Source organism: Chlorocebus sabaeus, chromosome 7, assembly GCF_047675955.1.
Source record: "Chlorocebus sabaeus isolate Y175 chromosome 7, mChlSab1.0.hap1, whole genome shotgun sequence".
Lineage (NCBI taxonomy): Eukaryota > Metazoa > Chordata > Mammalia > Primates > Cercopithecidae > Chlorocebus > Chlorocebus sabaeus.
The window spans coordinates 80,221,096-80,365,274 of record NC_132910.1 but is presented as its reverse complement, the minus strand read 5'-3'; the positions used below and the strand labels follow the sequence as shown (position 1 = coordinate 80,365,274).

The following is a 144,179-nucleotide window of genomic DNA, read 5'->3' as shown; positions in this document are numbered from 1 at the left end:
CTCTCAATCAGATGCAACGTCATCCCCATCTGAATCCTAATCACAGTCCTATAATTTAACCAAGTGCACTACAATGCCCTTTTCCATACATCATTTGATACTTGCAAAAAAATACTAATCTATTTAAATATAAGAAATTTGGCTGGGAAAAGTTATGCAACCTGCCAAGGTCAAACCACTGGTGTGTGGCTAAGCTGCCAGTCTGTGATTTCTAACTTTAAATGAAGCCACCCAAACACTACTAGATCTAACTTTTCTGCACTAAATATACACCACTTTGAATTCATTGTTACTTCTAAGCTCCTTTTGTATAATTCTACCAGGCTATAAATTCTTTGAGAACAAGGACCAAGTCCTAAACATTTTTGTAACACCAGCAATCCCAAGCATATATTCAATCAATCTTCATGGAATTGATGAAATAATAATTTGTGGGTGATTTACATAATAACAGAATGGACTCTACTAACCAAACACACACCCATCGTCCAGAATTCAAAGATATAAACACTATAAAAGATACTGTATTCCTGATATAAAACTATAATATTTATCTAGATTGATAAGCTATCCAACCAGTTAATTCTTGTGAAACAATGTTGTTCAGAAAAATCAAAACTGGCTTTAGCTGATAATACTCAATTTCCGCATTTGCTTTAACTCCTCTGCTATTTACGAACTGTGTTATTTTAAGCAGTCATTCTCAATGTTTTGATAAAGGTTATTACCATATCTTAGTCATTGGTTTCTGTAAAATATTTTATACTGTTTCCATTTAAGAAAGCTAAACAAACCAATACTTTGATTTACTGATTTTTTTTTTTTTTTTTTGAGACAGAGTTTCACTCTTGTTGCCCAGGCTGGAGTGCAATGGCATGATCTCGGCTTACTGCAAACTCCACCTTCCAGGTTCAAGCAATTCTCCTGTCTCAGCCTCCTGAGTAGCTGGGATTACAGGTGTGCACCACCACACCAGGCTAAATATCTGCACTTCAATGATTTGCTCAGATGCTTGTCTAGGTCATGGTTCTAACCCAATATATTGTACAGCAGCTGATCTCTAAACTGGACTTAACAAATAATTCCATTATACTTTTTAACATTTATTTGAAGATTAATTGCAAATGTGTAATATTAGCAGCATGCTCTGCTCACTGATGTTATGCGAGAAGCTTATTAGACATATAGAATTTATGTTCAATTATTTTACTAGTCTCCATATATTGCCAGTCCTTATCATTAACTAAGATCTTCTTTATTCTCTACTTTTGATAATTATACTCTAACTGACCTTATAGTTTTCTGAGAAGAACAGAGTAAAGATTGCAGAATATACTACCAAATACATATTGTTTCAATGACAAGCCATGGTCATGTGCTGCGGTCATGGAACATGGCATTTCCATATACTCTCACGATGTCATGGCCACACCTGCAGCCTAAAAGAGGCAACCTTCCCATTAGGAACAGGAACCCTTTGAAGCCTGCAGTGTTAATGAGGTACTGAGTATTTTTAGGAGATCTGTGGGGTTCATAGCTCTCTTCCGGGGGTGTGTCTCTGTGTAAGACTTTCACTGTCTTGTACATAACATAGTACTGCAGTGTGGATCAGAAATAGCGGACAGGGTTTTAGAACAGACAGGTTTTCCTCTGGCATTTCTCCTGAAGGTTTTTCTTCTTCTTCTTAATTTGACACTCAACTCATCTAACTTTTCCATATTTTCTATGAAATAAGAGAAGGCAGCCTCAGCATCTTGGCTGATGCCTCAAGGCATCGTAGAAAACAAGAATGTGAGATGCCACTCTAATGAGCTTGTTCTCAAGCCATAGCCTCGGATGTATGTCTACCAGCAGGTGCACGCTCGGCTTTTTGCACGTGTTTTGTAATCATTCTAAGGTAATTGCTCTCTGGGTCAGATTTAAGCTCGTTCCTTCACAGGAAGCCAAAGCAGGCACTGCACACTAAGGGAGGCTAATCTTGGCTTGGGAAATCACAAAGGCCTTTTCTGTTTTACAGCCAAAGAGACTGAAACTCAAGAAAGATGGGAGGAATGTACTTTAGGCAATTTGTAGCTATTTTGCTTGATTTTCTCTTGAAGCAATAAATAACTGTGCTCCCTGCTGCTGGTATTTTATCAAGCTCTGTTTGTTATAAAAGTGTATTATGTTCCATACAAGACAGCATCATTGAGCTTTCTTTTCGTGTTTCTCTACTACAATTTAACTCTGTGAGGAGCAATACCCATGTACCACCAGGATGAAGAAACAGCAGAACCTGCTGCTAAATGCCACCGCCTGAAGGCAGAGTTCCCCTATTCGGAAGGAATGAATGCCAAGTCAGCTTCTTTCATGTAAATTAATGTGATGAAAAAAAAAAAAAAAAAACAGGTGCCTCTGGATTCACAACAACTCCCTGTGGATAATGACCTTTGCCAATAAGAATACCAAAACAAGAGAAAATTGTCTCCCACGTAGTCTACCAGACCCCTGCCCACAAGCCGCCCACTATCTTCTAAACACAGAAGAACAGCAGCAGTAGAAGTGGATCTGTGAAAATGGTCCTATCCGTGTGGTTTTTACTGAAGTGTGGTCTAGTTTGTTTCTCTGTAAAAGGCAGAGGGGTCACAGAATATTGCCCAGCTGGTGTCATAATGACATGAGTTGCAACTGACCAGAATCACTGTTCTTCAAATCATGAGACCTATGACATGGAATTTGCCTACCCACTCCCAAAACCTGTACTCACCCTCGATAATAATGACAACTATAATTGTTACACATATTCAAAAGCATTTTTATTTTATGTTGTTTTACTTGGTCCTTAGAAAACAAACATAGATAAGAAGGTAATTATCATCATCATTTGTTATCTCGACCACAAGGAGATCACTGATATATAAAACTCCTTTGGTACTTCAGCTTTCCTCTCTTTAATAGAGGGTTTTACAAAGCTTTAACTGTTCACTGGGCCTGTGTGAATCCAAATCACTGAGAATAAATTGCACAACACTTTCAAATGCAGAAGGGCTGCGTCTGTGCTTCACATTCAGCCGCCTTCTCCTTTCCTCTTATGAATTACATTTAAATGAATTATGGCACAACAAGATCTGCCAAGCCTAAACCTAGGAGTGTGGGAATGAGAGCACCCCCTAAGTAATAAGTGATCAGAGCCACCAACAGGGCGCATGGCACCCAGGGCTCTGCACTCCACACTGTCTTCCCAGTGCTGACAGGAAAATCTTGTGCCAGGAAGAATCCATCTCTTCTGAAGACAAGAAGATCCAATAACTGGTAGTAGCAAGAGTCTATTGCAATGAGGAATGGGGGAGGCAGAGCACAGACATTTCTCTTTGCTGTGTGCAGCCAGTAAATCTAGTTGTAAAGACAAGTAAACTTGAGTTGTGGGAGAAATGTTCTCCATCTGAAAGTCCCGGGGGCTCAGTAAACGTTTCCTTATTAATAATACTTTAGAGACGAAGCCTTTTAACTCTGAAATGTTTAGGTGTCATTTAGGGCATAATATATTAAAGAATGCTACGACATTAAAAGTAATATAAATAAAGGAAATGTAGTCTGCATAAAGATCATTTGGATAGTTATTTCATCTCTTTGCATCCATAATTTTGAAATAAAATATAGTCTTACTTCATCTATGATAAATCATTTACAAAAAGTAAGTGGTTTCACAAATAAATGACTGTATCTATGACTACTCTCCCAAAATCAATAATACATTTATTGATAATTCTGCATTTAAAGGTTCATTTCACCTTAATATTGACATTCTGTCTCCCCTGCCATTTCATTAGATTTAAAATTTTTCATTCTTGGTAATGAACTGTAAGAAAGTTGTATGTTAGAAAGTGGCCCCATTTCAGAGTTGGGCAATGCAACTCAATATATCATTTTCTATTAATTACCACAGTCAGTAAAGTTTCTTGTTTGTATGTTCAGCAAAATTAAAGTTAGGAGTTTTGGGCTTCATTTTTTAAGCCAAGATTCCCTGACTTGTCCTTAAATGCACCACTTCACTGCTCTGTAAAATGGAGCAATATATTAAAAAAATACTTCCTCTGAGCCTTCAGATGAGACTTGAGTTAATTCAACACATTCTTTTGAGCACCTACAAAGTGACATTTGGGTGGAGGAGTACCAGGGATTCAGACCCAAAATGTAACACCTGCCCTTAAGAAGCTTACAATCGAGTAAGACAGCAGAAAAATAAACAGAAAATCTCAAGGTGAAGCAGGAAGCTCTAGTCTCTAGGTTTGTAAATGGGTAAATGCAACATAGAAGACAGGTGTTAGCCCAGTGGGATAAGTTTACGGAATGCTGCATAGATGAGATGACGTTTAAACAAAGTGTTAACTCTTTTTAACATTAAGATTTCATGACAGAATGTAAAACATAAATGAACATGTCTAACTGCATCAACTCACTAAGCAATTTAATAAAACCATTCCTACAATAATGTAGCACGTGACCTTTTGTGAAAATCTATTTGGGAGCATAATTATGTGGATGAGCCAAAGTCCAATCGCAACACAAAGTCAATGCACAGCCTCAGAGGAAATGACACAACCGGGGGGAATACATAAGTTTTCATCTCCACCTTATATTAATGGTGTGATCCCATTAAAAAAAAAAAAAAAAAAAAAAAAAAAAAAAAAAAAGTTACAGTGATTTTAGATGCTGGCGTAGGCTGGATTAGAAAAGCGGAGTTTTACTGCCATCTGCTGGCAGTACTCGGTGATGGCTGTCAGTAAAATGGTACTGGATTCTACCTGCAGGCTCAGGCAAAACAGTACAGACAGAAGCGGAAATGCTTACCGTTAGCTGTTTTATTAGAAAGCATACATTTAAAACTCATTTCCGATTACATGAATATTCTGAAACTTTATTTCATCTTATTCTGATCAGATAAAAAAGTTAATCGTATTTTTTTAGTAAGTTTTAAACTGGTTACCCCAGAACTAAACAAATTCTTTATTCACATCTCTTGAATTTGTTATGTATATCTTGTTATTTCCAGCACAATTGAATAACATACACTGTAGGGAAAAGACTGTATTTTCCACCAGATTTTCAATTAGCTGAAACAAGATATTGTTTGCACTTGAATGAAGTAGGCTAAATATATTTCATACGTTGTCAAACAAAATATTTAAATGCCTTTTGTCTTGGTTTGAGAGCAGATTTCACTGCACCAAGTCCGTGCACTATTTGTGCTTGTCCACCTCTCCCTGAGACCTTCCCTTAACTACAAAACCATTTATGGCAAAATAAATAAATAAGGAAACCAATCGTTCCATTACTTGCTAGCTCTCATTATATACTGAAACATCTATTCAGCATTTGTATCTGCTAATGCAACAGAAACTCATCTGCTCAATGAGATTTATCACTTTTTTTTTTTGCATGTTCACAAGATATTGCTGTACATTTTGCAATGGGTCTTTATTATCTAGTAATGATGGCTTGCAAATTAAATTAGTTTTTAATGGCATAGTTAAATTCTAATTTATGTTTTGGAGCTTTGTTTAATTCATTTAGTTATAATGTAATCGTTTTCTTGCTATTTTCTCACATTGCATAAAAAGAACAAAAGAATAGGGGCTCATCTCATCGCATTCAGTTGTCTTGGCTTTATTAAATCTTGTCACTAATTGCATTTCCCCCAAGAAAGTTTCAAAACAATTGCAGCCCAATTCTTTGGGGGAAAAAAAGAGGAAGAAGAAGAAAACCTCTCTGGTTGCTCAGCATTCTGTATAAGGAAGTTGAATCAAACTATTACTGTAACTCCAAGGGTTGGTTAGATATTGCACTTCCTCATGCTCATTATAACCCTACCGTGCCATATAATGTACTGGGCAATTATTCTTTTGCAATAAATTCCTTTCCTGTGAGCTCTTTCTTTCCTGAACATTCAGGAAAACTGAAACCAAAAGTGATCATTAGCAGCACAGAAAGTAATCTTTTATAATGTCTACTCGCATTTTCTTCCCTCTCAATCGACGGGTCTTTCACAGACCAGACCGCAATAACCTTTTATAATGCCTTTTCACTGGGGTCCACGCTGCAGGAGCAAAAAGACCTTAGCAAGTTTCATGATTTTAAACCAGAAACTACGTTATGGAGTTGCATAGGAATAATTAACATCATTTAAAATTTATTGAGCAGGTTTGACCCTTCCTTGCTGTTGGTAGTTTTTTTCAGGAGCACTAAAGCACACAGGTGGCATTTTAACGAGGACTATTTGCAACACGGGCTGTTTAAGTTTCCATCCAAACAAGGACAGTTTTCAGGCCCATTCTTCTTTTTTTTCTAATGAGAAGATAAATTTCATATTCTGCAGAATTCTCCCATTCCAAATTTAATGGGTGCATATCTTCCTGAATGTCATTTCTCCCGACTTCTGGATACAACATGCAGATGACCCAGGTGAGAAAGTCACAGTTCGCGGGTTACTCCTGGTTGCACGGATTCCACTCCTCACCCTGACCACCATCTTTTAAACTCCTGATCTTGATGACCAAAAAGATCAGTAAACCATTTTCTTCTACTGGAAAAAGCAATTTGCCACACCAGTCCTGCCAGCTAGGAAGCAGGAGTGACAACTTCAAAATGAAAGCAACACTAAAAGGAACAACTTTTCATATTTCTTACAAGGATAAAACAATAATATGTGCTGTTTGGGTGAGAAGGAGATCGACTGTTCAGCACTTTCCTTTATTACTCTTTTAAGTTTTTCTCTATGCATGCTCGACGTTTTAAAAAGCTTGCTAAAATATAACAAGGTGATATAAGCATGTGATACTACTCCTGATTTTAATTCTGTTGAATATTATACCTGTTAAATGGTGAGAAAAAGATAAACTAGGACACCAGGATTCCTTTTACATGAAAGAATATTTCTCTAAGAAACTAATGAAGAATAAAAGCTGCCTTAATGTTAATCCCCTATTTCTCTGAGCTTTCTTGTCTTAAAATTTGCTGTTGACAAAGACTAGCACAATCTCCACAGAGTGGATCCAAGATTATAAATTGATCCTTAAGATTCACTTATGAAGGAGACACATCTGCACTGAAGTGAGCTTAGAAATAAAAGAGCATTTGTAGAAAAAGCAATTTGCTTCGAAGCTCAGCCCTGCTCTCAGCCACTCACCCACTGCTGTCCATCGCCTAGGAGCGGTGTGCTGAGAGTTGAATTTGGCTCGCAGTCAATAGCATCATTCTTTAGCCTCCCAGGTGTTACATAACACACCTTGCTTTCTGCCTAATTCTCCCCTGAAGTTATCCTCTTGTTTTCCTAATATTGTAGTTCACACTGATGGAGATATTGTTAGAATCTCAGAGGAGGAATGAAAGCTTTTAGGACACGGTTCAAATAAGAATGTTATTGATTGTGAAGACAATTTTCTTTAAGTACAGAATTTTCTTATTTGTTTATTTCCACTCAAAGTAACTGTGACCTGTAAAACAGAAGCATTCATGAATTAGTTGACTTATGAGCAATGCTTATCCCCACATCCAAACAACGGGGCTCTCTGAGGTTTTGCCAGGAACACAGCAGCCACTGGAGAACCCAGAGCTCTATAGATTTTTGCCCTTCTGCAGCTTCCCAGTTGCTCACTGTTACAGGTTGAACTGTGTTTCCCAAAAAGATACGTCGAAGTCCTAACCCTCAGTACCTGAGAATGTGACCGTATTTGGAAATAGGGTTATTGCAAATATAATTTGTTAAGATTAGATGATACTGTAGTAAGAGAAGTCCTTAACCCAGCATGGCTAGCATCCTTCTAAGATGCAGCACATGGGGGAAAGGTCACGTGATGACAGGGGTAGCAGGTGAGTGATGAAGCTGCCAGCCAAGGAATGCCAAGAATTGACAACCACCACCAGAAGGCAGGAAGAGGCAAGGTAGGATTCTACCCAGAGCCTCAGAGGGAGCCCACATGACCCAGCTGACACTTTGATTTTGAACATCTAGTTTCCAGAACCATGAGAAAATACATTTCTGTTGTGTTAAGCCCTCACAGTGTGTGCTATTTGGTATGGCAGCCCTAGGAAACTAATAAACCTACCCACCTACCAGCCTCGCCCTGTCCCCAAATCAACCCAGTAACACCCACTTCCACTTCCCAGGGGTCTAAGGGGCTCAGAAGTAAATATGAGGGTTATGGATCCAGGCAATATATTTTATTCATATTTCACGTCCACTGGATTCTAAAGACTTGCATGACAAGACAACCATCAAATTATAACACTCTTAATGGGGACATGGTTTTAAATTCCAAATATGTTTCATAAAATGAATTTTTGCAACATAATCTGCTTAAGTAAGATTTACCTATTCAGAAAAGTTGTATTGTCTTTAAAACATCATTAACTTTTGCCATGAAATACTATGCAGCCATAAGAAAGAATGAGATCATGTTCTTTGCAGGGACGTGAATGGAGCTAGAGGCCATTATCCTTAGCAAACTAAGATAAGAACAGAAAACCAGATATCACGTGTTCTCACTTATAAATGGGAGCTAAATGATGAGAACACATGGACACATGGACATATAGAGGGGAGCAACACACATTGGGGCCTTTCAGAGAGTGGAAGGTGGGAGGAGGGAGAGGAATGAGAAAAACAGTTAATGGGAACTAGGCTTAATACCTGGATGATGAAATGATCTGTACAACAAACCCCCATGATGCAAGTTTATCTATGTAACAAACCTGTACTTGTATCCCTGCACTTAAAAGTTTAAAAAAAAATAGTTTTACCATGAAATTGAGGTGTCTATAAATACTTTATTTTTAATCTAAGAAAAATCATATATTTTCTAAATAATGTTACCTTGTCCATGAAAATAAAAGTGCAACTGGGAAAATTTTTGTTTGGCCTGAAGGAAATCAGGTAAGACCAAACACATATTTCTCCATTGGACAGAAAAGGACCAATAAACAATTATAGCTTTTATTAATTTTCAAAGGATAGGGAGAGAATAGCTTTAAAGGTATTTAGTCTAGTTTTGAAGGAAACACACAAATCTAGCAACACAGGCTTTTATAAGTGTATGATTGTTTGGTTTGGAGATGCTGGACTTTCCATTTCACTCCACACAGGATGTTGACTCAGGAACCAGCTGGTTCTTTGCTAGGCTGTTCAGAGCACACAGACACCTCCACTAACCTTATCCTCAGCTATGCATTGTCATGAACCCACCCTACAGTGTTTTACAAACTGTTTGACCTTGTTCTAAATTAAGAAATATACTTTACACCATGACCCAATGCAAATAGACCTCGACATGAGCGTAATTTATATGAACATATATAATTGAAACAAACATTTCAAAAAGCAATGCTTGTCCTTATTACTTATAATATATTCTCATACTTTTCATTCTTTCCTATATCATTTAATAATGCTGAACCTTTATCTATTAAACTGACTTCACAGCAGTTGAAATGGGTATAGCCCACCATCAGACAATAGCCATAAACTCTATCATTGCAATGAACTCCAACTCTTCTATGGTTTTGATTGAAGAACCCTGAAGCTCCCCAAGACGTATAATCCACTGATCCTACCACTTTTCTGTGAACCCATCCCTTTATATGCTCATTACCTTCCATACCAGGTAAACTCCATGATTCCTTATTGTAATCACTTCCTTGCACACCCTCTACTCACTTTCCCCCTTTTGCTTTGTCATACTGTTTTGGAAAAACCCAACCCTGATTATATCCAACTCTGTACCCTGGGCACATACACCAGCAGGTGAACAGGGCTGAAGGAAAATACCCAGACGTGCTATTGGTCTCACTTAAATTCATCAATACCAACTTCCAAAGTGCTTTCACGCTGCCTTGTGAATATTATCCAGCCTCATGACTGTAAACACCATTTTCACCAATGACTCTCATTTGTGTCTCTAACCCAGGTCTCTTCCTGAACTTTAGATTTGTTAATCTAACTGCCTATTTGGCACCTCTACTTGGAGGTCTAACAGGTACCTTGAACAACATGGCCAAATCCAGGCTCCTAGTCACCACCCTCTACCCCAAATCTGCTTCTCCTGCAGTCTCCCTTATCTCAGGAAATGCACCTCCTTTCTTCCAGTCACTTTCCATCTGACTCACAGTTGAACCTGACGTCCTACAGGAAGCCCTCCACCACCTCACCCCGTAGTTAGCTCACTTCTCCCCACGGACCTTACACTCACACATCACACACCAGCTACAGTGGTCTCTTCTATGTGCCAGGCACTCTCTTCCCTCAGAGCCTTCACCCTGGCTGCTCTGCTTTGCCTTTGTCTGGGTTCTTCTTCTCTCCAATAGTTCTATGGCTCACTGTCTTCAGATCTTTGTTCAGGTGTTGCCTGCTCAGTTGAGCCCTCTCTAATTGCGCATTTAAAATTGCAGCTCACCTGCACCATAGCACTATACTCCATCCCTGCTTTGTTTTTCTCCTTAGCACTTGTCATGATGTAAAATGCTGTATAATTTATTTACTTATCCTGCTCTTTGTCTGTCGCCTTTAAATAAACTATATGCTCCATGTGGACAGGGATTTTTGTCTATTTTGCTCTTGACTGTACCCACAAGTTCCTGGTATACAGTACAATAAATGTGTTCAATGAATAAATGAATGACTAAGTAAACAGAGTCAGCGCTATGCAAGGCCACATACTGTACCTGGGTTTCAAATGGGAAACCAAATGTTCCGGAAGTGTGGATTTGGATTGTTAGTCTGTTTTATGTAACCTGAGTGAACAGTACGTATAACTTTTCTCTGCAGTACTACTATAAATACACAATCATAGCACTTCCCCTAGTGATTACATTGTTCTTAACTTACCTGGGAAAATACACACACAGACACACAGAGGGAGAGAAAGAAAGGTAAAAATACTTGGATCTTCCTATATCTCAAGACTAAGGTCCAATTCCTAGACTATGTGTTTGAGAGATGCAACTTCCTCGCACAAAGCACCTATTCTGGACTTGAGATACACCGGTTTACTGTGGCTCAAAACTGCAAAACCAACATGAGGTAGAATTGGACAAACTCCTTCTGTGATGCAAAAAGGATTACTGGAGTCCTCAAAAACAAAACCCCACGAGCACAAGATGATGAGCCTACAGACTCCCTAGTATCATCAGTATGCAGTTTGAGTCATAACAAATAATCCTAGCACCAAAAAAGAAAAAAAAATACAAGACCCCATGGCACAACCATTCTAAGCAAGTTGGGTTAAGTTGCAGCAAATCAAGTCACAGCACATTCTGTATAACTTACTAACAATTAGCATATTACAAAAGAGTATTTCCACTTTGCAATTCAGCATTCGTTTCTTTTCCTTTTAAAAATAAAAATTTTAAGCAATTTTTTTGTTTAATTTTGCCACCTGGAGTCTTAAATTTTGCCCTCAACTTTGTAATTCATGATGCTACTCTCAGATGGGCGCTATTAACAATGCTGAGCCATCTGGTAGCTTCCTGTTTTAACCAAACATTCTTGCTAAGTAGGTATTAAGATCAGTTGTTCCTGCAAGCTGAAGGCATGCATATGCTGTAAACATGTAAATGTAGCAATCTTTTTTAAACATTATTTTAAATTTGGGTATTCTCTAAATGTTGGTGCCCTCTGTCCTGGTTATACCTCTGCCCTTGAAATTTCATTGGCATTTAAATTAAGTATCAATGAAAGGGATTGAGGAGGGGGAATACTTATGAAACTTGAAAAAGATAAAGAAAGGATAAATCTAAGTGATGCTAAAGAGATATTTCTGAGATCATCAGTTGTCATCAGTTCACCAATATCCACTAAGTTTCAGCTTTGCCATCAGCTCTTCTATGCACATATAAAGCCATCTGTTGTGAAGAGATCGATATCACACTGCAACACACTGGCCAGAAAGCAACAGCTAGCTAAGTTAGAACACTGTCAAGTTGCTGAACAACTTTCCCAAAAATTTTCTTTTAAAAAAACAGTATTTCAAAACACAGTGCAAAAATTCTCTCTCAGATTTGCATTGGCTATGCAGTATAGAGATGCAACTCATGTTTGTTGCTGATTATTCCATTAAGATCTCTCTAGCAACTTTTTTTTTTCTATACCCAGCTGGCATTCCACAACGACAACAACAACAAAAGACTCTTCACAGATTGACCTCCAATAACTTCTAAAACACACAAAGAATGCCTAGACAATGTCAGTGTCTGAATACCACAACAGCAAGACCTCGGAGAGCGTGAGGGGGCAGAAGGGAAGAAAAGAGAAGACACACAACAGCAGGGAGCGGCTTAACTGGAAAGCAGGTAACTGCGGTCTTCAGTCAATGGTCAGAAAAGGACAGAATACAGGAGAGAGGACTATTGATGGGCCCTGGAGAGAGGAGACAGACCAACTACCTCCTGAATCTCTAAAGGCCTGGCTCTTGTCCAGTAATTTCATAATTTTATTTTACAGAAATAGGAAATCCTCCATTCCCATCTCATACTATCATTCTCTCTCCCCCTTTCTCTCCCTTTCTCTTTTTAACAGAGGGAACACAACAAGTGGAATCATCTACCTTCAGCTCGGAGGAGAAAGGAAATAGCTTCCCATTTATTTCAGCTCATATTACAGGGAACACAAGAGAAGGGACATTTTCTACCTGCTGGGCTTCGAATAAAGCTCAGTTTATGTTCCGTTGGAGTTCACGTTCAGAAAAAAAAAAATCATGTAGTGACCCTCACAACAACCCAAAAAGGGCAATAGGGAGACTTGATAATGGATCAGTTCACTGGGAAAGAGGAAAAGGGCTTAAGTTCCCTACTTACAAAGCAGCCTAAAGAGAAAGCATTATTCCATGCCCAAGTCATGCCATATGTCCCAGATCGTTGCTTTCTTTTCCACAGTGAACTGTGTTTTCATATCTATTGTTGCAAAAGTTTCAGGGCCACTAGAAGCTGGAGAGTCCTGTTTTTGACACAGTTGGAGAACAGATTGTTGGGGAATCGGGGGGTACCTTCCCTGAGGAGTGAGCCCTTATACCCAACACTCCAGTTATCTCACAACCATTGGAAGCAAAGAATGCAAAGCCCCGTCATGCTGCCATAATGGACTGTGATTAAACCTTGGCTGAACTTTCCCCCACAAAACAAGGTATCACATAAAGTACCCAAAATCAGGAGTATTTTGGGGAAAACAATCATTCACTTGTTCAACCAAAAAAAGGTTTCTCGATCTAATTGTTACCTGCAGTGCATGCCATACAAAGGTTGCTGGCTACAAGACAGAGTTGTATAAATAGCATGACAAACAGCTGCAGATTTCAATTACTCCATGATCATCAGTGTATAGAATAAAGAGGCAATTTTGCAGAGGAGAAACCACAGGGAATACATCGGACTGACAACTGCCTGGAATTCAATTTGCCGAAGTGATATTGAAATATGGGGGAGAAGTCGCAGCGCGCTGATTAAGTTTCAAGCTGCTGCATTACTAATAGTGTCTCATGAACCTGTATGCTCTGTTATCACCATAGCAACATGATCATCAGAGCAATCCTGAAAACAGGCTACACCACAGACTGTTCATTTACATTTGTGATAAATGCTGGAAAAGTCAGGTACATTAATAAGCCAGGACTCTCAGCGAACCTGACACCCTAGAAAAATTGCAGAGTAAAAAATATTGTTTTTCCATACCTTTAGTTATTTGACACCTATAAACAAAAAAACAAACAGGAAAAATTTATGAAGAGTAGAGCCAAATGTTCATCCAAGAAGAAATAAATACAGAAAATCTGTTTTACTATAATCCTGGAGATATTTAGATTTGTCCAGAATACCTAATAGGGGGAAAAAAAACAGAAAAACAAAACACTTTGAGGTATTTAAGGGAAAGAAAGGTCACACACACACACACACACACACACACACACGCTTTAAAAGATCACTTAGTGGCTAGGCGCAGTAGGTCACGCCTGTAATCCCAGCACTTTGGGAGGCCAAGGCAGGCGGATCATGAGGTCAGGAGATAGAGACCATCCTGGCTAACATGGTGAAACCCCGTCTCTACTAAAACTACGAAAAATTAGCCGGACGTGGTGGTGGGCGCCTGCAGTCCCAGCTGCTTGGGAGGCTGAGGCAGGAGAATGGCATGAACCCAGGAGGTGGAGGTTGCAGTGAGTCGAGATTATGTCACTGCACTCCAGCCTGGGTGACAGAGCAAGACTCCGTCTCAAAAAAAAATCACTTAGTATTAAATTGTTGGTTCTTTTTTCACAGACATGTGCAGAAAAACCTTTACATGGCTAAAGTTTTACCCTACTGATTGTATTTACTGTGTTTACTGAACGAATGAAAGATGAGCTTATAATAAGCATTTCTGACAACTGAACTCATTAATGTGACTCATTGTACATATTTCTCATTCTCAAAATGTTTATTTATATTTTCTCAACTTTATGACTGCTTATTACAAAGAAAGGTAAAATATTTTTAAAAATGGCTTTTTTATTTTTATTGAGTAAGTTTACTTTCCTGATAAGAGTATGGCACAGAAATACTAGAATCTAACTTGGAAAATATTCTATTTTTCCAGAAAGTTCATCAGATGAGAAAAAACTTAAAAGGCAAATTTTAAAATGTTTTGCTTTTTCAGAAATGGCAAAAGGATATTTTCTTTCCAGAATTATGAGACGTTTCATATTTTTCAAGTATGTATGTCAAGCCAGTGTCCTCTGTTTCCATGGAATGAGGCCATCCTCTTTTGGCCCCTGCCTGTCTGAAGGCTACATATCATCCCCAGCAACGAGAAAATCTCTCCTCAGGTTTATGTGGTACTACAAGTTGGCAGGGAGAAGAGTTTATTCTCGTGTGCTATATCCAAAAAGAAAAAAAAAAAAAATGTGTTTCCCAAATAGTTTAGTCATTGCAGTTCAAACAAAGTTCACTCTTAGCAGGATACCACAATAAAAATCTCCAGAAGCAAAGATGTTTGCAATGTATTCTTATTTTATTAGCATCCTATTTAGAGCGCTGTTATATTGTATTACTATAATACAGGAATATAGTCATTTTCATTCCAAAAGAAATGCATATCTCATATGGAGGAGGGGAGTAGTCAAAGTCAATAGCAGATATTGAGAGGAAAAGTAAAACCCTCAGTGTCTCTCTCTGCCTCTTTCTCGGACTGTATTCATGAGGAACATATATCCATGTATACCCCTTTGCATCTCCTATTGCTTTTTCCTATTTCCTAGCCCTCCAAATGCCTCCTTATTCTTTGGAAACCATCATGAAACAGAAAAATTCAAGGGGCTTGGCATAAGTTAAGCTTGACTTGAAATTCCAATTTCTACGTTGTAACACTAGCAAGTCAGTCATTTGATGTTATGAATTTAATTTTCCTCATGTTGTAATATGGGCATCACAACCATCTCACACAGCTGCTAAAGATTCAATGAGATAATATGTTGCCCACCAATATTCAGTACATGGTACATACTCAGTCAAGGTTAGGTCCTTTCTCCTGCTTTCTTGCAAGGTTCCTGATCTATCCATCATGCTCACCTGTTCACTGAAGTGCTCCTCAGAGGTTTCCCCTCCACCATTTTTCACAAAACTTTCCTGAGCAAATCTCTCAACCATGCCACTACCTCCTAAACCTAATACTTACCTATGCCTCTTCAGCTAGATTCTCTGGTTGTGTCCTACTGAATTCCTTTTACATGCAGTCCAATGTCCCCAGTCAGCCTTACTCTCTTTCTAGAATTTCCTTGCTTCTTATCACTCAATCCCTCTCCATAGAGTATCCAGGCCCCTTCCCCTTAACAGGGACAGAGAAGATTGGGAAGCTTCCCAAGGAGGCAGCATCCAAGGTGGGAAAGTTGTGATCTTAAGACATTTCTGGAAAAGCTCTACAGACTTCTGAAAGCATAATACAGCAGAAGGATAATGTCAGAATCCAAGAGAGATTGGTCCTGACTCAACCCATGGTGAGAATGAGCAGATAAGTTGGGATTTGATAATGGAATAAAAAGCTCATCAAATATTAGGTACAACTTTCTAAGATAGAATCTGCTCACAAAACACTCTTCACCACACTAGACTGAAAGATTTACTTTCTCAACATGTGTGTGAGAGAGTTGGAGAAGGAGAAGAAATTAACAGGGACCCCAACTGCCCAACTCAAACCATTCACATCCCACTTGCCCTTGTTACTCCTCCATTTCTACAAGCAGAACTTCTCACTCTCTCCACACCAAATGCACCCTTCTGGTAGCCGTGAGAGACTCTCTCAATCAGAACTTAGAAAATATGGGTCTGGCTTCAGTGCTGACACTAATTAGCTATCCAGTCCTGGGTCCCACAAGCTCTGTAAGCCTCTATTTCTAGAGGTAATCATTTTGGGTATAGACCCCTTTGGCAGTCTGATGAAGCCTGTGAAATCCTTCTCAGAAGAATGATTTTTAATGTATAAAATAAAGTAAAAGGATTATAGAAAAAAGTTATTACTTTTACACAGTTTGCACAGTTGTCAAATATTTAGAAAACAAAATTGTAATATATAGTAATATCTATGCTACTTTATTAACAGAATCAATAAAATGATCTACTGGCAGTTATAATAAACACTGTAATTATGAATTGGAGGCTATTATAAACGATACCTCGAGATAACTGCTACAATCATAAATATCTGAAAATATCTGTCATTTCTATAGGTGACCGAATTGCAGGTACTGTTATAATACTGTGATTTGTGGCCTACATTGTTAATTGAAGAAAATGCAAAATTTCTGTTAGAGGTAAAGTGTTTTGGTAAGGTAAGGGAATTCTGCTAAAGGATCTTGTTTTAGACCATTTGGGCAGCTATAACAAAACACCATAGGCTGGGTGGCTTATAAACTGCAGAAAGTTATTTCTCACAGTTCTGTAGGTTGGGAAGTTCAAGATCAAGACACCACAGATATTATGTCTAGTAAGGGCCCACTTCCTGGTACCTCCTCTTCTTCCTGTAACCTCACATGGCAGAAGGGGTGAGGGACCTCTCTCAGGGCCTCTTTTATAAGGGCACTAATTCCATTCTCTGCCCTCATGAAATTACTCAACTCCCAAAGGTTCCACCTCTTAACACCATCACATTGAAGATTAGGTTTCAACATGTATATTTGGAGGGGATACAAAGATGTAGTCTATAGCAGATCCCTAAGATCCCTTTGGACTCTGACGTTCTGATTTCATCACTTGCACCAAGTCATTTCATTACTCCCTCTCACTCACTTCTGAATGCCCATCTCCTTATCACACTGGGCTCCTTACCCTGTTGAATTTCAGAGAAAGCTATTTTAATGTCATCTTTAACATCATATTTGAAATTCCCACCTCCAATATGTCACGATGGCTGTAATTTCCAGTCCTGACTCATTTCAACCATCCTTTTTAGCTAAACCTCTCTGTGCTTCAGTTTCTTCCATGTAAAATGAGAATAACGGTGCTCATCATGTAGCTATTATGAGAATTAAATAAGTTAAAACAGAAAAAGCACTTAGAACAGCATGTGGAACACAACGGAGTCACAAAAGACATGGTTTTCCTCTGATCAATAATATTAATCCATTAATTGGCTGCTAAGTATTCCTAAGAATACTTAGAAGATACAGAACGTGCTACTTGGACCCACTGCAAAGATATACCATTCAGCTTCAGCTGGATCTCACCACTACTTCTTATTCTTTTTTCATCTCATATTCACAGTTAATTTCTAAAACAATGAATGTGGGTACGCAAGTACCCTCTATATACTAAGCACTACTGCAGAAACTGGGAGTTGATTCATTCATTCATTCATTTACTCAACAAATATTCATTGAGCACTCACGGTGTGATGGGCACTGTTTTGAGCATTGGGGATCTAGCAAAGAATAACTGAGACAAAGTTTAGTGGAGCTTATATTCCAGCAAAAGCATTCCCCTTTGAACATAGCAAGCAAAACCCCATTCTTCTGAACCTTATATTCTAGTTGGAGATGACAGACAATAAACGCTCAACCAACAAGCTAATAAATGAGAAATATCAGATAGTGTTAAGTATTACTGCAACTCATTATCAGGCCAGCATTTTACTTTCCCCTGCTTGTCTTCCACATACATGATAATAATCTGTAGCCTTGCCTACCTCTTGCCACTGTCTTACTTTTTTTTTCACAAGTGTAATATATGTATTCTAGAACTGTTCCTTCTATTTTTCATCATTTCCCCCAGCCAGACTCCTATAATCTGAATTTCCATTCTTTCCATTCTACTGAAACCACTTCTCAAAGGTCATTATTAATTCCCTTCTGATTAAAATTCTCTTTAGAGTCTACATCCCTCTAGGCCTCTCTAAATGGTTTTTGTATAATTCAAGTCTGCTTCTTAAACCCCTCTTCTTTTTGGAGTTACCGCTCTGTCCCCACCCACTTCTACTGCTATTTTTCCTGTGTTCCCTTGGCTGGAGTATCTTCCTACTAATGACCCTTTTTCGGAGAATTCTCTGAAGGTTCCATTTATTTGTGCTCTGCTCTTTCCTAGCATCTCTCTGCAAATTACTTACAAATCTGCACCTCAAGCACTGTCTCTTCCCATTGTAAACCTAGTAATCTACATGGCATCTGCCATCCGATGACCCGGCCGCCCTTCCAACTTTGTATCTTCAAAAACCAAAGACTCTCCTAGCTCTAATGTTGTCTTTGAGCATACTTCTCCCCCATCATGAGATGCCTGGTTGCTTCTCTTCCTCTTTATTGCCATATGAGTAATAAGAAGGGCATAATAAGAAATTTCTTGTTAGAGATAAGACTGACACATAAAAAATTAGAAAGTTATAAATGGTAGTAAACCTAACATTCTATGAATTTTTGCTTCTTTGTGTTAAATGGTATGGAAAAGCCTAAAAGTGCAATTGTAAGTGAGGAAAGGAAGAGATCTTGGGACATAGGCCTAACAGCTATGATGAGCAGTTATTGAATGCTTACTATTTTGCAGGAACAGTGCCAAATTCGTTAGGTGGATTATCTTTTAAGTTTCTCTAAAAAAAAAAAAAAAAAAAAAAAAAAAAAAAACCCATATTTTATAGATGGGGCTCAGAGAAGTTAAGTAACTTGAGTAAATTCACACAGGTATTATTCATTGCAGCACTATTCACAATAGCAAAGACAGGGAATCAACCCAAATGCCCATCAATGATAGACTGGAAAAAGAAAATGTGGTATGCTTATACCATGGAATACTATGCAGCCATAAAAAGGGACAAGAAGGGTCTCTATGCCCCTTCTCTCTCTTGCATATTAACATGAGTGGAATCAGATTCCATGATGATAATTGCACCACAATCAATATTTGTGTCGACAGAGCATTATTGGTTCTTGTATGTGTGTGTGGCATCTCTCTCTGGCACTTATCGATACCCTGTGCCTCCAAAGCATTAAGCTAAGCCAGGGCCTATGTCCTTGGATAAACCTACCAATCTTTTCTTCTCTTCTTGCCACAAGTGTTGTTGGGTAATCTGATATTCTTTGTGTCCTGGTGTGGTTTTTATTTGGAAACAGATGGTAAAAGAACCCCATTTGTGCTGGGTCATATGCAAAGCCCCACATTGTTAGTAGATTGGTGCCTCATGTACAGTTTGCCATTATTTCTTGTGCACATCTCTCTCTTGGGACCTCATGAGAAAAGTAGCTGTGGGTCTGAGGAAGAAGTCAGGTGTTACTGGATTTCTTGGTCAAATGTCAAGTAATATAACAAAATCCTCACTCAAACTGTTAACAATATTCATACTACAATGTTCAATTTAAATACTTATTTTAAGACTAGGCATGGTGGCTCACGCCTGTAATCCCAGCACTTTGGGAGGCTGAGGTGAGCGGATCACAAGGTCAGGAGATCGAGACCACTCTGGCTAACACGGTGAAACCCCCTCTCTACTAAAAATAAAAGATAAATAAATAAATAAATTAGCCAGGCATGGTGGCAGGCGCCTGTAGTCCCAGCTACTCAGGAGGCTGAGGCAGGAGAATGGTGTGAACCCGAGAGGCAGAGCTTGCAGTGAGCCGAGATCGCACCACTGCACTCCAGCCTGGGTGACAGAGCGAGACTCTGTCTCAAAAAAAAAAAAAAAAAGAATAAAGAAAATACTTATTTTGTAGCAATTAATAGCATAAGCTCTATAATAAAAATGCCCTGAACATGACTCTCAACTCCATTATTTAATATCTCTGTTAATTTAGTCTAGTTACTTAACTTCTCTGAGCCCCATCTGTAAAAAATTGGGGATTTTTAGAGAAGACTAAAAGATAATCCACCTAAAGTATTTGGCACTCTTCCTGTAAAATAACAAACATTCAATAAATGCTCATCGTAGCTTTTAGGCCTGTGTCCCAAGATCTCTTCCTTTCCTCACTTAGAATTACACTTTTAGGCTTTTCTGTACCACTGAACACAAAGGAGCAGAAATATATAGAACATTAGCTTCACTAACATTTATAGCTTTCTAATTTTTATGTGTTACTCTTATCTCTAACAAGAAATCTTCATCTCCTTGTAGGTAGGCTAAACTTAAAACTTACCCTTCCTATGTGACCTCAAGAGTGACCAGCACCACACCAGTGTACCTCAATGTCCTATGATTGGCCAAAATGCTACAGAGCAATATAACCCAGCTATACTTTGATCAGATTGTCAATCAATGTTTTGACTACAGGTCAAAAAATCTAAGCTGGCACATGGACGGCCGCTTCACCATCAGTCATACTTCCTGGATTGCAGCAATTTTTCCTGCAGCATAACTCTGCAAAGGGTGGACGTGTCAACGCAATATTCGCCTACCTGATTCATGGTAAGCTAAGGTAAAGCAGGAAGAAAGCACAATATTTCTCCTGACCATTATTCCAAATGAAGCCACATCACTTCAAATGATGAAGGAACAGACCCAATCTAGAATATAACCCCCAAAGTAAGTTGACACATATTGAGCGAATAAGCCATCTGTATTTCAAGACCAAAAAAAAAAATTGAATCACAAATAGCAACAAATAACAAATAGCTTTTGCTTCATGATGTTATGATTACTGGAGGAAGTATTTTAGATAACAAACATACCTACACATTATCCATCACATGACGTTGTAAAAAGTATTATTTTATTGGACATATATCGGCATTCCATGAAATATAATTTAAGTTCAGCAAAATATTTTAGAGAATCTTTTAAGCTGAAGTCTGGCCTTTATGCATATGCAAGAACTCACCTTTGAAGAGCAAAAGGAAGGAGAAGTTTAATAATTTCTCATTTCTGTTTTTTCTCATTTGCCAGCCCCTTCAAACTGAGAAATTGCAACTCTTTTTTTTTTAAAAAAAAGGATCTCTTTATCAACATCATGTGCTTCATTCCTTTCATGAAGGGGAACAAGTAAAGCTCGAGCTTACCACTTTACCATCATCACACTGCAATTATAGGGTAAAAAAAAATGAATACTCTGCTTCAAAGAACAAGGTATTATTATTTTTAATGTTGTTATTTGGGCAATTTGTTTTTTTTCTTCAGTCCTTAATCAAACTTTAATCAAGCCAAGAGCCTAAAGCAGAGTCTTTCGAAAAGAAAAATGGCCAAATGCACAGGTACAATCACCAGCGCCAGGTGAGTAACTCTTCTCTCTTGTTCAGCAGATTGTGAGCCCTGATAGTACATCAGACCTCAACTTTCTCAGTGTGCTTTGGCAGCAAAGAAAGGCAATGCAATTTTAGGCTGTGTACACAAATGCATCTGTCACAGAGTAGGGGAAGAACGCCCCAATACTACCCTTAGGAAACATCATCTAGCATGAAATATGGTGTGCTCTTCCAGCCCTTACAAATCAGGGAAGTTTTGATCAAACAGGGAAGAGCTCAGAGGGGAATCACAAATGTGGGTGGAGGAAGAGCAAAAGTTTTTAAAGACTGTGGCAAACATTCTGTGGCTAGACAATGACTAACAGGTATGGGAAAACATTTATAAGCATAAGGAAACGGTAAACATGCAGGAGAAAGAGGGATCGTTTGGGGTGCACAAAAGCAGAATTACAGCAGTAATGAGATGAAATTGAGCAAAGGAAAACTTAGGCTGCACATCAAGGAAGAATTTGCTAACAGCAAAGCCTATTAGACTGCCAAATGGCCTCTCAAGGGAAAAGGCTTGAGCTCCATTGCCTGGGTCATTTAAAACAGGACTGGACAAAAGCACTCAAAGAACCAGTGTGGTGAACAAGCCTGCCCTGGCAGGGGAGAGTCGAGATGACCTACCGGTTATTGTTCTGTCCCTCTAATTTTTGTGATATATAACATCACATCATCACATCGCCTCCAAATGGGCTGCTCCTTGGGCTGTGGTTATAATGAGAGTGGATTACTTAGCAGGCAATGTACTCCAGGGGAAGCCTGCAGTGGCCCAACCTGTAAACCACAGCTCATTAACCAGCAGCTACTCAAATTATTCTGTGCATCTCTGGCCTAATTCAGATTAGAATTGGAGGGATTTTCCTGACAGACCAGATGAAAGCTTCAAGTTCTCAGCATATTACAGTCTGTTTTTACTAGGAACTATGAATTCTGAATGTTTTTTAAACTCTGATTTTGTCTCAACAGATATAGAGGGAAAAAAGGTGCTAGGAAATAATTGGAAAATGTCAACTAACTAAAGCAGATTGCCTTCAGCATGGGATATGATGCAGCAATAGCTGAACACATAAAGCCAGTCACTTAGCACAACAAGCCCTTTTCATTGGAATAAAACATCATCTATCAGTATACTTGGAGGACTACAATATACATGTAAACGGGTATGGGCCTCCAATAACCCCTCCTAATACTAGTCCATTGTGGCTAAGTGAACACCTGTTGGCTTCTTCATTGCTGGTCTTTATTTTCAGACTACCTCCTGATCTTCAGATACAGATGTCAGGTATCCAATGCACCCCAGTTATGCAGACATTACTGAAATCAAGTTTACCTGGGGTCAGTATAACAGCCTACACTGAACGTAGAAAAAATGCAACACTGAACATAGAAAAGATGCACTTTTAAAAATATTTAGAGCAGGCTATCTTTTAACTGTTCCTAAAATATCATCATTATGTATACACATATCTTTTTACATTCCATACAATATTTTTATATAAATAAAATCTGCTGACTTCCAGTCATTTCAACAAACATATTTAGTGCACCTGCTAAGTTCCAGACACTACGTCAAGGGGACCAAAGGGGAGGAGAGACAAATAACTACAAAGATGAATAAAACATGGCCCCTGCCTTTGAAGAACTCATGCTTATGAACTGACCCAACAACTCCTTTCATTACAGCCAGCCAGAGAGACAATGTCACGGGACCAGAACCCCTCAGCACAGCTCTGGACCTTACAACTCAGTCCCTGGTCAGGGAGTTGTGCCCATTCACATTATTTCCACCCTAACACTCATTGTTTCCAGAACTGTTCTAACTGCTGATTCCTTTTCAGCTTTTTTTCGTGTATTCAGATCTTCATTCACCCCTGAGAATAATAGCACCTCTTGCCCTTCCATCTATATTCCTACTCAGACACGACCTGTCCTCACCCATGAATCCTATCCATCTCTGGCCACTCCTGGTATATCCCAAGCCAGTACAATTCTACCCATGTGAACGGGAATTCTTTTTAATCAGACCCAGAGCCATAAAGCGAGGGTTGTACAGTTCATATTCTAACAACAGGCATGTTCAGATGTCCAAAATGAATCATAAGACAGAATGTGTTATAATGTCTCAGGAAAAATAACAAATAAAAATGTCATAGCAGTATATTGGCAGGAAAGATTATTTCTGACTAAGATGATAGACAGCAGCTTCATGAAAATGTGATGTGTTGAGACCAACCTTAAAGAGGAAGGAAGAATTTATCAGGAGTTAGTTAAGAGCAACCTAAATGAGGGGAAGAGAGTGAACAAAGGAACGGGGTGAGGGGAAAGCCTGGGACACTATCAGGTTAAGGAAATAGATTGGGGTAGAAGGGAGGTGGTTGGCAAAGGCTCACAAGTTAATTGGAAAGGAGATATGTGTGGCCTTGAATTCCATGATAAAGATTTTGAACTTTATGCTCTATGGAATGAGCCATTAAAAGTCTTTCAGTAAGGATATGATATAATCAGCTATGCTTTAAGAATAATACTTTGGCTGCAGTTTAAAAGATAAATGGGAATTGGGGGAGGTAACTATGGAACAAAACATTAGGATGAGATATTTATTCTCCTCAGAAGGTGAGCTGAATATCTTCTGCACGCCCTCAGAGCCACGTTCCTCTCTCCCGCACCTGCTCTCTCTCCTGAGAGACTGACCGCCTCACCAACTCTTCTCCTCTAGTTTCCTCTAATGTTCAGCTAAAGGCAAGGACCCACAGGAGATCCAGGAGAAGGAGGAAAGTAAGCTCGGGTACATATTTCCTCAGTTCTCTCCCTGCAAGTTTACCTTGGGTGGCTGTGTCCTGTCCCAATGGAAAGTCATGGCTCCTGTCAGCGGGCCCCCTCCAAGCCCACCCCCCATCTCTATCTAAAGTCCAGGAGCTGCTCTCTCCCCTCACCCCTCCAGGCCTAAGGGTAGCAGTAGTAGCCACCTCTAATAATACCACATTATCCCTGATGGTTTCTCAATACCCTGCCCATACCTTCGCAAATAAGCTCTTTATCTAAATTTTCTCGACTTCCTCAGTCTCATGTGTCAGGTGCAGGAGGCACTAAATGCCCTTGAACCACAGTGATGTCTAAGAGCATGGAGAGGCAAGGGTAGTGCTCCTGAGGGCACAAAGTTAAAAGGTTGTTCCTTGCTGAGGAGATAATAGCTATGGTAAGGCAGCCATCATAGCTTAGTTAATTTATCCATTTCAGACTGATGATACAATCAGAAAACATTTCTGACACTCAATCCATGTCTGCTGGAAAAGGGATTTTAGTTGTGAAGTGGATTCATGATCACACAATTTGCTTTAGAGGTAAGAGAGTACACAGGGTTTTGAAGTCAGACAAACACAGCTCTCAGGTACAGCAGCCCTAGGCTAGGTAGCTGTGATCACAAAAATGAGGCTTCCTTTAGCACAGGAGACTAGATGTGTGACTGTTTATATAATGTATGCAAAGGCTGGAGCTGGAGAGGAAGGCACTGAGAAAACGGAGTGTGAGATGCTGAAGCTGCAGTTCTTTGAGCAGAATTTTAGAAGAAAATGTTTGGAGTCTTCTATGTGGGTCTATATAGTAGTCTATTCAAACAGATCAGATAATACCTAAAGGGCAGGTGGCTTATTTGTTCTAAATGCAGCAAGAGGTAATGGCATGCTTAAGTCATTTCTGCAGCAGCCTGTAATTTCACAAGTGCTCAAACATTTCCTTTGACAGCTGTGCGGTGCGTTCATTATGTTGTCAATGTGAGCTCTATAAAAGAGAGAGAGTGCCTGGTAGGAGAAGAGCTGGGGAGAGCAAGTGTTCAATGTTTTTTATCTCTCCAATTGGTTTAAAGCAATCAAGTAAGGCAAGAATCCTCTATCCTGAAAATATTCAAATTGCCCATTTCACACACTATTCCATCTTTTATAGAAAGATAAAGTTAATCTTCCATGATTTACTTGAAGTTAGTGATTACAAGTTATCTACTTTTTGACCAGCCTTATCACATTCCCTGGAAATATATTTAAATAGAGTGCAAGAGAAAATTGAACGGCCATAGGGAGGGGGATGTAGAATTTTTAAAAAACTACAACTCAAGTTAGTCATAGAAATAGAGTTCAAGAAAATTTGAAAAATAAAAATAAGTAACTTTTCAAAATTGAATCATGAAAGAAAAGGGAAAAGGGTTTGATTTTTACCTTAATTTCAGAAAGACAACATAGTAAATACCATATAAGGAAAAATAAAGGCTGGGGAGTTGTTCTCAGATCTTATGAGCTCTTGGCACTGATTAAAGCAGCTGCGATTCTGACGAATGCCACTGTCCCTTTCTTTCTCAATCAGTATTGCTCACCATGGAGAAATGAAGGTGGGAAGACCACAGAAAACCAAGCAAAGTCTCTCTAGCATTCCTCTTTCCAGCCTCTGATGTGAGTGCTTCCAGCTGGGAATAAAAGTGAGCAGCAGCAACAAAACTAAGGTAGGTACTGTCTGGATGACATCAACCAATTAGAGAAATGGAAATTTTCCTTCAAATATGGATCAGCTTACCGACTAACCCCCCAGAAAGCACATTTGACTTCAGCTGACTGTCCTAAAGATGTCAGGACATCAAGTTAAGGATTTTTGGTTTTGGTATTTTTTTGCACCCTGGCACCTGTTAAAATAGTTCAATCAATTGACCTAATTTTCATTCACCTCTATCAATTGTATGCGGCGCTATTAGTTCCTAACTCCAACTGATTGAAAGGCATCCACAGCAGCTGGTGACCCTGTGTGATGCTGATGACTCTTTTTTCTATGTTTTGTTTTGTTTGGCCTTGCTTTGATGGCAAAGCAGTTTCATGGTCCTTGATATTTTAAACATTTTAATAAGTGGATTTTCAGCAAGTCCCAGAAACCACAGACTTTAAAAAGCCCATAGGTCCAAACTTGGCTTATTCTGTGTTTGCCTTGCTTACTAATGGTAACTAATTGCCTCAATTAGTGCTAATTAAAAAGGTATGATCTCTGACATTAGCCTGCTCTAATAGAAACAATGGGGGTTTCTGATGGGACACAACAAATACACTGATTTAAACTAATTGAGGGAAAGACAACTTGAGTGGAAAGTCAGAATTAGATAATACCTTTAAAGAAAGCCCATTCACAAACACTTACTGAAAACTTTTTATGTGATAGGGCATGGTTCCTTCTTTCTGGAAATGTATAATTTAACTGAGGAATCAAGAAATGAATTCTGATCCCCTGAGATTTCTGGTTCTATACAATTAAGTAACAATTCGGTCTATAACTTGGGAGGAGAAATGAGAGGGATGGCAAGAAAAACTAAGTTGACATCCAGATATTAGATATAAGCTAACAATTATTAAGTATTTAATCAGTGCCAAACATTCTTATAAGTTCATCTTCATATTCTACGTAGTAGGTACTGTCATTTACATCATCTTATAGGTGACAAAACTACAGAAAGGTTTGGAAATTTCCTAAAGGTCACATAGCTAGTAAGTGGGATATGCTGGTGTCAGAGCCTGTACGTTTTACCTATTTTGTAGATAATACCATATATTAAGCCTTAAAGGGAGAAACTTCCATATTGAACACAATGAAAATTGCAGTGTCTAAACAGAACAAAAATATTAAGGACAATTGTTAATAAATACCTGACTGACGTTTCCAAATAATGGAAATTCTTCTCACTATTCCAATAGCTTCCTACCCAACCCCAACTAATAGTCCTAAAACACTGAAAAGAGATGAGGAAAAGGTGAGGAGCTGAGTTAAGGATAGAGAGAACTGTCTGCAGTCAAGTGGCAGTTTAGAGGAGGGAACTCTGAAAGAATTCGCCCTGTTTTAGTTCTATAATCTTTGTACTGGCCGGATTGCATAATCCTATGATTCTCTAATCCTACTGGATATACGGTGAATCAGAAACAATACATAGATGCCATAAGACCAGTAAGTACAAAATTGTATTCTTTTGCATTCATTTATTCATCAAGCAAATTTTACTGTGAGCCTGATTTGTGCTTGATATTCCCTTAGATATTGTTGATACATTGGTGAGCAAAACAGACACAGGTCCTTGGGTATGGAGCCTACAGCTATGTAGGGAACTTCTTAAACAAATAACTACATGATAAATGCACTAGAAGTCATAAAGAGACACAGTGTATTCAAATGCAAATAATAGGGTTGTTTCAGGGAGTTAGGGAAGATCCATATTTGAGGAACTGAAAGAAGACCCTTTGCCTTGTGCCAGGGTGAAGCAGAGGGTGGCATGATGTGACCCTGGAGTGGTCAGGAAAGACCAGACCATGCAGAGTCCTAAAGGCTATGTGGAGTGATTCACTTTTCATCCTAAAAGTACAAGAAAAATATAAAAATGTTTTCAGGAAAGGTGATAACAAGATGTATCTCTTTAAAAGATGACCCAACAAGACTGTAGAAAAAAATAAGGAGGTGGCCAGGCACACAGTGGCTCACACCTGTTAATTCCAGCACTTTGGGAAGCTGAGGTGGGCACATTGCTTGAGCCCAGGAGTTCAAGACAAGCCTGGCAACGTGGCAAAACCCTGTCTCTACAAAAAATACAAAAATTAGCTGGGCGTGGTGGCACGTGCTTGTAGTCCCGGCTAATTGGGAGGCTGAGGTGGGAGGATCCCTTGAGCCTCAGCAGGTAGAGGCTACAGTGAGCCATGATTGCTCCACTGTACTCCAGCCTGGATGACAAAGTGAGACCCTGTCTCATAAAGAAATAAGATCTTAAGTACTTCAAGAAAAAGTTGATAGTTTAGATTCATATGATGACAATGGCAATGAACATGTGTGGTCATATGCCAGAGACAGGAGAGGAAGTTAGCAGTACTTGATGACTGGTTATTTATGGAGGTGTAGGGAGAGGAATGGATGGATATACTAAGGACATATCAGGAAAATTGGTGGATGATGACAGTATTAGTAAGATTTTAAAAAATCCTGCAGGAAGAGCAGGTTAGAGAGAAAAGATTGCATTCTATTTGGGACTTGTTTTTTGAGTTGCCAATAAAAGAGATAAATAAAGATAAAGGATCATTTGAAAATATAAGTGCCTGGAGCTCAAAGAAAAAGTCTAGGCTGGAGATACAAAATTTTAGAAGTAATATACAGTGGCAATTAAAGCTGTATGAATAAATGAGATCACCTAAGAGGAATGTATGATATAAGAAGACAAAAAAACAAACAAACAAAAACCTATGCCTTTTAAAGGTGGCTTATCCTAAAGGCTAAAACATTCTAATATTTAAGGGAAACTTAAAGAAAGAATGGCCAGAAAAGTAACAAGATATTTTGTCATGACAGCCAAGAAAATAGAATGTTTCTAAGGGAAGGAATAGAAATCTATTTGTGGTAATGATGGCATAAGAAGACTGGGTTTTTCCATTCCACGTAAATCAAGTACTAAAGTGGACAACATTATTAAAAATAACAATGTTTGGGTGCTGGAAAACAACCAAAGGCAAGGAACAACCTCAGAATTGTTTACTCATAACAAAGTGCTACTCAGTTGTGAATGGGTAGCCTTCTTGCCAGAGGCCATTTCAATCCAATGCAGCTCACGCTAAGAAACACCTATATCTTTATTTATCAGGGTGGTAGATCCAGTTCAGGGCAGGCAAGAGAACAACGAAAAATTTAACTGTGAGATGTGGGAAGTGAAAGAGTCACAGAAGTACTGATATAACAAATTCCCCAAACATCCTCGATAACTTCCATGTTAGGCATGAATGCAGGAGACCTTCAGGGAGCCTGGCAAATACAGAAAGCCTGAAGAAATGTGTAAATACGTTGTGCCTTTGAATGCATGCCTCAGCCCACACGCAGCTTGAATATATAAAGAATGTAAAAGAATTGAAAAACCCTACCAAACAACTTGACATCTATAGAACACTCTATCCAACAACAGAAGACACGTTCCTTTCAAGAGCAAATACGATATTCACCAGGATAGATCATGCTGGCAATAAATAAGTTTCGATAATTTTAAGGCATCGAAATCACACAGGGTAAGTTTTCTGACCAAAATAGCATTAGAAATCAGTCACAGAAAGAAACGTTGGAAAACCCCAAATGAGTATAAAACCTCTAAATCATCTATGAGTCAAAGAAAAAAAATCACAGAGAAATTTAGAAAATGTTTTAAACTGAACCAATATAAAAACACAACATCTCAAGATTTGTAGGCTATATCTAAGGCAGTGCTTAAAGAAAACTTTATAGTACTAAACACTTATACTAAAAAAGAGGAAACGCCTCAAGTCAATTATCAAAGCTTCTACCTTAAGTAGAGAAGAACAAGGAGGAGGAGGAAGAAGAGGAGAAGGAGATGACATTAAATATCAATTATGTAGAAGGAAGTTAATAATAAAGATCAGAATGGAAATTAGTGAAATAGAGAAAAGATAATAGAAAAAATCAATGAAACTAAAAGCTGAGTCTTAAAATATCAATAAAGAAAATAAACATTTACATAGACTGACAAAGAACAGAAAAAAGAGATTTAAATTAGCAATATCTGGAATGATAAAGGCAACATTACTACTGACATTATGAAAATCAAAATGAATATGAGAATGTTATAGACAATGTTGCATGAATCAATCTGACAATGTAAATAAAACAGACAGATTCCTTGGAAGTCTAATGTCACTAATGTTAGTAACTAATGTCACATGCTGCTAATACTCACTTTTTAAAAGTTTTAAAACTCTGAATGGATTTATATAAAGTGAAATAAAATGAAGTCATAACTCTTTAAAAATCCTCATTTAAAGAAAGCATCAGGCCCAAATGACTATATTGAGGAATTCTACAAAATATTTAAGAAAGAAATTGTAAGAATCCTACCAAAATATGCAGGAAATAGACAAGAAAAGATAAATTCCAATTCATTTTATTAGGCCAGCATTACTCCAACAAAGACATCATAACAGAAAACTACAACCCATATTCTTCATAAAATCTTCATAAAAATGGATGCAAATATCCTTAGCAAAATTTTAGCAAATTGAATCCAGCAACATATTATACATATTTACAATAAAAAGTCTTAGTGAACTAAAAATGAAAGGGAATGGAATGTCCTCAACCTAATAAAGAGCATTTATGAAAAACCTGCAGCTAGCATCATATTTAGCAGCACAGTGCAGTGCTTTCTGCCTAATATGAGAAAAAGAAGATAAGGATACCTCACTTTGTTAACCTTGTACTAAATATCCAAGCCAGTGCAATAAGACAAGGAAAAGAAATGAAAGACATGCAAATTAGAAAAGGAAAATGTTCTTTTTTTGCAACATGGTCTTGTATGCAGATAATTCTAAGAAATCTACAACATAGGCCAGGTGGGGTGGCTCCCACCTGTAATCCCAGCACTTTGGGAGACCAAAGCAGGCAGATCACAAGGTCAAGAGTTCGAGACCAGCCTGGCCAACATGGTGAAACCCCATCTCACCATGTGAGATGTATTTGTATTTCATCTCACCAAAATACAAAAACTAGCCTTTCATGGTGTCATGTGCCTGTAACCCCAGCTACTTGGGAGGCTGAGGCAGGAGAACTGCTTGAACCCGGGACGTAGAGGTTGCAGTGAGCTGAGATCACACCACTGCACTCTAACCTGGGCAACAGAGCAAGACTCGTCTCAAAAAAAAAAAAAAAAAAAAGAAAGAAATCTACAACACAGATACTAAAGTAAGTAAATTTATCAAGGTCATAATAGATCAATATATAGAAATCAGTTGTAGGTTTATATATACTAGCAGCAAACAATTTGAAATTGAAATTTAAAAAAATCCATCTATAAAAGCCTAAATAAAACATTTAGCAAAACAATTTAAATAAAAAACAAAATGCCTTATAAATGGTATGCAAGACCTGTACAATGGAAACTAAAAAGATTGCCGAGAAAAAATTTAAAACATCTTTAAAAATGGAAATATTCAATGTTCATTGATTAAAAGATTCAATACTGTTAAGATAGCCATTCTCCCCAAAGTTGATCAATAGCTCAATTTGCAATTTAATGGCAATCAAAATTCTCATAGGCTTTTGGGAGAAATTGGCAAGTCAATTCTAAAAATATATGACAATGCAAATACCTGGAAGAACAAGGATAATTTTATTTAAAAAAAAAAAAGTAAAAAACATATATAAGCTGATTTTAAGACTTAAACCTACATTAGTCAAGACAGTATGGTAATGACATAAAAATAGACATTAGAGTACAGAAATAGACTCACACTTACATGGTCAATTGATTTTTTACAGCTACCAAATTAATTCTGCAGGAAAAAGAGAGTCTTGGAATTCTTTTTATAGTTATGAAATTACTATATATCCACATATTTTTTAAAACCCTTGACTGATTTCTTACACCCTATACAAATATTAATTCAAAATGGATTATAGTCCTAAGTATAACAGATAAAACTATAAAATTCTAGGACACCTAAGGAGAAACACTGGAGAAACTTTTGTGACCTTGGATTAGGCAAATATTTTTATGCAGCACATAACAAACACTAGCTATAAAAGAAAAAAAAGGAAAATTAGACTTCACCAAAATTAAGTACTTTAGCTTATGGGTTTTTGTTTTTGTTTTTGTTTTTGTTTTGCTGTTTTTGTTTGTTTTTGAGATAGAGTCTCACTCTGTCGGCCAGACTGGAGTACGGTGGCATGATCTCAGCTCACTGCAACCTCCGCCTCCTGGTCTCATGCTATTCTCCTGCCTCAACCTCCAGAGCAGCTGGGATTACAGGTGTGTGGCACCATGTCTGGCTAATTTTTGTATTTTTAGTAGAGATGGGGTTTCACCATGTTGGCCAGGCTGGTCTTGAACTCCTGACCTCAGGTAATCTGCCCGCCTGGGCCTCCCAAGTGCTGGGATTACAGGCATGAGCCACTGCGCCCGGCCTATGGGTTTCTATAAACAGAAATAAAAGGCAAGCCACAGATTGGAAAACTTTATTAGTAAGACACACACACACACACACACACATACACATATATGAAAAGAACTTTCATTCAGAATACATACATTTTTAAAAAACCTTTTATAACTCAATAAGAATATAACTAACTCAATTCTTTAAATTTGTAAAATATTTAAACATACATTTTACAAAAGAAAATGTATGAATGGCCCACAAGCACATGACAGGGTAAAAACATCATTGATCATTAGGAAAAACAAATTTAACCCACAATGAGGTGCTACTACACATCCACTAGAATAATTAAAATGAAAGTGTCACTGATGCTGCAAAGAAATTGAAATCTTCATGCCTTGTTGAGAGAAAGGCAAAGTGGCACAGCCACTACTTTTTTGTAAACAAGTTTTTTTCTTCCAAAAAAGGGCAGGGGATACCTGTGCAGAACATGCAGGTTTGTTGCATAGGTATACGTGTGCCATGGTGGTGTGCTGCACCTACTGACCTTTCCTCTAAGTCTCCTCCACTCACCCACACCCCACAAGAGGCCCTGGTGTGTGATGTTACCCTCTCTGTGTCCATGTGTTCTCATTGTTCAACTCCCACTTATGAGTGATAACATACAGTGTTTGGATTTCTGTTCCTGCATTAGTTTGCTGAGGATGATGGCTTCCAGCTTCATCCATGCCCCTGCAAAGGACACGATCTCATTCCTTTTTATGGCTGCATAGTATTCCATGGTGTATATGTACCACATTTTCTTTATCCACTTTCTCTATCATTGATGGCCATTTCAGCTAGTTCTATGTCTTTGCTATTGTAAATAGTGCTGCAATAAACATATGTGTGCATGTGTCTTTGTAGTAAAATTATTTATATTCCTTTGGGTATAAAACCAGTAATGGGATTGCTGGGTCAAATGGTATTTCTGGTTCTAGATCCTTGAGGAATTACCATACTGTCTTCAACAATGATTGGACTAATTTACATTCCCACCAACAGTGTAAAAGTGTTCCTATTTCTCCACAGACTCGCCATCATCTATTGTTTCCTGACTTTTTAATAATCACCATTCTGACTGGCATGAGATGGTATCTCATTGTGGTTTTGATTTGCATTTCTCTGATGACCAGTGATGTTGAGCTTTTGTTCATATGTTTGTGGGCCATATAAATGTCTTCTTTTGAGAAGTGTCTCTTCATATCCTTTGCTCACTTTCTAATGGGGTTGTTTGGGTTTTTTTGTAAATTTGTTTAAGTTCCTCGTAAATTCTGGATATTAGATCTTTTTCAGATGGGTAGATTGCAAAAATTTTATCCCATCCTGTAGGTTGCCTGTTCACTCTGATGACAGTTTCTTTTGCAGTACAGATACTTTTTAAACCAGTTTGGCAGTTACTTATAAAATTGAACATGAATCACATGATTCTTCTAAATATCTACTCAAGAGAAATGAAAACATATGTTCACACAACTTTTACGTGAATGTTTATAGCAGAGTTATTCAGTATAACCAAAGGCTGAAAATAATACAAATGTTCAACAAGTAGATAAACAAAATATGATGTATCCAAACAACACACCATTACTCAGCAATAAAAAAGAATGAACAGCTGATACATGCAACTATATGAGTGAATTCCAAAATATCATGCTAAGCGAAAGGGACCAGGCAAATTTGTACATACTATATTATTCACTATTTATATGAAATTTTTTAAATGTCAAAAATCATGACAGAAAGCAGATTACTGATTTCCTGGGGACAGCTGGGTACATAAGCAGCATAAGGGAACATTTGGGGATGATACAGTCAGTCTTAAACTGAATTGCAGTAATGCCTCGATGGCTGCATACATTTACCAAAACCCAACAATATATACATTTAAAATAGATGAATTTGCTTCATGAAGCTGTTAAAAATTTAAAAAACAAAAACAAAAAGGAGAGAGTAAGTATACCAATCATTGCTATGAGGTTTAAAACAAAGAGGACAGATAATTTTCCATTGAAAATAATGTTACAAACATCACTTGTGACCTTAATGAGAATAGTATTAGTGGCTTTATTGGAAGTAGACACTGCAATGGAGTCAAAGAGTTTATGAAAAATGAAGAAACGGAGACATCCCACGACATACGCTAGATCCAGCCTTAATAGCTGAAGAGATGAGAAGAATGGCAGTAGCTATACCCAGGGCCTATGCTAGCAGACTGTTCATGAGTAGGTATTTTGATCCAAATGACCTCACCTATCTTTCATCTTAGTAGGAGTGATGCCAAGTCCATCCCATTTGCCTTCACACCATCTCCTAAGGCCTCCTCCCCACAAATATTTACCCTCATGTGGAGAAGACAGCACAAGAGAGGGGTCCAAGAATACATATTTAGTGTTGGATAAAAGCATGTACACTTAAATGTTATATTAGGAACAATAGAATGGCTGAACTGGGTTACTGAGAAGTGATACTTCTGTTGAAATGAATTTTAATAAATCCATCCTTTTCAATGACGACTTCTTGGCTGCTGGACCTGACAGTGAAATTGGTATTCATATAACACTCATTGTTTGTAACACCCACCCTGCAATTAAGCCTTGTAATGCCTCTTAGAATTCTAGAATGAAGAAAGGTAGAGAAGGGAAAAATGAAGAACAGGAATCGGGGACATAGTCAACATGATAGCCTGCAGAGAAATTTAGCAACTGGAAAATCCCTTTCGACAAGAAAAAGGAACTCTTTTAGAAGGGAACAGGAAATCTAACATCTAATCTTAACTTAATTCCATGTAATCCTTTATACCAATTCAATTTCTACATGTACACATAGACACACACATGCAATGCATTCCAAAAAAAGAATTTGGAGAAATCAAGGAAAAGGGACAAGGTTCCATGGATGGATTAGCTTAGGGTCAATAGAAACACTGCAGAAAATGGGACAAATGAATTTGAGAGTTCTCAGAAACAAATGACCATAAGAACATAAGCCTCATTGAATTCACAGATATATTGGTAGAGGCTTCAGTTGACCTTTCCACATTGTAAGAGTTACGGTATTTATGCTAATTTTATTTAAATCCCAAAGAATGAGGTGATCTTACCAAGAACCTGAGTTATACCTAAACAGAGAAGGAGGAAAAAATTCTGAGAGAGAGAAGCCCAATTAGGAGGGATGATGAAGAACAGGATTCTGGGCAGGCAGAGGGTACAATAATGGAAGTCAGCAAATAGGCATGTGGAATAAGCCAGACCAATATCAAAGCCAAGAAGTCCACAGATAAGAAGCAAATTCAAGTTCCAAGTACAGAGACAGTTGTAATGTAGTAATTCAAAATACAGCATCTGGACTGGACACGGTGGCTCATGCCTGCAATCCCAGCATTTTGGGAGGCCAAGGTGGGAAGATCACTTGAACCCAGAAGTTCAAGACCAGCCTGGGTAACATGATGAGACTCTTTCTGCAAAAGAATGTATTAAAAAATTAGCTGGGTATGGTGGTGCACCCTGTAGTCCCAGCTACTCAGGAGGCTGAGGTAGGAGGATCACTTGAGCCCAGGAGGTCAAGAGTACAGTGAACTGTAATGGTGCCAATTCACCCCAGCCTGGGGGACAAAGCAAGACCGTATTTCAAAAAAAAAAAAGCATCTGACATTAAACCAGAAACTGAATCCCAGTTTTTATACTTACTGGTAGTATTGGTACAGTTTACTAATCTGAAAAATGGTAGCCATAATACATACTTACCTCATATATTTGTTTTAAGAATGAAATAATGAATGTAAAAGCATTTAGAGTAGTTCTTAGCAAGCCATTGATGTATGTTGTTAATGATTGTAATCATTGCTCTTACTGTTATAGAGGGCAAGCACTAAGGATCTGGATAAGAGAAGAAGTGGTAGGAAAACTCTTCAGTGTGTCCAAGCATCTCCAAAATGTTTTTTCAAGACAGGTCGACTTTAGCCCCTCTGAAGAATCTGATGCAGTCAGTCTGGGTAGGACACAGAGGTCTGCACTTCTGTTAGTCCCCAGGTGATTCTGGTACAGGTGGCTCATTTAAGAAATACAGTTCTAGAGGGAAGCCCTTGGAGGGAGTGATTTTTCTCAGTAGGCTAAGGAAGAAGTTAACATCATTAAAAGGCACCCAAAAATTATCACCGAGGAGACTGGGACCTAGGATCCAGTTGGGAGGATATTACAACAGCTAGGGCCTGAAAAAAATAAATAACAAACCTTGGCAAGGCCAGAGATAAATAAGGGCATAAAAAGACCTATGTGAATAGTTGAATGACCTTTGCAGAGTAAGAAACTACAGGCCAGCCAGTAAGCATGAGGTCAGAGGAGAATCAGTCAGATCAAAGAGAACAACTAGGGCCTGGGATGCAGCAGAGAGGCAGATCTATGACGGCAGGGCCAAATCAAGGGAAAAATGGCATGGGGGTGGGCAGGAAAGTAGATTAATTACACAGAGATAAAATAATAACAACATTTTTAAATTAGAGATGGGGTATCACTATGTTCCCCAGGCTGGCTTCAAACTCCTGGGCGCAAGCGATCCTTCCACCTCAGCCTCCTGAGTAGCTGGGGCTATGGGCTTATACCACCTTCCCTGGTATTTTAAAATATTATATGTACAGGACATTTTATATTCATTATTTTATACTGTCCTCACATTAGTCCCAGTTATCTTTTTGTTTGTTTGTTTTTTCATAATCCTAGTGATTCCCTTTTTCACAAAAGGAAACAAGGCTCAGAAGGATTAAATTGCTCACCCACATCACTTAGCTTGTCAGGAAAGGAGCCCAGTAGCAAAGCCAGGCCCTCTGAGTAGAAATCCAGGCATTATCGACTCCACCGCTTGCTTGCAGAGGAATGGAGCTCCTAAGGAGAGAAGCGGAGAGCGGACTAGAGAACTCCCACCCTCAAGATCAGGGAACCCCCCTCTCTGGATTTTTTTTTTTTTTTAAGACAGAGTTGTGCTCTTTCGCCTAGGCTGGAGTGAAGTGGCACGACCTCAGCTCACCGCAACCTCCACCCCCGCAGGTTCAAGTGACTCTCCTGCCTCAGCCTCCTGGGTGGCTGGGACTACAGGCATATCCCCATATGCCTGACTAATTTTTGTATTTTTAGTAGAGGTAGGGTTTCGCCATGTTGGCCAGGCTGGTCGTCTCGAACTCCTGACTTCAGGTGATCTGCCCACCTTGGCCTCCTAAGTGCTGGGATTACAAGCGTGAGCCACCAGGCCCAGCCCAGGATCTCTTTTATCATTGAAAATGTCAAAGATCCACTAGATATTTGGGGTGAAAATGGAAGCTCTTGGTACTTTTTAGGAATTGGCTTAAAGAGACTGCTCACTCACAGCATTGTTTCACCTCCCATTAATGCAACATTCTGTACTCACTAAGGTGCTTGATCTGACTATCTTTTAAGATTACAAAAGCTAAGGCTATACAGTCTTTCTACAGACCAGCAGCATGTTCTCTCTTAACCCTACAATAAAAACCCTACAGTGTCAGCTGCTAAATTTAAGCCACTTGAGATGTCTCACTTAGCAGGCAAGAACAAATTGAGTAAGTATGATTTAGAACTAGAGTCTTAATTATAGTATTGTGTACCTGAGGTAATTATTCACATGATGTAGTGATCCTTGAGACTATTATTTGTGATCAACTCAATTAACGCAATTTGCCCTAGCCCACATGTGAAGTCAATTACCTGGCAATCACAAAAGTCTCCTGATAGCTTCATGCTGATTATTTCAAGAACGGCTTCATAAGATTGTATATTAAGATACACACACACACACACACACATATATTGCATTTACCCACCCTTTTTCGGAGCAAACCTCTCTGTCCAAGTTCCTGAGATACCAAAACACTGTTCTATCCCTTTTCCTGTCAGAAAATTTTTCTTAAATGTTTCTTTCAAACTTTACAAAGTCTGAGATGAACACAAATGACTAAGCTAAACCTGTTACTTTATGCCAGCCACGGAGTGGTATTGGAAAATGAAGAGGCCACATTCACATTGTACTGGTAGTAGGACTTCAAGGTATCAGCACAGTATAATGAGATGTATGGTAATTTTTCACTTAAATAACAAGATGAGGAACATGGTTAAAATGGAGTTGGTTATCTCAGTTGTTTAAAACCAGCATCTGCCTATATACACATAAGGAAACAATGCTAACCGAATGTTTATGTTTTCCTTCTGAATTATGATAACTTGATTAGCTAAAGTGTAATGGCAAAAAATGCCCACTAAAATTAAACTACAGAAATTACCTCTCAATAGGGTGGTTGCAATATGACATCAGTAATGTGATATTCACATTTCAGCTATTCCAGAAAAACTTACGCTATATCTTTTCTCATTCAGTTTTAAGGTCAATAACACTACATCGAAAGAGATAAAGATCCATGCATATAACTTACTTGGCATAAATTACTTCAACCAGGCAAAGAACAACAAAAATATTAACTATATTTATTCAGCATCTGCTATGTATCAACCACTGTTAGCACTTTTCATGCGATATTTTCCTCCAGTGCTTAAACAACCTAATAAAGTAAGTACAGTTATTATCTCAGTTTTCTTATGTCAAAGCTAAGGCTAGCTATGCTAAGTAACCTGAGTTCACTTAATTAATAGTGGCACCGTTTTTATTCCAGCCCAGGCCTGTCTCTGGCTATGAACACTACTTCATGACATCTGTGAAACAGGAGGTACATAGCCTCCCCAGCTGGTGGCCCAATGTCTCTTTATATAGGAAAGAACAATGTGGTCAAGAAGTCTATGTTGTTATTAGATGGAACTAAAACTCAGGCCAATTGATTCTGCTTTGGCCTTTAAATGATAAAAGATCATTTTAATTTTCTTCTTCCCATCATTCTCTAACAAAGTTTATGTATTTCGACAAAAATGCTTTGGTTTCTTAATTAAATCAACTGTTTCTCATTCCTATTATCACTGAAGTAGAACATTTAATAATTAGAGTATTTGTTCACCATAGGTTTAGTGAGAAATTGTAACTCTGTTCCAACTTACAAAGCTTCACATTTCACTTTTCTTGGCTTCAGAGCATATACCACATGCAGAAGCCCTTCTTGTAAGCAGAGTCCTTTAAGAAAGCAAATCAGCATTCTGTGAGCATGGTCAGCTCACCTCCTTAGCAGGGGCTTAATCACAGTCAAGGAAGAAAATCACCAAGCACTTGGCAATACTATTTTGGACATCAGAACCAATGAGGGAGTCCAAATAAAATTTTTTCTACTATTTAAGGTCAAACCAATCATCTTGGCAATTACTTATTACTAAGCCTATTGTCTACATTTTTCACCTTATTAATCATCCTGGAAAAAAAGAAATTCTGCTTTAAAGATTTTAAGCTATATTTTTCTAGTCAAATGCAACATGAAAATAAATGTCATTAAAGAAATTAAGTATCACTATTCCAAATATACAATAGGCTACATATTTTGGAAGCTTCTCCTACTACAGTAAAATTAAATCCTGGGTAAAATAACATGTTTTATGCATTGATGGTTTATGATAAAACAAGGCGAATCTAAAACAAAGAACAAAAAGCTGAATGAGAATGATGATGAGCTAGTAGCAATCTGAAAACCAAGTTGCCCAAGAGTGTAGATTCCTATTACTGACATCAGAAAACAGCTTTGGGGTCCTTGCATAGGAGGAGAACTGAACTTGATATTCCTACATTGAGCCAGTAAACCTAGAAGGGGATTAAAGAAGTCCCAGGAGACTGATCCTCAGGACCACTGGCATTACAGGCAAGATGAACCTGAACCCCATAGTAAATTAAGAACTTTGAAATGAATTAAAGTAGTCTCTGACAGGGCCAGAACTAGGGTGAGGCAAGAGAGGCAGTTAAGGTGCAAATTTAAGAAGGCACACTTGCATGACCTTAGGAGTGAGTGCCTCCTTAAATTCTGCACCTAGACATCCTCTCCTGATTAACTCTTGTCCCAGTCCTGGTCTCACGTTGATTTGACAGCCTGGTTCTGCTAAAAGCAAATACAAACCTTCTAAGGATAAAAGAATTCCCAAATAGACCTTCAGGATTCCCACAGATAAAGTTCAACCAAATATGAGCTCAAAAATATCACTAAACAGGCAAGCAAACAAGCACCAAGATTGAGAATCAGCAGAAACAACAAACGTTTTTATTGGACACATAAGGACTTCAGATATTGTAATAGCAGATAACTAATATAAACTATTTAAAGAATAAAAGGTATAATATTTAAATATATAAGACACAGAATAAAAAATAAGTTATCAAAACAGTGTAGGATTGGCATCGGTATAAACACGCAGATCAGTAGAACAGAAGAGAGAGTCCGTAAAAAAGTCTCATGTGTATGCTGAATTAATTTTCAACAAAGATGTCAAGTGGTTTAAAGGATAATCTCTTCAACAAATGGCACTGGAACAGTTTGATATTCACATGCAAAAAAATAAATTAATATGTTTAGACTCTAACCTCACACCACACAAATTAACTCAAAGTGGATTATATAGCTACATGTAAGAGCTAAAATATTAAACTTCTAGAAGTTTCCAGAAGAATTTTTTCCCTTGGGTTAGGCAAAGATTTCTCAGATATGATACCAAAAGCATACGCAGACATGAAAAAAAACGATAAATTGAGCTTCCTCAGACCTAAAAGTTTTAGTGTTCAAAAGAAACTCTTAAGAAAAAACTTGCCACAGACTATGAGAAAATGTGTGTAAATAATATATATAATAAAAGAAAAACATATCTATAACATAAAACTATAACATACTACTCAATAATAAAAAGAAAACAACTCAACTTCTAAGGTGAAAAAAGATTTAAACAGACATCATTAAAGAAGATATATGAATGATGAATAAAAACATGAAAATATGTTTATAATTATTTATTAGGGAAATTCTAATTTAAACCACAATGGGATACTACTGCACAACCACTAGAATAGCTCAAATTAAAAGACTGACAATGCTAAGTGTTGACAAAAATGTAAAAGCATGAAACCCTTATATATTACCATTATATATTGCCAATAGGAAGTTAAATTAATGCAACCACTTTGGAAAATTGTTTGGCAGTTTCTTTAAAAAGTTCAACATAAACTCACCATATAACCCAGCAATATCACACTTAGCTGTGATATTGCCTAAGAGAAACAAAAACATATACCCACACAAAGGCATGTACATGAATGTTCATAGGAACATTATTAATAATGATCAAAAACTAGGAACAACTGAAATGTCCACAAACTGGTGAATGGATGAGCGAAGTATAGTGTATGCAAACAATGGACTATTATTCAGCTATAAAAGGTAACAGAAAGTGGAGCAAGATGGTAGAATAAAAGCCTACACCTTTCATCCCCCCACAACAGGAACACTATCTACACATAGAAAAGCACTGTCACAAGAATAAAAAAATCAGATGAGCAATCACAATACCTGGTTTTAACTTTGTGTTGCCTCCAAAAGAGGCATTGAGAAGGGCAAGAGAGACAGTCCTGAATCACTGACACCACCCCTCTCCTATCCCCCTGGCAGCAGCCTTGTGGTGTGAAGAGAGAATCTGTGCACTCTGGGGAGGGAGAGCACAGTGACTGGGGACTTTACATTGAACTCAACACTGCCCTGTCTCAGCAGAGAATAAAGCCATGGTGGGCTCAGCCAGTGCCCCTGCAAGGAGGGAGCATTTGGATCAGCTAGAGGAGAATCACCCATCTCAGGGATCAGAACTTGAGTTTCTCCACAAGCCTTTGCTATCACGGGCTGAAGTGCTCTGGAGTCCTAGGTAAGCCTTGCCACCATGGGCTAATGTGCTCTGGAGTCCTAGGTAAACTGGGAAGAGAGTCTAAGAGACAAGGACTGTAATTCCTAGGCAATGCCCAGTGCTAGGCTGGGTTTAGAGCCAGTGAACTAGGGTGGTACATGACCTAGGGAAATGCCAGCTGGTGCATCTAAGGGAATGCTTGCACCACCCCTCCCCTAACCCCAGGCAGTGCAGCTTAACAATGAAAGTGACTCCTTCCTTAAGCTTAAGGAGAAAAAAGTGAAGAGCAAAGACTCTGTCTTACCTCTTGAATAACAGAACAGCCACAACAGAATAGGGCACCAGGCAGAGTCACAAGGCCCCATTCCAGGTCCTAATTCCTGGATGACATTTCTAGACACACTGTGGGCCACAATGGAACCTGCTGGCTTAAAGGGAAGGACACAGTCCTCGTAGTATTCATCACCTGCTGACTAAAGAGATCTTGGTCCCTTGAATACTCAGCAGTGATACCCTGACAGCATGCTGTAGGTTTTGGGTTCTGAGACATGCTGGCTTCACAGGTGACCCAGCACATTCCCAGCTGTGGTGGCTACAGTGAAAGACTCCTTCTGTTTGAGAAAAGCAGAGAGAAAGGTAAAAGGGACTTTGTCTTGCACCCTAGGTACCAGCTTGGCCACAGTGGGATAGAGCAACAAGCAGGCTCGTGAGGTCCCTGAGTGCAGGCCTGGGCCCTTGGACAGCATTTCTATACCTGCCATGGGCCAGAGGGGTGCCCACTGCCTTGAAAGATGAGTTCTGGCCCTGGCAACACTTACCACAAGCTGAGAGAAGAGCTCTTGGGCACTAAGTGAGCATCAGCAGTGGCCTGGCAGAACCCCTGTAGACCAGTGGTGGTGGTGGCCACAAGCAGAAGCTCCTCTGCCTGTGGAAAGGGGAGAGAAAAGTGGGAAAGATTTTGTATTGTGGTTTGATTGCCAATTTAGCTGCAGTAGAATGTAACATCAGATAAATTGTTAAGGTTTTTGACTACAATCCCTGGCTCCCAGATAGCATCTCTGGACCCACCCAGAAACTGAGGGAACTGAAAGGAAGAGCCTTGGGTAAGGCCTAGTGCTGCACTGACTTCAGGTCCGACCCAGAGCAGTCCCAATGGTGGTGACCACAGGGGTGTCTGCATCAACCCACGTCCAATTCCAGGTGGCACAGCACAGAGATAAAGACTGTTTGGAAGAAAATAAGGGAAAAGAACTAGAGTCTCTGCCTGGTGATACAGAGAATTCTTCCAGATCCTATTCAAGATCACTGAGGTGGTATCTCTATGAGTCGAAAAACCATAGCATTATGGAGTTTGGGGCCCAAGTACCTTTGAATACCTGGAAAGCCTTCCCAAGAAGGACAGACACAAACAAGCCCAGACTGTGAAGGCTACAATACCTAATTCTTCAATGCCCAGACACCAATGAACATCTACAAGTATCAACACCATCTGAGGAAACATGACTTCACTAAATGAACTGACTACGTTACCAGGGACCAATCCTGGAGAAAGAGAGATATATGACCTTTCAGATAGTGAATTCAAAGTAGCTGTTTTGAGGAAACTCAAAGACATTCAAGATAACACAGAGAAGGAATTCAGAATTCTATTAGATAAATGTAATAAGGAGATTGAAGTAGTTAAAAGGAATCAAACAGAAATTCTAGAATTTAAAAATGCAATTGAAATGCTGAGTTATATATCAGAGTATCTTAATAGCAGAATTGATCAAGCAGAAAAAAGAATTAGCAAGCTTAAAGACAGGTTATTTGAAAATACACAACAGCATGACAAAAGAAAAAAGAATTTTAAAAAATAACACACATCTATAAGATCTGGAAAACAGTCTCAAAAGGGCAAATCTAAGAATTATTGGCCTTAAAGAAGAGATATAGAAAGAGATAGGGTAGAAAGTTTATTCAAAGGGATAATATCAGAGAACTTTCCACACCTAGAGAAAGATATCAACATAGTACCATATAACCCAGCCATCCCATTACTGGGTATATACCCAAAGGATTATAAATCATGCTGCTATAAAGACACATGCACACGTATGTTTATTGTGGCACTATTCACAATAGCAAAGACTTGGAATCAACCCAAATGTCCATCAGTGACAGACTGGATTAAGAAAATGTGGCACATATACACCATGGAATACTATGCAGCCATAAAAAAGGATGAGTTTGTGTCCTTTGTAGGGACATGGATGTAGCTGGAAACCATCATTCTCAGCAAACTATCGCAAGAACAGAAAACCAAACACCGCATGTTCTCACTCATAGGTGGGAACTGAACAATGAGATCACTTGGACTCGGGAAGGGGAACATCACACACTGGGGCCTATCATGGGGAGGGGGGAGGAGGGAGGGATTGCACTGGGAGTTATACCTGATGTAAACGACAAGTTGATAGGTGCCGACGAGTTGATGGGTGCAGCACACCAACATGGCACAAGTATACATATGTAACAAACCTGCACATTATGCACATGTACCCTAGAACTTAAAGTATAATAATAATAATAAAAAAACCATTCAAGTACAAGAAGGTTATAGAACACTAAGCAGACTTAACTGAAAAAAGACTACCTCCAGGAACTTAATAATCCAACTCCCAAAGGTCAAGGATAAAGAAAAGTCCTAAAAGCAGCAAGAGAGAAGAAATTAATAATAATATACAATGGAGCTCCAACCTGTCTGGCAGCAGGGTTTTCAGTGGAATCTTTACAGGCTAGGAGAGAATGGTATGACATATTAAAAGTGCTGAAGAAAAAAAAAAAAAACTTCTACCCTAGAATGTTTTATCCCATGAAAAATATCTATTAAGCATGAAGGAGAAATATAGACTGTCCCAGACAAACAAAACCTAGGCGATTTCATCAACACCAGATCAGATTTCTGTCCTACAAGAAATGCTAAAGAAGAGTTCTTCAATCTGAAAGAAAATAATGTTAATGGACACGAAGAAATTATTGGAAGGTACGAAAATCAGTGGTAACAGCACATAGAAAAACACAGAATACTATAACACTGTAATAGTGGTGTGTAAACCACTCTTTACTTAAGTAGAAAGAATAAATTATAACTACAATAACTTTTTAAGACATAGTACAATAAGACATAAAGAGAAAGAATAAAAAGTTAAAATGTTGGGGGACAAAGTTAAAGTGTACAGTTCTTATTAATTTTCTTTTTGCATGTTTTTTTATGCATTCAGTGTTAAGCTTTCATCAGTTTAAAATGAGTTATAAGATAGTACTTGCAAGCTTCATGGTAATCTCAAATAAAAACAAACAATAAATATACAAAAAATAAAAAGCAAGAAAGTAAAGCATACTACAAGAGAAAATCAACTTTACTAAAAGGAAGACATGAAGGAAGAGAAGACCACAAAATAACCAGAAAACAAATAACAACATAGCAGGAGTAAGTCCCCACTTATCAATAATAACATTGAATGTAAATGGACTAAGATCTCCAATCAAAAGATATAGAGTGGCTGAATGAATGAAAAAACAAGACTCAGTGATCTGTTGCCTACAAGAAACAAACTTCACCTATAAAGGTACACATAGACTAAAAATAAAGGGATAGAAAAAGATATTCCATGTCAGTGGAAACCCAAAAAGAGCAGGATTAGCTATACTTGTATTAGACAAAATATACTCCAAGACAAAAACTGTAAGAAAAGAAAAAGAAGGTCGTTATATAATATAAAGGGGTCAATTCAACAAGAGGATATAATGATTATAAATGTATATGCACCCAACACTGGAGCACCCAGATATATAAAGCAAATATTATGAGAGCTAAAGACAGAGATAGACCCCAATACAATAATAACTGGAAACTTTAAGACCTCACTTTCAGCATTGGATAGATCTCCCAGACAGAAAATAAGCAAAGAAACATCAGATTTAATCTGCACTGGAGAACAAATAAACCTAATAGATATTTACAGAACATTTTATCCATTGGCCATAGAATACAGACTTTTCTACTCAGCACATGGATAGACCATATGTAAGGTCACAAAACATGTCTTAACTCTTTAACTATTTAGGAAAAAAAAGTGCAGCTGTCTGCCAGTGCTCATTTAATTTTACATAAGCATGCTCTTTGATGCTGAAGCAAATTTCAATCTGAAAATAAAATATAAAAAAAAAAAAGTTATTGGAGTTATTTCTGAACCCTCTGGATCATCAGAATAATCTATTTTGGAAAAAATGGATTCATCAAATGAATCTTTGGCCAACAATTGTTCAAGAATGATGTTAACATCACACATAGGAATGCTAAGTTTTCTAGAATCTGACATTTTCAGTGATTAATAATTACTATATTTTTAAATGGAAATATCACTACTAAAGACAGAGTGTTATAAATAGAATGATGTATTTTGTTTCCTGAGTCATTATACTATAGTGATACAAAAATAATAACAAAAGTGAGATTTTTTTGGCTAAGTTATCTCGGGGTAAACACTGAGGCTGTAAGTGCCACCAGCATATATTCTTGGGACAAATAGGAAAAGGGCTAAAACATTCAAAAAAAAAATTGAAACCATATCAAGCATATTCTCTGACCACAAGGGAAAACACTCAAAACCAGTAAGAAGAGGAATTTTGGAAACTATACAAACATATGGAAATTAAACAATATGCTGCTGAATGACCAGTGGATCAACAAAGAAATTAAGAAGGAAATTCAAACATTTTTTGAAACAAATAAAAATTTAAACATAACATACCAAAACCTCCAGGATATAGTAAAAGCAAGTACTATGAGAGAAATTTATAGCTATAAGTGCCAACATCAGAAAAGAAGAAAATTTTCAAATAAATAACCTAATGATGTATCTTAACTAGAAAAGCAAGAGCAAAATGAACCCAAAATCAGTAGAAGAAAAGATAATAAAGATCAGAGCAGAAATAAATTAATTTGAAATGAAGAAAATAATACTAAAGGTCAATGAAACAAAAAGTTGTTTTCTTGAAAAGATAACCAAAATTGACAAACCTTTAGTCAGACTAAGAAAAACAAAGAGAAAAGACACAAATAAATAAAATCAGAGATAAAAAAGGACACATTACAAAGGATAATGTAGATATTCAAAGGATCATTAGTGGCTGCCATGAGCAATTATATGCCAATAAATTAGAAAATCTGGAAGAAAAGGATAAATTCCTAGACACAACCTACCAAGATTGAATCATGAAGACATCCAAAACCTGAATAGATCAATAATAAGTAATGAGATTGAAACCATAATAAAAAGTCTTCCAGTAGAGAAAAGCTTAGGACCCAGTGGTTTCCCTGTTGAATTCTACCAAACATTTAAAGAACTAATACCAATCCTACTCACACTGGTCAAAAGTTTATTGAGTAACACCCTGCAAGCAGAAGAATGAAACTTGACTGCTATCTCTTCCTTTATAAAAAATAATCAAATCAAAATATATTAAAGACTGAAATCCAAGACCTCAAACTATGAGATTACTATAGGAAAACATTGAGGAAATTCCCCAATATGTTGGTCTGGGCAAAAATTTCTTGAGTAATACCCCACAAACACAGGCAACCAAAGCAAAACTGGACAAATGGGATCACATCAAGTTGAAAAGCTTCTGCAGAGCAAAAGAAACAATCAACAAAGTGAAAAGAGCACCCACAGAATGGGAGAACATATTTGCAAACTACCCCTCTGACAAGGGATTAATAACCAGAATACAAAAGGAGCTCAAACAACTCTTTAGGAAAAAATCTAATAATCCCATTTTTTTAAATGGGCAAAATATTTGAATAGACATTTCTCAGAGGAGTCATACATATGGCAGACAGGCATATGAAAAGATGCTCAGCATAATTGATCATTAGAGAACTGCAAATCAAAACCACAGTGAGATATCATCTCTCCCCAGTTAAAATGGCTAAAATGGCTTATATCCATAGACACACAATACCAAATGCTGGTGAGGATGTGGAGAAAAGGGAAAACTGTTAGTGAGATTGTCAATTAGTAAAACTACTATGGAGAACAGTTTGGAAGTTCCTCAAGAAACTAAGAATAGTGCTACCATAAAATCCAGAAATCCTACTGCTGAGTAGACACATAAAGAAAGGAAATCAGTATGTGAAAGAGATAACCGCACTCCAATGTTTGTTACAGCACTGTTCACAATAGCCAAGATTTCGACTCAACCCAAGTGTCCAGCAACAGATGATTGGATAAAGAAAATGTGGTATTATACACAATGGAGTACTATTCAGCCATAAAAAAGAATGAAATTCTGTCATTTGCAACAACATGAATGGAATAGGAGGTCATTATGTTAAGTGAAATAAATCAGGCACAGAAAGACAAACATCACGTGTTCTCACTTGTTTGTGGGAATCTTAAAACCAAAACAATTAAACTCATGGATACAGAAAATAGAAGAATGGTTACCAGAGGCTGGGAAGGGTAATGGGGTAGGGGGGTGGGCATAGTTAATGGGTACAAAAATATATATATATCATATATAATATATGTATCATATATTATGTATATAAAATATATATCATATATAATACATCATATATAATATGTATATCATATATAATATATATCATATGTATGTAAATATATATTATATATGTACAGTTAGAACTGAACAAAACCTAGTATTTTATAGCACAACAGGGGGACTATAAGTCAATAATAATTTAATTGTACATTTTAAAATAACTAAAAGATATAATCGGATTGTTTGTAACACAAAGGATAAATGCTTGAGGGAATGGATAGCCAATTTTCCATGACGTGATTATTATACATTACATCCCTGTACCAAAATATCCCATGTACTCCATAAATATATGTACCTATTATGTACCCCCAAAAATTAAAAATAAAATTTTTAAAGGAAGAAACTCCTGATGCATGCAACAACATAGATGAACCTCACAAACCTTATACTACAATAAAGAAGCCAGATACAAAAAATGGCACATTATATGATTCTGTGATATGGTTTGGCTGTGTCCCCACCCAAATCTCACCTTGAATTTTAATGATCCCCATGTGTCAAGGGCAGGGCCAGGTAGAGATAATTGAATCGTGGGAGCAGTTGCCCCAAACTGTTCTTATGGTAGTAAATAAGTCTCACAAGATCTGATGGTTTTACAAACGGAGTTCTCCTACACAAGCTCTCTTGCCTGACACCACATAAGACATGACTTTGCCCCTCATTCACCTTCCTCCATGATTGTGAGGCCTCCCCAGCCATGTGGAACTGTGAGTAAATTAAACCCCTTTCCTTTATAAATTACCCAGTCTTAGGTATGTCCTTATTAGCAGCATGAGAACAGACTAGTACATTCTGCTTTTAAGAAATTTCCAGAAAAGAAAAAACTATAGTGACAAGTTAGAATAGTGGTTGTCACTGTGGGCGCTAGGAGTGAAAGTGGAGATTGACTCTAGGTGAGCATGAGGGAACTTTGAACTGATGGAAATATACCAAAACTGGATTGTGGTGATGGTTGCATAACAGTATCCATTTCCCCAAAATCATCAAACTTCACCCTCTCATTGGGTTAATTTTATAGTATATAAATTATACATCTATAAAGCCATGTTAAAAAGTGAAAACTCAATAATCACCAGTTTTGAAAAAGTACAGAATGACAAATAAAAATTAATAGTCAAATATAAAAGTTCTACAAATAGAATGTGACTATAGATGTAAAGCAATATTTGATCTCTTGAGTTGAATAACTAACTGCCCCTTGGTCATAAAAGGATATTTGTTCTCTTGAGTTGAATAACTAACTGCCCCTTGGTCATATAAGGATACCCTTGTTCCTAGGAAAGTCACACTGATGTGTTAAGAATTAAAGTGGTATGATATATGCCACCTTTCTTCACATGGCTCAGAAAAAATGAATCATGTGTGTCTATGCAGTGCATGGTGAGGGGAGGGAGCAAAAATAACAAAGCAAATATTCCCTGTATTATTATTGCAACATTTTTGAACGTCTTTGTTTATTTCAACATAGAAAGTATTTCAAAAAGTGATCATTTGAAAAGACTATTAAATTAGACAAATTTCAATGAGATGATTGATAAAAATAGAAAAACAACATTAGAAATGAAAAGGGGATTTACCACACAGACAACAGTAGAAATTTAAAAGATAACAAGAATACAATAAAAAAAAAAATGTGTCTCAATAAATTTGAAACTAAGATAAAATGACTAAATTCCAAGAACTGACTATACAGAGTTAACAGTGTAATTTTAGGGCAATGCAATTCTACTAAAAATTCCTACACTGTTTTTTAATGAACTTAACAAACTGATTCTAAAATTCTTATGAAAATACAGAGACCCAAGAACAGTCAAGAAGAATACAGGAAAATTTCACCTGCTATTTATTATAAAAAGTGATAATTAAGACCGTGTGCTTACAGCACAATAACAGATAAATGGACCAAAAGAACAGATCAAAAAGAGACCCACAGGTAAATGAACAACAGATGTGGCACTGTAGTTGATTGTGGAAAAGATAAACTATTTCTTTAAATTTTCCCAAGAAAATTGGCTATTTATTAGAATAAACTAATATTGGATCTCAATCTCATACCATACACACACAAAAATCAATTTCAGATAGTTCGAAGATTCAAATGTCAACAATAAAACTTTAAAATTTTTGAGAGAAATTATAGGAGACTGTATTCATGACCAAGTCTTGCTCCTTCTAAATGCCTGTCTGCAAACTTCTCTTCATGTAGAAACGTTCCTTTCCCTAACAGAAAATTGCCCATCATCAAGAGTCCTGTAACAAAGCGTGTTGTCAGCTTTCAGGGCTGGTTATTTGTGGGATTCTACAGGACCCTAAAAGTGCCACTGGCATGACATAATTTCTTTTCATTACTTCAAAGTTATAAACTACTTCTTAAAGAAGACACAGAAAGTAGTAATCATAACATAAAAGAGTTAAAATTGATTACATTACAATTAAGAACGTCTGTTTGGCAAAAGATATTTCACAGTGGAAGGTGAGAAAAAGCTAGGAACAATCCAAATACCTATCAATCAGAGAAGAATGAATAAGCTATGTTATATTCACACATGCTAATATTATGCAGCAGTGAAAATAAATGAACATTCAACCACTCGGACAAGTCAAAGAGAATGTAGAAAAAAACACAAGATGTGCAAAACCAGGTACTATATAATACCATCTCTGAAATATTTAAAGGCAAAAAATAATGAACAATATTGGCTACGGTTGCATTATCTTTAAAGTAAGGAAATGATAAACACCAATTCAGGATACTGTTTCCCTCCGTGTGGAAGGCAGGAGATTAGGCCTAGGAGGAGCCCTCAGTAAGCTACAGCAGTGTCCAGTCCAGGGCTAATGAAGTGGTTAGTAATTGTTTTGTTTTGTTCACTTGCTTCATAGTTTATATGTACATTGCATGTGTTCTTTTCCATATATCAAATATGAAAGTGTCAATTTAAAAAATCAAGGATGACGTAAGAAAAAACTCATGCCAAAGATCCAAAGAGGTTTATATACTGTGTTTTTTTTTTTTTATTTCAAATACCTTTTTATCATGTTTTCATGGCAGTTTGTTTTTCTAGGAAAAATATGAGGTTTTTACTGAACAAGAATTTATGCTCCTTTAACCTGCTGATATGTAAGACAGCAAGAAGGACATGTGGATTCCAAGGATCAGTGAGAGATAACACTAATTAACATAGATTTCAAGCACATTTTGTAGGCTGAAATGAGCTCTGGCATTGTGGGAAGCTTTGAGGAGCACTAATAAGACTAAACTAAATCATTATCCATGTAAATGAGGTAATTTATCTGAAAACACTGTACAAACATGAGCGCACGGCCAATTGTAAGGACTGAACCAAGACAAAGTGAGGTTCGAATCTCGACTTTAACTTGTTTAACTTCTTTGAATAACAGGCTCTTCATCTATAAAATGAAGAAAATAATACCTCCTTAAAGAATGTGCCAACCTGTGGTGATAAACTAACCACAGTGTTATAGGTTAAGACACAAGGACCATAAACCTTGTTCTTACATAATTCCCCATGTAAATCACCATCGTCCTCAACAAATGTTAATTATAGCTACTATATTTCATTTCTTTATTAGAACCAGTGAAATTCTAATAACCTTCATAAATAATTGAATTAATCAGTAATAGTGCTTCTCCTATAGCCCATTGGGGAGGTCCTTGAGAAGACAAAAGATCACTTTTACAATCAGCATAAATGCTTTAGAATTATAATAAAGTTCTATAAAAACATGAATGTAGCTGATCATGAGGGATTTTCATAAATACATAGAATCCTTTCCTAGCCTTCACACGAGTCATCTCTGTCAGCAGAAATCCCAAGAAAGCCTCTGAGACCCATCTGATCATACCAGGTATGAACCTCACCCTCCTTCAAAACTCTAAGGAAAAGTCTCAGAACTCTACAGGGGCCTTGAAAGAACCTTCCACTTTCCTCATTCTCCAACAGAGGCTCAAAAATTGCCTTGCCTCCCTTATCTTGAAATCATCGGAACTGACCATTTAATATCCTTTGTGCACCTTAGGTATCTCTGCATGCCAATCCCTATATGGTCCATTATAGACCTTTTTCTGACCCCATCTTCCTGAGTCCTTAACTCTTACATTGTGTCCTTAGAATTCAGTCAGCCATTGTCACATTCCTCTATGTGCTTTTCTTTCAAAAATCCCCTGACTTTCTTGATCTAAAGGAAACATGAATCTCCCTTGACAATACTACTACTTCTACAGCTCTCTCAAGTAGTGGCTGTATTTTTCTCCTTCATAGTGCTGGACATGGCATAAATGTCTTTCATGATCCTCATTCTGTTCTCAGACCATTCATCTTCTTCACTTTAGAAACTGCCAGCTATGGATTCCATAAGCAGAATACACCTGAATCTCCAGTCACTTTCCTCCTTCCCTGGAGATATTTGTTCCTGGCTTGCTGTCACATGCAACTACATTAAGCCTGTAATTCTCATGATTTTAACATCTGTGTAAATGATGGTTCCAATGCCTCAGCCTCTCACTTGCTTAGTTCTGTCCTCTACCTGATCCAAATACTCACTTCCATGGTCATATCCTATACCTGTGGTCATTAGCAATAATTACAATCCCTCGCAGATCTCAACTGCAAGCCTCCCACTCTCCAACAACTACCTCTTCCCTTTCCAGCTCACTGTGATCCTTATACAAAAGTCCTTATACAAAGCCTGCACCTACCATCAATTCCATCCCTTTTCCATGGTTCCTTCCTTCTCTTGTGTCCTTTCTTCCCTCTTTAACCAGTTTAAATTTTCTTCCTCCATCATTACAACTCCTTAGTATCACCCTCAACTTTCTTGCCTCTCTTTCATTTCAATGTATTCATGCTGGTAAACCATAACCTTGGTTAATTCTAAATCTCTACCTTTGCCACTCAGCACCACTGCAGCAGAACTGGCTGCAGAAACACAAACTTTGCTTGCTGGTCTCACTTTATATGCTCTACCTTTGACCTAAAATGAGCTCTAATGCTTCCTAGCAATCATACTGCCTTTTCCTGTTATATTCACACCCCCTCTCCACTAAATAGCTATTCACCCTTCCTGCACATACTCACTAATGATCTTGCTTTCTGTTTCATGAAAAACAAAATTAAAAATAAAACAGGCTGGGTGCAGTGGCTCACGCCTGTAATCCCAGAACTTTGGGAGGCCGAGGTGGGTGGATCACAAGGTCAGGAGTTCAAGACCAGCATGGCCAAGATGGTGAAACCTCATCTCTACTAAAAATACAAAAATTAGCCAGGCGCAGTGGCAGGCGCCTGTAGTTCCAGCTACTTGGGAGACTGAAGCAAGAGAATCGCTTGAACTTGGGAGGCGAAGTTCCAGTGAGCTGAGATAGGGCCACTGCACTCTAGCCTGGGCAACACAGCAAGACTCCTTCTCAAAAAGAATAAAACGACCTCAGACAAGACTTTTCTCAAGTTGTCACCACCAAAATAACCACCCCCAAACTGTCCACCTCTAGAATATGGCTGCCTTTGTTGCTTCATTAGTACACCAGGCACATTTCAGCCTCAAAGACTTCAAATACTGCTGTTTTACTCACTAGAATGCTCTTTCTCTGCTAGCCACATGCCTACTAATTACTTCCTTCAAACATTTGCTTAAACAGTATCTTCTTAAGGGGAAATGGCCACCCTATTTAAATCCAGCACTTACTTCATATCCTTCCACGTTCCATATGATTATTTCTGGTTCCTTCTAGTACTTGTCACCATTTATCTTAACATACTTTTATTTATTTAGTTTATTGTTTTTCTCTCTCACTGTAATATAAGCTCTATGAAGGCAGAAATTCTTTTTTTTTTTTTTTTTTTTTTTTTTTTTGAGACAGGTGTTTCACTCTGTTGCCCAGGCTGGAGTGTGGAGTGGAGTGTTATGATCTCAGCTCACTGCAGCCTCTGCCTCTCATGCTCAAGTGGGAGCACCCTGAATAGCTGGGCTTATAGGCATGTGCCACCACACCTGGCTAAATTTTGTGGGGTTTTTTTGTAGAGACTGGGCTTCAACACGTTGCCCAGGCTGGTCTTGCTCAAGTGATACTTGATCCTTGCTTGAATGAGGCCTTCCTTGGCCTCCCATGGTGCTGGGATTACAGGCATGAGCCACTATGTCCAGCCAGAAATTCTTATTTGTTTTGTTCATTGCTATTAATATATCCTCGGAACCCGAATAGTACCTAATATACAGAAGGGATCAATAAAGATTTATTGGGAAAATGAATGAATGTACATATCTCAAATTGTTTAATAAATACAAGAAATTATAGTAAGATTGTAGACACTTATGACATTATTTCAAAAATAAAATTCTTAATTATACTTAATTATATGTACATACATATCACAATTGCAGAAGTGAAAATTGTTTACTTTAAACGTCTAGTGAGAAGTATATTCTACTGAGTAGGGTATAAGATGAATTGGAATTCCTTGTGAGAAAGAAACTGTAGTCCTGAGATATATGTACTATAGTTCACCACCAGCATCCTTCTTATCCAGCAGTAGCAAGTCCCAAAACAGTGGGTATTTAATTTTCTTAAAACCACACACATGTGTGCAAGAAAAAAATTAGCACAATTATCTATTTAACAGTAATCATAAAGTGATTTTGAAAATGCTAAACATGTGAAATTGCAACAAGCTTCTAAGTCTCTATTAGCTTAACTTTTCTTCTAATGATTTAGGCAAAAGTTATTAGGAATAGATAACTTAGTTAATGGCTCTGATTTTGTTAATAAAGTTTTAAGTTGAGGGTAAAGCATACATATTCACTGCAGAAATTTTAGAGAAATATAGAAAACAGGGGAAAAGTCACCCATAATCTTATTACCAACTTTGGTCTTTTTTAAAACATATCTTGGTTTTATTTTTAATAAATGTCAAAATTTAGATGACAATGAATGATTTTCTTCCAAGTAGTTGTCTTGGAGTACAATGTACAATTGTATCACTCCTGATGCAATTTCAGAAAAATGTAAAAAATGGAACTCTCTTTTTCAGAATCATTTTCCAAGTATACATTACATTTTAAAAATAATTTCGCTCTTTGTGCTGGACATCTCTGAAAGAAAGGCAACAGCCCCAGTAAAGGGCTTATAGATAAAACTCCCAACTCCCTGAGACAAAGCACCTATGGGAAGGGGCGGCTGTGGGCGCAGCTTCAGCAGACTTAAACCTTCCTGCCTGTCAGCTCTAAAGAGCAGCAGATCTCCCAGCACAGTGCTCAAGCTCTGCTAAGGGGCAGACTGCCTCCTCAAGTGAGTCCCTGACCCTGGTGCCTCCTGACTGGGAGGCCCCGGCAGCAGTCGACAGAAACCTCATACAGGAGAGATCCTGCTGGCATCTGGTAGGTGCCCCTCTGGGACAAAGCTCCCAGAGGAAGGAACAGGCAGCAATCTTTGTTGTTCTGCAGCCTCAGCTGGTGATACACAGGCAAACAGGGTCTGGAGTAGACCTCCAGCAAACTCCAGCAGACCTGCAGCAGAGGGACCTGACTGTTAGAAGGAAAACTAACAAACAGAAAGGAATAGTATCAACATCAGCAAAAAGTACATCCACACCAAAACCCCATCTGAAGGTCCCCAACATCAAAGACCAAAGGTAGGTAAATCCATGAAGATGGAGAGAAGAAACCAGCGCAAAAAGGCTGAAAATTCCCAAAACCAGAATGCCTCTTATCCTCAAAAGGATCACGACTCCTTGCCAGCAAGGGAACAAAACTGGATGGAGAATGAGTTTGATAAATTTACAGAAGTAGGCTTCAGAAAGTGGGTAATAACAAACTCCTCTGAGCTGAAGGTGCATGTTCTAACCCAATGCAAGGAAGCTAAGAACCTTGAAAAAAGGTTAGACAAATTGCTAAGTAGAATAACCAGTTTAGAGAAGAACAAAAATAACCTGATGGAGCTGAAAAACACAGAACGAGAACTTCGTAAAGTATACACAAGAATCAATAGCCAAATTGATCAAGCAGAAGGAAGGATATCAGAGATTGAAGATCAACTTCATGAAATAAAGTGTGAACACAAGATTAGAGAAAAAATAATGACAAGAAATGAAAAAAACGCTCTAAGAAATATGGGACTATGTGAAAAGGCCAAACCCACATTTGATTGTTGTACCTGAGAGTGATGGGTAGAACGGAACCAAGTAGGAAAACGTTTCAGGATATTATCCAGGAGAACTTTCCCAACCTAGCAACATTCAAATTCAGGAAATACAGAGAACACTACAAAGACACTCCTCAAGAAGAACAATCCCAAGACACATAATCATCAGGTTCACCAAGGTTGAAATGAAGGAAAAAATGTTAAGGGCAACCAGAGAGAAAGGTCAGGTTACCCACAAAGGGAAGCCCACCAGACTAACAGCAAATCTCTTGGCAGAAACCCTAGAAGCCAGAAGAGAGTGGGGGCCAATATTCAACATTCTTAAAGAGAAGAATTTTCAACCCAGAATTTCGTATTCAGCCAAACTAAGCTTCATAAGTGAAGGAGAAATAAAATCCTTTACAGATAAGCAAATGCTGAGAGATTCTGTCACCACCCTGCCTGCCTTACAAGATTTCCTGAAGGAAGCACTAAACATGGAAAGGAACAACCGATACTAGCTACTGCAAAAACATACCAAATTGTAAAGACCATCGACACTATGAAGAAACTGTATCACCTAACGGGCAAAATAACCAGCTAGCATCATTATGACCAGATCAAATTCACACATAACAATATTAACCTTAAATATAAAGGGGCTAAATGGCCCAATTAAAAGACACAGGCTGGCAAATTGGATAAAGAGTCAAGACCCATCGGTGTGCTGTATTCAGGAGACCCATCTCATGTCCAAAGACACACATAGGCTAAAAATAAAGGGATGAAGGAATAGTTACCAGGCAAATGGAAAGCAAAAAAAAGCAGTGGCTGCAATACTAGTCTCTGATGAAACAGACTTTAAACCAACAAAGATCAAAAGAGACAAAGAAGGGCATTATGTAATGGTAAAGGGATCAAAGCGATAAGAAGAACTAACTATACTAAATATATACGCACCCGATGCATGACCATCCAGATTCATAAAGCAAGTTCTTAGACACCTACAAGAGATTTAGACTCCTACACAATAATAGTGAGAGACTTTAACACTCCACTGCCAATATTAGAAAGATCAGTGAGACAGAAAATTAACAAGGATATTCAGGACTTAAACTCAGCTCTGAACCAAGCGGACCTAATAGACATCTACAGAAGTCTCCACCCCAAATCAACAGAATATATGTTCTTCTTAGCACCACATTGCACCTATTCTAAAATCAACCACATAATTGGAAGTAAAACACTCCTCAGCAAATGCAAAAGAACAGGAATCATAACAAACAGTTCTCAGACCACAGTGCCATCAAATTAGAACTCAGGATTAAGAAACTCACTCAAAACTACACAACTACATGGAAACTGAACAACCTGCTCCTGAATGACTACTGGGTAAATAACGAAATGAAAGCAGAAATAAAGATGTTCTTTGAAACCAATGAGAATGATGACACAACATATCAGGATCTCTGGGACACATTTAAAGCAGTGTTTAGAGGGAAATTTATAGCACTAAATGCCCACAAGAGACAGCAGAAAAAAATCTAAAATCAACACCCAAACATCACAATTAAAAGAACTAGAGAAGCAAGAACAAACAAATTCAAAGGCTAGCAGAAGATGAGAAATAACTCAGATCAGAGCAGAAGTGAAGCAGATTGAGACACAAAAAACCTTTCAAAAAAGTCAATAAATCCAGGAGTTGGTTTTTTGAAAAGATCAACAAAATATACAGACCACTAGTCAGACTAATAAAGAAGAAAAGAGAGAAGAATCAAATAGATGAAATAAAAAATGATAAAGGGGATATCACCACTGATCCAACAGAAATAAAACTGCCATCAGAGAATACTATAAACACCTCTACACAAATAAACTAATAAATCTAGAAAAATGGATAAATTCCTGGACATGTACACCCTCCCAAGTCTAAACCAGGAAGAAGTTGAATCCCTGAACAGACCAAAACAAGTTCTGAAATTAAGGCAGTAATTAATAGCCTACCAATCAAAAAAAGTCCAGTACCAGACAGATATGCAGCCAAATTCTACCAGAGGTACAAAGAGAAGCTAGTACCATTCCTCCTGAAAGTATTCTAAACAATAGAAAAAGAGGAAATTCTCCCTAACTCATTTTAGGAGGCCAGCATCATCCAAAATCTGGCAGAGACATCACAAAAAACAAAATTTCAGGCCAATGTTCCTGATGAACATTGATGCGAATATCCTCAATAAAATACTGCAAACCGAATCCAGTGGCACATCAAAAAGCTCATCCACCATGATCAAGTCAGCTTCATCCCTGGGATGCAAGGCTGGTTCAACATATGCAAATCAATAAATGTAATCCATCACATAAACAGAACCAATGACAAAAATCACATGATTATCTCAGTTGATGCAGAAAAAGCCTTCAACAAAATTCAACAGCCTTTCATGCTAAAAACTCTCAATAAATTAGGTATTGATGGACTATATCTCAAAATATCGAGAACTATTTATGACAAACCCACAGACAATATCATACTGAATGGGGAAACACTGGAAGCATTCCCTTTGAAAACCGGCACAAGACAAGGATGCCCTCTCTCACTACTCCTATTTAACATAATATTAGAAGTTCTGGCCAGGGTAATCAGGCAAGAGAAAGAAATAAAGGGCATCCAATTAGTAAAAGAGGAAGTCAAATTGTCTCTGTTTGCAGATGACATGATTGTATGTTTAGAAAACCCCATCATAACACCCCAAAATCTCCTTAAGCTAATAAACAACTTCAGCAAAGTCTCAGGATACAAAATAAATGTGCAAATATCACAAGCATTCCTACACACCAATAATAGACAGAGAGCTAAATCATGAGTGAACTCCCATTCACAATTGCTACAAAGAGAATAAATTACTTAGGCATACAACTTACGAGGGATGCGAAGGACCTCTTCAAGGAGAACTGCAAATGACTGCTCAAGGAAATAAGAGAGGACACAAACAAATGGAAAAACATTCCATGCTCAAAGATAGAATCAATATCGTGAAAATAGCCATACTGCCCCAAGTAATTTATTGATTCAATGCTATCCCCATCAAGCTACCACTGACTTTCTTCACAGAATTTTTAAAAAAAAAAAAAACAACAACAACTACTTTAAATTTCATCTGGAATCAAAAAAGAGCCCACATAGCCAAGACAATCCTAAGCAAAAAAAGAACAAAGCTGGAGACATCATGCTACCTGACTTCAAGCTATACCACAAGGCTACAGTAACCAAAACAGCATGGTACTGGTACCAAAACAGAGATATAGATCAATGGAACAGAACAGAGGCCTCACAAATAACACCACACATCTACATGCATCTGATTTTTGACAAACCTGACAAAAACAAGCAATGGGGAAAGGATTCCCTATTTAATAAATGATGTTGGGAAAACTGGTTAGCCATATGCAGAAAACTAAAACTGGACCCTTCCTTACAACTTATACAAAAATTACCTCAAGATGGATTAAAGACATAATGGATGGATTAAGACCTAAAATCATAAAAACCCTAGAAGAAAACCTAGGCAATACCATTCAGGACACAGGCATGGGCAAAGACTTCATGACTAAAACACCAAAAGCAATGGCAACGAAAGCCAAAATGGGATCTAATTAAACTAAAGAGCTTCTGCACAGCCAAAGAAACTATCATCAAAGTGAACAGGCAACCTACAGAATGGGAGAAAATTTTTGCAATCTATCCCTCTGACAAAGGGCTAATATCCAGAATCTACAAAGAACTTAAACAAATTTACAAGAAAAAAATCCAACCCCATCAAAAGGTAGGGGGAGGATATGAACAGACACTTCTCAAAAGAAGATATCCTTGCATCCAACAAACATATGAAAAAATGCTCATCATGACTGACCATTAGAGAAATGCAAATCAAAACCACAATGAGATACCATCTCACACCTGTTAGAATGGCAGTCATTAAGAAGTCAGGAAACAGATGCTGGAGAGGATATGGAGAAATAGGAATGCTGCTACACTGTTAGTGGGAGTGTAAATTAGTTCAACCATTGTGGAAGACAGTGTGGCAATTCCTCAGGGATTTAGAACCAGAAATAGCATTTGACCCAGCAATCCCATTTCTTGGTATATACCCAAAGGATTATAAATCATTCTATTATAAAGACACATGTGGCCAGGTGCGGTGGCTCATGCCTGTAATCCCAGCATTTTGGGAGACTGAGATGGGTAGATCACGGGGTCAGGAGATCGAGACCATCCTAGCTAACACGGTGAAACCCCGTCTCTACTAAAAATACATCTACATGCATCTAAAAAAAAAAATTAGCCGGGCCTGGTGGCAGGCACCTGTAGTCCCAACTACTCGGGAAGCTGAAGCAGGAGAATGGTGTGAAGCCAGGAGGCAGAGCTTGCAGTGAGCCGAGATCGCCCCACTGCACTCCAGCCTGGGCAACAGAGCAAGACTCCGTCTCAAAAAAAAAAAAAAAAAAAAAGACACATGCACATGTTTGTTTATTGTGGCACTGTTCACAATACCAAAGACTTGAAACCAACCCAAATGCCCATCAATGATAGACTGGATAAAGAAAATATGGCACATATATACCATGGAATACTATGCAGCCATAAAAAAGGATGAGTTCGTGTCCTTTGCAGGGACATGGATGAAGCTGGAAACCATCATTCTCAGCAAACTAACACAAGAGCAGAAAAAGAAACACCGCATGTTCTCACTCACAAGTGAGAGCTGAACAATGAGAACACATGGACACAGGGAAGGGAACATCACACACCAGGGCCTGTTGGAGGGTGGTGTGCTGGGGGAGGGATAGCATTAGAAGAAATACCTAAGGTAGGTGACGAATTGATGGGTGCAGCAAACCACCATGGCAAGTGTATACCTATGTAACAAACATGCACATTCTGCACATGTATCCCAGAACTTAAAGTATAACAACAAAAAAAAAATTTAATAAAATAAAATCATTTCATTGTTTCAAACTTCTTTTTATGAGGAAGAATTTGATATTTAGAAAAGCCAAATACCATTTGTAGGTATGATGAAGATATCCAAGTTAAGTCAGGCTTGAAGCTTTTCCTCAATTAGCTTAAAATCTAGCATAAAAATATGACATGTATATTGTATAAATATAAGTATAGCTAACAACAGTATTATTTTTATCTGTTACTTTTAACCTGTATTATCTCATTTAGTTTTCCTTATGACAATTCTAAGAATAAAAAAAATTATAAGATCCATTTTTTTGTATATTAAGGAATAAAGATCTGAGATGCTAAAGATTTACTTGCATGATTTCAAACAAGAAAACAGACAAGATTAATCCCATTCTCTCTGTATCTTGTCCTATTTCTACCATATGATTTGACCCACCCCACCCCCACCAACAATGTCAAGAAATAAATCTCAACAGAGAAACTAAGAATAATCATAGATTAGAAACAAAGGAATTACAATCAGGTGAAAGGAGCGGTGGACTCACGGAACAGATTACTTTAAGCTTCGTCTTGAAGATAGGGTAAGATTATGTTTAAATCTTAAACACAATAGAGGATGGAGGATCCTAGGTATTAAAGAAAAAGGTATTGAGATTTTGAAGAAGGATATGTAAATTTAAACCTGTATTTAAGCAAAATTGATATGGCAGCACTATGTAAGATACGAGAGAAGGCATTTGTGGTCAATAGACAAGTTAGGAGACTATTACAATAAGTAGGCAAGGAATAAAAAAAGTATGAATTCAGTGTCAAGGAATAAAAAAAGTATGAATTCAGTTGATGACAATGAAGATGAATATCTTCATCTAGAACACATCATGGAGCAATGAAGATGGGAAATATCTGAGAGGCATTTTAGAGCTAGAATTGCTCAGATTTGGGGATTTATGGTAGGTGCAATGGAAACAAGGGAAAGGCTAAAGTTTCAAAGTTGTATGAGTAGAGGATTAGGCACATAACAAAAATAGGGGTACAACAGGTGAGTAGGCTTGAGTGGGGAAATTAATTTTCCAGCCTATCACTTCCCAGTTCCTCACAGCTAAACCTACACTTTAGCCAGTCCCAACCCAATCTCCAACCACATTTTTCTTAAAGCAAGATGAAATTACCCAACTTCATCCCCCAACACTTCACCCCTAATCTCGTAGGGTTCAGATTATGTCATTATCCCCTTTTAGGATTATATTTCCAGCTACCACCTGCCTATCTGTCTCCTTGGACTTTTAAGTGTGGCTACTTTACCTATGACTCCGTTCTGCCTTCTTTTCAGAGGACTCGATGTTTCCATTTAGTTTACCTGAATATTTCCTTACTCTTTGGACAGATAACCTAACCACCCTGCTGAATCCAGTTTTGTCCTTCTGCCTCCAGAGCCAATGCAGGATGTTTCTACCCTGCCAATTTTGACCCACCAATTTGTCACCAAGATGTGTTATGAATGCCAACATTTTTACCAAAGTTGTACAGTAAGTTTCAAATAGAAAACATTATCTGGAACAAAGTTTACTTTACCACATCTGATTATAAAACCAGTTTTCTGTATAGCATGCCATAGCATTTCAAATTCTTAGTTTTTATTTATCTGTAACTGAAATATTAAAATTAAATTAAATTATCCAAAATTTTTATCAATAGGATCAGTTATTTAAATTCTATAATAAAAATGGACTTTATCGATCATCTTGTTTTTACATGTCTAATTCGACCAATTGCAACATAACCATCATAATTTTCTTGTATTTTTTTGTGGTCATGACTTCTTCTAAGTCCAATTTTTCTCAGTCAAAATTGATAGGTCTACATTATATCAAGTATACCTGATTCACTCATTATTTAATTGTCAAAAACAAATGTTAATGTGTGCATTTTCAGCAATAGTCCATTGAAGTTTTATATATTCACGTATTAAGTAAAACATGTTTATTGATTACCTTTTATGTACCAGGCATTATTTTAGATGCTGATAATTTAAAGGTGTGATTTGTTAACTATTACAGTTCTCTCAGAAAATCCCATTTTCCATTTTTGGCCTATTAAGATCCTGATCTAATTTTTATCATTTTAATCATTTAATTAACTGGGTACTAACTGGCATTGAAGAAATAAAGAAAAGATAAGTTTACTGGGTCAAAACATTGAGGTCAAAATAACAATATAAAAGTGTCCTGGCTCATATATCCCTTGTCCTTACTGGGCAGGTCCAGTTCCAGGTTCAGGCAGTGATTATTTCCCCCATGTTGTGTTACAAACATACTCCCATTCTTTATCAAACAACAAAGACAATGAACTCAGTCCTCACATCTTGAGTTAAAGGTGCCACAAGGGCCCTCAGGTAAAGGTCACTGGAACTTAGGAGAGTACCCAAAACTACAGATAAAAATTCACAAGACATATGAATAGAAGAGAAAGTTGAAATGATAAGTCTAGATGAGATTTCCAAAGGAGAGATGACAATAAAAGAAAATTAGAGGAAGATCAAGAACCAGTTTTGTGGTCAGACAAGGAAAGAAACAAGGAAGGACTTTTTAAAACTAGAGGGTTTTGAATAATTAGAGCAGATATAATTTTAAAAACAGAGAGAGATAAGACTTGAAGAACTTAAAATGTTAACATTAAAATTATTTGGTTTATAATAAAATAATTGGGGGGATATAGTATGTAAAAAATATTTTGTAAATAAGTGACAGCCCAGGCACAGACTAGAACACACCATGGAGCAATTTGCAACAATTAAAATTATGCCAAACAAACCACACACGAATTTCTTCATTGTATCAACTGAAACTAGAATGACAGATTCTCTTTATATTTCTGCTAATTCATCCCCACTGTGGATAGCTGAGAAGGCTAACTTCAAAGGAAGTCTGTATCAGTGCCCAACTGTGTCCATTGCTCTGGTACTGCAAAGAAATGAAATTGGCTTATGATTATTTTTTAAAGACAAGGTATAAAAAGGGAGAGGGGAGAATGATAGAGAAAAAAAAAACAAAGATTTGCATTTGGTGATCGTGTGGTGAAGCACATTATTCTGTCTTATTCTAGCACTAGCCCCTAGTACTTCCTCATGACACTGGAGAACCTAGAACCTATTCCCACGAGATGGTAAAGATGTGCAGCAAGGTAAAAAGGTGTGGATTTTTGTGGAGCCAGAGTAATCTACTGGAGTTGGATAGAAGTATCAATCAACTGACCAGCCTCCACCCCAAAACATTATCCAGGAGCTGGAGACTTCAAATAGCATGTATCTGGAGCGAACAATTTCCTGTGGTGAGAGGAGGGAAAGTAACCACTGTGATGCTTCTGAAGCCTCATAGGGGTACAGACAGGCACCCTTAGATACTGTCATGTGCTCCAGGATTTCAGCAGTTCATCAGTGTCAAAAGAGTCACAGCAGCTGCACAGAGTCAACGAAAGGACAGGAGCCATTCCATTTGGAGATCAGTGGAGACCTCCCCTTGCCTACTGCCCTTGGGCTGTGGTTGCACCCCTCATCCGCAGTGCCAGGAACCAAACCAGGCAAAGACACTAGCAACAAGTATCAGCAAAAAGGGAACCTGTCCGTGAGATCCAACCCACCATCCATTTAACTTCACTTTCACAGATCACTTACACTTTCCTGACAGATAAGCACAAACCCATGAACTACAGGAGAAAGAAGAAAGGAGGGAAAAAAATCTTCAGAGGGAAAAAATGTGGAGAGCAAACTTTGAGCAGTATCTAAGACTATAGTGCTTGAATTTGACTGCGAAAAAAAGAGTCTGAGTTTCAAATTGGAAGAGATGATAATAACTTAAACACTCCTTGTTTTTTTACTGCTGATACAAAAAAAATCAAAAACCAAAGAATACTTACATGGCTATTTTAACTTGTGAAATGTATTTTCCATTTTTGCACAGATCTGATTTATAACTGTTCAAGTTATATCCATTACAAATATTTGATATCATGGAAATGGTATATAACATTGCTAAATGAGAAAAGTAGTTTTAAAACAGTCTGTATAGCATGTTACCTTTTTAAAAATGATACATAAGCTTTGAAAGAAAATACTGAGCTAAATACTATGTTATTAAGAATGGCTCTCTCTCTTTGAATGGCAACATTATGGGTGACTTTCCTTTCTTATTTTTCTTAGCTGTATTTCCTTTTGTTTTTATTAAGTAGCAGGGTGTTTTTTCTTTTAACTAAGATAAATGTTTGTTTTAAAAAGGAAAAATGGCCAATAGTATTGACAGCCTCAAAGAGAATGATTTCAATGAGGATAAGAACTGTAAAAAATAAAAGGCAATTAGATTTGGGTGGTGGAATACTCATCACCAACCCATAGAAGAATAATTGTATGAAACTGACAGGGATGGAGAGTCATTTGTAAAATTCTAATATTCATTTTAAAAATAGTCTTGGTACTATATAGTTACATCTCTATATATACACAGAATAGATGATATGATTCATTTCCTCATTGTACCCTCACTGAGAAAGGAGCAGAATCTTAGATATCTGTCTTGGTTCTGATGGAAGCTGCTAACCTGAATAGAAGCAATGTGTTCACAACACCATACTTTGTAGGTCAACACAAAGATAAATGTAAGTAAAATTACCCCCTCACTTTTCCATGATGTTGCCCTACCTCCAGGCAGTCCTTCCAGGTCAGATGCAGAATTAGGGGCTAATTTAAGACTTCTAGATCACAGTTCACTTAGTTTGCTTTCATTTTTTAAGTTTCTGTGAGATTGTCATTATATATGACAGGTTAATGATGATATATTTACTCCCGGATATTTTTAGATATATTCCAGATTGTAGAATAAAGTTGTATAGACATGTGCACAACACAGTGGGTGGTTGATATCCAAATTAGTTACAGCTGCCACATTTAAATAACAGGAGAAGAAATATAGAATAAGATAATCGTACTTATATTGATAAATATAGTATATCAAGTGATGATAAAAAGAACATAAACCTCATTATGACCTTTCATGTCGTTGGATGTTACTATTATTCCAGTTTCAGTTTCTATTTCTAACCTTAAAAAGATTGGATGTTACTGATATTCCACAGTTTCTGTTTCTGTTCCTAACCATAAAGGATAAATGCAGAGTCCTTGAGGAAAAACAATGGCCTTAATATGAAGAGTTCCTAATGCATAATACAATGTCAGGAAAACAGAGGGTTCTCAATAAATGTTAGTTGATGCTGACAGTACAGTCAAATTTAGATTATGAAATTTTATGAATTTCAATACATGTGTATTTCTTTAAAAATACTAAGGATGCAACTGGTCCAAGAAAAAAAAAGGGACGAATCCTTGTGAGTTTCACATTAAATATTTAGTCTTCTGACCCAAGGACACCTGCTAAGCCATGATAAGAATAATGCACTCCAGGCTGTTCAAAATTGTTTGACCCTATGAAACATTAAAGCTGTTTTACTCTCAAAGGGCTCTCTTATAAAAGAGTAAAAGTGACCTCATTCTTCTTGCAGAGTAACCAAAAGGAAAGTCTCTTAGATCAGCTTTCTAAACTTAACAGTCTAGTTAGTCTGAAGTGGCAAAATACAACGGTGCCTACGGGACACCCACTATCTTTCTTGAGTGTAAGATGAACAGCTCCTATCTCTGTGCGAGTAAAAGGTCACTTGGACAGTGTGAATTACGAGTTTCCTAAAGGTCCTCCTGTCCAGAAACCTCTTTTCCAGCCTACTGTATAGTACGAGTTCATGGGGTCCTAGGGTTAGAAGAAGCCTCAAAGAGCATCCTGCCAAATGACCTCATTTTATAATTGAGAAGAGATAAACGGACTCACCTTAAATCACTTTAACAAAAGTGAAATGACAGCACAGGGACTAAAACCCAGACCTGTAATTGCCAGGAACCTGCTCTTCACATCATTTTGGCTATCCTTCTTTCCTTCTGGCATGATCTCACCTTTAAAATTGCTATGGGGTAAAAAATAAATTCAACGACACAATATCTGCCCCCAAATCATTTCAGAAGCACATTTACATGAATATAATTGTATTATTAGCTGTAGCCATTGTGCATCCAAGAGGAAAGCACTCCCGGTTTATTAGCTCTGCTTATGTGTCCTTCCCCATCTCTGTGAAGCCGCTCCCCTTCCTCCCTTCTGATAGAAATCTTGCCCAAGTTTTAGCCCCCAACTCAATGCTTACATTTTCTAATAGCTCCAGGACAGAACGTATTCTCCTACCTCTGGATTCCTATAACATCCACATATAAATGTTCACATATTCACTATCCTACTCAACAATATAGAACTTTACTTTGTTATTTGACTGTTTCGTGTTTCTGTATCTTGTCTCCAATTAATTTGTGCATTCCCTGATGGATGGCCGGTCCATGTATCTTCTTTTCTTTTTTTTTCTTTTTTTTTTTCTTTTTTTTTTTTTGAGACAGAGTCTCACTCTGTCGCCCAGGCTGGAGTGCAGTGGCGCGATCTCTGGTTACTGCAAGCTCTGCCTCCCAGGTTCACACCATTCTCCTGCCTCAGCTTCCGGAGTAGCTGGGACTACTACAGGCGCCCGCCTCCATGCCTGGCTAAATTTTTTGTATTTTTAGTAGAGACGGGGTCTTCACCATGTTAGCCAGGATGGGTTTGGTGTCCTGACCTCGTGATCCGCCCACCTCGGCCTCCCAAAGTGCTGGGATTACAGGCATGAGCCTCCACGCCCGGCCATGTATCTTATTTCGCCAGTGTCCCCCATAGAATCTCATGTCTACTTTTATTTTTTTAATTATTTCTTCAGTCATTACCTATTTTTAATAAATTTTATTTTGTATATTTACAGTATACAATATGATGTTATGAAACACATATAGATACACAAGTAAAATGTTCACGTATGTCTACTCTTAAAATAAATTGATACATTTAACATTGTCTCTTTCCAAACAGAATTTAAAGCAGCAATAATATCTGTTGAGTTTAGCCAAATGTGAATTCAGAAGAATGCATTTCTGAGGAGGAAGGAAAATATCAAGAGCAGCAGATAAGGCAGACGTACCTGACCAGGTACACCACATCGGCCTCAGGCCTTCACCTACTGCACAGCTGAGCTAAGCCTGCTGTCACATCCCACCACAGGCAAGTTGTCCCTGAAACCCTTTCATGTTTTATTGCACATTAGATGACACCACACAATCTCCCATCATGACATTTCAGAAACCAGTTGTTCCAAGGTTTTAAAAGCCGACTCATCACAACTCATTTGAACTGTTTGGATATACAAGGTGATGCAGGTTCCAAGGGCAAGCTCTCTATATTTGCATCTTAGAAAAAACAAATCGCCCTGATCTGTGATTTGGTACTTAAAACTCTAATCATGCCTTGGCTTATTTGCATCACATTGTTTCAGATACATATAGTGTCACTGAGGTATAGTAAACAGGATATATTGAAGAAATTCCAAAATTCCCATTTTTATTGTTAATTGCTATGAAATTATGATACACCTGTATTATTTACTTAATAAACCTGTGTTCCTATTTAAAAAGAAAGTCTTATTCCCATGAAGGCACACTAAATAAGCATTTATAAAGATACTTATTTTCTTACAAAAAAATTACGATTAATTGAAATCACTGAAATATTAAAGTATTTGGTTGTCTGCTTATTTACTGTCACTTTTTTCCTTATACACATTAAATTTTTCTTCAAACTCTGAATTCTACCTGGTTAAGTAGCTCATAATTCTGAATGACATTTGCTGACTTTTAATTAGAATCTGTTACGATATTAGTGTTATTTTTCTCAGAATTTATAAATATACCATATATATCCATCAAAATGCACAAAATGTTGAAATTTAAAAATAGTATGGCTTGTGATGCAATGTTAATTAAAATCACAGACTATTCTGTGATAAAAGAAACTCTTTTATCCATATCATAGCCCTTTTAACAGCTTGTAAATTTCTGAAATTATAATACTATTTCCCTAGATCGTGTCAACATGAAGATATAATTAAGTCCCAATGACAATAACAGAATGGCCACTACTTGAATTTCTGCCCCACTCAAATTCATGAAGGTTTGCCAGGATAAATATTCCTTGTCATAATGGTATCCCACATTAATCCAATCCAAAGTACACTTTGCCTGGAAGCAAGCCACAGCATGGAATCTTATCCAAATAAATAAGAGTCTGGCAACTTAAAAACAATTAAAGCAATTTAGATCTTCATTGCAGCCTCTCAGAAATATTCACAAAATACAGAAAACAAAATATGCTTTCTCCATCTCTCCCTCAACTTTCCCAAACATGGCAGCTCTCCTACTGTATCTCTCATGGCTCTTTCCACACCAGCTTGCCTCTCCTTTCTCCCCAGCTCTGCCCAGCAAGGCCCTTCATGGTTAGATCAAGTTAGACTCCCAGGCACTCATCTCATCAATATGTTCTCAAGTTCTGTTCAACAAAGGAAGGCTAGAGATCTGACCTAGTTCTGTAATCTTCCTGATAGACAATAGAAACCAATCACTCTCTCCTCCCCTGCCCACGTACATGTAGCTCCCTGATCCAAATACTAATTTGAAACTGAATTGGTGATGCTCCTAATTCAATTCATGGACCCACACCTGCTTCACAGCTCCATGCTTCAACAGTTACTTCACATCACCAATGGAATGAGGCTATAAAGCAGAATCCTTTTTGCTCCCATGATTCTACAAATATTTGAAATGCTAATGTTCATCATCTCACTGCCTTCTTTCCAAAAAGTGCCAGGACAAGAGTAAAGGAATTGGGGGAAACAGTTAAAAAAAAAAAAAAAAATCTAGGTCAGAAGATGATATTGAGCAGCCCACAACCTTCTGTTCTCATATTGACCCTTCAATCCTGAACCAATTATTTTCTACAAAGCTTCTAAACAAATAGCCAGAAACATGTATTACAGGACTTTAAATGTATTTAATTTTTGACCTACTAATTAAACATACTGACTGTGGTTTATACACAAAGATTTTTATAACATCTTTATTTTTTATAGTAAAATGTTGAAACAGCCAAAATATCATACAATAGGAAAATGTTTAATTATGGCACATACATTCAATGAAATATTATATAGTAATATTCAAAGAGATTGATCAAATGATTAGATAGGGAAATGCTCTTCTCTCAACCAAGTTGGATATATATGATATAAAACAGAAATCCTCTTCTTCAAGTGAATCCGTATATGATTAGTAAATAAAAATAATTGTTAGGGGAAGATTAATAAAAATTAGTGTACATATAATATATAATAATATAATACACATAATATATAATAATATATATTATGTAATTATATATATTATTATAATCTAAAATAAAAATTATATTCTTTCACCAAACTTTGAATGTAGAACAAGTCCATTGACAAGAGTTCTGCATTTCTGCCAAAATCATACCCACAATGCTGAAGAATGTTAAGCAGAGTCCTGTTAACATTTTTAAAAGATCTCTCTTATTGCTTTATGGAGAATTCATGGCAGCAAGGCAAGAGTGAAAGCAGAGAAACAAGATAGGAGAAGATTCTGATAAGTCAAGAAAGACAAGAAGGAGGCTTGGACAGAGGTTTTAGCAGTGTGAGTAGAGAGAAATAGCTGAATTGAAATAGATTTTTAGAGTAAGTAGATGTCAACAACACTTTTAAGTCAGTAAATATGGGGGAGGAGAAGTGACTTCTAGGCCTCAGAAACTGGGGAAGTATATAAACACTAACTGAAAAGAAACAAACTAGGAAAAAGCAGGAAGGCTAGCAAAGAGTCAAGCTGTTTTGGACATACCACACTTGAGATACCTATGAGACATTAAAGTAAAATCAAATGGACAGTTGACTATACAACTCTGAAACTCAAGGGAGAAACTGAAGCTAGTGTTATAAATTTATGAGTCATCAGCCTATACATTTAATTTAATGACTAGAGATTGAAATTATCCAGAGGGAACGTGTAGAAAAACAGAAAGACAAATAAATTAGAAAATGGAGAAGTCAGTAAAGATGGTAACCCATGAGACAAAGAAACTTGGCTTTTCCAGGGTTCCAGAAGCAGATGAGGAGTCATGCTGAGAGGCTGGATGAGATGAAGACAAATAGCTGACACTAATTTTGACAAGCTGGAGGATAGGAGTGGGCATGATGAGAGCAGTTTCAGTGGAGGGTTGGGGAGAAAATACTAATTAAAATACATTTTTGAAAAAAAACAATGTAAGGAAAAGAAATGGATGCAGCAAATATGGCAACATTTTCAAGGAATTTTACCATGAAGGGAGTGGTAGGAAGGGGCAAAATAAAGTCAAGGAAGGGTTTTTCCTAAAATGATGAAAATCTATTACACCGAGGGCGCGATCGGTAGAGAGGGAAAAATTCTTCTCTACCGATGGCTCCCTCGGTGTAATAGATTTTCATCATTTTCATTATTCATCTACCAATTGGTAGAGAAGGATGAAGCCGATGAGTGATGGGATATTGCGGTGGCAGAGAATCCAAGTGAGTAAGTGGGAATGGAAGACCCAGCGCACAGTGAACTGTTGGCCATGGGGAGAAGCTAGGACAGTTCATCTTCGGAAAGCAGAGTACAGAAATAAAGATGTAGACAGATTTGGTGATGGGAAGTGGAAGCAGTTCCTGTCTGAGTCAGTTCCTCTGACATCAGCTGGAAATAAGGCTGAGATACAAAGTTTTGGAAGTTTTTAAAAGAGAAATCATAAAATGGTTGCCTCAGAGAGAGGCAAAATAAATTTACTAGAGAAATATATTTGGACTGCTTAGCAGAGCTGAGTGCTCACTTGAGATTTTTGGTAATAAATTTAATCAGACCTGTAAATATAGTTGGGTATTTCTTTTCAGCCACATTCAGCTATTTGATTCTAGCCATAAGACAAAGCAGAGTTATATTTAACTAGAATAGAGTTTTGTCAGGTAAGAGAAAAGCTGGGGAGTTAAGGATGTATCCTAGGCAGTGACTAAAAGCTATTGACTCCAAGCTAGAAAAGGAGAGAAGTGAGGACACAGGTGGGTGATGGTGGGAAGAAATGAATAGTGAAAAGGTGGTGAGGGGAGGGGCAATGGATTGAAGGTCCTGGTATCATCAAGAACAGTTGAAGTGGGAGTACTAGGGAAAGTGAGCTAGAAAGACAGGAAGTGATGGTTTCACACGAATGCTTGAAACTGATATTTTGATGGTGAGATCACTATTACCAGAGACAGGTTTTTAGGGTTCTTCAGAGAAACATAACCATTAGAGACATGATGATGATGATGATGATGAAGATAGATGGATGGATAGATGAATGAATGGATGGATGGATGGATGGATGGATGGATAGACAGACAGACAGACAGACAGACAGACACATAGATAGATAGATAGATAGATAGATAGATAGATAGATAGATAGATAGATAGATATAGACAGAGAGCTAGATAGAGATTTATCCTGGGAATTAGCTTATGTGATTATGGAGGCTGAGAAGTTTCATTGTCTGGAGAATGAGGAAAAGAGGTGGTGTAATTCAGTCCAAGAACCAGGGGGAAAGGCCACTGGTGTAAGTCCCAGGGTCCAAAAGCTGGAGAACGAGGAACTGCAATGTCTGAGGACAAGAGAAAAATGAATGACCTAGCTCAAGAAAGAGAGAATTTGTCCTTATTCTGCCTTTTGTTCTAATTGAGCCCTCTAATAGCTCAATTGCCCTGGTAAGGGCGATTTTCTTCACTCGGTCCACCAATTCAAATATCAATTGTCTGGATGGGGGAGAGGACAAAGACGACTAAGATGGCGCATTTCCGGGTGCTTTATCACCAACTTATCTGTGCGCGGGAAAATGCAGCCCACACCCGGGAAAAATACAGACCAACTGCGCAGGCGCAACATGACGTCCGATCGAGGAAACCGAAAGTTACCTGGCCGCACCTAGGGAATGCCCCCGACACGCCCATGTCCCGCCTATTGCCCTCCCACTCCCAAGCCTTACACAGAAAAGCCACTCCTGGCAGGCAGGCGCGCCGCGGGAACTTCCTCGGCCCCTCCTCATATGCGGACCTAGGAACCTCGCCCAAGAACACCGGAGCGACTTCCTCGGCCTCCACCACCGGAGACCGGTGACCGGTGAACCTCATCCCCTTCCTCCTTCACATTGGCTAGCTAATAAAGTTTCTTTTTACCTTGCCTACTTGCCTCATCTCTGGCGCCTGCTCCAGTGGTCGCATAAAACAAATCAGGTGGTGCCGAAACCCAATAGAGCACACGCCCTTATATGTATAGTGATGTTTCAGAATCTCTCATAGATCTTGATTCAAATCTGTCCCCTTGTTTGGGACCAAGAGAACCAGAGCAGGATTAAGGGGAAGGTTATGCCAATAGTTACATGAGTGGCAGGTCTATAAAAGTGCTAACATATAACTTGAATAAATGGTTTTAAATTCATCCTCTATTGCAGACATGCAGCACCCTCAGGTAAACAACCCTCTCTGCTGCAGACCTAGCTTCTATTGAGTATTCTTAATGAACATTTGCAATGAAGGCAGATGAAAGTCAGTTGCAATCAGTTGAATTTCCAAAAATTGAGCGATGCAGGATGATTGGAGTGCAATTTATTTTACTGCCTAAATTTTGAATTCATTGCCTGCTAACTAGTTGTCTGACTTCGCATACACAGAAGAAAGCTAAAGAAAAAACAGCAGTTTATTAATAATATCTAACTTGAAGTTAAATGACTTGCCGTAGGTCACACAGTTAGTAAGTGACAGAGCTGGTATTTAAACCTAGGCAATCTGGCTCAGAGCCTGCATTCTTACCCATTACATTATTTTTGTCTCTTTAAAAAAAAAATTGACCCTGGTTTGGCATGCAAAAGTAAAACACTGAGTAACTCTCTTTGCACAATTTGTTCCAATAGATGTTCAGTTTCTCTCCACTTCCACTAAATAAATGCCAAACAAGTATTTAAAGAACGTTGGGGGTTTTTTGTGTTTTTGTTTGTTTGTTTTTATTTGAGATGGAGTCTCGCTCTGTCACCCAGGCTGGAGTACAGTGGCACAATCTCAGCTCGCTGCAACCTCCGCCTCCCAGGTTCAAGCGATTCTCCTGCTTCACTCTCCTGAGTAGCTGGGATTACAGGCGCACAGCACCACACCCAGTGAATTTTTGTATTGTTAGTAGAGATGGGTTTCACCATGTTGGTCAGGCTGGTCTCAAACTCCTGACCTCGTGATCCACCCACCTCAGCCTTCCAAAGTGCTGGGATTACAGGCGTGAGACACCGTGCCTGGCCAAGAACATTGGTTTTAATAGGTGGCAAATCATTAGCCTCCCTCAATTAGACACACGTTCTCGATCTAGTCCTTGGTAGTAGACTGCATTGTTGTTCTCTATGCTACACTTTTCCTGGAATCTACCCTTTGCTGTATGACTTTGCAGTTCCTCCTGCAAGGCAAAAGGTTTACTTCCCAATCTTTCACTTGGGGCTAGGTCTTGTGGCTTTTGAGCCAATGGAATATTACCAAGCAAAGCTTGAGATGCAGTTATGTAACTGGGTTTGTTCTCTTATGCTCTGCTATGAACATGCAAAGAACATCCCCTGAGTAACTCACTATTCCCAGAATGAGAGACACTGGAACAAACCTAAACCTTGCCTCCAGCAATTTGCTAAGCTCAGCCTCAATCAGGTTGGCTCCAGTCAAATCTCAGATACAGGAGAAAAAGGGAATTGTTTATTGTTTCTTGTCATTGAATTTCACAGTAGCTTCTAATCAGCATCAATTCTGCCAACATTAGCGGATACAGTCTGCTTAGGACCCATAAAGTCTTGGTCCCATTCTTCTACTCTGAGACTCCAGCTCAAGCCTGATAAAGTGCCTAGGAAAGACTAACCACAAACATTCTAAAGAGAAAAATCTTTTCATTGTCCTTTGACAGTAAAAAGGATTCTCTTTTTTACAGTTTATACAAAACTCTACTTTCTTCTTGTGAACAATCAGAAAAGAAAATACAAAGAGGAAAATATAAGAAGGAAGTTGAGGGGGCGTTTATGCATTGTTTTCTCCTGTTTTAAGTATTTGGTATACTTTCTTCTTGGTAGCACAAAGAAGGAAGAAAAAATGAAAGGGAAAAACCCTTGAGAAATGAAATCGTTCCCCTTATTTCAGGAGTGGTAGTTTAAAAATATGTGAAACTACGTACAAGGCCAGAGAAGCAGGAAACCAATTCATAGAACCAGTAGAAGACAAGAAAGGGAGGAGAGTAAGCCATGCATCACTTAAACGAGCTTCCAGGCAGACACACCTACTTGAACCAGAGAAGTTTCTATTCACAAGTGAGGGAAATTGTTAAAGAGCTCTTACTCTAGTGTACTAGTGTGTCTAAGTTTGTAGCTGGTATCATTCTGAAGTGGAACTCTGAAAGCATTTTCTTGTAGGAATAATTGTCTCACATTGTGATTAATTTTATAGTGTGTTACATTTAGTCTTTCATTTCATAATTTTTTCTTAGTACTTACTCTGTAACCAGGCATTTTGTTGTGGTAAGTGATAAAGGTAATGAATGACCTGAAGGTTGCCAAAGGAACCTCAACAAATATAGCATTGTTTAAGGGAAATTTCAAACAACTGGCTTACAAATCACCTCTCAGAATATGATCTCTCTATAAATTGGGAACAGTGTTGTTCTGTACTTTCGTCCACTAAGCGCATCAGAGAGACTCAAGAAACTTGAGGATTAAAACTAGATGTGCTGGCTAATTTTTAAAAGGAAACTGCAATGAGATTGCTACATGGAATTAGTAGGTCAAAATTGTAGTCTATATGATTAAGTCGGTCAGGAATGGCTTCATTTCAACTGGCTGATATTACAACAAATACAGCCAGTAGCTTTAATAGGTACTTAGCTGAAAAGAAGACAGTTTACTGCCTGGTGTTCTAGACACCTTATGACAATTCAGGAAAATGCACTTAAACTACAGCTCCATCTTCAATTAAACACCATCTATATTAAAAACAATTTTCAGAAATACGTCAAGTACATTTTAGATTTTTTTAAAAGGACAATTTATACCACAGCAGTGTGGAAAGCTAGGCTGAAAAGCCACATAGAGAAAAAGATTTCCAAATGCCTAACAGCTTATTGAACTGGAAGGATTCTACTGGGATAGAGTGAGAGATTTTACTGTCATGCCCATAAATCCTGTCCAAGGATGGAGCCTATCTTATTAGATCAAAGTGTGAATTAATTGACTCTTTCCACATAACAGGATCTATTTCAGAGTTTGAACACCAGTTTATGTGAAAATGAGAGAGAATAGCAGAGTAAGGTGTAAAGGACCTAAAAGCAGTAATAGTATTCATACCAACTGAGTTACAGCAAATTAAACACAAGATGGTGCATCTCAATTTTGAAACCGACAATGCTGAAGATGTCATAAAGAAGGGGTCTGAAACACAGTAAGTGCGGTTTTGAGAGAGAAGGTGATTATGGCATTTTTGAGATTTAAAAGCAAAGAGCAATAGAAGTGGATTAATGAACACTCATGTTACTTAGCACCAAGATTTTAAGAATCAGGCATGACTGGGAAGGGTAGGGAGAAGGAAAGAATAGAGAGAGGTTAGTCAACGAGCACAAAATTATAGCTAGATAGGAGGAATGAATTCTAATGTTCTATAGCACTGTACGGTGACTACAGTAAACAATAATTTATTGTATATTTTCAAATAGCTAGAAGAGAAGATTTTTAATGTTCCCAGCACAAAGAAATGATGAATATTTGAGGTGATGGATATGCTACTTACCTTGATTTGATCATTATACATTGTATAGATGTATCAAAATATCATACTGTAACCCCATAAATAGGTACAATTATGTCAATTAAAATAATTTATAAAAATAATTAGACATAATACAGAGTTTGAAAAACATTATGCTCCATTAAAATATTATTGACATCAATACACCTTTAACTATCCATCTCTATTACTGCATGTATAAATGTCCTCATAAAGACACTAAGAAAAAGATGGATGATTCCACCCTGTTACTTGTATCCGTTCAGCTAGGTTTTATTTAAATAACAAATGATGTAACTATGATGGATATATAGGATTCCCATGCAAATAGACCACTAAAATAAATCTTTCCATTCTTTATTAAAAAATGTTTGTTAATGACAAAAGAGGCCTATCTAAATCCCAAATGTCATTGGTCTCCTACTGGTGACTTTGCCATATCAGTGTTAGATTATAATTACTTAACAGGAAAAAAAATGCCTTTATAAACTTTTTTGAACAAACATAAACTTCTGATTAAAAATTAACTTTCTTATATTCTTTATTTGAGAGACATGTAAAAAGGATGATGCAAACCTACACAACATTTTAGGTATCAAAAAACTAGCTGGGATTTGGATAACTTTTAATCTTTCCGTTTGCAAACAGACACCCCCAAATGTGTAAAAGATATTATTGCCAACTCAAACAGGACTGGTTTCTATACTTATAAATGGATATGTGTAGCCAAATGGACATTTGAGAAATTATTTACTTCAACCATAGAGAAGACTATGATTGACTCTTTGTCTCCATGCAGAAGAGGTTAAATTTATAAATATCATGCAGACAAAAGTTAGTATAATTTGTGCAGGAAAATAAATAGGTTGAGATTTATAATACTAAATAAAACAAGTGCACATAAGTTATGATTTAATTCAGCATTATTTATTCATTGAATTCTACAAATATTGGATAAAACCTCACCATGTGCCCAATACTGTACTGCAGATTTAGAGTCAGTGAATTTTGAAATTGTTTCTTGGGTTAAGAATGGTCATCCCCAATAGCAAAGACTTGGAATCAATCCAAATGTCCGTCAGTGACAGACTGGATTAAGAAAATGTGGCACATATACACCATGGAATACTATGTAGCCATAAAAAAGGATGAGTTTGTGTCCTTTGTAGGGACATGGATGCAGCTGGAAACCATCATTCTCAGCAAACTATCGCAAGAACAGAAAACAAAACACCGCATGTTCTCACTCATAGGTGGGAACTGAACAATGAGATCACTTGGACTCGCGAAGGGGAACATCACACACCGGGGCCTATCATGGGGAGGGGGGAGGGGGGAGGGATTGCATTGGGAGTTATACCTGATGTAAATGACGAGTTGATGTGTGCTGACGAGTTGATGGGTGCAGCACACCAACATGGCACAAGTATACATATGTAACAAACCTGTACGTTATGCACATGTACCCTAGAACTTAAAGTATAATAATAATAATTTAAAAATAAATAAATAAATAAATAAATAAATAAATAATGGTCATCCCGATAGTTTGTGATCACATATGATTTTAGGTTGTCTGAATTCTAATTGCCACTCTTTCCATTACCTATCATGTGACCTGAAACAAATAAATAACTTTACCACAGTGGTGAAAAACGGCAGTTTAGAGCACATGATCTCAAAGGTCTTTTTCAGAACAATATAATGTGCATCAATGAATCAAGGATGAATACATTAAAAATCAAGTTACGAGAATAATTACAGTGCTAAAGTTCATTTTTGTATATAAAATATACAAAATAAAAATTTAATAATATGGTAACAAAGTTGATATGTGGTAGAAAATCAAGCCCAACACATACCACATCTGAAGACTACATCCCTTTGTATATGAAGTAAAATACCCTTTATTTACAAAAGAAAACACATTTGAGAAGATGGTAAGAAACAGCCATGATTGAGCCAGAGACTCCCAAAAGTAGACCTCCGGAGAAACATTCCAGAGGCAGCTCTTCTTTCCACAACAGCAGCCACAACAGGATGTTCTTCAAAACCCTAGAAAAATAAGACCGATGGTGCATGTATGTGTGGTTGTGTGTGTGTTGTTTTCTCCATGAAGCTGGTTCAATTTCAGAATTTCCTTAGAATTCAGGTGAGATTCTGAACTTAACTCCTTTTCAAGGGCACCAAGCTGTGTCTGAAACAACTCTAGAATTCTGAAGGCAAAAGTTGTCTTCCATGTCAACTGCAAAGAATCACCTCGCTTCCAATTAGAGCTCTGTTCCTTAGTGCTGTGCCAATCAATTGAATGCTTTGCTCTCCTTTTTATAATAAATAAAAATTTAATAAAATATTCTCCCAAAGAGTCTACTGTATCTCCTTTTGTGGAGGTCACAAAAATTCCCCAGAAACATTTAAAAAGTATCTCCACTTTATGTCACCATAAGACTTACAACAATATTCCCATCAAAGCCAAAATACGTTATGAAATAAAGCGTTTTAAATGAAATCTCTTTAAAGTCTTGAGTTGCCTGTATTTGTCATTCTAACAGTAGCTGTAGGAATAGCGACATTAATTATTGAACTGAAAGTAGATGAATACATTCTGCGTGGTGTTCAAAAGCACTCTGGGAGCAGAGTCACAATCCGGAATCCCTTCTGAGCACCTGCACCTGCTTTCCAAGGCGCTTTTACTGTCCTTGAAGCACTACCTGACACCAACAAAGTCCCTCTTTTTAAACCAGAGACTTGACTTAAACGAGAAATGAAAAATCCACATGCTACCCAACTTTATTTACCAGGGCAGTTATTAAGTCAGTAACTTATCCTCACATAACTACTTCTGTGTTTCCAGGTGTCATATGCAGAGAAATCCCAGTTCTTTCTCAAAAGGATTACTAAAAGTCTCTTTTGTTCTCTTTCCAGCAAATAGGCACTTCTGTATAGTTTTCTCTTGTTTTGTGTGGGAGTCTCTGAAAACACTGCAGTCAGAAATGAAGACAATAATGCTGCCATTTTCTCTGTGGCAGAAGTCGAACTTAAAAACACGTTTTAAGTCTCTCTAAGAAAGAGAAGGGCTTAAAGAAATTAGATGAAGGATGACAAAATTTCAGTAAGTGAAAATAGACTGGTATAAGCAGGCTTAAATTTTAATTGAAGTGATTTGGATTGGGGATTCAAATTTCATGATATAATAGTAAAACTGGGAAAGCTTATCAACAAAGTAATTTAATTGTTTTATTTTAGAGAGCTTCTGAGTTGGAATAAAGATGGAACAGAATATGTCAAGGCCTCTCGAGTGTTATGATTTTGTGCTTTTTCTTCATTGTTTGAATCTCCAATTAGATTTAATTTCTGTTGCAAAATAAACTATCCTAAACCTCTTTGCAAATGAATTTCATTTCTGAATCACTATAAATGACAAAGAGATTTTTAGTATTTACATATGGTGCTTATCAGTTATAAGTAGCAGATTACTACTTGTAATGCTAAAATCAGGTAGCAGATTACCACTTGATACATTACAAAGTTGGCCTTCTGCACCCTCACAGCTTCCTGTTCTGTTTATTTTTCCTCCTTTAGGGATACTCCTTCCAACTTTTTAAATATCCCAAATCTTCATGTTTTCTTTTGCTTCATCTTGATTACAGAATCAATGTAAATTATTGATAGCACCTTAAGACAGCATTGTCCAAAATACGCCGAAGAGAACATTAGGTCCTTGGTATATTAATGGGACTTATTTGAAAAAAAAGTCAAATATATTTCAAGAAATGTGGTAAATGTTATTTTTGGCACTTGGAGCTTTAATATGCTAATGAATATTATGACTCACCAGGAGAGAGCTATAGTAGATAATATTTCCAAAATTATCTGGACATAGAATCTTTTTGTTTTTTTCTTCATGGAACAACTCAGGTGGACTTCAAGTTCTATGAAAGGCATTCTGAGAAACCCCAGGGAAAAGAAGGATATTAGGTTTCTGAGGAGTCTTCCACCCAAGGGTTTTGCCAGTTCCTGTGACTGTTAAGCCTCACACTGTGGCCATGCATGCAGAAGTTCTTAACTCTAGCTCCTAAATTCACTCTCCATACACATGTTACATTGACCTGTAAGGCTGATGGAATAGAAAAAATAGATATTTGCATTCAAAACACAACTGTTCTGAATAAGATATGGTCTAGAATAAATAGACTAGCTGGATTTTAATTTTATATGCATTGCTTGCATGGAGCTCTAAACACACTTTACTGCTATCTTTCTATATTAAAAATTAATTTTATTCAATAAAATTTAATGAATTCAAGAATTATTTGTTTAATGCTTACTATAAGCCAATAATTATTCAAGAAAGTCAATAAATATTTGATAATATTATTAAGTATAATATTCAATGATAGAAACTATTTTACAGGCACAATACAAACATTTTACTAAAAGCTAACCAAAGAGGACCTTGTTAAATCAACATCTAAAACAAATCGACTATGGACTATCTTTTTTAAAGAATTGAAATGAGATTTTTATTTTGCTTTTGGCTTAATTCCATGAAAGATGACAACTTTTTGTTAGATACTAATTTTTTCATGTGTATTTGTATTCTTTAATGTTTATTCATATATCTTTTTTCTTATCAAATGACCAACATGTTCATCAATACAGTACTTATAAAGACTGACTCTCCTAGAGCACAATATCTCCAAGAATAATTCATACTTTAAAAAGTACTCAAGTTCTTTCAGACCAAAAAAATCTACTGCATCCTGAAAGCAATATATAGAATATGAACAAAATGGTTCCAGAATGTTTTACACTAAGCCTATTCAACAGTGGACAAAGCCCAGCATCATTAGCAAATTACAGCTTCACTATATTAATTAGCCTAAGGAAATTGATATAGCCTCCAGCTGTGCCTAATTCATAATCAGAAAGATGCTAATAACTTCCCTGTTTGCATACATGATGCTTTGCTAAACATTAAAAAAAAAAAAAAAGCTTTAATTTTCAGAGTCTAAAGAAATGCAATCTTCTGTGGTACTTGTGATATAAAGCATTGAATCAATGCAGAAAACCCAGCAGTTATAAATTAAAAGAGCACAGGTAAGGCACAGGAAGGGTGTGTCAAGTTGAAGACTTCGGGTGGTTATTATCATATAGATTGGTCTTAAAGTCAAGTAAAAAAATTGCCAAGGAAGGATGCAATTTCCACCAGGAGGACAGAGTGATATGAGAGGACTAAATTATCTAGAAGATTCAGTTATATTACTATAGTTCTGTTGCTAAATCTACCAAACAGAATTTGAGGTCTTTTATGCCAGGACTGTGATGCAGTACTTGGTAAATTAAATGCTATTAAATTTCAAATGCATCATTTTCATCCAACTGCATTTGTAAGATTTTAATAAGTTATGCATATGTTAGATACATAAAACTGTGTGGGTAGCATTCACCTTGGAAGCACTGCTCTGGTAAACACATTTGATTCTACTTTTATAACTGAAAAGATTCCACTGGATCACTGATGTTTTGAACCAAAGAAGCATATTTCATCTACAGAACTCTGTATTTTTTAAACATTATCATTAATCCTCAGAACAAACCTGTCACTGCAGGGAGGTCTGGGACTAGGTGTTCTTCTCCTAACGAGGAGGAAATCTTTAGACACAGCGTCTAGAACCAGAGACTTAAATCTCAGAAAATCCTAAAATACCAGCAGCAGCTCTAAAGTTTTAACACACTCAAGACTTTCAAGTCAAAGAAATCCCAGAGTACACCTGAACTTCGAGTGGAAAGAAACTGTGCACCTGAGAGGGGTGTAATATAAATTCTCACACATGAGATTTTACCCTTCTATTATGTCAAGCCAAGAAATATGGGTTACAATAGTCCCAAGAGATGTCAGAAAGCACGAATTGCGAAGGGACTTTAGATCTGTACACTCGTATGTTCTTTTAAGTTGGACTTTTTCTTTCACACTAGTGATTTATTTTTAAAATAACCTAATCCCCATTAAGTGTGGGAATATTTGTAGCAAGTCAAGTGTTCCAGCTGAGAGCTCTTTGATTAACTCTCCTTTTCAGTTTATCCAGTCTGTGAAAGGACCACAATATTTGAATGACAGTCACAGGTGAGAAGGAAGAAAATACACTGCTCAGAAATGTGGGTCAATATATTTCCTTATTGCTTAGAAGCTACTGGTGTGAAGGCATTTTTGGAGAAAATGTTTCTAAGGCTGTGCTGTGATAATAGTCATATTTCTTCTTTACTTACAGCTAAAGGAGAAAATTCTAGATATGATTGTGTGCCAGGAGCTGGAAGACGGTGGTGGAAAGAGCAAAAGCTTTCTCTGTCCACAAAAATCTCATAGTTAGGGCATGCTGATTTCATATTTTACAGCTTTGACTCAGTGGTTTAAGTATTTCTTGCTTTGATTTTATTTTCCAATTGTTAACATACTCATTTTTGTGATAAAAAATGTAATCTTGACTATTGGAGATGTTAAGATTGGAGAATCACTTTTGATTAGTTGATTCATTTATTTATTCATGCATTTGTTCATTCAGCAGATGTGTTTTGAGTAGTTCTATGTGCTGGTCAATGTGTTAGATGTTAGCAATACAGTTAACAAAACAGAGTCCTCATCCTCAGAGATTCCAAGAGGTGGCAATAGTCATTTATATACTGAAGAAAGTATTTACTAAGATCCTAATATGTGTCAGGCATTATGCCTAATTTGGGGATATAGTGGTGAACATGACAAATGAAATCCCTGCTATGATCTGAATGTTTATGCATCCCCAATTCATATATTAAAATCCTAACCTCCAAGTTGGTGGTGGGGACTTTAGGAGATGACAGGTTGTCATGCGTGCCATTAGCACCCTTATAAAATGGGCTCGAAGAAGATATTTTTGCCCCTTCTACCATGTGAAGACACAGTGAAAAGGCACCGTTCTATAAACCAGGAAGTGGAACCTCAGCAGACACTGAATCTGCTGGTGCCTTGATCATAAACTTCCAGCCTTCAAAGCTGTGAAAAGTAAGTTTCCGTTGTTTATAAGCTACTCAGTCAGTGCCATTTTGTTATAGAAGCCCCAGTGGACTAAGACAATTCCAGACCTGATGAAGTTCACATTAGAGTGCAGAGATAAGTAAATGAGTAATTGAGATGACAAGGTAGAGAGTAACTCAGGATGTGGAGTGGACAAAGATGTTTTCTGAGCTAAGACTGAATGATTAAAATGAGTTGAATCTGCCACACAAAAAGGAAGAGAAAACTATATTCCAGACATAGAGCAGGGCAAGATCAAAGGCCCTGGTGCAATGTCCAAAAGGCAGTGTGGCTTGAGTCCTGAACAAGAAGGAATGCGGCATGAAGCGTGAGTGAGAGTTGGGCAGGGACTACATAATGCAAAGCCTGCTGGACCACAGGAAAGAGTTTGGGTGTTATTCAAAGTGAAAATTGAAGCCAGTGATAATTTTAAACAGAGGACTAAAGTGATTCAATGTGTTTTTAAAAGGTTACTATAAGAAGAAAAGAAAAAAGTACACAGTGATGTGGGCAACCTGTTATTGCTGAAGTCCAGACAAAAGATGTCAGGACTGAGAAGAGGACAACAATAGAGTGATTGTCTGGGAATAACAGAGAAACTTGAGCAGTCACAATATTCTAAAGATAATAAGAGTAACAATGACAATAACCACAATAATAGTTAAACTATTTTTTGTACCTGCCAATGTGGTTTGTGGATATTAGACACTAGCTCCTCAGATGAGGTATCAGTGTATCTATTTTACATACAATGAAACTGAGTTTTAAAGAGGTTAACCAACTTGCAAAATCACATAGATACTAAGTGGCAAAGATGGAATTTGAACTAAAGTTTCTGACTCTAGATCAGGGCTTTTAATTCTTAAAAAGCTCTTAACTCTTAAAGGAACAATTACACTGGCAAGAATTTTTAACACATACAGTGTGTTAGTCTGAATCAACAGTATTGTTGATTATGCAGTTATATAATTATATAGTAGTTGTATAATTATATGTAATAATAGATTATAAAACTGTGATAATTAAGTATAATATGCTATATATTTATAATTTGCTAATATAAGTTGTGTAATATAACTGGAGTTATTATTCAATTGGCAAAACTGTTCACTCCAATTGTCTTTGCTGGCTTCTTTTCCTCACAGCATTGGAGTTCTACAATGTTCTGTTCTAGGTCCACTTAGCTTCCTTTCCAGTTTGGTCTCCCTAGCTGACCTCTTTCATTCTCAGGGATTCAAAATTCATTTTTGCCAATGACCTTAAATCAACAAAGCAGACTAGAATCCATAGATCCAAATGTCTACTACATATCTCTACTTGATATCTCACCAAGTATGCCAAAAACAATCTGCACAAAAGTTAACCCAATCTTTCCCATAAAACTACTTGACTTCCTGTCACCACATCTTAGTAAATGATCCTTCTGTTTATCCAGTTTTTCATGCCATTGGTTTGGGAGCTGTCCTTAATTACTTCCTCTTCCTCATCCTCGGCACCTAATTCATCACCAAAACTTGTTCATTCTATCTAAAAATACGTTTCCGATCCATCCACTTGTCCTTTGTCTCTGTTCTCTTGTTCTCTGTTACTACCTTAGTTGAAGGCACCATTATCTCTTAGTTGGATTATTGTAATATTCTTATAATTAATCTCCTTTCATCTATTCTTGCCACCTCTAACCCAATCTCCATTTTCAGCAGCAAATATCTTTATAAAACATAAATTGCCTTTTGTCATCCTTTTACCTTAAACCCATCAATGTCTTCCAGCAGATGGTAAAATAGGTTCAAACTCCTTACCACCACATGCAAGGCTCTGCATGACCTGGCCTTTGCCTGCTTCTCCAACCGCCTCTACTACCACTGTTGCTCTAGCACACACATTACAGCTACATTAGTCCACACAATCCCGCAACCAAGAGAAAGTTGCCTTTTGTTCTCCCTGGAATGCTCTGTCCTCTATTCTTCCTCTCTATATGCTAGTTCATATACATCATTAAGATCTCACCTTAGATTGTATTTTTTCAGAGTCCTTTCCTCATCCCTTGATTTAAATGTGGTCTCCCTATTATGCTCCTCTTACAATACTTTAACATATTTTATAATTATATTTTTATGTTGTACTTATATAATTTTTAATCTTCCCTAATAGAACAGCCAGTGATAAAGCTTACTGAAAGATTAAAGCAGCTCGATGTAGGTAGGACCACTAATGGCTCATATTTTCAAGAGTACAGGTTTGAGTCACCCTATGAGCTTAAGACCCCCAAACAGCTAAAGTGTTTAGTCAATAGGTTCCAACATATTAATACTACTCTTTGATCAGGATCAGCCATGCATTCAACACAATGACAACCTTATTTGCTTGTTAGCTGATTGGCATGAGCATCCCAAACTGGCTAGAGCAATCTCAAATTCCAGGTCAATGGAATCAATGTTGGATTCCCTTTTGGAAACATTTCTCCTTTGAGAACTAAGACCACTCAAGTACCAGAGCCCAAATATGTGGAGACAGGAAAACAAATTGTGTATGTGAGTTACAAGGAGTAATAGTAAAATGGAGCCAGTCTAACTTCCACCCCTTGATTCTCACATCCAAGTGTCCTGGCTATGGAGAAAATGGCACCATATCTTAATCACTGGTTCAACATATATGCTCCACCTCCATGCATGATAACATCAAAAATGCTGTCCACAAAAAAAGACAAAGTTTTAGTTAGAACAAATCACTGATTCTTCAATGACAAAAGAAGTCCAATGTAAACAACCTGCCACAGTGTGGCTAGCTGATTTTCATGGGGAATGGTGGCACCTCTGGGGCTTAACCCTGGTTTCTGCTGTTGGCATATTGTGCATTTAGCAGTGCAAGTAACCAGATTAGTCTCAGTGGGGAAAAAAATATCCTTCTGAGCATACATAGTCTCCTTCTATACGTCCACCTTGTTACATCCACCTTGTTCATGATCCTATAGAGCAAGCACAAGAACCGGTAGGAAAAGAAGCTTGCTATTCCACAAAACAGATCTTGCCCTCCTGATTACTGAACACTTCTGCAGTGAGTGTGCTTTGGAGCTTTCACATGAGGCACAAATATTCTCACACTCTGAGTCTACAATCACATATTTCTTCTCCACAACTCCTCATTATTGATTTTCCTGTTCTGTGGTTTCCAGGTCTTTGACCATTTGGCTAAACTGTTAACTGCTTCTCTTTAATCTGCATAGATCTTTTTTTCTGTCTGTGTCTTTTGCCAGACAACTAGGATAACTAGATATACTGCTTGATGTTCTGCCACTGGCAGGACTTTTCCTCCCCACTGTCCTTCCAAGCTGCTCTTAAGTTAAACTATAATGCTGCAGCATTGAATTCTGGCAGGTGCCTGGATATCATGCAGAATCATTGGTAAGCCAGACTGAACGTTCTTCTTCCTAAATTAGATCATCATAGGGTACTCCCTATGAAGCACAGGTGTAGGTTGGGGAAGAGATGTCAAGGCAGCGGGAGTAAGTGCCATGAGTAGTGTAAGTACCTACTCATGCAACTCATATGTTTTTAGGACCTTCTCGAGACTGATATCATATAAATAAATTCTCACTTGGTTATAGAACGTTGTTGCATATCTCAATGTTACTGCTTAGTGGTTCAAGTAACACCCAGTTCATGACAGCAGCTTAGGTCACAGGTCACTTGTTCTATGGTCAGGGTGCAATATCCAACCAAGATTTTTCTCAAAAAGAGAATAATTATTTGTGAAAAGGGCATAGCTTTGTTTCAGACCCTTAAGAATTTGAGATGAAATTCTGATGGGATTGCAGATGATGCCATAGAACATACATAACTGCTGCAGACATTTTAACTGATTGAATCCCATAGGTCACCACGCTAACACGGTAGAACAGTTTACATCATATCCCGAAGTATCTCTTAAAACTTCCTTTGCTATTGGCCCCACTCAAAACTGATATCCTTTTGAGTAATTCAAAAATTGGCTACTCAGATATGGTATAGATTGTCTCCCTAATCCAAATGAGAGTCTATTTTTTCTTAGTAGTGAGGGATACAAGACAAAGCAATTTACCTTTCACTTTGAACAGGACATTACAGCATTCTCAGACTACTAAAACTTTAGAATTTTGAACCATGTGCAGGCCCCTTGAAATTTTATCAGGGTATCTAAGGCATTTAAGTTTTCCTGCTTCCTGTTTCCCAGGTCTAATAAGCATGATGTCATCAATGTAGCATACCAGCCAGATGTTCTGTGGGATGAGAGGACCAAGGCATCTTTGGATCAGATTACTAAGGAAATCTATTTGGGATACCCTGCAATTCCACACAGATTTTAAAATCAGCCTTTCCATTTCTGAAAAACAACAACAACAAAAAGGTCATTGAAATTTTAATAAGGACTGAACTGAATCTGTAGACCACTTTGGGGAGTATTGCAATTTTAACCATAGTAAGTCTTCCAACCCTTCCATCCAAACGATGCCTTTCCATTTATTAAAGCCTTCTTTATTTCAGTAATTACTTTTTTTAGTTTTTGGTGTATAAATCTTGCATCTCCTTGCTTAAATGTAGTCTAAAGTGTTTTATGCTTCTCGACGTTATTGAAAATGGAATTTTTCTAAGCTCCTTTTTGTATTGTTTATTGCTAGTATACAGAAATGCAACTTATTGTTTGTGTGGTGTCCTGCAACTTTGCTGACATTACTTATTAGCTCTAGTGTCTAGTTTTTTGTGAGATATTTATTTCTACATATATATAACCATGTTATCCATTAACGGAAATATATTTGCATATTTTCTTTACAGTTTGGTTGCCTTTTCTTTCTCCTACTAATTGCTCTGCAGTAATGCTCACAACCCAGTACAACAGGCAATGTCTAGTACAATATTGAATAGCAGTGGTAAACTGGGCATCCCTGTCTTATAGTTCTCAGTGTACGAGTCTTGCACATATTTTGTTAAAGTTATCCCTAGATATTTCATATTTTGATGTCATTATAGATGATATTTTAAATCCCCATTTCCAATTTTTTGTTACTTATAAAAGTACAACTGATTTGTATATTGGCTTCATATTTTCAGACCTTATTCATTCTAGCAGCTTTCCAAAAGACATCTTTAAAATTTCTAATTCACTATTATGTCATCTGTGAATACAGAAAAAAAAAATCACTTCTTTCTAATCCGCATGGTTGTGATTACTTTTCCTAACCTTAGTACTAAGTTCTAGATCCTCTATTACAGTGTTAAAGTGATGGTAAGAGCAAACATCCTTAACATGTTCCTGGTTTTTGGTGGTAATGCATTCAGTCTTTTACTATTAAACATGGTGCTAGTTGTTTTCATAGGTTTCTTTCAATCCATTGAGAAAGTCTCCTTTAGTTCCTGTGTTACTGGGAGCTTAATTAGATATGGTGGTTCAAGTATTTTTCTGCATCTGTCAAGATGATCATATGAGTTTTCTCCTTTTCTCTATTAATAAGATAAATTGCATTGATTTTTTAAAATTGTGAATCAATCTTGCATTACTGGGATAAACTCCACTTTGTCATAATTTATTATGATTTCTCTAAATTTCTGGGTTTGATTTGCATTATTTTGTTGGAAATTTTTTATCTATGTTCATGGGGATAATTATTTTTTATTCGATTTTCCTATAATGTATTTTCTAGTTTTTGTATCAGAGTAAGACTAGCATTATCATAAAGTGAGCTAGGAGGTGTTTCCTCTTCTAATTTCTGAAAAAGTTAATGTAAGATTGATTTTATTTCCTTGCCAAATATTTAATAGAACTTCCCTTAAAGCAATCTCTCTTGAGTTTTCTTTGGGGAAAAAAATTTTCACTATGAATTCCATTTGTTTTGTTGTTGTTACATTGTAATTCTTTTTAAATTTCAGTGTATATTTTATATTCAGGAGGTACATATGCAAGTTTGTTACCTGGGTATATTGTGTGATGCCAAGGTTTGGGGTATAATTGATCTTGTCACCCCAGTAGTGAGCATAGTACCCAACAGGTAGTTTATCAATCCTTTCACCCCTCTTTTCCCCTCTAGTAGTCCCCACTGTCTATTATTCCCATTTTTATGTCCACGTGTATTCAATGTTTAGCTCCCACATATAAGGGAAAACATGCACTATGAGGTTTTCTGTTTCTATGTTAATGAATATAAATTTTAATAGGTCTAGGACAATTTGGATTTTCCATTTCTTCTACTTCTTAGACAGTTTAGTACTTGTGTTTTGTTCACAGAATGTGTCTGGTTATTTAACTTTTGGCATAAAGATGTTCATAACATTCTTTATTGGACTTTATATTCTGTGGGATCTGTAGTAGTATCTACTCATGCAATTTCATTTCTGTTATTAATAATTTGCATTTTCTTTTTTCTTGGTCAGTCTAACTAAAGGTTTATTGATTTTATTAATCTTTTCAAAATAAAACAGTGTTTGGCTTTATTGATTTTGTCTACCTTTTGTCTCCTTTTATTTTTGCTGTATTATTACTGTATTATTTTTGTCCTTCTACATATTAGTACTTGGGATAAAAATGCTAGATGATTGATTTTAACATTTCTTCTTCTTTAATAGCATTTTAAGCTATAAATTTCCACCTCTGATTCAATGCAGTGATTTAGCTGTATCTCACCAATTTTAACATGTTTTCATTTCATTCAGTTCAAAATATATTCTAATTTTTCTCATGATTTCCATTTTGACCCATGGCTTATTCAGGAATGTACTGCTTAATTTCCAAATATTTTGGAACATTAAAGGTAACTTTCTGTTTTTGGCCACAAATCTGTTCTATTTTGACCAAGTATTATTTTCTGTATAGTTCTGACCCTTTAATATTTATTGACACTTATTTTACTTCCCATGATATTACTATATTACTACACATACTATATTACTACATATACTATATACTACTATATTACTACATATACTATATACCACTATATTACTACATATACTATATTACTGAATGTTCCATTTGTGTCTGAAAAGGATGTGTAGTCTGCCATTGTGGGTAATAATTTTCAAAAAATATCAATTAGGTAAAATTAGTTGGCGCTGTTTTTTAACTTTTCTGTATTCATTGTAATTTATTGGTCTATCTATTACCGAGAAGAAAAACTAAAATCACCAATTATAATTTATATGTATCAATTTTTCTTTTCAGTTCTGTCAGTTTTTGCTTCATGTGTTTTGAAGTTCTGTAACTGATGAAAACACATAAAGAATTATGCATCTCGTTGATGCATAATTATGAAATATTTTACTTCATCTCTCTGTATATTCCTAGTCCTAAAGTCCTAAAGTCTATTTTTCCTGATATTAATATATGCACTTCTGCTTTCTAATATTAGTGTTTGCATCACACATCTCTTTCCATTAATTTACTTTTAAGCTACTTGCGTCTTGCTTTTTCCCCCATTCTGAAAATCTCTGCTTTTTCACTGCATGTTTAAACTAATTTATATGAGATATATCTTATTTTATTTGGGTATGAATCTATCACTTTTCTATGTGCTTTCTATGTATCCCATATGATTTTTGAGCTTTTATTTCACTACTATTTTTCTTCATTCTTTTGGATTAATTGATTAGTTTTATAATTTTTCAGTTTATCTCCTCGATTGCCAAATAGTCAAATCTCCTTTTTTCAGTAGTTACTGTAGATTTTATAATACTGATCTTTAATACATTACAGTCTACCTTCCAATAAGATTACACCACTTCATACATAATATAAGGTCCCTTCCCTCCCTACCTCATTATTTTTTGGCTATTTTGGTTATTTCTAAATACCTTATAAATGCCTTATTGTTTTTATATATTGTCCTTGGGAGTCATTATCTTTTAGAAAAATATTGAAAATAATAAAAAATTTTCATATATTTTACAAAAAAATTTCATTAACTTTTCTTGTTATTGCTGATCTATTAGAACAAAATTTTTCAACTTGCCTCACTGAAAATGATTTGAATTGTTTCCATCCTGAAAAATAATTTGTCATAGAAAATCCTACATTTACACACTTGTTTTCTTTTACTTTCAACAATTTTAAAATGTCATTTCATAGTTTTCCAGCAAACGTTGCTTCTAATGAGAAATGGCAGATCTTTTCTTTGTTTTCCTGCATGTAATAAGTTCTTTATTCTCTAAGTACTTAAAGATTTTCTTGTTTTTTGTGTTTTTTTCTTTGTTTTTTTGTTTTGTTTTGTTTTGTTTTGTTTTGTTTTGTTTTGAGACAGAGTCTTGCTCTGTCACCTAGGCTGGAGTGCAGTGGTGCAATCTTGGTTCCGCAGCCTCCACCTCCTGGGCTCAAGTGATTCTCCTGCCTCAGCCTCCCAAGTAGCTGGGATTACAGGCACCCACCACCATGCCAACTAATGTTTGTATTTTTAGTATAGACAGGGTTTTATCATGTTGGCCAGGCTGGTCTCAAACTCCTGACCCCAAGTGATCTGCCCACCTCGGCCTCCCAAAGTGCTGGGATTACAGGCATCAGCCACCACGACCAGCCTACGACTTTCTTTTATCACTAGTCTCCAGAAATTTAATTATAATGTACTTTAGGATAGTGTTTGTTTTCTTTCTTTCTGGCCCTGCCTTATGTTCACTGAGTTTCTTGGCTATGTGAACGTATAGTTTCACCAAATATAAAACACTTCTGGCTATAATTTCTTTAAATATGGTTTCTGATCCCTTTCTGCAATCCGATTCAATATTTCATACTGCTTTATGTTGTCTCAAAGGCCATTAGGGTTTTATTCACTTTTTTCAACTGTATTTCCTATGCCTCTGCCTGAATTATAATCTCTTCAAATTTACTTGTCTTTTCTTCAGCAGTGTCTACCCTCCTTTTAGGCCCACCAGGAATTATTTTATTTTACTTTTATATTGTATTTTAGCCCTATAAATTTTATTTATTTTTTATAGCTTCCATTTATTTTTGAATAAAGTTTATGTTTTCCTTTAAATCTTTTCACATATTTATAATAGTTGTTTTAAAATTGCTGTTTGCTCAACAGATACTGGCAAGGCTGTGGAGAAATAGGAACACTTTTACAATGTTGGTGGGAGTGAAAATTAGTTCAACCATTGTGGAAAACAATGTGATGATTCCTCAAGGATCTAGAACCAAAAATACCATTTGACCCAGCAATTCCATTACCAGGTATATACCCAAAGGACTATAAATCATTTTACTATGAAGACACATGCACATGTATGTTTATTGCAGCACTACTTACAATAGCAAGGACTTGGAACCAACCCAAATACCCATCAGTGATAGACTGGATAAAGAAAATATGGCACATATAAACCATGGAATACTATGCAGCCATAAAAAAATGAGTTACTGTCCTTTGCAGGGACATGGATGAAGCTGGAAGCCATCATTCTCAGCAAACTAACATAGGAACAGAAAACCAAACACCACATGTTCTCACTCATAAGTGGGAGTTGAACAATGACAACACATGGACACAGGCAGGGGAACACCACACACCAGTGCCTATAGTGGAGTGGGGGGCAAGGGGAAGGAGAGTATTAGGATAAATACCTAATGTATGTGGGGCTTAAAAACTAGATGATGGGTTGATAGGTGCAGCCAACCACCACAGCACATGTATACCTATGCAACAAACCTGCACATTCTGTGCATGTATCCCAGAACTTAGAGTAAAATAAATAAATATATAACTAACTAACTAAATAAATAAAATAAAAACTCCTGCTTGGTATGTCATCATCTCTATTATTTCAGGGTCTGTTTCTAATGACTTGTTTTTCTCTAGTTCCTTGATTTTTCACATATTTAATGGTTTATACTGGATACCAATATCATGATAATTATATAGTTCAGAGTCTAGATTGTATAGACTCTCTTTAAAAAATAGGGAGTTTTATTTTGACAGGAAACTGAATTCTTATCATATCAGCTTGATCCTTCAAGCCACATTTTTAAACAAAACCCTCTGTGTATTCAACAAAGTCTCTCCACTCTCATTTCTCAAAACATAAACTCTTCCTGGCATTATATGCACTCTGAGGATTATTTAGCTTAGAGCTGCCTACTAGTTTTTCATTGTCCAGCATCACAGAGTCTCACTTTATAAACAAAAAACTTAATATTCAGGCAAAGACTGCAGGAAATCACCATACAAAATTCTGGAGCTTTTTCTGTATATATTTTCCTTCTCTCCAGAACACTGCCTCACATGTTTCAGCTCCCTGTGCCTACTGAACTCCAATCTCTGTCTCCTCAACTCAGTGAAACTGTTATACTCTATTTGAGTTTCCCTTTCCCTGCAATGTGGCCAAAAATTTTTCTCCAAGCAGAAAATCAGAGCAATCAAAGATCATATTGTTTGTTTTTCTTCTTTCAATGATCTCAGAGATTACAATTCTAGCTTGTGGTTTGTTCCCTGGAGTCTCTTCTGGTACCAAATATTTTCTGTCTTAATCAGTGTTCAGCCAGGAACACAGATACAATCTAGTTATTTCAGATTGGAATATATTTTACACAGGGAAATAGATAACTACTAAACCACTGGAAATGCTGAAAGAATAAATATCAGGAATGGCCACCCACTCATAGATCTAGGCTTTGCTCTTAGCTCTGAGAAAGCTAGAAAGTAGTAGAAACTGTAGGGAAATACAAACAATAAGGTGATGCACCTCTACCAAAAAGATAGGTGACCTGTAGGAAAAATCCTGTAAGTCACTGCAAAATTTCATGTCTGCTAAAGCCCATGCATCTTCCTGCCATTCCAGAGGAGCAAATATAATATGATATCTTTTTCTCATCTACCTTCTATATATTATAGAAATGCTCCTCACTGAAGATAGAAGAGAGAGCATAGAAAGGGGTGATACTGAGTTTCTAACAGATAATTGAGGAAAAAGAAAAAAATTTGATTCAGAGCCAAAAGTGTCTGTTCAAATCCTGGATCTGCCACAATTATCTGCACGATCAAAGCAAATTACATAACCTCTGCTGTCAAGGATCCCCAAGACCACCCTCAGTTTCAGTAATTTACTATTAATAGAAGGATTTGCAACAAGAATTTGCTAATATAACAGAAAAACTGTTATACTCACAATATGACTGCATTAGTCTGTTCTTACACTGCTATAAAGAACTACCTGAGACTAGGTAATTTATAAAATTAAATAAAAGAGGCTTGACTCACAGTTCCACAGGTTGTACAGAAAGCATAGCTGGGAGGTCTCAGAAAACTTACAATCATGATGGAAGACAAAAGGGAAGACAGAACATCTTACCACATTGGTGCAGGAGAGAAAAAGAGTGAAGAGGGAAGTGCCACACAATTTTGAACCATCAGATCTTCTGATAACTCACTATCATGAGAACAGCAAGGGGGAAATTCGCTTCCATGATCCAATCACCTCCCACAAGGTCCCTCCCCCAACATTGGGTGTTAAAATTCAACATGAACTTTTGGTGGGGACACAGGGCTAAACCACATCATTTTGACCTTGGCCCCTCTCAAATCTCATTTCCTTCTCACATTTTGAAACCAACCCTGCATCCCCAACAATCTCCCAAAGTTTTAACTCATTCTAGTATTAACTCAAAAGTCCAAGTCCAAAGTCTCATCTGAGACAAGGAAATTCCCTTCCACCTATGAGCCTGTCAAATTGTAAACAAGTTAGTTACTTCCAAGATATAGTGAAGGTACAGACATTGGGTAAATGCTGCCATTCCAAATGAAAGAAATTGGCCAAAACAGAGAAGCTACAGGGTCCATGCAAGTCCAAAACCCAGCAGGGCGGTCATTAAATCTTAAACCTCCAAAATAATTGCCTTTGACTCCATGTCTCACATAAAGGGCAAGTTGATGCAAGAAGTGGGCTCCCAAGGCCTTAGGCAGCTGCACCCCTGTGGCTCTGCAGGGTATAGTTCTTGTGGCTGGTTTCATGGCTGGCATGGAGTTCCTGCAGCTTTTCCAGGTTCACAGTGTGAGTTGTCAATGAATTTACCATTCTGGGGTCTGAAGGATGGTGGCCCTCTTCTCACAGCTCCACTAGGCAGTACCCCAGTGGGGAGTTACTCTGTGTGGAGACTCTAACCCCACATATCCCCCCATACTGCCCTAGTGAAGGTTCTCCATGAGGGCTCTGCCCCTGTAGCAGACTTCTGCCTGGACATCCAGGTGTTTCCATACATCCTCTGAAATCTAGGCCTCTACGCAAACCTCAATTCTTGCCTTCTGTGCACCTGCAGACACAACAACACATGGAAGCTGCCAAGGCTTGGGGTTTGCACCCTCTGAAGCCACAGTCCAAGCTATACCTTTGCCCCTTTTAGCCATTGGAACAGCTGAGATGCAGGGTGCCATGTTTCAAGGCTGCACAAAGTAACAGAGTCCTGGGCCTGACCCACAAAACCATTTTTCCCTCCTAGACCTAGCCTGTGATAGTAGGGGCTGCTGCTAAGATCTCTGAAATGCCCTAGAGGCATTTTCCCCATTGCCTTGTCTGTTAACTTTTGGCTCCTCTTTATTTATGCAAATGTCTGCAGCTGACTTGAGTTCCTCCTGAGAAAATGGGTTTTTCTTTTCTACCACATGCTCAGGTTGCAAATTTTTCCAACTTTTATGCTCTGCTTTCCTTTTAAATATGTTTCTATTTCAGATCATCTCTTTGTTTATGCAGATGAGTATAGGCTTTTAGAAGCAGCCATTCTACATCTTGAATTATTTGCTGCTTAGAGATTTCTTCTGCTGGATACTTTAAATGACCTCTCTTAAGTTCAAGGTTCCACAGATCCGTAGAGCAGGGGCACAATGCCACCAGTCTCTTTGTTAAAGCATAGCAAGAATGACCTTTACTCCAGTTCCCAATAATTTCCTCATCCCCATCTGAAACCTGCTCAGCCTAGACTTCACTGTCCATATCACCACCAGCATCAGAATGATCACAACCATTCAACAAGTCTCTAGGAAGTTCCAAACTTTTCCTCATCTTCCTGTCTTCTTCTGAGTCCTCCAAACTATTCCAACCTCTGCCCATTACCCATTTCCAAAGTCACTTCAACATTTTCAGTATCTTTATAGCAATGCCCCACTTCTCTGATACTAATTTTCTGTATTATTCCATTTTCACACTGCTATAAAAAACTGAGGCTGGATAATTTATGAAGAAGAGAGGTTTAATTGACTCACAGTTCTGCAGGCTGTACAGGAAGCATGGCTAGGAGGCCTCAGGACACTTAGAATTATCTGAAAGTGAGAGGGAACCAGGCACATTTTATCATGGTGGAGCAAGAAAGAAAGCAAAGGGGGAAGTGTCACACACTGTTAAATCATCAGATCTCATAACTCACTCACTATCATGAGAACAGCAAGGGAGAAATCCACCCCCATGATTCAGTCACCTCCCATCAGGTCCTTCCCCCAACACTGGAAATTACAATTCAACATGAGGTTTGGGTGGGAACACAGAGTCAAACCAAATCAATGACATATTACAGTGAAAGACTACAAATTAAAATCAGCAAAGGGAAAAATACATAGGGAGGAACCTGAAAGAAACCAGGCACAAGCTTCCCTTTGCCCTCTCCCCAATGGAGTTACAAGAACAGTGCTTAATTCTCTCTGCAGTGATCTGTGACAACATATGCGAAGTGTTATAAGAAGGGAAACTCCCCCAAGCCTTGGCATCTAGGGATTTTATTGGGAGTCAGTTACATAGGGATATAATACAGCCTCCCAGGGGTACAATGGATACAGAGTGTCCCACATTTTCAGGCATGCAAAAAGAGCTATTCACCAGAAATCACACTGTTGGCATTAACTATCTGGTGACCCGAGGCAGTCATTCAAACACTCTCTTATCAGGGAGGATAGTCCCAGGACTGAGAGGTCATCTCCCTAGAGGCCTGAAAAAGCTAGTCTTTGGTAGCCCTTCCATTCTTATAACACTTGAATAGAAGAATTTGAGGAGCCCAGGCCTGCTAGTTAGCCCGGCACACCTCCCTCAACTCAGGCTCCATCATCTATTTACAACAAGCTTAGGTTTGTTGTAAATAATAAATGGAATTGTGTATATGGAAAGTGTCTGTATAACTGATAAGAGTTAATATTTATTCATTTATTTGGTATAGTTCAAAAAAAAGGAAAAAGATCCTGTACACCTTTTCCAAAATCAAAATATCTATATGGTTTTTACATAGCAAATAAATAGATAATTAACTGATCATCATCACATAATATTGTCTGTTCGAGGTGGTTATCCAGATGTGTCACCCACTAGAAACTCTTCTAAAGGTATGCCATTTGTTCTCTTTAAGCAGAATCTTATCAGTGAGGGTAGATTCATATTTGTGTGTGGTTTGTGCCCTGCACAAGGGTACCTCACTGAGGGGGAAAGTCAGGAACTCAAAGGCACTGCAACTTTTGCTTGCCACCCTGCGTGACACCAGCTCTGTCTAACTAGGAACATTTTCTTCTTATTATTATTATTTCATACATAGGCCTGTAAGAGCTGGTGGTAGTCCCATCACTATTGTTATCTCCATGTTATAGTGACAAAACTAGTAATTTAGTTAATAGTGGCTTAAAACATTATGTGTCAAGATTACAGTCATGGATTCATTTGAGGAGCTATGGTCATTCTAAATGTTTACCATACTAACCCTAATTGCCATGTTACTGAACACAAGATGAAACTCACCTAATAAAATAATGTGTTTTATGATATACTGAAACACTGGTTTGGAATAAGAATCAGCTGTTGATATTCTTTAAAAAAACACACACACACACAAAAATATTCTGCACACATAAGACCATTTCCAAAAGGTACAAAGCAGAGGTGTTGCTCACATCCTCTGCTGTTTATTTTAGCATTAAAGCCATTAGCTCTGGTTATTAGATCCTCACAGGAGATGAGAAGGATTACTGTTAATCAGAGGGAGTATAAATTACCATGTATGCTGATGACATTTTAATGTTCATGACAAATCCAGACAAATCTTGGTAGGCATTGTTGGATTTACTGGATTAATTTATGTAACTGTCAGAATATAAAATTAACTGTGAAAATCTAGTCTGACGTCAATGAATGACTTTCATCTAAAGCAACTGATCACTTACCTGCCTTTCCCTTAGAAACTACTTGGGGATATACTACCTTAATGTTAAGGACTCTGTAATCTTCGCAAAATAATAAACATAGAAAATAAAACCAGGCAAAGGTTTACTAACATCAATTCTTTGGCAGATCATATTTGCCAGCGTTTCATGTTTGTTATCTGTATATTCTCCTTTCTTTTCTTTCTCATACAAGAGATGTTAGTCTAGGCTTTTCTTACCTGAACACTATCTATCTTCTGAAAATATTTGTCTTCATAGGGCAGGTCATGAGCAATGGAGTGGCAATTTTTATAAGCTTCCCCATATCAAGGATAAGGCTAGACTGCATAAAAGCGAAAGACTGATGAAAATAAGCAAGGAGTCATATTTCAGTCACCAGAGGACTTTACTCTCTGCTTCCTTGACTTTTAAGCTAACTGACCTGAGAACTAAAAATATCAATCTGTTCCAGTTTTCCAGCTCTCTGCAACTCTCCCCAACCCAGCCCCACTCTCCAGGAATATTCAGCCCGGCAGAGTCAATTCCGCAACATAGAAAAGCAACTGTCAGCAAGCATTCAACCATCTTATTTTAAAATCATTTTTAAACAGTATGACTTTAATCAACTCTAAATCTCATTATCCATTCTTCATTTGATGCAGAATCAGCCTCTGACTTGGTGCAGTATTTCCCCAGACTCCACTGCAGCTAGGAACATCTAAGTGGTTGACAAGGTATGAAATGAGAATTCTGGAAAGAGATGATTTCTTCATGCAGACACTGATCTTTGCTTCTCCCTTCCTCCTTTCCTGCCTGGAACCCAGACAGGATCCTAGAGGTGCGGCAACCAACTTCCAACAAAGTTTCTGTAACTATACTAAGCATGACAAAGTATGTTCAAACACAGTATTAGTGTTTTCTATTATTTGCAGTCAAAACCCTTCTTAACTGATGGAAGCAGAATCTGTTCATAAATCTTGCACCAAAAACATATTCCACTCAGAGTCTTTAATATGGCAGTGAGACAGTCCTTTTCCATGACAGCACTATGTCTCCATAATTGTCAGACAAATTAAAATGTGGTTAATTGTTACATAATGTTCCCAGTATAATGCCATTTGATGTTTATGGTTAAAAACAAAGCCATCAAGATGATTGAGTGTGGGCACAAAAAAAACACCCCTAGAAGAGATAAAATCATTCTCATTAAGCCAGCCCCCATCAGAGAAAGGATGTTGCTGGTTCAATCGTAGTTTATGGTTAACATTGCAATGGCAGGGCAAGAGGAGAAGGATGGCAGATTAATAACCGGACTAATTGGTTTTAAATCCACTTCAATAAATCTCCAGATACCGTTTTTATTGATACCCAGTGCAAGCTCCGTGCTGTCACGAAGCAGGCACTGCTGTGGTGTACCAGTGTAGAATCACAGAGCACACAAGAAATTTTGACAAGCAGCAGAAAACATTCTGTGGTAGAAAAGAAAATATTTGTCTAGCTTCTCACACAGTGGAGCAACATTTCCATACCTTATTTACTTCTTCTCAAGAGGGTAGACAATTTTTACACTGAGTGAGAAAAGGAAATACTAAAAATGGGAATTATGACACTCATCTGCTTCTCACAAATCAATATTTGTTCAAAACCTCCCCACAATCGCACTGCATGTGAATTAGGCAATGCCAAAATTGCTGCAATCTGGCAAAATGTTAGTGTGTGGCGATTGTGATCCAAGCTCCGATGTTTGTGTTGGTCCCCTCCACAAGGGAACAGCCATTGCACACAGGCCAAGGTGGAGCTGGTGTCTGCAAACTCTATCGGCATAAATGGTTGTGTCGTGAACACTTGCTGCGCACCCATCTGTCTTATGCAAGACAAAATGTTTCAATTACGACGACATTATAAAAGGAAGCGTTGATATACTGAAAGAGACGGCTTACCGAGGGTATCCATCCGCACCAAAATAAACATCATATTGTTAATTGTGGCTGACATGCAATTTGCAAAAACGCTTTAAGTTATTTGTATTACTAACAGCCATCTGAGGTCTTATTTTATCTCCTTAAATCTGCTGCAGTTTTCTGAATGAATTTTTATGGTTACATTTAAGGAAACAATTAGAAGTGCAAACAAAGAATTCCCGGTAGTCCCACTTATCTTGTTTGATCTGAACACTCATAAACAAGCCCTTTGAAAAGCTCAGGCGCTTTTCCCCATCTCCTCCTCACCATGATGATAAACCAGTCTAGTAAAGAAAACGTGCAACTGACATCTGAATTATCCCCTTGGAGAGACATCCTGTAACATTAAAAATTAATCTTTTCACCTTTTGATGTTCCCCCAAACCTTCTTTCTGTAAGAAACATCTGTTTAGTCAGTAAGGTTTCCCTTTTAAACTAGAAATCACAATTTTCCTTTTTTTTTTTTTTTTTTTTTTTTCCAGGAAGACACTATGATCCTTTTTCTCTACAAATCAAACTGTGTTTTTGTATTCCATTCTTCATAGCTTGGGTCCTCCTTACACCATTATTATAGATACTTGCATACATTATATGTACACATGACATTTATGTATTTTTTAAAAACTATTGTTGGTGTTGTCAGAAAACTGGGCCCTGTTTACAAATATGCTCTATAAAAATGGAAAAATAAGAGCTGAATATATAAGCGCTAGTCCCAACACTGACAGAGAATCAGTTGCCTACTCTGCCCTCAAGGGAGAAGAGACAGGTCTATAAATAACAATAATATAAACAGAAATTGATGTGTCATGAAAGAACTAAAAATGAAGCAATAAAGGAGTGCAGAGGGAGACTCCCCCTGGCTGGGGGATCAGAAAAGGCTTTCTAGGGAAGGTCTACTTGACAGATCCACCCACAGAGCTTTAAACAACCTGAGAGACAGAGCGTGGCAGAGAGCGCAGAGGGAATGACAAGAAAAAGGTGGAGAAACAAGGGGAGTAAACAAAGCACACTAAAGACCACAGCTTGTCCTGAAGACTGGGGGCATGACGTGGTATAGTAAAAGGTAAGTTCCAACTAAATTGATGAATCACATGAAAGCCCCTTCCCTGGAACTGGGAATTCTATGTACCTGAGGCAAAATGAAAATCCAACTATCAAAGGGGTTAAATTGAAATAAGGCTGGTCTCAGAGGTACTTGAAAGCCAGTCTAAGAAATTGAAGCCTTATTTGGTAGACTATCATGACAAAATTTATGACACCATAATAGTACCCAAAAAAAGGCTATCTGGAAGCGGTTTCTAATGTCAAGGCGCAGTGAGTGATTCTGACAGGTTGTCAGACGTCTCCCATGCACAGTGCTATGCACAGACTGCTCATCTATCTGAGGTTGTCTTCTCAACCAATCCTGCCAGAGCCCTAATATCTATCCTCCTCCAGAAAAGAAATATGCAAATGTATTAAGCAACATAACTCCAAGTCAAGGGGCTCACTGGGACTACCTCCAATTCACAGCAATTTAGAGATTAGAATTAAGACTTTTCCATACTCTGTGAATCATCAGAGTTCCTGACTTCTTTAAACATCTGTACCCACATATAACAACTTTCCCAAATCTCCTCATGGTTTTCCAGCCAATAGCAAAGATAATGAATAAGAGATTTTCACACAAAAAAGGAAACTCACATATATCATTATAATTAGAATACAGAGTTTTAAAGAATATACATATGTATATGCATATATGTATGTGTGTGTGTGTATATATATATTCATTAAACACAATGCCAATTCAATTTCCTTGAGCACTTGTCAAGACCTATTTTCTGTGAGATTTCTTGCTAACAGGCCCTCAGTCACATTAAGTGTTCACGAAGTGCATAGAAGTTGTATTTTATCGCACAGTCCTAATTGAGCTGTCGAGGTTAAAGAAGCCGAGTGTTACAGAAATGTTTATTATACAAGCACACTTAATCTGAAGCTAGAAAGGAACATTTCTGTAGCTTCGGGTGTAATTTATCCCTGCAAAAGGCAAGAAAAAGGGCTTTTTTATCACCCTCTCATTTCAGTGAATTATGTTTATAGAGTCCTTCTACTGCTATGAATCTGGCTTCACTCCAACGTGAAGAGGAGTTAAGTCCCAAATCCCCCTCAGTTGAATCTCATTATGTTCCTTGTCCCTTGTTTCCCATCAAGACACATGTCTTTACCACACATGAAGTGAGTCACAGTCACTTACACCTGCTCTAACTTACAGCAGCCACTTATTTACAGCAAGGAAAATAGAATGTAAATCCTGGTATCCAGAGACATTTATTATTTCAAATATTTTTGTTTCAGTCAAGTTGCCATTGGGAACTGGGGTGGGGGCACATTCTTTTTATTTTCTCTCTTTTTTTTTTTTCTTTTTTGGTTCTCTATTTTTTTCAATTGGTAGGACAAGTAAAGGAGAATCTCCATTTTGCTAAATTGATAGTTTTCTCATCTTTGAGTCCTTTGAATCTTACCATCAGGGTGGCAACAGCAGCCAATAAGATTATCCAGATTAAGCATAGAAAGTAGCATTTAAAATTGTTTATTTTATTTTTTTGTTGTTCTTTTTTATTTTTTTAATTTTCTTTAAAAATTTTTTTTTATTTTGTTCTACACTGAAACATCAAAAAGTAAGCTCATCAAAATGGACAGTATTGCTTAAACCAAAATATTCATCTGCCTCTTCTTAACAAAGAAGATACTCTGTATGTATAAAGTGCTGTTTTTAAATTCTAAATTTATTTTAAAATTTAATAAACAAAAGGTTACAAAATTTAATTTGAAATACTTAGACTTCATATATCTATTTTACCATCTAGAAAATAAATTTCCAATGAACATTTAAATCCAATGAACAAAAATAATAAAACATGGTGAATAAATCATTCTTCCCAAAATAAAAAATAAAGTTCTCAAATAGGTATGTGAGAGTGCTGAGTAATTCATTCATTCATACAACAAGCATTTATTGAGAGCCAACAATGCTCCAAGCTTTCTTCATTGAACTTATATTCCAACCAGTTGAAAATCATTTCATAAAACAAGAAATAAGAAATAAGGAAGAATTATACAACCACTTGAACATGATTAATTTTTTAAAATTTGTGTAAATTTTAATAGGATATAATCAACATTCCAAATGAAATTTGTCCATGGCACCAAAGTAATAACTGTTCAACCAGTAGCATCATAGACTTTTCTCAGAGTCATCTCTCCCTGACAATCCTGGAAGAGAGATCATTTTTTCAGTAGAGACCTAGAATAATAGATCAAGACTCTGTGGAATACAGTAACATTAGAACATGAGCAAAAGTTCATTTCATTTAACAAAAAAAAAAAATTGTTGAGGTATAATAAAAGAAATTGATATTCAAAAGTTGATGAAAAGTCAGAATGCAAAGCCATAGGTAACTCTTTCCAAAGCTCTCCCCATAGCATCTCGCTGTGGCAGAAAGTAGTAGACTAAGAAAATTGTCATGGAAGTTCAAATACAGCTACCGATACACCAGTTTCTCAAAACACATCAAAATTAATTAACCATTAATGAAAGTGATCCAACAACAAATAATTGATTTTTCCTATCATGTTCAAATTCAATAAGCAATAATAAAAAAAAACTATGAAAGTGAGAATAACTAAGAAGGGTGCGGTGGCTCACACCTGTAATTTCAGCACTTTGAGAGGCTGAGGTGGGTGGATCACCTGAGGTCGGGAGTTCGAGACCAGCCTGACCAACATGGAGAAACCCTGTCTCTACTAAAAATACAAAATTAGCTGGGCGTAGTGGCACATGCCTTTAATCCCAGCTACTTAGGAGACTGAGGCAGAAGAATTGCTTGAACCAGGTAGCAGAGGTTGTGGTGAGCTGCAATCATGCCATTGCATTCCAGCCTGGCCAACAAGAGCAAAACTCGGTCTCAAAAAACAAAACACCATTAGAAAATGAGAATAACTAAAAACTTCAAAATGACACAAAATGGTTTATTGTACACTAGTTTTAGATGCTATGTAGCCAGGGCCAACGGGTGTGGAGAGGATTATTGTTGGAGAATAGATTCCTGGGAAGATTTATTTTCCTTGTGGTTGAAGGAACATTTTCAGTAGCAATTAGGCTAAATGCTTCTTTGTTCCCATCCAATTGGAGAAAGAGTTACTTGTTCTTCCCAAAAGCCCCAAGCCACTTTACCCACCTTATTTGTCCAAATTATCATGGGCTTATCAATCTTGGAACCGATCTCTGACAAAGGGCATGAAATCACCACAATCGGACAAATCATCTGAGGTAGATACTGGGGAATTAGGCACAGTGTCCACCACATCATCTTCCAAAGTCCAATTCAGTTAACACTTTTTGCAAAGCTTTCTTCCTCCTTTATCCTTCCTGTCTCCATACCTAGGCTGGAAGTAAGCTTTCACTACTCAGACCTCTGATAATGTTTACTCTGTACTTCTTTTATGATACTTATCAATTCCACACTTCACTATGAATATTGAATAATACTATGAACTATGTTGCATTATAATCGAAATGTGTCCCAGCATCCTTGGGAAGCCTTGACTTGTATTCCACATTCACCTGAGGCTGGACTCAGTGAATCTAGACTTCTATCTACCCTTCCAGCTCTCCCACAAACACCCAACTCCAAAAGCACTGGTAATGAGTGTCAGTTTCATTTAAAGATTCACAAACAGAAGGCCGGGCACGGTGGCTCACGCCTGTAATTCCAGCACTTTGGGAGGCCGAAGCAGGCAGATCATGAGGTCAGGAGATCGAGACCATCCTGGCTAACACGGTGAAACCCCATCTCTACTAAAAATACAAAAAATTAGCCGGGCGTGGAAGCGGGTGCCTGTAGTCCCAGCTACTGGGGAGGCTGAGGCAGGAGAATGGCTTGAACCTGGGAGGCGGAGCTTGCAGTGAGCCGAGATTGCACCATTGCACTCGTGCCTGGGAGATAGAGCGAGACTCGGTCTCAAAAAAAAAAAAAAGAAAGAAAAAAAAACAGATTCACAGACAGAAAAAGACGAGTTCACCTCATGCGTTTGACACCACAGAGCAGGCCCTGCCATATTTCTCCAAAGGCCTGCTGCCTCTGGCCTCCATGGCTCTCTGCCAGCCAGCTAGTTAGCACTGTCTCCACAATCGCACGCTCCTGATGCTATGTGACTGATATTCTATCCATTCTTCTCAAGCAGGAGACAGACTCAGCAAGGAGTCTGCTTGAATAAGATTACCCTCAGCACCACCGTTGGTTGCTTTCCCCCTATATGTTATCCACCGGAGAAATTACATGGACTATTTCTTCACTTTGAATATCATAACTATATCACTTTCTTGCTTATCTCTGCCTGGCCCTCCTGTTTCAGTCCTAAATAAAAATAAATATAATGAAAAGAGTAATTGTAATACTGGCTCCAACATCCTTTGTCTATAACTTAACAAAATACTCCATTAGATTTCTGTATTCCTGGCAGAAGTCTTCTATTCATGTCCACCACTTGAACTCTAGCCATACTGGTGGGTGGAGGGCAGAAGTAATATATTTTTTATACAGTTGTACATATCTTCTCTTCCTACAACGGTATAAGATCCTTGAGGGCAGACTCAATTTCTCATAGACCTGCATATCATATCCCATTCTCTCAATTAATGCTGAATAAAAGAGAAGGAAATTATAGACATGTAGCAGATACTAAAGGAATCTTAAGGTTAATTGTATTTTCTCCTCATTTGCTCTGCAATACTCAAATCTTGTATTTGCCAGGTAAAACCCCTATCTACGTCCAGAATCAAATGAGCTCAAATATGAGTGCTTTTTATTAACTTGAAAAGCCAGAAGCCCCTTATATAATATTCCTACCTTATATGTTCTTTGCCAACATCATTCCAGTTGTAGGGACTAGACGTAATGTAAAAACTTAGAAAGGTTCTCTGAGAAGATATTGATAAGAGTACTGTTTACCTCATCTCAGAAAAGCTTTACTTCTAAAGGCCAAAATGTCACCATAAAAAATTTTCAATAAAGTGTCAGTGACAAAACCTCATTCCTAAAAGTCATTGTGTATGGTTTCTTACTTGCCTCTGCATGGCCCTCCAGCTTCAATCATAAATGACAATTAAAATAACAATGACAATAATAATATCTACCATTTATTGAATACATGCATCAATCACTGTCCTAAGTATTTTGCATGTATTACCAAATTTAATCACAATGCTACCAAATTTAAGTTCGTATGAGATAGGGATGGTTATGCCCATTACCATGTGTGAAAATTAAAACAAGAGAAAATTAGAACAAGAGAAAATACTCATCCAAGACACTAAATAGAGCAGGACTGAAAACGAGCTCTGAAGAGCTTGGTTCTTGCTGTTCTACCTGCAAACTTCATTCTGCACAGACTTGTAACCAGTAAGGTCTAGTCGAGAATCTTCAGCTCCACCAAGTGAATGTCTGGATGAAGGCTGCTGCCCCATTCCTGGTGAGAAGTCAGCCTAGAAGGAATCTAACCCCCCTGCCCCCAGCTGCAGTACTCTATTCCAAGCTCATTCTGTGTGGAGTTTAAACAGCTCTGCCTGACTTGACGTCTGCCTTGGCTTCCAGCCAGTTCTCCTCTGGGATCAATAATGGAATGAGTAACTCAGCAACTATAACCCTCTTGCCCCTACCAGGCCTGTCTTCCCAGCTCCCCAAGACTAGGCTCTGTTTCCCATATCACCTCAGTCACAGGCTGGCCTCTGGGATTAACTGAATTGCTGTGGAGATTCCAACCACAGGGGTCTGAAAACCCCGGTGGTTGGAAAATTCATGTATGAGGCGGGGGTGGGAGGGGCCAGGATTCTAAAACAATAAGTGCAAGAAACAGAGGGAAAGGCCTCCATGAGCTGAGAAAGATGTTCTACCTCTTCATGGTCTGTCTGAAAACTTCAGCCTTAAAGGAAATCAGGATGAGGGAACTAAAATTGTGAGGAAACCCATTAAAATAAAACAACCTTACATTCACTAAAAACAAAAAACCCAGTACACAAATAAGATGGCAATTGTATTTTACACATCTAAAATAAACAGTAACAGGCAGTATACAATTACTATCCATTTACAATACCTTATTCAAGAGCAGTGATTTTTAAGTTTTCCTTCCTCTGCAATTTTTATGTCATGTGTATGATTCATTTTGGATGAACTATTTTACTAGAAGAAAAGACACACATTATGCATGTTATACAAAAACAAATTAGCTCAGTCAAGATTTGGCTCATCTCTTTAAAAAAGTAATAATCATGGAGACAGCAAACATAATAATAAAAGGTATTGTTTATGAAGTGCTCAGTACACATTGTCATTATTATTATTGTTGCTGTTGCCATTGTTATCACTTTATAGATGAAGAAAATAAGGTTCAGAGACGTTAAGTAACATCACAACAAAGAGTATGTGGCATATGAGAAGTAAAAGAAGGTTTTTGGTTAGCGGAAATGCCTGGATATCTGAAAACTCCACCATATTAAGAAGTTTATAATGTTATGACCAAAATTATCCAGAAACCCAGAGCCCTTAAGGACTTGTGACTTTTAAAAAGGATGAAATGACAATTAAGGGCAAAGGGCTGGTAAAACCAAGATGTATAACTAAAATTTGGGGTCGTACCTCAGGCTACTGAAAAGTACAGAAGGAACCCAGATTTTTCAGAGATGTTTCTGTGGGCACAAGGCTCACACACCAGAGGCATGAGGCAAATGGATTCAAAAAGAAATGTTTTGACCTGGTACCAAGAAGACAGCTCTTGGAGGTTGGAATACTATCTTAAAAAAAAAAGTCATTCCAGAATTTCAGGAAAAACTAGGATAAAAAAAAATTTAAGGACAATGCTTTCAAGAATTAAGAAAAATAAAAAGCAAAAGAAACCCAGAAGAGTCATACTAATGCATCTAAAGTCTATACCTAACTAAAGGAACGACTCGAAGGTAGTCCTGTGAACTCTCTCCCTTGTGTGTGATTTGTCCCCCATCCCTTAAAAAGTTCTCATGCCTTAGGAAGGTTGGTAAAGTTGAACTCATATATTCTCCTCTGCAATCAATAAAAGCAACAGAAGTGGTCTTGCATCCTAGACATTAGTGCTAGAATTGTAGACTCAGATAGAAATGCAAAAGGTAGGGCTGCTGATAATCTGAAACTGGGAGAGCCAGGAATTCACTGAAGCTGAAATGTTTGAAGCTCAACAGTGAGTTAGCAGTAAGGCAGGCAAGAGTCCAAAAGGACTGCATGGTGTGTCAAAGGGCAGGCAGAAGCAGTGAGTTAGGAATCAGGCAGACACATGGAAGGCAGAGCCTCACAGTTCCCGGAGATTCAGGCAAACACAGGGTCAGAAATCAAGCAGGCAGGCCAAAACCAAGAAGTCATAACTATCACAGAGCAAAGGAAAGCAGATGGCCAAAGCCCCGGACCAGCACACAGGATGGGGAGTTTCACAGAGAGTGAAAGGAAAGGGCAAAATAGGCGAGTAAACAGATTTAGAGACATGTACAGATTTATAATATATTTGTGCCTGTATATGCACAAAACTAGCAAAACTGGAATATTGATTCTAACAAAATAACCCATTTCACACTGAATTCTGAAGCTTTCTGTTACTCTGCAATTGAATGTACTATTTAGTGAATGCAAACATTTTACTTTAGTGTCCATTTTCTCCTTCCTCAAATGAGGAAACTACATAGATACATAGCTCAAATGATCAATGATTTAAAATATTCGTTTGAACAAGTTTTTTGCTGCTCCCTAAGGGATCACTGATATTTTCCAAAACTGAATGACTAAAACCCTTCCAAAGAATTCTTGTACACATTGGGGCCTTGGAGCTTATATAGTTTTAAACTCATTTTGCCATACATCAGTTATTCATTCTGTGATCCATTTATTGTAAGCACTCTTAGAGCAAAAATGACTGTCTAAAATTGTTTTTTGTTGTACCTGCTTTGACTGATACTGAGATTCTTAAAGCTTCCTGCAGTTTTCTAAGCAATTTCCTGCTCTCTCTCTCAAAACTTGGTCTTTTTAAGAGATTTATATACATGTAACAATAATAATTTTTATATTTAATTATTAACTACATTTATGAGTATTATTATAGGTAATCAATGAACATTGAAGTTTCAGACCAAGATAAACAGTTGTGAATCAAGATCTGTAACATGATATACAGATAAAAATTTGAGACTTTTAAAACTTATAAATCATATTGATGAAAAGCTTTCAGCACAAACTTTAGGGTAAAAATTGCGATTGGACAGTTGTCTAATGATGTAAAATACTTGTAGTTTTTCAAATTGGATTTTCAAAGTAAAATCTGTCCCTAAGAGTGGCTCTGATAAAAGGGCAAAACTGCTTCTATGTAGCTCCACATCTCCTGTCTTTTCAGGTTTGTCATCAGATGGAAATATTTTCATAATAAAATTGAAACTGTGAACTCAAAGACAAAAACCGGAATGATTGCAGTCAGATGTGACTAACAGTTGTCATGATCACACAGTTCTGGAATTCTAAATTCCCCACACACACACTTTTGTTCCTCACACTTATACATAGTTCTCAAATGTGTATCTGTATCCATTCAGTTAATGTGAAGAAAAAAATGGCTAAATAGAAATTAATATCATCATGGTTTTTATGGATATGCAAAAAATAAAGTATGTTCCAACCGAAGATATAAAACAAGAAGGACGTACTTGTGCTTTGACCTAAAGAATTTATTTAAATATTTTAAATGTTAGCATAGCATAACAGAAAGTTTCCTAAGCCAGGAATCAGACTGGGGGCCTATTTTCTGCTGTGCCAGCAAGTCGCTATGCCTATTAACCTCTTAAGGTCACCGCTTCCTTATTTTTACTATAACTAAGATTATTTCTTTAACTCTATGTTTCTAAGAAAGATTCCTCTAAGCATTCTAAAGGCTAAAGATTGAAATGCGTTCACCACAAAGGCCATACATTGTCTTTCTCTGGAATTCTTTAGCTATAAATTGAAAAACTCCAGATGGAACAAAGATTTAAATGTAAAATCCTGAAAACATAGGACTAGAAAAAATACATAGTCATATTTTATTATAATCTTGGAGTGAGGAAAACTAAATACTAAGAAACACCATCTTCACTGTATTTGACAAGGAAAATTAACTAGGAAACTTGAAAATCTATTTACACAATTTTCTTCTAATGGAGCACTGTACAGAATAGCTATTCAAAAATACTTGTTGAATAATTAAATGAGTGAATGAATGTAGTGGAATTATACTTAAATTATATAATCAGAGAATTCTATCTAATTATGTAATTTATAATCTGTCTTCATCGCCATCTATATTGTTATTCATAGTATTTTTAAATTAATACAAAAAAGTTATGAAAAGTATAAGCAATATAGAAATTGCCTTCTTTTTCTTCACTGCATAGTTTCCCATCGAACAGAAAAAAATACGATTTACATAGTCTGCTTCTTACTGGTGAATATTTGATTTATTTCTTATTTTTAATCTTCTTAACAAAGATATAATGTTCATCTCTTTGAACTTGAACCAGTATTTGTATAAGATAAATTCTAGGAGGGGAATTTACAGAAATACTTGAGGTGAGAAAGCATACACACACTTAAAATTGTAGTTCATATTACCAATACCATATTACCAAAATGTTGTACCAATTTATACTCAAACCAGAAGTTTATGAGTATATTTGTTTCTCCACATCCTCACAAAGTACTGGTGACACAAGCTTCAAGAACAGTCTGTCTGAGAGGTGAAGAATTGTATCTCCTTATTGTTTAGCCTAAATGTTTCTAACTATTAGTGAAATTGAAAACCTTTTCACTTTTAGTGACATTATAGTGATGTTATGTTTCTTCCAAGAATTTCTAGCTTATGTCTCTTGCCATTTTTCAATTGTGGTGCTTGTACCATATTTATTATTGATTTATAAGACCCCTTTGTAGATGAGGTAAACCAGTCTTTTGTCTGTAATCTGTGTTGCAGTTTTGCTAGCTTATGTTCAACTTCGTTTATGGCATATTACGTCACATTTTGTTGTATAGAATTTTATAATCTTCATGTTGGGGTATTTATTATCTTGTCATGGTTTTTTATGTTTAGAAAAGCTTTCCTCACTCTATGATTACAGTAAAATACAACTATAGATTTTTTCTAGTCCTTCTAGGTTTTCATGATTTTACATTTAAATCTTTCCTCCATCTGGAGTTTTCTAATTTATGTTTAAAGACTTCCAGTGAGAGACAATCTATGGTCTTTATGGTGAACACACTAGAATTTAAGAAAGGTTGAGCATATCAAGGGATCTTGATTTACCTTCCCAAGCACAATGAATTTCCATTCCCAAACACAGCGAAGATGATATTTCTTAGTATTTAAGAAAACTGAAGCAGGTAACATATCTAATATAACAGCAGAATTAATATGTAGTCTAAAAACCCAACAGTAAGGAACAACACAGGAAGAACTTCACCAGTTGGTTGTGAAAGATTAGTTATGCAGTTGGTTAGGAATGACCGTACTGTTGTTGCAGTACTCATGTTGCATTTTTACTACGAATGTAGAGTTGGAAGAGAAAAAATATTGCCTCCCCAATGTTTACTGCTCTTAAAATTCTCAATTCTTTCTCCCATTACCTAACTTAAGAAGAAAAGATAAAAGAGAAATTCTCTGCAACTCTGTATTAGTCTGTTCTCATGCTGCTAATAAAGACATACTAGAGGATGGGTAATTTATAAAGAAAAAGAGGTTTAAAGGACTCACAGTTCCACATAGTTGAGGAGGCCTTACAATCATGGAGGAAGGTAAAGGACAAAGGCACATCTTACATGGTGGCAGGCAAGAGAGTTTGTGCAGAGGAACTGCCCTTTATAAAACCATCAGATTTCATGAGACTTATTCACTACCACGAGAACAATATGGGGGAGACCACTCTCATGATTCAATTTTCTCCAGCTGGCCCCACCCTTGACATGTAGGGAATATTAAAATTCAACGTGAGATTTGGGTGGGGATACAGCAAAACCATATCAAGCATTATGAATTAACATCAAGAAAAGGGAAATTTGGCAGGACTGAAAATCAGCCTGTATGTACTGGTTCATCTTAAGAGGTTGTTAACATATTGAAACTTTTCCTCACAGTTGATAGGAAGCCACTGAAACTCTCATGCTTCTCATAGCCTTGACTGTCCTTCCTTCCCCCAGCATTCTCAGACCGCTCCATGGTACAGACACGAAAGGCCTAATTCTCGTCCCAGCAGAGGCATCCAGGACCTTGCTGCAGGACTATGGCTAGTGTCCTTCTGAAAGGTCAGCACTATGCCCTAATCTCTTTCTTTTGAGTAGCCATTGACTTTGACAACATTCAGAAGTCTCGTAAGTAGTCACCATCTTCACCGTATTTATCACCAGCTACCTCACTTTGGTGTTGGCAAATCTAAGTATCTGCAGCCATGACCGTTCTCATATCTCCCAACTACCACTTCTCTGCCATGCCCCTTAACACTTGCCATCCTACAGCTACAGCTACATGTGCAAGGTAAAGATCATTGATTCCCCCAAGGCTTTGGCCAAAGCTTTGGATCTCCATATGTTACCCAATAGAGGGTAAAATTTAGATGAATTGTGTGGGATAAAAAAGACTTGAAAATGCATGAAGATTTTGGTCTTGCCTGTGACATATGCACTGATTACAAGAGAAAATCAAAGTTCTAGTTTCTTGATCTGTTGTATAGAATTAAAATTAATTTTTGTTACCTTACTTAATCATTTATGTTATTGACTTTTCTGTTCTAGTCCTGCTTTTCTCAGTTTTCAGTATGATTTTGGACATTTTTCTCTACATATTCACTTTCCTACCTAAGACTCCATTTACAACTCTACTCTGTCCTCTCATTAAAATTCAGAGTCCACACCAAGCTTCTACTTTGATTGACTGAGTGATTTTTTCCTGTGCCCATGTTTGGCAGGCGTTTAATAGTAATTAAAGGTTTCCCTAATATGTTCATAGGGCTATCTGATAATCAAGAAGAAGTCACTTTGATTGACAGTCTCTGTCAGGAAAATAGGAAGGCAGGACCTCTTAACAAATTTCCATGAAGAAAAATTCAGTAGATGAAATGTTCCAAATGAATGTCCAGACATATTTAACCTCAAAGCAGAATTATTTGAAAGGCCAATGTGAGCTTTTATTGTCTGGCAACGATATCAAAGTGAAGCCCGGAATATGGATTCTGAGCATCCTAAGGCCTGAAAAAGCCCCTGGGGTTCCCTTTCTCCTACTCATTAGCTGGAACTCTTTGGTGGTGTGAAGGATCAACTAGAAATCTATAGTAATAAAGCTGGTGCTGAGGCTGTCCTGGCAGGTGAGAAATTAAGACAGGAAGTGAATCCTGTGGGCTTTAAAATAATGAGGAGAAATGGCAAAACCAACAGCAGTGGGTAAAGGGCATGAACAACTAAAGAGTCTCCATGGGTCGTCATTGGAAAACATATTATTTCAGTATATATTCTCTTGATTTAGTGCCTGCTGCCTGAGGTCTGTGGTACCACTAAAGCTAATAAATCATTGCTCTGGATGACAGCCTGAGCACCTGTGTTTTATCATACAGCAGGAAACCTTGTAAATTACCAGGAGAAGCAACTAGTGACCATGCAGCAGAGCTATGAGAATCAGTCAAAGCCTCAGTCCATTAAGCCCATTTCATTTTATTTGCAGGTGCATTAAAAGAAATAGGGAGCACTGCAAAAAGATGAGCCCCAGCCTTTTGATTAGTGCATAATGAGAACGACACAGGACTGCTACAGCAGAATCCTAATGGCCTACAGATGGAATATGTCCACAATGGGACCCCACCTGCCTCTGTCTACCCATTGGCTATGTTGCAATTTAGCCTATAAAAGCAATAGGACAACTTCAAGAGAGTGAGTTTGTAGCAGGCACAGAAACCTTGCTTTGTGCTTTTGTGCTTTTGAGCTTTGTTTTGTAGAGAAAGTTGGCTTATGAATTCACTGGATGTGTCAGACTTTTCAAAACTTTTGATTCTATAACTTCCTCTCAAACAAATTGGCCAGGAAAAAATTGTGCTAAAGTGAGATATCCCTTTCTTAGCAAATTTTTCTAAGTGAATAAGCTCACTCTTTTTTCACCCCTGATTTTATTCAAACTTCTCCTATCTGGTTATGAAAACCTGTATTCTTGAGTATTCATTAGAGGTGGAAGTAAAAGGAAGTTTAAGACTAAACGATATGTTTTTGCAACTCACTTTAATGGAGTCTTCAGCCTTGAGATGCACATCCACAAGAGACAACCTCTAACAGTGCTTTTCTCCAAGCACTTCTTGATTTACGGTTTCCTGTCTGTCATTTCATGCAAATCCAATACTCCTAACTTAGGTCAAGATGACATTTAACCATGTAGGGCTAAGTTTCAGATTACCTAGAAATCATTTATCTGAATTGAATATACGCAGTGCTATTCTGAGGTCACACTTATTTACGTGGAAGAATTCTGAATACACCTGCCAGGCTTCCAAATACAAGACCACAGCCCAAATTTTAGCTTGCCAACTTGTAGAAGAGAGGAGAAAGGGAGTTGTGATTATCTCTAATTGTCTGTACTTGTAATAGCCAGATGGCCATAATTCAGCAAAACCAAAAGCTCTCTCTTCCCTGTCATTCCTTTCAAAGCTGTGAGCTGGACAGGGAGGGAAGATAAACATAGATCTTCCCTTCAAACATTCCCTCCCCATTGACTATGGGTAGTAATTCCTGCAAGCACAACTCATAGGAAGATCCCCTCTTTGTGCCTCTCTGTAAGTGACTGTTCAGCCAGTTCTCGATTATTCAGGGAGAAGGCCTGCCACGTTCTGGATAATTTTCATTCTGTGTATCCTTCATACTCTGTCATCGTCTCTTCACATGCTGTCTGCTATTTCTAGTTGTGCCATTGCTGGGGTGACAGAAAGAAGCATCACCCATCAGCAACCCCCTCCCCAGCAGCCGTGCCAACTGCACATCCAGCAGGGTTGCTAGAGTAAGTACTCCATCAAACTTCCACTTCTCAAGGCTGTCAGCCCAAGATGATGTATCTACAAAGGGATTTCAGAGCTTTATAAGCAAATAATGCCTCCTCCAAAGCACATATTAACTGAGCAAAAAATACGCCTTAATTCAGCATGTACATTTGCATATTTACACAGAAGCCCCTGCTGCTTATTTGCCTAAGATAATGAAAGAGCATCCAAGGAACCTTCTCCACTGGAGACTAAGCACATGCAGAAAACATGATGGGTTGATTTAAAGTTTTAATTTCCTCTTTCTGGGGTGAGAAAGAGTCATCATTTGGACTAATTTAGATGACTCACAGTATCTGGAAAAAGAGGGAGTAGCCCAGGGTAGAAACTCTTATAAATCTTCTTTTTTTTTTTTTTTTTTTTTGCAGTGCAGCTGATTTATTTCAGTATGTTCTACCAAATTTTCTTCTGTGTTAAATGAGGTTAATACCTGTAGAAAAACAGTAAAGCCTAAATGATATGAAAAGCTGTGAAGTTCAACAAAGCTTTGTAGCAACATGAAACCCTAACACTGCAAATCAGATTCATAGGACATCTACTCCCAACTTTCACAGAATAAATCATGTGGTTTCTCATAGTCACCCTAGGTTACTACTCCAGAGCAGCATCAAGAAAACTCGTTTCTAGATTTTCCCATCATTAAGAATTTTTCTTTCAGCAAAATATTCTTGAAGGTGATTTTTGTGGTACATCCTAATCAGGCATGTCCCCTTAAATCCTTTTTAGCTTGATAAGCAATAAAAATAATCAGATGTTCAACACTTCCTTTTCTCAGGTAAATTAAGTTTAGCTTTTTATAAACATTAGTCATTGAAATTTTAAAACTATTTATTTGTTTAATTAATGCATTATAATTTCACATTTTTATAGGATAAAATTTGGTGTTTCAATATGTATCTCTGTTGTATAGTGATCCAATCAGGGTGGTGTATCCATTACCTCACACATTTATCCTTTCTTTGTGGTAAGAATACTCAAAGGCTTCTCTTCTAACTATTTTGTAATATACAATATTTTACCATTAATTATAGTCAACCTACTGCTTATTAAAACACCAGAATTTTCCTTCTACCTAAAATTTGTACCTTGTACAAAATTTGTACTTTGTACCTGTTGACCAACCTTTTCCCATCCTACCTTCCCAGTTCCCCTCCTAAGTCTCTGGTAGTAACTGTTCTACTCTGCTTCTAAGATATCAACTTTGTTGTTTCTTTTAAGAGTCCATACAAATAAGATAATATGGTATCTGTCCTTCTCTGTCTGGCTTATTTCACCGATATGAATTGGCTGTGTCCCCATCCAAAATCTCACCTTGAATTGTAATCTCCATAATCCCCATACTCTTCACATGTCAAGAGTGGGACCAGGTAGAGGTAAGTGGATCATGGGGTCGGTTTTCCCCATGCTATTCTCATGATAGTGAGTCGCACGAGATCTGATGGTTTTATGAGTCTGGCATATCCTCTGCTTGCACTCACTCCATCTTGCTGCCCTGTGAAGAGGGTGCCTGCTTCTCCTTTGCCTTCCACCATAATTGTAAGTTTCCTGAGGCCTCCCCAGCAGTGCAGAACTATGAATCAATTAAACCTCTTTCCTTTATAAATTACGCAGTCTTGGGTATTTCTTCACAGCAGTTTGAGAATGGCCTAATTCATTCACTTAACATGATGTCCTCCAGGTTCATCCTTGTTGTCAAAAATTACAGGATTTTATTCTTTTTAGGCCTGAATAGTACAGTATGCCATTGCGTATATATACCACATTTTCTTTATCCATTCATCCATTGATGGACACTTAGGTTCATTCCATATCTTGGCTATTGTAAATAGTGTTGTCATAAACATTTCTTTTGAATATATACCAAATAGGATTGCTGGATCCTATTTCTATTTTTGATATTTTGAGGAATCTCCAGACTGTTTTTCCATAATGACTGTACTAGTTTACAATCCCACCAGCAGTTTATAAATAGTCCCTTTTCTCCACATCCCTTCTAACACTTGTTTAATTTTGTCCTTTTGATCAAAGCTATTCTAACTGGAGGGAGGTGGCATCTCATTGTAGTTTTGATTCACATTTCTCTGATGATTAACAATGTTAAGCATTTTTATATGTCTATTGGCCATTTGTATGTCTTCTTTTGAGAAATATCTATTAAGGTATTTTACCGTTTTTAAACCGGTTTTTTTTTTTTTTTTTTTTTTTTGCTTTTTACTATTGTGTTGTTCAAATTTCTTATATATTCTGGATCTTGACACCTTGTCAGACATGTAGTTTACAAATATTGTCTTCCATTCTGCAGGCTGCCTCTTACTGTATTAATAGTTTTCTTTGTTGTGCAGAAGCTCTTTTAGTTTGATGTAATGCCATTTGTCTATTTTTGCTTTTATTGTCTGTGCTTTTGAAGGCTCATTTTTAAAGATTCTTGCCCAGCCCAATGACGTGAAGCATTTCCCCTACGTTTTCTTCTAATATTTTTATGGTTTGGGGTTTTATATTTAAGTCTTTAATTGATTTTGAGGTAATTTTGGTATATGGTGAGAAGTAGGGGGTCTAGTCTCATTTATCTGTATGTGGCTATCCAACTTTCCCAGTATCATATATTGAAGAGACTGTCTCTTCCCCAATGTGTGTTCTTGGTCCCTTTGTCAAAAATTAGTTGGGTGTCAGTGCTTGAATTTATTTCTGGGCTCTCTATTCTGTTTCACTGGTCTATGTATCTGTTTCTATGCCAGTACCATGCTATTTTTATTACTATAGCTTTGTAGTATATTTTGCAATCAGCTAGTGAAATGCCTCCAGTTTTGTTCTTTTTGCTCAGCATTGGTTTGACTATTCAGGGTCTTTGGGGTTCCATATAAATTTTAGTATTGCTTTTTTCTATTTCTGTAAAGAATGCCAGGCTGGGTGTGGTGGCTCACGCCTGTAATCCCAGCACTTTGGGAGGCCAAAGTGGGAGGATCACGAGGTCAGGAGATTGAGACTATCCTGGCTAACACAGTGGAACCCTGTGCCTACTAAAAAATACAAAAAATTAGCCAGGCATAGTGGTAGGCACCTGTAGTCCCAGCTACTCGGGAGGCTGAGGCAGGAGAATGGCATGAACCCGGGAGGCAGAGCTTGCAGTGAGCTGAGATGGCACCACTGTACTCCAGCCTGGTTGACAGCACGAGACTTCATCAAAAAAAAAGAAAAAAAAAGAATGCCAATACTGTTTTGATAGAGATTGCATTAAATCTATATATTGCTTTGTGTAGTATGGTCATTTTGACAATATTAATGTTTCCAGTCCATAAACATGGAATATCTTTTCCTTTATGTGTATCCTTTTTAATTTCTTTCAGTTTTCCTTGCAGTAATTTTTTTCACCTCCTTTATTCCTAGGTATCTTATTTTTTTTGTAATGACTGTAAATGGAATTTTTTTCTTAATGTTTTTCAGATACTTCACTATTAACATATAGAAATGCTACTGATTTTTGTATGTTGATTTTGTATCCTGCAACTTTACTGAACTTACTAGTTCTAACAGTTTTTTGGTGGCGTCTTTAGGGTTTTCTATATATAAGTTCCTGTCATCTGCAAACAAGGACAATCTGACTTCCAAACTGGAAGCTTTTTGTTTCTTTATTTTGCCTAATTGCTCTGGCTAGGACTTCAAGTACTACGCTGAATAAAGTGGTGAAAATGAGGTGATCTTAGAGGACAAATTTTCAGCTTTTCCTCACTCAGTATGATGTTAGCTGTAGGTCTGTCATATATAGCCTTTATTGTGTTGAGGTACATACCTACAACACGTTTGTTGAGAGTTTTTATCATGAAGGGATGTAGAATTCTGTCAAATGTTTTTTCTGCATCTGTTAAAATTATCACATAGCTTTTGTCTTTCTGTTAATGTGGTATATCACATTTATTGATTTGCATGTTAGACTATCCTTGCACCTGCAGAATGAATATTATCTGATTATAGTGAATGATCTTTTAAATGTGCTGTTGAATTCAGTTTGCTAATATCTTGCTGGGAATTTTTGCATCTGTGTTCATCAGGGATAGCAAAGAGAAAGCCATCAAGATTAGAAAGAGAGAACTAAAACTGATGTTTATTTGCAAAGTAAATAATTATCAATGTAAAAAATAAAAAGAATTTAAAGAAAACTTCTAGAATAAATAAATTTAGCAAGGTAAGGATATGAGGTCAAAATACAAAAAGTCAACTGTTTTTCTGTATACTAGCACCAGACAATTGAAAAGAGCAATTTAAAAATCAATGCCATTTACAAGAGTTCAAAAATCAAGACATTGTAGTATTAAAATAATGAACAAATAGGTGAATGGAACAGAATGGAAGTATTCAGAAATAGACCCACATATATAGCATCAATATATTTTAGACAAAAACCTAAGACAAAACAATTGAGAAAGGAGAGTCCTTTCAACAGACAGCACTGGAATAACTGTATAAATGTATTTTAAAAAATAAAAAGAATCTTGACTCCTTCATCACACCATACACAAAATTATTTTGAAATACATTATACAGACCTGAACTTAAAGCTAAAAGTCTAAATGTCTTAGAATATAAATACAGAATATTTATATTAGTTGAGGTAAGAAAAGATTTCTTAGGGGACAAAAAAAGTACTAACCATAAAGTACTAACTTCATCAAAATTTAAAAGTCATCAAAAGACACCCCTGGGAAAATGAAAAAGCAAGCCACAGACTGGGCAACAATTTTGCAGTGATCTTATCTGACAAAGGACTTATATCCCAAATATGTAAAGCGCTCAACAATAAGAAGACAACCCATTTTTAAAATGGGTAAGTTTTGAATACACACTTTGCCAGGAAGATAGAGTGGCCAATAAGCACACAAAAGGACCTTCAACATCATTAGTCATAAGAGAACTGCAAAAATCAGAATAAAGTACCACTTCACACTCACTACAATGTTAACATTTTAAAATGTTTTCATGAATTGATAGCAGAAACGTAGAATGATACAACCACATTGGAAAACTGTTTGGCAGTGTCTTAAACATATACTTAACCTGTGGTCTAACAATTCCATTGCTAGGTATTTACCAAAAAGAAATGAAAACATTTCTTTGTGTCCACACAAAGACTTATGCAAACATGTTCACAGCAGCTATACAAATGATAGCCAAAAGTGAAAACCATCACATAAGCTATCAACAGGAAAAAATGAATAAGCAAAATGTTATATATCATATAATAGAATATAAAACAGTAATCTTTTAAAACAAAATACTAGTATTGCAACAACACAAATGAACGTCAAAAACATTATGCTTGGACATAGATACAAAAATATATAATCAATTATTACATCATACAAATAAAATTAGAGAACATTCGAAATGTTCTAATCTATAATACTAGAAACCAGAGCAGTGGTTGCCTATCAAGGGGTAGAGATTAATAGGAAAGGGCCTCTATAGAGCTTTCTGAGCTGGTGAAGATGTTCTATACCTTATTTGGGTAGTTGGTCATATGAACAAATGTTGGTCACATTTGTCTAAACTCATTCACCTGCAGCTTTAGGATTTGTGCGTTTGCTATATGTAGTTCTTACCCCAAGAAAAAAGAAGAGAAAAATGAAAGAAAAATAATCACATGGAAAATACTGAATATTAATTCTATATTGTCCATACCTCAAAACATAAAGTATCATCTAATTGCAAACTAATAATCTACGTAAGTACTCACTGAACACTTGCTATGTGCTAGGAACCTTGTTGGTGGTGTGTGTGTGTGCGTTTTAAGAGACAGGGTCTCGCTCTGTTACCCAGGCTAGAGTGCAGTAGCATGATCATGGCTTACTGCAATCAAACTCCTGGTCTCAAGAAATCTTCCCACCTCAGCATCCTGAGTAACTAGGACTACAGGAGCATGCCACTGTAGCCAGCTAATTTATTTTTTAAAATCGTTTTGTAAAGACAGGATCTCAGTATGTTGCTTAGGCTGGTCTTGAACTCCTAGCCTCAAGCAATCCTCCCACCTCAGCCTCCCAGAGTGCTAGTATTACAGGCATAAGCCATAGCACCTGGTCACTAGGAACCTTTTTGAATGAGCACAGTTAATGGATTTTTCTCATTTTATCATCAGGGTAACCTATGAGGGTACATTTTATTATCATCACCACACTTTACAGATGAGGAAACTGAGGCCTGAAGACAGTAAATAATTCACTTAGGATGACAGAACTAATACGTAAAAACCTATACCTGACTGTCTAACTATAGAAACTAGGCTCTTAAACAACATGGATCATCGGAAAAGCACTTGTTTGGGCTTAGGAAGGCTTCAATACCTATGCTTGAATTGATGAGAAATGTTGATGGGAAAAAGATATATTGTATCTAAGAGGTGAAGGATTTAAGAGAAACAGAATGTCTTAGGTTAGTGAATTCAAGGTAACATTAGTCGTGATGATAATGATAGCTAAAATTTATTGAGCACTAACTATATATCAGACATTTTCCAAGCACTTAATGAATTTTAATCATTAATGCCTCACAATGGTCCTATTAAGTAGGTCTGATTATTCTCATTTTTATAGATGAGGAAACTGAGGCAGAGAGTTTTAGTCATTTGATAGACATACACAGCAAGTAAGTGATAGAAATCAGAAAGACATTGGGGAACAGACAAAATAAGATAAGAAATCTGCACGGTATTTATATTCCTGCAAACTGAAAGATGATATAATACTTCCCAAGAACACAGTTGAAATTAGCTGTAAGAATGTCATAATGAGAAAAGCCACAAGCAAAGTGAGCAGAGAGTAATCAGAGACAGAGCTACCCTTGTTTCAGCTATAGCTACCTTAAGAAAAAGACCTAAGAAGGTGGCTGGAAGGGGTTTGTGCATTGGATAAAGAAGACTTCCACAACAGACGGTCTCAAGTTGTACACTGTGATTGAATTCTCTCTGACAGAACTTCTTGGGTACCATGGTCACATCATAGGTCAGACTGACATGGTCTTAGGCTTTAACAGAAATAAACTAGACATTTGTGAATTTACATAACTTCACTTGTTCTATGGACAGCTACTGCATAAAGTGAAACCCCAGATTAAGGGAAGAGTGAAAAGCACATTCTCCCCATGTTGCGGCTGGCAGTTTTGGCATACTGCTGCCATGACTCTCTCCCTGGCCTTGCAGCCATCAGAGAAACTTGAGACCACTCAATGCAGTAAAGATAGGTAGATGGGAACAAATAAGAACACGAGGTTGTCTTTTATTATGAAACTATCAAATAATCCCAATCAAATACAACATTTTGAATCAAAAAAGCAAATGCTATGAAAATGGGCCTTAGGTGCGGATGCAAAATAGGTCATCTTCTCCAACCCAGCTTAGCTGTACCTCCTTCCTTGCTGGGATGAACTGTATTACATCTCTGAGGGCTGATATTCACCAGGAAGCTTGGCAGCAAATGAGCCAAGTCCAAAGTGACTCCTAATAGCTCAGCAGAAAGACAGATGAACGTCAAGCCTTTCACTTACCCCCTATGCTAGGCTGCGGGCTGAGGAAGAGAGATCAGCTCGGTAGGCAGATGGAAGAATTGCAACCTTTCTCAGCTTTCCCACTTCAAGAATACTGGGTGTATGTCACAATTTTCAAATATATATATACTAACAGAGAAATGAGAAGCTGGAAAATCATATCCAGAGGTAAATATTTAAATTTTTAATAGGCTAACTATAAGCATATGCTATAGGAACAGAATTGAAGAAACATCTGGGGCAGGCATTTTTTATCTTTATTGGGAAATTTGGCAGACTATTTTTTACCAAGTTGGGGAAAAAAACAGTATGAAATGATGGTTTTTAGTATACTAGTTTTTATTTGTATTTCTAAAATACATAGAAATTCATGTCTTGAAAATGCACTCAATAACAACAGTGATTAGGAAAATACAGTGTATTTTGCTCTGATCATTGCAAGGATGAACAAATACTACCGCAATTATCTTTTAACCACTAGAGATCCCTGATACAACCAGGTACATCTTTAATATAAAACATATGAGTGTTTTCTCTGTAAAATGCCTGTACATATATATAATGTGACACTGGAGGTGGCATGGCAATTAAGGGCATAATTGCTGTAATTACTGATGGAATTACTCATATTCCTCTATGCTACTTTTTCTAATTATCTTGGTTTAATGAAAATGTGTATTTTTGCATTGAACAGGATGTGGCCATCATTTGGCTGCCTGCCTGGGATGATGTACAGTGTCTGTCCCTTGAATGAACATAGTGCAGAGAGGTCACCACTTGTTTGCAGGAAGAAGAGGTTTCTGGGACACAACAGGCAATTTAAATGCATGTCATGAACATCCTACAAAAGCTCACAGATAGGTTTCATTGGAAGAAATATAACAGTAGGGGGGACATTATCCTAGAAGGAGCCCAATAGCTTTACAGTCTTCAGGCTTTAATGAGAATGACTTGTAAAAATAGTACAAAGGTTTCATACTGTTTGTCCATTCTTCTTCTAGTCTCTAACTCAAAAACAGATTCAAACAGTACCATTTTTCCTGATTTTGTTACACTCTTTATCACAAGAATGAGGCTTAAAAAACTGGTGTTTTAAACTTGCTGAAAATTGCAAGACTTCTGGAAGTACGTTCTCTCTCTCTCTCTCTCTCTCTCTCTCTTCCCCTGCCTTCCCTCTCTATCTCTTTTACTTCATATATTTTAAATATCTTGGAAACTTAATTGGCTGGCTATACTATTTATTTATTTATTTATCAGCCTGCTGGACAGAAGTTAGATAATCATTCAACAAAGATTATAAAGTCACTCAAAACATATATCTGATATATGCAAAAAGCACTTTGTAAATTCAGATAATTATTGGCATCACAGGCATCACTAAGTAGAAGAGGTATAGTATTTACGTTCTTACTGTGAAAATCACATAGAAGGAAAAGATAAATAAAGTTGAGGAAATTATCTTGACTCAATCACAACAAATCTTAAGATATACTTTCAGGGCCTGTATTAATTTCCTATTGTTGTTTTTAACAAATAACCATAAATTTGCTGACTTAAAACATTAGAAGTTTAGTAGCTTACAGTTCCAGGGGTCAGAAGTCTAAAGTAGGTCAGTCAGTAGGGCCATGTTCCTTCTAGAGGCATTCTTTTTTTTTTTTTTTAAGTTTTAGTTTAGATTTGGGGGTACATGTGAAGCTTTGTTACATATGTAAATGTGACACAGGGATTTGTTATATATATTATTTCATCACCCAGGTATTAAGCCTAGTACCCAATAGTTATCTTTGCTGCTCTTCTTCCTACTCCCACCCTCGCTGCTCAAGTGTACCCCAGTTTCTGTTGTTTCCTTCTGTGTGTTCCTATGTTCTTACCGTTTAGCTCCCACTTATAAGTGAGAACATGCAGTATTTGGTTTCCTGTTTCTGCATTTGTTTTCTTTTCCTACACAATATTTATTTATTATGTTTTTAAATTACACTTAAAGTTCTAGGGTACATGTGCACAACATGCAGGTTTGTTACATATGTATACATGTGCCATGTTGGTGTGCTGTACCCATTAACTTGTCATTTACATTAGGTATATCTCCTAATGCTATCCCTCTCCTCTCTCTCCACCCCACAACAGTCCCCAGTGTGTGATGTTCCCCTTTCTGTGTCCAAGTGTTCTCATTGTTCAATTCCCACCTATGAGTGAGAACATGCGGTATTTGGTTTTCTGTCCTTGCAATAGTTTGCTGAGAATGATGGTTTCTAGCTTCATCCATGTCCCTACAAAGGACACGAACTCATCCTTTTTGATGGCTGCATAGTATTCCATGGTGTATATATGCCACATTTTCTTAATCCAGTCTATCATTGTTGGACATTTGGGTTGGTTCCAAGTCTTTGCTATTGTGAGTAGTGCTACAATAAACATATGTGTGCCTGTGTCTTTACAGCAGCATGATTTATAATCCTTTGGGTATATACCCAGTAATGGGATGGCTGGGTCAAATGGTATTTCTAGTTCTAGATCCTAGAGGAATTGCCACACTGTCTTCCATATTGGTTGAACTAGTTTACAGTCCCACCAACAGTGTAAAAGTGTTCCTATTTCTCCACATCCTCTCCAGCACCTGTTGTTTCCTGATGTTTTAAAGATTGGCATTCTAACTGGTGTGGGATGGTATCTCATTGTGGTTTTGATTTGTATTTCTCTGATGGTCAGTGATGATGAGCATTTTTTCATGTGTCTGTTGGCTGCATAAATGTCTTCTTTTGAGAAATGTCTGTTCATATCCTTTGCCCACTTGTTGGTGGGGTTGTTTTTTTCTTGTAAATTTGTTTCAGTTCTTTGTAGGTTCTGGATATTAGCCCTTTGTCAGATGAGGAGATTGCGAAAATTTTCTCCCATTCTGAAGGTTGCCTGTTCACTCTGATGGTAGTTTCTTTGGCTGTGCAGAGGCTCTTTAGTTTAATTAGATCCCATTTGTCAATTTTGGCTTTTGTTGCCATTGCTTTTGGTGTTTTAGACATGAAATCTTTGCCCATGCCTATGGCCTGAATGGTATTGCCTAGGTTTTCTTCTAGGGTTTTTATGGTTTTAGGTCTAATATTTAAGTCTTTAATCCATCTTGAATTAATTTTTGTATAAAGTGTGAGGAAGGGATCCAGTTTCAACTTTCTACTTATGGCTAGCCAGTTTTCCCAGCACCATTTGTTAAACAGGGACTCCTTTACCCACTTCTTGTTTTTGTCAGGTTTGTCAAAGATCAGATAGTTGTAGATGTGTGGTATTATTTCTGAGGGCTCTGTTCTGTTCCATTGGTCTATATCTCTGTTTTGGTACCAGTACCATGCTGTTTTTGTTACTGTAGCCTTGTAGTATAGTTTGAAGTCAGGTAGCATGATGCCTCCAGCTTTGTTCTTTTGGCTTAGGATTGTCTTGGCAATGTGGGCTCTTTTTTGTTTCCATATGAGCTTTAAAGTAGTTTTTTCCAATTCTGTGAAGAAAGTCATTGGTAGCTTGATGGGGATGGCATTAAATCTATAAATTACCTTGGGCAGTATGGCCATTTTCACAATATTGATTCTTCCTATGCATGAGCATGGAATGTTCTTCCATTTATTTGTAAGTTGTTTTATTTCGTTGAGCAGTGGTTTGTAGTTCTCCTTGAAGAGGTCCTTCACATCCCTTGTAAGTTCTTTCTAGAGTACTTTTCATTGTTTACAATCTCCCCTTTCTCTCCAGGAGAGGATTGAGTCTATCTTAAACTTTCCCTTTTTTTCATTTAATGCAGAGTTAATAATAAACTAAGCAAAGTTAAGCCAGAAATACAGACTCCTTGGGGGCATCCACTGTTATCTTATATATTTTTGTTCTTAGTGTATCCTTTTATACCCTAAAAGGCATTTGTATATGGGTCCGGTATGAAATAAGGAGACAGAGTTCCACAATAGGAAAGGAGTTACTGAGCAGGAGCATAATGTTTCTTGACAGATCCACACCAACCTGCAGCCCCTTAGCCATTGGTCCAATCTACCCAATAACCATGTGGAGTTAAATACATCATCCTGGATCACAAAGTAACTGACAAATCATGAGGAATCAAAAGAGTCATCAACTAACTGGATAGTAGTCCAGATAAATTTTAATTAATTAATTAAAGGGAAGGGAAAAATAATAATATACAGAGAGTGCCCTTTGTCTCTTCTCTGTTTTAAGCCAATCTGACAAGATCAAGTAATAAATCATCTTTATTTTTACATCACATATTTTAAACACCTTGGAAATTTAATTGTCAAACTATACTGCTTATTCATTCATTTCTCAGCCTGCTGGTAAAGTTACATAAAAAATTTAACTGAGAACCATTATAATCTAAACAGTCTGGCAATGAGTATGAATTTTGTACACATCCCTAAGATGCAACTTATATCACATTCTTTTATTTCTCTAAATTTATTCAGAAAGCAGTTATTGAGTACCTACTATGTGCCAGACACTGTGCTAAAGACAAAGCATGATTAAAAAGAAAATCCTTACTCTCATGGAGAGCTAACATTCTGGTGAGAAATATAGACAACACACATAAGTAAATAAAATATATCATATGATATGATATATATATGATAGGGTTGTGCTCCAAGAAGAAACACAAAGCAGGAAAGGGGATGAAAATTATTGGAGGTGTGAGATTAAATTCGGGACAGGGTGGCCAGGGAAGGTCTCAACTGCAAAGGTGACTTTTAGTTAAGATGGGAAGGAAGTAAGATTAGCCATTCAAATAACTGGAAGAGGAGCATTCCATACTGAAAGGACAGCAAGTTCCAAAGCCCTGGGATTGCAAGCAGAAATAAAAGGACGGGTGTAGCGGGAACTGAAACAAAAAGTGGATGAGAGTAGTAGTAATAAAATCAGGGAAAATGAGGAGCCAGTTGCCATAGGGTTTGTAGATCACAGTTAAGACATTGGCTTTTCCTCTGAGTGAAATAGGAAGGCACTAAAGTATTCTGAACAGAAGGGTGACATAGTCTACCTGTGCTTAACAGAGCAGTCTGGCTGCTACACTGAGAATAGACAAAAGGAAGTTAAGTGCAGAAGCAGGGGACCAGTCCAAAGGGTACCGGAATAATTCAGAAATGATGTGACTTGGATCAGGTTGGTGTCCTTGGGAACTAGGAGGAATGGTCAAATTCTGATAGAGGAGAGTCAGGAGGATTTGCTGAAAATTCAGATATGGAGTGTGAGGGAAAGAGAGGAATTGAGGTTCTGGGCTACACAAGGGGGAAAATGAAGTTGCCATAACTGAAGTGGAAAAGACTATAACAGGAACTGATTTGAGGGAAAAGTCAAGTCCAATCTGGGACATGTTTAGCTTGAAATGCCTATTAGGCAGCCAACTAAAGATGTCAAGAAGACAGTTGGATATACGGTTTGGACATATTCAGCTGCAGGCTCCTCCCTGGCTGGCTGGCCGGCCAGTAATCCAATCTCAGTCATTGAATGCTACAATCACAGGTTTACATTATTCCAGAAAACTAGGAAGGGACCAAGTCCCTTAGTCCATGATGATTCTAAACATTGCAGTTGTTTCTTCTCCTTCGTGCTGCCATCAAGAACTGCTTCTCTGGCCATCAAACTTGAGGCCTCTCAAATGACAGGGCAGGTCAAAAGAGGCCTCAAACTTGTCCACAGAGAGACACGTGTGGTCTTTAGGCCACAATGTTTCCAGTTATTAAGGACACAGGCCCAGACCACCATATTGAGGTCACTCATTTTTTTACGTTAGTAAGTTATTTAACTTGCCTGTGGCCTCTTCTCTGTAAAATTATTATGATACAGCAATACCGGAATCTACCATGAAGGACTGTTGTGAGCATTAAATGTGTTAATACTCATAAAACACCCAAAATGCAGACTTGGCACCTGTGTAATAAAGAATCACTCTCACCCTCACCATTATTATTGCAAGAATCTGTAGCAGGGCCTGGAACACAAGTACAGTTACAAATCCACAGCCGTGTTCTTCATCTCAGGGACTTTCAACATTTTCCACCCCTGTTACCCCAAAACTTGTCCACTTTTGCCTCCGAATTATAAACTTTCTTCTACCTGCCTCCCTGTCAAAGATTCTGAAGCAAAAAAAATTTCTAGTGTGGGAGAAGGGAAATTGGGGCCCTTCAAAATTCTTTGAGACTTTTTTCCACAGGATAAGAATGGGGAAAGAAGATACTAGTACTAGTTAATGATTTTTAAATAGCCTATCCTTTATACTGTGACTATGTACATCCTTCAATATGCTTTCCATTAGGACTATTCAAGGTCTATTCAAGTCTGTCAGCTTACTTGATTGTATCTTGATCAAGAAACAAAAAGATTCAGAAAGCTCAGATGGCATGTAGGCAAGCCCTTACCCAATAGCAAAATGTCTTTAGGTTAGACGATTGCACAGAAAACATGACACACAGATTTGAAGCCAAGCCTCCAGGCCTTCCTTTTGGGGCTGCTTTACCTTATCCCAAGCTCTCTCCCCCAAGTAGAGAGATGAAAATGATTTGTATTTAACCCATCACATGTTTGAATGCAAATGAGTGCTTCAGAACTTTACATAGCACATAAATACGGAATAATGCTTTTGGTATATTTCCAGTTAAACAGCAAGTTCTCATTTGCAACAAAATATATTTTACTAACCAAACAATCTGACCAAAAGCCAACAATTTGATCAATGCAGTGTATTTATCTATTGTCTGTGAAAGCAAATATCCTCCTTTTTCTTTAACTTTATGTTCAAGACCAGTGTTAGAAATCTTTACTCATCATCAAGAATGTTCTTTTTCTCTCATCTTAAAAGTAAAGTTTACTTCAATAATAGCCTTAAAAGATAGTTGTACATTTTAGCTGAAAAACACTGGATCTTTAAATTTAAAAAATCTTTCATTTAGCTTCTTCCCAAACAAGATTTCTTATAGTACTCAACGAACTTGTGAAATATTTCAGTCATATATAAGCTTTCACTGATTCCAGGCAACAGTATTTTGACAAACAAGTTTAGCATTGAAACGAACAGTAGCAATTCCACAGAAAGAAGTTCTCTCTTTTTCATTTTAATAACATTTCTGCACGCATTCCAAAGCGATAGGGTTCCTGTTATTCTGGATACAATGCTCATTACTCATGTCTGCTGGGACATTATTGGATGTATACTTTGGAATAAAGAGGGCTTTTACAATGTCTAATATGATGTCCTTTGCAATCTGTTATTAGCCTGTGCAATGCCTTGCCAGTTAATCATCCCATTATAGATTCAGAAAATCTGACAACCCAGAGGGATTGAAATGCAGTGTGCTACAAGATTAGAAATAGCTGTATGAAAATGAAGTAAGGATAACAAATGTTGTAGATTAGTCCATAAAATAAAGGCTTCAAAAGATTTTTGTTCTGGAGATCTCTCAATACTTTTACTGGAAAAGAAACAAGAGCAATGGATAAATAGAAAGACAAGAAAGCCTTGGACTTGACCACAGGTAAGGAATAAAATAAAAGCAGTTTATTCAGGGTTTGCTGAAACCTACCCAACATAATTAAAAATAAAATTAATATATACATCAGCTCTCTATGTACCCGCCCTGTCATTTGAGAGCAGAAGAGTCCGATGCGTTTCATCAGTCATCCCCAGAACTGCACAGCGCCATTCATCTCACCACTTGTTTATGTGTTATGGTTAGTGCCCTTGCTTCTGCGTACTTTGCTGCCATCTCCAGGAAACTGTGATGACAAGAATAGCCAAACCTGGAGGGTTATCGTAGCCCTAGAAAAAGTCTTGTAGGTGACTTTCTGTATTAGGAAACCCGGTATTAGAGAATATATTTTGTAAAATCAAAATATTTGCAAGTATCAATGGTTATTAGAGCACATATAGAATGTCTATTGGTTATTTATTGAGAAATGAGTCACACTAAAATGAGAGTTTCATAAGCAAAATGGCAAATTCAGAAGAAAGCCTATGAAAATTGCACTTCTACTTCATACACTGTTAAAGAGAGTAGAAAAATAGTTTGTCATGAACGTCATTATTGCTATAACAATCCAAAGAATTAATGGTGAATTGGTCTGTATAGAGTATATTGAATTACTATAAATTCAAATCCTTTTTTTAGTGAACAAGTTGTCTAAAGGAGACAGTACACAATGAAATTCCATCTGCTAGAGACCATAAAACAGGATAATTAAAAACATAAAGACAGGCAGGAATTGGTTTTCTCCAGAAAACATCCTAGGTCGGCGGGAGCTCTGAGACTTTCTAAAATTTACTCAATATGTCTGTATAGTGGTTACTGCTGGAACAGGTCCCCTTTGACTCTTGTGTAAAGAAAAGGAAAACTGTTCTTATAGCCCTCAGGGAAAACTCAAGGTATTTCTCAGCCATGAACATGCAGCAAGTGCGCTGAGGTTCAGTGCTATGCATAATAATGTGGAGACTGTTCACAATGTCAGAGTATAGTGAACGCTAAACACATGACTGAATAACAGTGAAGAAAGAATGACCACTTTGGCTTTGATTATTTATGTTTGATCAAAAAATATACGATGTAATAACTGTGCAACTCTGTATTCTACAGATAACATTCAATATATGAATAATATGTATCTACACTTCAGATAAATTAATGGATAGGTGACTAGGAATTTCAACATTTAATAAAAGGCCACAAACCAATCCTTATATACTCTAGTAAAAGGTATATTCTAAATACTCAATAGAAAAGAATAGCTTTTTAAATATATTTTCAAAGAATTCTTAACATGTTAAGTCTAGATAGTATAGTCCACACTCAAAATAAGAATTTATATCATCTTTTCCCCGATTGGACTGCAATGTCTTTACATCAGTATACTTATTTATAACCTTAGCTCCTAGCAAAATGCACAACACAACAGACAAACATTAAATGTTTATTGAACTGAACTGCATATAGTAAACATATTCAGTAAATACAGTAAATATCATGAAAAGTTATGTATTGAGGATGGCACATCTTCTAAAGTAGTACTTTCTAATCCTTAGGACAATTGCCATCAAATTAAAGCTAAGTGCTACACCTTAGTGGGAGAAAAAATATAGTTTACGAGTAGGCTTCTCTATGGAAATTAAGCCACCATCGATATGAAAATAAATATTCTTTAGTCATCAAGCCTTCAAATGAGAGTGGTACAAATTAATGCCAATACTTTTCCTAATTCTGCCTTTTAAAAATACTGTAAAACATCTAATAATTGACACAATTTAAGTGAAAATAGTAAGGGATCAAAAAAAGAAACAATACACACACCAAAAAACCAAAATCAACAGAGAAAATGAGCCAGTCAATTAAAGATCCTTTTGTAGAATAGAGCCCTTGACTCAGAAGACAAACCAGATAGAATTAGGTAGGACATCATTACATCACATATGGTATATAATCATAATATACCAATTAAAGACGACCTGAAAAAGAGACAAGATGGACTCTTCCAGAAGACTTCAGAACTTTTTCAAACAATAATTGTTAGTGGCTTATAAATTTGAAAAACATACAAACATGGTTTGCCCTAAACACTGAAGACAAATTAACTTTATAAAGTAAGGAGTCTACAGCACCCAGAGTAGAAAAAAAATGAGACATTCTTAAGGTCCTACCTTTCTGTGCATTGTCGTTAGAGTAGACCAAAGGTATTGATAAGGCAATTCACTTTACTCTAGATTAGTCTAGCATGTAATTAGACTTTTGACTGACATCTGCCCAAGGACCAGTTCCTCCCACAGCTCTGCCAGCTGCACTGGCTTCTGTAAGTGGAACCGTGTTGAATGAGTGAAGGAAGGGACCAGTCCTTTTTCAGTCTGATAATTAGCCTCCCCATCCCATTAAGCACAAGGTACAAGAGAGGAAAGAGCCTCACAATCATAACATAGCAGCTGTTCCATTTATTACAGAAAGAAAACGGATACGCTAATGCTGAGGCATGAGAAAAGTATACCTTTTAGTACATAGGTTGCACAATAGAACCTGTTTATTAACACACGTGCATAACTAAACTGAAATTACTTTCTATAAAATATACACTGGCATGCCCCAAAGCTGTATGCCCAATAAAAGCATGAACAGATTCACAACACAAATAATTCCACAAGATACCAAAACTCCCCTCTACACCCTTCTCAAAAATCAACAGGAAAGTGAAATTCAACCTGGAAAATAATTTTTCTTTAATAAAACTCCTTTATGGCTATTTCTTCCTTCTGTATACTGTAGAATCAGTCTGCTTTTTAAAAAATCAAAAATGTCATGACTTATTAGGAGTATCAAATAAGATAATGTACATAGAAAATGCTTATACATGTAAAAGTGCTACGCAAATGTTAATTTTTATTTTTACTCAGTTGGATGTGACATCTCTCTAGACTTTTTAGGCTCCCAAGTGCAAATGTTGCTGCAAATATAATCATATACTGAACTAAACTACTATACATATTTAAACTGTAGGAATTGCAAAGTTCAAGACAGAGTGAAAATATTATTTCTCAAGATGGGCTGGTTGAAGCTGTAGAAACCTGACATCAATCTATTCCTCCATAGAACAGACCTAAGGGAACCAGCCCAAATGTGAGGAAGCTCAGGCTAGTTGGGAAAGCAAAGTGCTTTATTAGAATGGGACACCATGTGTTCATGGGGTTACCCGTGATTCAGGCAACAATGAGACTCTACCAGGTGACACCATGAATAGCATCACTGGCCAGATCAACAGTGAGGCTGACAGATTGCAATCAATTTCTACTAGACCTACTCTCCTCACCACCCTCCTTTCCCACAGCCACTGGAGCAGGTACATCTTTTCTGCTAAGCAGGTAGGAGTGGTCAGCTGGGGTCTAATAAGGGAAGTTTGCACAGACAAAGCAGTAAAAGAGGTAGGAGCAAGCAGTCTATGTAATCTTTTTTTGTGCTACAAAATATTTTGTTTATATATTTATTCTAAAGTTTTTTCTTTTATTTATTTATTTTTTTTTACTTTTTAAATTTTTGTTAAAAAACTAATATACAAGCACATACATGAACTGAGGCCTGCGCAAGGACAGGATCATCACTATCACTGTCTTGAGTCTCCACATCTTGTCCCATTGGGAGGTTTTCAGAGGCAACAACATGCATGAACTTGTCATCTCCTATGACAACAATACCTCCAACAAACAGAAAGTAAGCTTTGAAGGTCTAAGTAGCCACAGTCTTTTGGAAAGTTTTCTCTTTAAACTGTCCAGAAACGTATTTCCCAACTGTTCCCTTTGGCTTTTGGAACTTCACTCATCTCTGATCAAAACCTGTAGCTGATTCTCCTGATCCTGTCTTGATTCACAAAATAATTAGTTGGATAACCTTTTTACGTGCCTACTTTTCAGTGACTTATCACATTGAATTAAAATAGTCTCTCTATTTGTATCTTTTCCCACTCTTAGTTTTTCGTCAAGAGGATCTTTATATATTTCATTCTGACCTCCAATCAGAAGCCTGCCTACTTGAATGTTATATCTAAAGGCCATTAAAATTATAATCAACACCGACTTTGAACCCTATAACCTCCCAAATGTGCTCATACTTAGATGGGCACTTCATACTGGGTTACCCAAGTCCTGGAGTTGTTCCTATACAAAACGTCTCCTTAGAAACCAGAAAATCCTGGTGAGGATAATATACCAAATGGAACTCAGATGCCATCACGAATATATACTAAATTAAGCCTGTTATATAAAGTACAGCAGCCTTTCGCAACATGGATTACAACAGATCTCAATGTGAAGTCTGGAGGAGAGCTGGCAGTGACAAAGGTCAGTGTGCATGCTGCAATGTTGTCTCCTACAATATGGTTCCTACAAGATGGCTGCTGCAAGAGAAACTATGAAAGCAAAACAATTCTGCCAATTTTACAGAAATTAACTCTTTTCACTTACTCTCCTGATGACTCAATTTACAACATTTGTAAACTTGTTTTTACCTACAGTGTAGAAGCATTATACTGGGTGCTGGTTGGGGATACACAACAAAAGTTGAAAAGGTTTATAGAGGTCTTTACGCTGCAAGAATAGGCTAACAATCTGTTTAAGTTGATGAGGTATCTCTACAAAACTATCCAGACTCACTTGAACTCTGTCCTCAGTAGCAGCCAAGTGCCTGGAGATAAGGACCATAATGCTGCCAATTTCACAGTGATATGATTGGCCTGTGATCCTTTCATTCTTCTCTCCAAGTGCTCAGGGTTTACTAGTTTGACCGTAGTGGTGATCTTGTACATCTTCTGCATTGTTTTATTTCTTTGTCTTTGTTGTTGCTATTTTGCCTTAGCAATTCTACTACATAAAATTGAGAATGCTCTCTTTGTTAAATGTTGTAGCACCAAAAATTTCTGTGGAAATTGCATTTTGGGATTAGAATAACTCATCCCTGAGGGACTTCTCAGGAACTTTTTTTTTTCAGAAAACTATATTTTATATATATATAAAAAAATTTTAAATATATATATGTGTATATATATGTATTTAAATATATGTGTGTGTGTGTATATATATAGTTTTAAATAGATTGATTATCTATAAAACCTCAAGGTGGGACACAACTTAAGCAATGAAAGAAACCATAAAAAATATAACTATAATTGTTTTCTAGTACTAAAATAAAAATAATTCTCTTTGGCATAAAACACACACAAAAAAAGCCAAGAAACAAACTATATTATGGAATAAAGTATGTACAAAACACATAACTGACAAATGGTTATTATATATATATATATACTTTAAGTTCTAGGGTACATGTGCACAATGTGCAGGTTTATTACATATGTATACATGTGCCATGTTGGTGTGCTGCACCCATTAACTGGTCATTTACATTAGGTATATCTCCTAATGCTATCCCTTCCCCCTCCCCCCATCCCATGACAGGCCCTGCTGTGTGATGTTCCCCTTCCTGTGTCCAGCTGTTCTCATTGTTCAACTCCCACCTATGAGTGAGAAAACGTGGTGTTTGGTTTTCTGTCCTTGCAATAGTTTGCTGAGAATGATGGTTTCCAGCTTCATCCATGTCCCTACAAAGGACATGAACTCTTCCTTTTTTATGGCTGCATAGTATTCCATGGTGTATATGTGCCACATTTTGTTAATCCAGTCTCTCATTGATGAGCATTTGGGTTGGTTCCAAGTCTTTGCTATTGTGAATAGTGCCGCAATAAACATATGTGTGCATGTGTCTTTATAGCAGCAAGATTTATAATCCTTTGGGTATATACCCAGTAATGGGATATCTGGGTCAAATGCTATTTCTAGTTCTAGATCCTTGAGGAATCGCCACACTGTCTTCCACAATGGTTGAACTAGTTTACAGTCCCACCAACAGTGTAAAAGTGTTCCTATTTCTCCACATCCTCTCCAGCACCTGTTGTTTCCTGACTTTTTAATGATTGCCATTCTAACTGGTGTGAGATGGTATCTCATTGTGGTTTTGATTTGCATTTCTCTGATGGCCAGTGATGATGAGCATTTTTTCATGTGTCTGTTGGTTGCATAAATGTCTTCTTTTGAGAAGAGTCTCTTCATGTCCTTTGCCCACTTTTTGATGGGGTTGTTTGATTTTTTCTTGTAAATTTGTTTGCGTTCTTTGTAGGTTCTGGATATTAACCCTTTGTCAGATGAGTAGATTGCGAAAATTTTCTCCCATTCTGTAGGTTGCCTGTTCACTCTGATGGTAGTTTCTTTGTGCAGAAGCTCTTTAGTTTAATTAGATCCCATTTGCCAATTTTGGCTTTTGTTGCCATTGCTTTTGGTGTTTTAGACATGAAGTCCTTGCCCATGTCTATGTCCTGAGTGGTATTGCCCTGGTTTTCTTCTAGGGTTTTTACAGTTTTATGTCTAATATTTAAGTCTTTAATCCATCTTGAATTAATGTTGGTATAAGGTATAAGGAAGGGATCCAGTTTCAGCTTTCTACATATGGCTAGCCAGTTTTCCCAGCACCATTTATTAAATAGGGAATCCTTTCCCTACTTCTTGTTTTTGTCAGGTTTGGCAAAGATCAGGTGGTTGTAGACATGTGGTATTATTTCTGAGGGCTGTCTTCTGTTCTATTGGTCTATATCTCTGTTTTGGTACCAGTACCATGCTGTTTTAGTTACTGCAGCCCTGTAGTATAGTTTGAAGTCAGGTAGCGTGATGCCTCCAGCTTTGTTCTTTTGACTTAGGATTGTCTTGGCAATGTGGTGTCTTTTTTGGTTCCATATGAACTTTAAAGCAGTTTTTTCCAATTCTGTGAAGAAACTCATTGGAGCTTAATGGGGATGGCATTGAATCTATAAATTACCTTGGGCAGTATGACCATATTCACGATATTGATTCTTCCTATCCATGAGCATGGAATGTTCTTCCATTTGTTTGTGTACTCTTTTATTTTGTTAAGCAGTGGTTTGTAGTTCTCCTTGAAGAGGTCCTTCACATCCCTTATAAGTTGGATTCTTAGGTGTTTTATTCTCTTTGAAGCAATTGTGGATGGTAGTTCATTCATGATTTGGTGATCTGTTTGTCTGTTATTGGTGTATAGGAATGCTTGTAATTTTTGCACATTGATTTTGTATCCTGAGACTTTGCTGAAGTTGCTTATCAGCTTAAGGAGATTTTGGGCTGCGATGATGGGGTTTTCTAAATATACAATCATGTCATCTGCAAACAGGGACAATTTGACTTTCTTTTTTTCTAATTGAATACCCTTTATTTCTTTCTCTTGCCTGATTGCTCTGGCCAAAACTTCCAACACTATGTTGAATAGGAGTGGTAAGAAAGGGCATCCCTATCTTGTGCCAGTTTTCAAAGGGAATGCTTCCAGTTTTTGCCCATTCAGTATGATATTGGCTGTGGATTTGTCATAAATAGCTCTTATTATTTTGAGATACGTCCCATTAATACCTAATTTATTGAGAGTTTTTAGCATGAAGGGCTGCTGAATTTTGTCAAAGGCCTTTTCTGCATCTATTGAGATAATCATGTGGTTTTTGTCTTTGGTTCTGTTTATATGCTGGATTACATTTATTGATTTGCATATGTTGAACCACCCTTGCATCCCAGGGATGAAGTAGATTTGATCATCGTAAATAAACTTTTTGATGTGCTGCTGGATTCCGTTTGCCAGTATTTTACTGAGGATTTCTGCATCAATAGCACACAAAGTGCTTCTACTGATTCATCAGCAAAATGACAAATTCTGTCATAGAAAAGTGATTAAAGAAAACATAAAGTCAATTTAGAGAAGAAATGGAATTATCTAAGACACAAATGCTCAACCTCACAATAATAAGAAAAATGCAAAGCGCAGCAACAAGATAACATTTTTAACTCATTATTGTTACAAACATATAAGACAGGTTGCATCAGTGCTCATAAGGATGTGGCACCCAGGCAACCTCATGCAATTATGATGGGAGCTTAAATTCCCTTCTTTCGGAAAGTATCTGGTAGTTTCTGTTAAAATGTTAAAAGGGCATAACCTTAGACTCAGCAATTCTACTTCTAGAAATTTAACCTATGAAAACGAAATCACAAGCCTAAAATGATATGTGTAGAAGAGTGTTTACTGCAGCGTTGTTTGTAATACCAAAGCAACTGGAGACAGTCGGAATGGCCACCAATAAAGTAATGGTTAAATATATTAAAGTACATCCACAGGACGGACAATTCTGCAGTTATCACTGAGGAGCTGGAGATTTGTACTAGCCTGAAACTCTAAGATAACATAGTTTAAGTAAAAAAGGTACAAGTTGTAGAGAAATATGTATAATATGATATTATGACATAAAGAAAAAACCTCTATAAATATGTACAGATTCATATATGTATGTACATATAATTCACGTATCATTCATGTAAATACATATATTAGAAAAATTTGGAAAAAAAACCTGCCAAATATTAATATTGGTTATTTCAGGGAGATGTGTTTAGAGATAGAATAGGAAACTAATCATTTTTCCTTTATATACCTGTGTAGTATAAAGCATATTATAAAAGAAGCAGCTAATCCTGCCACTTTATTCCTACTTTAATGTATTTATTTATTCAACAAATATTTACTGGAGCTTAAACTTAAAACTAAAATTGTGTAATCACCTAAAAGGAAAATTCAAAATAATCCCAACCAACAGGTAAAATCATTTAGCTATTTTGGATATATTCTATATCAATGAAATCATTCAGCTGCAGCTACTTAAAAATTTTATTGAAGTACTTTTATAGTTAGAAAACCAGTGGGTAACATGGGTCTAGTAATAAAAATTACTGTTATTATTTATTCTATGCTTTATGACATAAAATCGGATATACTATAGGTGTTTGATGAGATTCATAAATTTTTCTCTTCATACATGGTCAACCTCAGTTACTGTATGAACCCCATTCTATGAGAAAATGAGAAGACTTACCTCGAGAGAAGAATGTAAATTCTCACACTGATTGTAAATTTGCTTTCTATATTTTGGGTGTTGCATTAGTCAGAAACCCAGAATTCGACTCTTCATGTTCTCCTCAGAGAAGTCACAAATACATTTAAGATAATAATTGCCAAAAGCTGACTTGAGAGACTTCCTGAGAAATGAATTTTCTAGCCATTCCTCTAGATTTTCTGAGCTCTTTACTCTTTGTTTATATTAACTCCTCCATTCCTTTATCCTGTTTTTTGTTTTTGCTTTTCAATTATTATTATTATTATTATTTTTTGGTCCTGGGGGACTCGGGGCCAAATGTAATATCCAATTGTAGTAACCAACTTATCCTATGCTCCTGAGAGCATCTCTTAATTCTACTTTACTTGATAATTCATCTATCATTGTATTCTTGAAGCTTTTTATTTAAATTTTTCTCTTATTTAAGTGTTATGGTATATTATTGTTTTTAAAGTAATAACTGTTAAAATACATTTATTATTGTCCATAAATATTAAAAAATAACACAAGGAAACAAATACTGAATATACTATACCAACTTTAATTATGCATAAAGGTACATTTATGTTATTTTCTGAAGAGTATTTTTAATTTTCCTCCAACTATGCAAACACAAATATTTTTGAAGATGGTTCCACAATGGAGAGAAAGACATATTCACTTGAGTGGTTCCCCAATAAATTATGTTCTCAAATGACTTATCATAAATACTTACTTACTGTTCAAAATACGACAGAACTCAGACTTCTATAGGCCTTGTAAAAGTGCCAGCATATGTATACTGAAAACAATTAATTCATCTCTCCACTCAATTAATCTGAAAGTTTGGCCATTCTTTCAGTAAGGAAAAAGGATCTCTTTGGATTCCTCTGCTGTTAATGATAAAACCACAGTCAAGAAGTATTTCTTAAACTACACTGGCTCCATTACTTTATTTAAGAAATCTCATTATCCCCGCAAAAAACTTTAATTGTAGAGAAGCATAGAATTCTGCCAAAATTTTTCTTTTCTCCCCCTCAGTTTTATGAGCTATTTAAAATTTATGTTGTATTAAAACTAGTTTTGTCATAGAACACTGGATTCTGAGTATTGGTTCCTGGGGCTTATGTTCAGCATAAGTGTAAAGCTCAACTGATTAAGATTTCAAAGAGGCTGGGTCAGAATCACAAAGATTTATAAGGATTAAAACCTAATATGAGGATTAGTATAATTCTTTATATTTTCATGGTTCTTTGGAGTTTCAGAGGATCATTGGAATAAATTATTCCATGTGGTCCATATAATAATCCTGGGTCATGTATTATTCCCATTTTGAAAAATGAAAAAACTGGAGTTTATGGAAGACAAATGACTAACCCAGGTTTTTCGAGGTAAGGAATGGCAAAGATCATGAGCATAGATCTCTCTCTTCATTCTCCATGGTTGAACTAAAACAAGGTCATTGCCTTTTAAAAGATTGTCTAAAAGCTAGGGGAAGCAGAAAGGTAAATCTGACTCCTTCTCCTGTGCTACTATAGAGTACCTCTATGCTGACCACCTCCTCCTATGGCAGGCACCGGCCCAGTCCCACAACCAGAGTGTCTACAAGTGTGTCTGTCTACCCAGAGTTTAAGTCTAATCAACAGGAAAGGAATCTCCCTTTATTCCACCCTCATGCTTACTTTGTAAATTCCTATTTTCTTTCTGAGAGCAAGTCCTTTTTTGGAGTATAAAAGTCTACTTTCTCTACCATGATATACCAATAACTCTATCCGGGAGGAAGACTTGGTCCGTCGTTATCAACTGGGAAATTCCTTAAATGCACAGTTGGTTCCTCCAACTCTAGATGTTTGGCGCTATGTCCAATATCTTTTATAAAACCCTAGTGATCTATTCCCACTTGGTCATGTGGAGCCAGCCCAATCCATTCCCTTTTAAAAGGACTCTCTCCAGCCCCAGGGGAGACAACGTCTATGTGATCGTCCTGCAGTTTTCAGACTTTCTGCTTAATCTCCTACAAGCAATTGCTTGAAGAAGAGAATGTACATGTCGTACCAGGGCCAAACAATGATAGCTGTTTGTGGAGTGCTTTGAATCTATATATAAAGAAACAATTCTCTCTATCCTCATTCTGCTTCCCACCAAAACCAAAAGGATCTTCAGAAATGTAACACATCAAATATAAACCCAATGTATATAACTCTATATAGACTTAAATAGAATACTTATCTTTTTAATTTAGAATATCTACATTCAAGTTATTTCACAGTATTTTTCCAAAATGATTGATAGATTATTTACTTCGTAGAACTAAACAAGCTATTTTTGTGGTTTTGGCTTATGTATGTGTGATTTTTTTTTCTTTTGGTTTTATCTCCTGAACAAATAACTAGTCTTCCCCAAAGAGAAACTTTAGTCCCTGGGGAATATAGAAAACAGCCACTTAGAAACAGCAATTTTTCGATCTTCTCACCATTGAAGTCCTAGTCTCAGCTCTTCACAGAAATTTTCAGATGCATTCTTTCTCACTTACTATCTGCAGAGCTCTAATTACCTTCAAAAGTGCAACACAAGCAGAAATGAAAAGAGGTAATATGTCTATCTGGATCCTCTCTGTGCCATCAGCATCTCGCATATTGAAGACATTCAACAAATGTGGGGTGGATGGATGGGCAAATAAAAGAATTAACAAATTCAATATGATTCATTTGTTTCAGTGAACTATTGCTCTAAGGTTTAAAATAGCAATTTTTTTTTAAATTTCTTGGGATTCTGTGGGCTGGCTGGGAAGATTTGCTGCTGGATTTGCCTGGGATTATCCACTCAGCTGCATTTAGCTGCAGGATCAGCTGGGATGAAAGTGAGGCCTC

The 144,179-nt window shown here is 37.1% G+C and overlaps 1 long non-coding RNA gene across 1 annotated transcript; it reads right to left on the bottom strand.

Moving 5' to 3' along the window:
- Nucleotides 1-43,290: 43,290 nt before the first annotated feature.
- On the bottom strand, nt 43,291-132,514 carry LOC140712101 (uncharacterized). Its single transcript, XR_012093551.1, has 3 exons — nt 132,428-132,514; nt 98,287-98,343; nt 43,291-43,394 (listed from the first exon to the last, which is right to left on the bottom strand). It is a non-coding gene; the product is annotated as an uncharacterized lncRNA (long non-coding RNA).
- Nucleotides 132,515-144,179: the final 11,665 nt, after the last annotated feature.